Source organism: Falco punctatus (genome assembly GCF_963210335.1).
Source record: "Falco punctatus genome assembly, chromosome: 1".
In the NCBI taxonomy this organism is placed as follows: domain Eukaryota; kingdom Metazoa; phylum Chordata; class Aves; order Falconiformes; family Falconidae; genus Falco; species Falco punctatus.
Window position 1 is genome coordinate 124,808,945 of NC_137580.1, and position 143,093 is coordinate 124,952,037.

Consider the following 143,093-nt stretch of genomic DNA (forward strand, 5'->3'; position numbering starts at 1 on the left):
GCAAGAGTGAAGAGGACAACCCTGTGAAGCTGCACCCCTCGAGCTAACTTTGTTTGTGGACAGAGATCTGGGATTAATTTTTGGGCTGTCGATTATCCACAAGCGAGCGTTCGTGCAAACACTGAAACTGAAGCCTCTAATTGTATTTTTACTGGACAAACCCACCACATGACACGGCTTGCCTTCCAAGCGCCCCGATCAAAGCAAATGCTGGAAATGAAGTCGTGCCTAAAACAAATACATATTGCGGGGCAAATCTCCTGTTTACCAATGCAGAGAGGAGATTTGTCAGTAGCGTCCTGAAACCACAACACGCCGGTCCAATTTCTCCACAGCAAATTCGTTTCTTAGCAATGAAGGAGCAAGCTAGAAGGAGGGATAAACAAACCGTAACATGTATAAAAGTCAAATTACTATACACAGAGAGTAAGTACTGGAGAAATAGTTATGGCCAGACCCAGATGTAGAAATCAGATCCCTTTGTTCAGACCTACGGATTGCCCCTAGCAGTAACTCCCTCCCCTCCCAGCTGCTCTCTCCCAGGCACTTTGCAGGACAGCTGCATTTCACACCATGCACTACTCAACAATTTACCTCCTAAAACATCACTGCACAGGGATGCACACGGCAGGGCACTACTCGTTGACACAAGATGATTAAAGTAGCGTTCCTAAAAAATTTACTTAATACATGTTGGGAGACATAGGCTCACGTAAGGCACCTTGCTGGCCCCGGTGCATCGCCCCGCAGCCTTTAGGCACATAACCATTTGCAAAGAGATTCTGCTGTTCTGCTTCAGCAGCTGCTCTCGTGAACCGACTGCTGCACAGCAAATCAAAATGTTTGGCTGTAAAATAAACCAGCAACACGAGTAGTGTTTAAAAAGTGTATTTAACAAGCCATTGGAAGAGAAACGTCCTTTTCCGCAGCTTGGAAGCACTGCTGACCGGAGGAGGAGGCGATTTGAGCAGCAGAGATGGACATCTGAGCCTGTTACTGGGCAGGAGGAGGGTGAATCCTTCCTAGGGCAAAGGAGACCTGGTCACGTCTGCAGAATTTAGACTTAGAAAAGATTCACCAAGGGGAAATGGAACACTGAGCTTAAAGGCTGGGCACTGTGCTGGAGCAATAGTGAACAATAAAGACAATAAAGTGTTTTGGTAGCACTTGAGGCAGAGCTGACGGTAACCTGGTCACGGCACCGTGATGCGCCGAATGGAAGCTCAGTCACAGAATCCTGGAATCGTTTAGGTCGAACGAGACTCTTAACATCGTTGAGTCCAACCATTAACCCAGCACCAGCAAATTACATCGGGTCACCCACCGACATCCCCACTGGGCTCTGGGGCACGGGCAGGCATCCTGCAGTGGCCGGGGAAGGCTGCAGCCCTCACCGCCCGCCCCGCCCCCCCCCCCCCCCCCCCCAATCCCCCGGGGCAGCCCCCGGCCTGGGGGAAGCACTGGCCCACCTCCCCACCTCCCCAGCCACACTGCCAGGTCCTGCCCAGACTCATCCACAGCTGAACTTCACACACCCTCCACCCCCCACTCCACAAACCCTTGCACAGCACATGACAGACAGACAAGCCTCTGCAGGTCCCAGGGTCAGCCTAAACCCATTAAAACTGAGAGAAAATTTCCCTGGGCATTAGCAGGGCACTGCACAAGGGTGCCCTGATTCCGAGGAAGGCAACACTGCAGCGGAGCCCCAGGTCCCTGCATGCCTTTGGGGAGAGGGAATAGGAAAAACATCAAAAAACAATTAAAATGCGCTCTGTGCTGTTTGCTGGCTGCCAGTAGGGCGACACAGGTTTTGCTGTGCAGTCTGAGCTTGTTCGTGTGACAGCGACATCCCAGAGCACCTGATGGCACCGGGCAGCCAGCAAGGGATGCGGCTAGCACTCCGGGAAGCTGCAGAGAACAAGGACTCCATCCTCTATAGGACAAAATCCCTTAAACCAACCAGGCTTCTCTTCTCACCCGAGGGATGGTCAAAAACTTTGTGGAAAACCAAAGGAGCATCCCTCATTTTGCACCTGCAAATTAGACCAACAGAAGTTTGTTACAAACATTAAAAGCCAATTAAAAGCTATAGCGTTGCTGCACATCTTTATCAAGGCAAGGCCTCCGGGCCACGGCTGGCTCGCTACAGCAATCCTCGAAGGCTGCCCCACTCCTGCTAATTTAGCTTATAGCTACTGAATTTTAAAGCTGCCATTTGTAATGTGTTAGTTAAGGGTTTGTCAGAATTTCCATCGTAAACCTTTCATTTGGGGGATTTATTGCTGGGCTATAAGGATCTGCTCTGGCTGCAAGTTTGGCAGGAAGGACCACGTACAGCAGCACATTTCCCTCACCCCGCAATCACTCCCATCATTAGAAAGTTACACAGATCCCTAATTGAGGGTTACAACCTCCTTCAGACTCCTTGCAGCTACAAATGGCAAAATCCCCGAGCGACGCCAGCCCAGCGCGAGCTCAGCCGCACGGGGCCGGCTGGCAGACGGGGCAGCACGAGGGCATGGTGTGAAAGTCAGCGGCAAGACACATTTTCCAGCCCAAGGGAAAAGGGCACTGGGAGCGGTAGCGCTGCTCATGATCCCGGACACACTCTCCGCGCAGCCTTTTCACTGGATTTTATCCCTTTGCCATCAGTGTTCCGCTGGTGCGTGAACAAACATCCTTGGCACTTGTTTAGCCGTAAGGTTTTTAGAGCACATATTTCTTAGCACTTATATGTTTTTTATTCCTCCAGTGTTCCTATAATGAAAGATATATTTAATGTAAAGCACTGCTTTAGGAAGGTCGATCTTTTCCTTAGGGGCTTAGGGTCCCTATGTACAGAAGGGGGTCCCCACCTACCACACCCCAGCGTACAGCTGCGTTTCTGGTCTGGACAGCATCCCCATCCTGGGGGGGTGTCACCGCATCGGCTCCACTAGCTCTTCCCACAGGAAAACCCCATGACCCCGCAAGGGCCGTGCTGCCCGCTTCAGAAAACATTCCATTTCAGACTGGGGATAAACTTGCTTCATCTGATCTGCCCGCGAGGGGAAAAAAAAACCAAAAAGAAAAAATAAAAAAAAAAGAAAGAGAGATGAAGAAATTGCTAATGTTACGTAAGGTGACTAAGAGCTGTGGTTAAGCCAGGGCACCACGGTACTACACACAATGTGTAAGGCCCCCGGCATCGCATGAGCACAAAGGAAGATGTTTCTCTCCAATGGATCCTTCAACATCTAAACCTACTGGAGACAAGATGGACCATGTCTTTTTGCCGTTTTCCACTCATTTTTTCCACCCCGGTCTGTCCCTCTGTCACCGCGGCACACTAGAACACGGCATGGCTGGCGCAGGGTGATGGGTGCTGAGGCTCTGCGTGCACCCACGTGTTGGCAGCACTGGCCGGACCCCAGCACGTGGAGGGAGCGATGGGGCCGATGCCTTGAAGACCCCCGTGGGCAACGCTTCCTTGCTGCCATCCCAGCACGGCCACGACCACGGCCACGGCCACGGCCACGGCCAGCCACAGCTCCTGACCCGCAGCCCGCCCTGCCCCCCCCAGGAGCCCCAGGATGCTGCTGGGCAGCACCTTCGCTGGGGGGCTGCCACCCTCCCTCCAGCCGGGTAACAGGAGGAGCAGGAGGAGCAGGAGGAGGGTATCCTGCAGCCACCACAGCCCACACCATGCCGGCGGCGCTGGAGAACTGCACAGCATGCAGGCAGGGGCGCAGGCAGGCAGGGGCACAGGCAGGCAGGGGCGCAGGCAGGCAGGGGCGCAGGCAGGCAGGGGCACAGGCAGGCAGGGGCGCAGGCAGGCAGGGGCGCAGGCAGGCTGGCAAGGAGGCAGGCAGGGGGCAGGGAGGCAGGCAGGGAGGCAGGCAGCGGTGCAGGCAGACGCACAGGCAGGGACCTTGCTCCCTCGCAGCCACAGCAGTCCGGTGGAAAAAAATAAAAATGAAGGCGAGCCGCCGCGCTGGGGTGCGGAGCCGCCGCGCTGGGGTGCGGAGCCGCCGCCGCCCCGGGGCTCCTCCGCGCATCACCCCGACACCGCAGCGCCGGGCACCCGCCGCCGCCCCCTCCCGCCGCTTTGCGCGCGATTTGCGCGCCCCGCGCGCCGCCCCTCCACCCCTCCGCGCGCCGCCCCCGCCCTCCCCGCGCCGCTCCCCCCCCCCCTCCGCGCGCGCAGCCTCCGCGGGCGCGCGGCCCCGCGCCGCCCCCTGCAGGACGCGGCGGGACTACAGCACCCAGGCGGCCCCGCGGCGGCCGTCGGCAGCGCGCCTGCGCACTGCGCCCCCAGCTCCAAGTTTGGAGCTTTTAGCTGCCAGCCCTGGCCCATCATGTAGGTGCAGCAGAGCCTTCCCTACCATTGCAAGCAGGGGGGGCGGAAACCCCCCGCTCTGCAAGCTGCCCTGCAAAGTGTGCAATTGCACGCCCCCCCCCGCTGCAAGGAGAGCTGCTGCAGCAAGTCAGGAAAACTCCAGTTGCATGAAGATTGAGCGCTTGCAGTTTGCATCTTTGTTGCAAAACTAGCTCCAGAAGAGAGGCAAGGCAAAGTCTTTTGTGCTCCCCTCCCCCATCAAAGCAAAGGGGAAAATGTCTCAGTCGAGAGGTAAGGCTCCTACTTCTGTTCGTTGCAGATATGCAAAAAGTCGTGCATGCATTTTGAAGTGCATGCATGCATTTTTCGGGATGCAATTGCATTTTGAAGTTTGAGGCTTTCAATGGCTCTCAGTTGCATTTCCTGTTTGGTATGTGCCTTTTTGCAGCCACACACACACTCACACACACAGTTCCTGTAAGGCAGGGCTTGCAGTTCAGCTGTGCATTGACGTTATTTGAATTCTTCTGCGGGGATTACTGAGCCCTTTTTGCCTTTTGCACAGTCAGGACAGATAAAGGGTGTTGGAGAGCAGATGCATTCGCTGCCGTATAGCTGCATGCAAAATGGGCACGGTGCATGCGAATTGCAGCTAATTTCAAGTGCAGCATTAAATGAAACTTTTGAAGAAGTCCGTGGACGAGATGAAAGGTGCAACTTGAGTGGAGTTACCACGAATTAAATATATCCCTGTGTTTCCATGGGAAAGTATTGTTCTTGTGCCAGGACTGAGATCATTTTCCACCGATTTCTTCCGCCCCCCCCCCCCCCCCCAATATTTGGTAACTTTTGGTGGCAGGCAGCAGTGTGGTTTGTAACACCAGATCGCTAAGAGCATGCACCAGGGCTGCTTTATTTAGCATTTAGGAGCCCGAGCTCGGCACTTCGGATGGAGCGGGAGGGGCGTATTTGGGTAGGGGACAACAGTGATTTATTTTATTTTATTTATTTTTATCTTAATTTTTTCTTGCCAGCGTGGTGGTGGTGGGTAATCTCGATCTTTGCTTTTTAACTTGATGATTATTCCGGGGTGGCTCAGCCTTGTGTCCTGCAAGGGGGTGGTGGTGGTGGGAGGAGGTGGAGAATTTAATATTGCAGAAATGCTGTGGGAATGCAATAGCCCCTGCAAGACCAAGTGGAGATGTTTAAGGAGGAGTTGCTCCGGCCATTCATTGTGAAAATAGATGCACATATGTCAGCAGCCGGCCGCACGGATGCAGGCTTTGGAGCTTCTTTTAAATGTTTGGACTTGATATTGCAGCTTGGCTCTCCCTGCATTTTGCAGCCCTCACACATATTGGGGAGCAGGGGGGGTGAGAGACAGTGCAGGGCCCGGTGGGAGAGTGGTTCCCAGACTGGGACTGGGGCTTTTTTTATTGCCGTTATTTTATTTTAAAAAGACATCTGTGAAGTCAGTGGCCTTCCACTATAAGCCTTGCTGGGAGGGCATAGGAAGGAGGTGCTGTCACAGCTCTTGCCACACAGTTTTCCTTTGTAAGAAAAATGTAAAGTTGTTGTATAATTTATTCCTAATTTGGGTTTGCTGCAGTCATCTTTTCCAGCCAAGCAGAGAATTGTAAAAGTTTCCAATAGAAAGAGCCAAGGAAGTTTGATAATGCAAAATTGAACCAAGTGATACCCACAGCACGCTGCCGCTCGCAGGAGGGTCACCGTGAGATCCACGGAGGGGCAGGGGCCGGGCAGGGGAGCAGCTGCTTCCCGGGGGTCCCTGGAAAGCCTCAGGGTGGGAAAGCCTGGCCACGCAGGGCTGGTGACGGGCAGGGACCTGTGCTGGTGGCCCTGCAGCCCACCCTCCCTGGGTGCCGCTTAGCCCCCACGCTCGCCAGCACTGGCCTTGTCCGTCCTTCTCAGTACCGGGAAAATGGGAAAGTACGAGTAGCCAACCCACAAAACACGATCCCGATGAATGGCATCATTCTTGAATCTGTTTTCCCGTCCATCTCACGCTCTGCAATACAAGTGTCTAAGTTTGAATTCCTTACATGGATAACTTTTCCAAGTTCAGTTGTTCAGGCTGAGGTTTTGCTCGGGAAGGGGTTTCAGCTCCAGGGTTTGCACCAGAGGTATCATTCTTCAGGATGAATTAAGGGAGGCATAATCTGCATTTCAGGATCGGCTTTCATGTGTTGCACAGGAGGTTCCTCGTCAGCTTTCTAAAATACTGCACAGAGCTTCAGCCAGCTGCTAAGCCCTCTCCCTGCTTTGAATCATTTCCAAAGTTGTTCTGAGAATTTGCCAGAGATTAATTTTTTTTTTTTTTTAAACACTGCTTGTCAGGGGAGCATGTAATCAGGAGGGTTATTCCCTGATAAGACTTAGTCCCTGCAAGGAATCCCACCTAGCTGGGAGGGCAGAACGGCACCTCGGACCCTGCCTGTGCCATGCGATGAAGCGGAGGGAGCTGCTTTCTGCACAGCCATAGCACGGGCTGTAGGAGATAAAACTCCCTGGAGTTGGGAAGCAACAGTTCCATTCTGGCCCCCTCTGCAGCAGAAACCAGTAGATGCCTCCAGCATCGTGCTTGCCAGTTCCCAGCCACGTTACCTGCTGGACTCCCTAAGACTTTGCGGTCAACAAAATACAGGTCAAGTCAAAGGCACCACTGGGTGCAAGCGCCTGCATTTCACCCCATGCTCATTTCTACCTTCGTTCCCTCTTTTATGTTGCAAAATAGGATTTGTAGTCGGATGGAGCAACCCATAGTAAATAAGATTTCTCCAAGCACTGCAGGGACCTGCAGCCTGTTTCTCACCTTCAGAGAGGAGCCCGCTCCGGACAAGTGGGACTCGATGTTGGTGGTAGCTCAGAAGTTGTTGAATCGTTGCCCAAATATGGCACATTTGGCTGTCATGACTAATAGGATATTATTCTGGAAGAGAAAAAAATGCGGAAGTCCATATTAATTACAAGCTAAACGCAGTTTGAGGCTATAAATCTGAACTCTCGTGACAGCAGATATATTCAAGAGTCTTCCAAATTCATTTTAATGGGGGAATTATTCACTCGCAAAGCCCACATCAGAGAAGCAACCTGCAAATATGCAAATTTCTCCACTGAAATAAGGGAAGGGGAAGCAGCTCCCATTAGAGCACTAATTCATAAATAGTATGTTGAAATGAGCTACATTTAACTAAACGTTGCTGTCCATTGATCTCATTCATAATGCTTAGACTTCGCTGTTTCAAGTACAATTTTTTGTGCTCTAGCTGAAAAGGGATACAGAGATTACAAGAACCACGTCCCACGTGATGCTGGCTGAACATGTACCCTATGGACTTTGACCAAAGGCCCTGCAGCCCTGCACCAATTCAAAATACTACATTTTATGTAAAATGCTCTTTTTTTTGCCCAGCTAGAATTCTCAGTGCAACAGATGCAAAGCCTAAATGGTAGTGTGGTTGGTTGTTTTTTTTTTTAAATCCTAGGTAGGTGGCAGGTTTTTGCTAGTATAAAATTAACCCATAAGCAGTGTGAAGCTCCCGTTGGTTGTGCAATGTGCAGTTTGCCTCGTCAGCACCACCTCAGCTTCTCACCATTAACGCACTCCCATGACATAGGTGCTTGGCAAGGGCAGGCTTTGCAAGAGCACGGTGAGCAAATCTGTGGCATGGGCAGCGAGGTGTGAGCCTAGCAAAGCCTGGTCTAGCAGCAGCACAGGCAATTTCAGGTAGAGTTGTTGATTTTTTTTTTTTTTTTTTAAGGATACCATGTTGAATTAGTATTTCACCCTGTTGCATGCATAGCCGGCTCTGCTATACCACCTGTGGAGGTGCCTGTGTACTTACTTTGGGTTAAGAGGAGGCAAACGCTTATAAAGAGGTTTAAAAGTCTCATGCGGTGCCATGCTGGAGGAATTAGGCAGCATGGCCAGAAAGAAAAATAACTAGTCAGGATAGAAAGGATGAGGCTAGAAATGACGTCTGACATACGCCCAAGTCACTGCTCTGCACAGCTGAGCAAGAGTTGCTGCCTTTTGCTGCCTGCTCCCTCTGCGTTGCACAAGAGGGGCATTTGCTTGCAGCACTGCTGGGCTGCGCAGGGAAGGAGCTCTCGCCCCCTTCGCCCCAGAGAGCATCCCCAGGGGTGCAGAAACCTGAGGGTATTTGCAGGGTACCCCATATCCTGATGGGGCACAGCAGCTGGCAGCACGCTGCCCAGGGCAGCGGCTCCCTGGTGCTAAGCAGGGACAGGAAAAGGATTTAAAAGCTCAAACTATAGAAGTAATTATAGCAATAAAAGCGGTAAGTTGCAGGGGAAAAAGGAGCAAAGAGCTGTTTTCTCCTCCCAGCTGAAACAAGTTTAGGTGCCTCGCTGCCACAGTGTTTGTCATTTACTTCAGTCACCAAAAAAACCCCAAGAGCTTCCTTTGGGGTGAATTCCCTCCCATGACACATACACAAGCTGCTAAGGTGAAGCAAATGCTACTCAATTAAAACCACAGGAGTAATTTAGAGAGATGAGACACTTCATTCCTCCAAGAGTATTGGCATTAATGGAACACAATTACCTTCAAAGTCACATGGCAGATTTGCAAATTCTGTGTACTGTGGCTGCAGATGTACAAGATGACTAAAAAGTTGCCTTTTTACCCAAACAATACTTGCATTTGATGTCACTGGTCCATTTTCTCTTGCTGAAAAGAGCCCTAACAACACCTGTAGAGGCCTTTCAGAAAAAGGATTTAAAAACAACACATCTGAAAAAAGCTCCCAGCCCTTTTTTAAACTGAAAAAAGAAAAATAGCATGGGAGCTTTGATAGCTCAGGAGTGGGAACAGACTCACACCCTCCTCTATGAATGCACTTGGAGGAGTGCAGTGTGTGTTACCCCCAACTGCTGGGCACGGTCATGATTCCCAGCTCTTTCCCATGGGGTTCCCTGCCTTCACCCCATGAACTTGCATTCCTAATGCTCAGCCTGCCTGCAGGTCCCCTCCTGCTCCAGCAGAAAAGCTCCTGGGGAGATGCGGAGCACCCATGGCAGCTTGCTGGGCTGGGCACAGCATCCCAACAGCAGCAGGTAGCACAAGCGTTCCCGAGTAAGGGAGAGGGGTAAAAACCAGAGCACACGGGTGTCCCTTGCTGCGGTCACTTGTGTTTTGGGATTCAGTCACTGTATTGTACGAGTTGGCAGTGTGGCCACCAACAGCATCATTATATAAAGTGTTGAGTCAGTCTCCGGTGGCCGGATAAATTGCAGGACTGTTCTTTTAATTTTAGACATGGGCAGAGCTATAATTAAAAAAAAAAAAAAAAAGCTTCATTACCTGTAGAGTTACTTAGCTCCCTTCCTTAGGGCCTGGCTGGGAATAGTTTGAGATTAGCATTATCAGCTAGAGCAATGTTAGCAGGAAAGCAGGTCTAGGACCCTGGAGCTGTGCCATGTTAGACACTACGATCTGTGATGGCAAAGTGGTGAAGGCCGTTCAGTGCAATTTCCATATCTACGCATTGTGCAAAAAGTTGGGGTTTTTTTGCTTTTGTTTTCCAAATCTACAATATTCTGCATGCTAACAAGTGTGACTGGAAGGTATCTTCTGCTCAGTAAAAAGCAATTTGGAGAGAGGAAGCCCAGGACTCTTGCTTGTAGGGCTTTCTTTTGCCTCAAAGCTATTCTTCCTTTTAAGCTATAATTCCAAACACCCAGTTGATGTTTCAGAGGGTGCATCCCACCATGAAAGCCTATGGGGTGCTGAAGCACTTCTGAGTCTTCTTTACTTTGGAGATGTTGCAAACAGATGCTGAAACATCCTTTATGGAAGCACCAAGAAGCCACTTGTGCATCTTTGGTCCGTTGGTGCTGGCAAAACTGCAGCTGAACCCTGGATTTACATCCCATAGTCAAGCAAGGGCCTGAACATCTATGGGTATGGTAACAGCAGCGTCAGACCACTTTGGGAGAGGTCTCTGGGGTCAGAGGTACTCAGGCTACTTCCCCCCACCCCCGCCCCAGTTGCTGTAGGAGCAATGGCTATGGCTTGCTAGGCTGCTGCAAAAAGCTGAGTGCAGTGAAGCCCAAGGAGCGTTGTGCAAACAGCCAGAGGGAGCAGCCTTGGCAGCCAAGATAGAGTTTCATATTTGTAAGAAACATTGTGGAGAGAGAAAGCATCCCCCCCCCCCCCCCCGTTTGAGCAGGAAAACTTCATCGAGCAAAGCTGATCCAGTTTCTTGCTATTGCTGTTTTGTTAGCCTACTTAGCTTGCAATTTTATAATAGAGGCTAGATTTTCCTAGCCTGCACCCAAGCAGACCGAAAACCATTAGAAGAACTGAAGCCCAAGCAGCATCCACTTTTACTGCACTCAGATGAGACCAGTGGAAAAAAAAAAACACCACCCAGCAGAAGTTGCAGATGAGATGCCAAAGATAAGGCAGCAGTAGAAAATAAGTACAGGACTCAACACTTCACTGTGTCTGCAGCAAGAGGCCTTTAATGAAGGCTGAATCAGCAGAGTCTTGGTAGCTGCTTTTGAAGGAGAATGTTTTTTCTAAACAAAAAATATGTAATTGCACTCAATGAAACAATGCTTATCAGCGCCAAATGGCCTCAGAGCATCATCTGGCTGTTCTTCTGCAGAAGACCCAGGCAACGTGATTTTGTGCTTCTTTTCATCCTGTAACGGGGTCTGACCCCGAAGTTCTCCATTCGGGTGTTTTCAGCAGGGCTTATTTGACACGCAAGCAACAAGTTATATTAGAAAAGTTACAGCTTCACTCCATGTTATCATTCCTCTTAAGAATGTTTATTGCTTCTCCAGTAGTTCAAGGTTAGATATAGAAAGTGACTCAAAGTCTTTTGTTGTTCTGACATCTCTAAAGTAATGGAAGTCCCCATCTGGCAAAGACAAACCTTCTCAGGGTACAAGCATCAAAAAGGAAGGGAGAGAGAACATTTTAAAAGCAAACCCGGCATTGATTACTGACTGTCTTTCCCTGGACTTGCTCCATTATATCTGCTCGCATCAACTCAGCATCTCCCATCTTTCATACGCAGGAGCCCCAGTAAGAGCCCGCTAGACTTGCAGGCTCATGCAAGTACCTGCATGCCGGAGGTGAAGCATTCACTTGAAAACCAGGGTACACAAGATGAGAAGGTCCTTTTAGCACCGGCTCTGTGTGGAGGGCTTGCACAGCACCTAATACTGCCCTGGGCACCGGCAACTTGTTCCAGGGCACTTCTCCAGTGCTGGCAACTGGCACCCATTTAGAGGCACACTTTCCAGCTTTGATTTCAACACAGCCCTTTTTTCCTAGGGCTGCTTTAATTGCCTACAATTAGAACTAAAACCAAGTTTGGCTTTGTAAGGACTGGAATTGATTTCTTCTTTCAAACATCTGATGATGCTATGGCCTTTTGAAAAAGAAGTGTCAGCCTGTGATCATTTATGCATCCTACCGCCTAGGGATTAAAGGCCAGATGTATGGTATTTATGGTAGTTTCATTCAAGGAGTGAAACACCTGTAGGAGCTGAGAACAGCTGCCCCCCCTTCTTCCAGCGAAATGAAGGAAAAGGCAGGGACTTTACATGCTATCATCAAAATGCCAAAACCCCTTTGGGCAGAGCTACATCTTAAGTAGATTTGTTTAAGCACCGAGCCTCAGCCCTTAGCAAAAATGCCTCAGCAGAAGTACAAGCCACAGCACAGGGCGTTTGGCAGCCCTGGTGGGACCCTGAAGGTACAGCTGGTCACCCCAGCCCCTGCACAAGAAGGGCATGACCTGGCCAGCTGGGACTGAGCTGTTAATGAGGTGCAGACAGAGATCTGACCTTGATTTCCAAATGCCATGCAGGTTTGCAAGCTAGCAACAGGACAGGGAAGCTGCAACAGTTCTCATCCTGAAGTTTTGCACATGGAGATGTAGACTTAACCTGCAGTCGCCTCTTGCAGGTTTGCTTCTCCGAATAGGAAGATGCTGATGGTTAACGTAGCAGCTCACTCCCAAGCAGACCTCAGTACTTATGCGTGCTAATTAAATGCTTTCAAAACCACAAGGCTGACCTTCACTGCATGCCCACAGATTTTTCTCTCATTTAACAATCAGAGGGTTGACAGAGTAGCCTATTAAAGGAGTAGAAAGGCAATGCTCTAGATACTGTTGTTTTTTAACCTGTTCCAAGTGTCTTCTGCTTTCATCTATAAGGGAGGGAAACCATAGTCACCTGATAACCCACCAGGAGAAACCAGGCTGGAGACAAGGAGTGCTTGGCTCAAATAAAGCACAAGGTCTGATAAAATAGCAAACATGCTTAAAACTGAAGTTTACTGTGATATCTATGCAATAAGCCATAACAGCCATTACATGTACAGGTACTTACGTAACCAGAGAGCCACTCTACGTGGCATAGAATTGTCCTTTGGGAGATGCCCTCTAGGAAAAAAAATAAAGGCAATTAACAGAGTCTGACTTCCTTACCTTTCCCAAGGACACCAGTAATTTTCTCATTGCTAATAAAACTTGGGATGTCTCTACAGAGAACTTGAATTTCTGCCAAGGAATTGGTTTCACGAATTAACTAAAAGACCAGATCAGTGCAGTGCACCACATGAAAGGACATCACAGAACAGCCCCCGACAGAGCAGCATCTGAACTGGAGGGAGAGCCTGAAATAGTCCCTGGCAGCTGGGGAGGGTGCCACGGATGCTGCTGTGAAAGCTGATCAGTAATGAGCTGCTTTCTGAAGACAAGACAGACTGAATTTGCAGCAGGCACCTTTTTAGCAGAGAGAAGGACCTGGGCTTGTACCTCGCCAGGTCCCTGTGGGGTGACAGTGCAGGAGCATGCCCTTGCTCGTAGCCACCTGAGTTAGGCAGCCCAGCAAGCTTCCACGTAGCATGTCTTCAGTTTCATTCATGTCATTAGGCAGCTTCCTTTATAGCTAAGCATGTGGTTGGGTGGTGGTTTTTTTTTTTTCCCTTTCTTTTTTCTTCCTCTGAAAAACATTTGGTACTTCCCCCGCAAGAAATCAGAAGCTTTATGTCTGATAAGAGGCTGTAACAGCTTCCTGCAATAGGAGAGCATTCCTCCTCTGCTCTTCCTGCGGACCTCAGAACAATGCCAGCGCTTCCAGCGTCAACAAGCATTTACTTTACCTTGTAGCACAGTCATTTAGGGCCCATCCTGTGCAAGCATCTCCCCAGCCAGCACCTCCTGTGAAGGGAGGGAGGCTCTTTTTCCAGGAGCTTGCTTTAAAAAAGGCATTGCCACAGCTGAAACACAAGGAGCAATCTGGGAGATTGAATCAGAGCCGATTCAGAGCAGCTGTAGCCAAGCAGGGCCCTCATTTGGACGAGTGGGGTCTGAAGAATTTTTTTCTTTCCCCTTGAAAGAGAAGCTAAATAGTTGTTTTTTTTTCATGCTCTGATCTTGAAACGACTTGTGCACATGCTAGACTTGGAGCATGTGAATCCTTTTACAGGAGTCAGTGGGACTGAATGTGCTTGGGGTTGAGCACACACAGAAGAATTTACAAGGCTGGGGATGTATTTTGTCCTGGTTGCTAAGTAGGATGGACATTATGGACCTGCATAGATGATTTATACTACCCTGCTTTCTCTTGGTTTCTTTTTTCTCATTCCTGCTTATCTGTTCTTGCAACTTAGAAAGCAGTATCGTATGTGCAAGTGTGTATGTCTATAACTGAAACTACAGCCTTGAACGTCACACAGGGAGTTCTATGGAGGCTTTGACAGAAAGTCTTATAAAGGGAGTTTTGTATTTACAGCTCCTGATTTAGAAGGCTGGGTGGAGAGATGTAACCTGACAGCGTCTGATCCGTGTGGACATATGTGGACAGAAACAAACCTGCTTAGTGGTGTCAGGGATGCTTTATGGGGAAAAAAGTATGAGACTTGCTGGCCTCTGCTACAGTACTCTGCCATAATGCATTACTTCAGCGTGTTTTCCAAACTGAAATAAAATTGCATGATAGAAACAGGGGAAAGGCTTTTGTTCTTCCCGTACTGCTTGTTATACTTTATGATAAGACATACAGGCAGGTGTATGCCCTTAGCAGGTGTCTGGAAGGAGAGCTGCAAGTTCATGCTCTCTGACCTCTGGCTAAAATCTGAACTTTAAAGAGCTCCTCTGGAAGCCCCAAGAGCTGTGCTGCATCCTGCAGACCTTCACGTGCATGGCTTTGAGCTTCCTGAGCCTTCTCGCACATGCAAAGAAAGATGCGTTGTTGAAGGGGCTGCAGGACCGGGACGTTACGCTCGTGGTCGGACAGACTCGCCGCTGCCGTCGCGGTGGTGGAGCAGCTCCAGTTCTTGCCTCTCTCTGCTGCCGGTGGTTTCTTGGGGCAGCGGCTGTTCTTGCTGGCAGTGCAAAGGGGAGGGCAGTTGTTCTGCTGGAGCCCTCTGCCTTGCTCTGGTGTTGGGGTGGTTCTCCAGCTGCAGTGCTGGAGACCTGGGTGGGTGCTGGGGCTTGGGGGACGTGGGTTTGGCTTTGTGGCAGTTGCCCGTGGCTTCTCGCTGGGCATAGGGCTCCTGTGTGTTTTTAAAGTAGGACCTACACGTTTGCTGGGAGGCATTGCCAGCAGAGGGAGCATGAGTGAGTTCCTCCCACCTACGCTGGCTGTCCAGAGCTGTCAAATACCACCTTTAGTAATTTAGGTACAAAAATAAGCAAATAAGCTCTTATAAAAAAAAAAAAAATAGCAAAAGGGAGCTGTCTAATGGGGTAGCACAAAGGCAGATCGGTCAAAGTCTTGACCATGTTGAAAACTTAATCACAATATTTGGCTGAACCTTTATAAAAATTCCCCATGACAAAATGTCAAGCAAGGAAGCAGATCCTCTCCTTCCGTGCTCGTGCTGCAGGTGCCGCAGTGTTCCTCTAACGCAGGAAAACCTCTGTGCGAGATTGCCACCAGATTTCTAATCAACTCCTCTGTTTGGCCTGAGCTGTGAGTGAAGGACGGAGCATGAGCAGCATATCACTGGGAGGAAAATTACGTGTTGATTTGAAATTCTTCTGAGTGTTATTTGCACCATGGAAGAGGAAAGTGGGCCAAAAATTATCTTCAGTTCAACACTTTCAGTTGAAACGAACAGTTGCCAGCTGCCAAACAGAACAGCACAAGCAGAGAAGTAATTAAGTCTAGAGGTGTCTTGTACAACTTTGACATTATTTATTAAATCTTTTCAACGCAGAGGTGCTATTTTCCCATGAGGATCCACAGGGATTAACATAGCCTTCCTGTTCAGCAGGGACCTTCCGCAGAGGATGCTCGCTAAAGGAATGACTTGTGGCACACTCCTCTGCTTCCGTGGATATTCCCCTTTGGCTCTAAAAGTTATTGTTACTCTATAACTCGCACAATGACCAAGTCAATGGGCAGTTTTCTCTCTATGGATCATAAATTTCCCATTTTGTCCTAAGGTGGCTTTACTCAAGCGCAGAAAATTATAAACCCAAGTTTTATATGCAGCGCATCAGCAGTGGAAGATGGCTGATAGTGGTGTAGCTTAAATGTCCAACGTTTACATTATGCTGAACAAATTAAATCTGTGCTTGGTAAAATGAGACTCCTGCGGCTTCCTGGAGCACCCGGTAACAGAAATAAAACCATATCTCAGATTGCCCTGTGGTATTGATTAGATTTTATTCTGTCCTGCTGCGAGGGTGATGACACCAAGGCAGATACCCCACAGACAAGGTGCGATCCTGCTCAGCGAGCAGAAGCATTTCTGCAGAGAAATGGAGAAATAACATGTAGGGAGCAGCGGTTCGGAGCTGAATGATAAATAACTGAGCATGCTTTGCTGGGAACGGTGACACCCCACAGGGTCGGTTCGCTGAGCTCCCTGGGGGATTCCTTCCTGGCCCATCACACCCTCCCGATGTCGCAAAGTCCTGCTTTTCTCATGTTTAAGCCTCCTGACTCATTTTGCCTGAACAAGCCTCAGCACTTGCCCACGTAGCTTTGCCAGGGGATGCTACGGGGCAGCATCTCGGGCATGGGAGGGCGATGAGGGGGAGATGCCACCGCTCGCAGAGGGCTGTCCACCAGTGCTCGTGCGTGGGTTGTCCCTTTTGGTGCGTACAGCAAAAAAATGGGCTGAAGCCTGCAGCCAGGTGCCCAGGGGACAGATACTTGCTGCAGCTATTGGAAAGGCTAAGACAACGGTCTGGCACAGCCTTTATGTACGTGTTCCTGCTCAGCCTGGCGCTTAATACATCCTTAATAGCAACATGTGCTCGCGGTAAGCACATGCTTAAATGTAAGCACCAAGACATCAGAACCTTCATAGCTGGAGCTGCAGGCCTGGATCGGGCTTCTGAGTCTGCAGCACAGCAGAAATCAGCAAGCGGGTGGAAATGTCACCTTCGTTTTCCAAGGCAATTTGCATTTCCCTGGGCTGGCAGCACATCTGACAGCTCCAAGAGGCCCTGGCGCGGGAAGCACGGTGCTGGTGCTGCTGGGGCGGCGGCCCCTTGCCCGCTCTGCCAGGTGTACGGACTTGTCCCCCCTCGGTGTCTGGGCAGCTGGGGCAGATGCAGAAGCCGCTCGTTTTTTTCAGGGGAAATGAAGCTGTGCAGCAGGGTCCTTGCTCTGCCAGTGATGCTTCTTTAGAAACACCTTGCAGAACCCCATGGGAGTAACTCCCAGCAACTCCCAGTTTAAAAAACCTGAAAATCAAAATTGAAACTGGAGGGAGACTTTGAGCAAAAAGGCATCTGTGGGGTGTTTGACAGGGAGGGGATCTCATTGCCCTAAGAAAGTTGGGTTTCGAGGCTCTGTAAAGTAGTGGGGAAAGGAGGTGGATGCTCCCTTCTGTGTCAGGTTTTCCAGGGAGCAGTGGGTTAGGAAGTGGAGAAGTATTTCTAGCTGGGCTGGGGCCAGTGGGTTTAAGGCAAGTCTTGTTCCCACCGTGACTGAGGCAGACGGGCCACATGCTTTTTGTGTTGAATGTCAGAAACTTGCTGCTACCTGCTAGGTATTCATCTGGGAAGTTGGTCAGAGCTCCGTCGCTGCATGTGGCCCTTCACTGTGAACTTTTGAGGTGAATTCTTGGTGGATAAGGGGAAGTAGAAGAAAAGCAAGTGGAGTCCCAGGAGTGATGCCCGGCTTGCAGGCAAACCCACAGCATCCCTGCTCACACATTGGCTGTGGGAGCTTCAGCCCCTCATCCATGGGCAGCATCGTGTGGGAGCACCCACCGGCACGCAGAGCCTGCCTGTCCCTTGGGAGACTTTCTAGGGTGCTGCCGCCGCACTGAGGAGCAGAGCCCACCCTGCCTTCTGTGCCAGGGGCAGAGCCAGGGCAGGGAGCTTGAAGCTTGGCCGAAAGGCCCGAGTAAGCCTTGCACGCCACGAGGCATGAACGTTTGGAAAGCACTTCACCCTTCTGCCTGCAGCGCTCTGCTTCCGCTGCCTGCAGGCGTGGGAGGCGGCCGTGCTCCTGCCTGCGCGTCCCCCATGCACGGGCAGCAGCCCACCTCCTCCGGCGCCGCTGGCAGGTGCTCTTTGGCAGGGACAAAATAGAAATGAAGGTAGCAGCAATGAAAGCAGCCGCATCCTTCAAATCCTCCTGCACAAAAGCCCTTTTGTTCCCCGGGTGAATTCCAAAAGCTTTTCTCCAGTTTTGGTTCCAGCAAACTCCCACTGCAAGCAGACGGCCGAGGGTTTGAAAACAAAGCAGCAACTAAACGAAAAGTCCCTCATAAAAAATCCCCACGAGGGCCGGAGGCTCTTGACAAACAGCTTCCCTGGCCTGCAATTCCTGTGGATTTCCTAATTTGAGATAAGCAGCAAAGAAAACAGGCTCTGGGATGGGGAGGCAGTGAAGCCAGCGGACCTTGGCAGAGGGAAAATAAGGGCTTGATTTATGGTGACCTGGTGACTGGAGGGAGTGACTGCCCCTGCCACTTGCCTCCCTGCAGCTCCACTGCTGTGATTTCTCATGGTAACAGGGGCGAGGGAAGAGGCCACGAGGCTCTGTTGCTCTGTGGCATCTCCACCACTATCGCATCTTTCCCAGAGCAACGGTGGGATGCAGCTGCTGGAGGTGCAGGAGCTCTGTGAGGGATGCAGCCTGCTCCAGTGGCGGTGAGGAGCAGAAAACAAAGTCCTTGTTGGCACTGCTTGGAGCCCAGTAAGATTTCCCTGAGCTGCCTTTTGGCTCTGGCAGCCTCACGTTGGGCAGCTGCAAGTGATTTGCAGGATTTGAGGGTGTCTGAGGCAGTGTGGTGGAGGAGTGGAAGTGGTTTTTCTGTGTGTAATGAGGAAGGCTTGGGTGCATCCATGAAATTTAAGTTGATGGGTGGAAAAATAGTTAGGGAAAGCAAGGTGAGAAGAAGGAAGAGGCTTTGGTTCCTATAGAATTACTGTCAGACTACTGGAGTTGGGGGCGTGCGTAGGCAAATTGTTGAATTTTGCATTTTGTGTTTTTATACACGTGCTTCCACAGTGGTCTCTGGAGGATTCAACAAGTCTGGAGCATGAAGGCACAGCCCCAGCCTCGGCGCAGGCAGGTGTCTCCTTGCAGCTAAAGGGTGTCAGAGATGTCTCACAAGCCTGGTGGGGTTCAGTGCTGCTCTCCCATCCTTAGCTTGAGCCGCCTCCATGGGTTTGGGCTAATACTCTCAGGTGCCAAGGGGAGCGGGACAGTTGTATGAGCCTGTGCTGCCTTGTGCCCCCTGTACAATGTGGGCAACATCCTTTAGCAGCTGCCAACATCCTCATCCATGGAGGTTCTTCGCTTTGGTGGATGTGAGTCAGAACCCAAAGCAACAGAGGTGGTTTTGTTTTAATTCATTATTGCGGCACACCTGCACACGAGGCAGAGAAGGGACATGCACACAAACAAATCTTGTGCAACTTCAGGAGTTGGAGTTGAGATCCTTATGGGTCCCTTCCAACTTGAGATATTATATGATTCTATGATTAACTTGCCTGCGGCCATAGATGGGGTTGTTAGAGCTGAAACCGGAGCGTACACAGCCTGGTGCTCTGTCCCTTCCACCCACCACCTCCTCCCCTCTTTTATCTGATGGATCACGAGGCAGTGCCTGTCCCTGACAGAGCATCTTGCGGCTGGGGTGAATCAGCAGAGAACTCAACGGTTGTACTTTGCAGCCGACTGGGAGATCCCAGCACCAAGGAGGAAAGCGGTGATCCCTGGAGAGCTGTGCAAGGGCAGGGCTGGTGCTGCGGGGCAGCTCGGGGCAGCCGAGCCCCAGCCTGGGTGGAATTGCCTTGCAGCAGCTGCTCCCAGCTGTGGTGCATCGAGTGCCGTTCCTGCTGGGTGTTGGTGCCACTGTTTGCACAGAGATGCTGCTGTTTGGGAGGAGCTGTGCCCTTTCCCCCAGGCCATCGAAGTTTGAGCAGCTGGATGCACACGCCAGATGAGTTCAGCCAAAGTGTTGTAACAGGGTTTTTAATATTAAAGTCTCTTGTGCCCCATGCTGAAAGCCGTAGGCAGGCAAAACCCTCGTATCTATCATCTCCCACTTACATTAGCTCCTGAAATACAATGGATTCAGGGCTATTTTGCATTGCAGCTGTTTTCTGAAGAAAAGCTGGCTAATCTAAAGGCTGCCTCAGCAGTGCAGGGTGTCCGGAGAGGGCTCTCTCTTGCCTTGTCACATCCACAGATGTCTATGTGGTCCTGGCACCAGCTCAACAGGAACATGGTGGGTGGCCCCATGCTGTGCCTGCAGTTCCCTTGCTGAGACTGAGAGTGATGCTGCATCTGGGCTGGGAAGGGACATTATCTGGAAAAGTTGTTTGTTGCCATCTCCCCGTTTCCTCTGAGCTGTTAGCATCAGAGGGGAGCATGTAGCTGCTCATCGTTGGTCTGTGAGCATGAAAATGGGCACTGAAGGCCCCGTTTCCTCTCACATTGGTATTCCTGCAAGTAAATGGTGGAGTGGGGTGCAGGGAACACATCGGGGCAGAGCCCAGTTGGGAAGTGAAGTCCAAGGTCTTGGCAATGTGAAGTCCAAGCCAGTGGGGGAGCCCCTGAAACAGCTCAGTGAGGTGCTGGCAACTTTTACAAGACACAAAAGATCATCCTAAACCCTCATATCCTCTCCCGTGCAGCTGTGTTGTATCACCCCCTCTGTCAGACAGCCAGTTGTCATCTCCAAGCTGGTGTTGGGTACTGGTGTCCCACGAAACCTGCTGGAAGGGTGCTCCAGCGCGTGATTACCCCAGTGCTCCCTGCAAGCTCCTGTGGACTAGAGCTGCAGGGGGACCCAGTTTTGTTCAGTGGGAGATTACAGGAGGGTTTAGAGTTTCCCAAAAGCTCTATCAGCTCCCTGCCCCCTTCCCAGAGTCCCTGTAGCGCTGTGTTCAGTGCATGTCTTAGCACAAGATCTCATGTCTAATCTCTATCTAAGTGTCTCTTCCACTTCACACTCAGAAGGTCTTAACTCTTCTACAATTTAGAGATGCACTCTTATCAGAGTGACAAACACACTCTCATAACCAAAATGTGCAGATAGATAAGGAGAAATTGCATCTCTCTGGTTTCTGTATTGAGATGAATAAACACAGCAGCCTGCAGCCTTTTGCAGGATGTGTTAAGAGGAAAATGGGCAGAGTAAGCAAGATTAGCCTGAATCAGGAAATTACCTTCAAAATTGAATTACTGAAATAAAGAACTTATTGAACGGCAGGCAAATAGGTTCTGATATTTGCACAGTTTGGTGACATTTCTGTATGTTTCTGCACTGCAGGATCCAGAGATTAGTCTGCTGGAGTCCTTTCTGCAAAGCTTTCTGCTTCGCCTTCTTCCAGCGTTTTGTTCTGGTGCTGTTCAGAGCTTTGCCACCAAACCGTCTACGGCTGGAGGCCAATCTTGAGGCAGGCACAGAGGCCTGACCTTGTGATTTTACCTTGCAGTGAAGCTGAAGATCTTTGTCTCCATTGTGTTTGCGCCTTGGCAGAGCTGACCGACGTCAGCCGCCGCTAGTTGAAGACGCAGCTTGCTCCCACTCTTGCAGCGGAGACAGCGCTGAGATGCAAATAACTCGGGTGTGATCCGAGCAGATGTTGCACAACCTCTGCCAGGCAGTTCACGCGGTGCACCTCTGTCGCTCCTTGCAAAAGCTCTGCTGTTTTGGTTTGGGGCCTCTTCTGCGCTGGGTTTATTCCAGGTTGCAGGGTTGAGTCAGAGGAGCAAGTTGAGCCCTGTGACGGAGGAACCCCGGGGCAGCCGCCAGCACGGCTGGGTGCTGGGGCACGGCTGGGTGCTGGGACACGGCTGGGTGCTGGGGCACGGCTGGGTGTTGGGGCACGGCTGGGTGCTGGGACACGGCTGGGTGTTGCGGCACGGCTGGGTGCTGGGACACGGCTGGATGCTGGGACACGGCTGGGTGCTGGGGCACGGCTGGGTGCTGGGGCACGGCTGGGTGTTGGGGCACGGCTGGGTGCTGGGACACGGCTGGGTGTTGGGGCACGGCTGGGTGCTGGGGCACGGCTGGGTGTTGGGGCACGGCTGGGTGCTGGGGCACGGCTGGGTGCTGGGACATGGCTGGGTGTTGGGGCACGGCTGGGTGCTGGGGCACGGCTGGGTGCTGGGACATGGCTGGGTGTTGGGGCACGGCTGGGTGCTGGGGCACGGCTGGGTGCTGGGACACGGCTGGGTGTTGGGGCACGGCTGGGTGTTGGGGCACGGCTGGGTGCTGGGACACGGCTGGGTGCTGGGACACGGCTGGGTGCTGGGGCACGGCTGGGTGTTGGGGCACGGCTGGGTGCTGGGACACGGCTGGGTGCTGGGGCACGGCTGGATGCTGGGACACGGCCGCTGACGGGGCAGGACAGCAAATTACATTTCCAGCATTGCAATATGGGTGCTAACAGTGTCAGCAAGTAATTTGGGATTGATTGGTACATAGTCACTGGGTGAACTGTGCCCAGACCGTGGCACGCCATACTCTTCTTTTCTGCAGGGGATTTGGGAATTAAAAAAGAAGGTGGATGCAGCATCATCTGCTCATGTGTTGTGCCAATGTTTCAGGGTTTTTTACTGTACAGATTTCCAGATACTGGTTTTCCACATGGGATTCTGGGGTTTTCTGTCTCTGTATTTTCATTGCTTAGACTAACTTTGAGAAAAGAAAGGATCCTCCTCTGGGCTACGGCTCTGAGGTCATCTTCTCTTTGCCAAAGCAAATTTGGTTGCACTTGGGGTGATGTGTTGGCTGGTTATGTGTCTGGAAAGTGTCTTTAGGAGCAGGTTCCCCTTACTTAGCGCAGTGTGTCTCAGCCATCAGTCAGAGCCAGAAAGGAGATGAAGGGATAAGGGATTGGCTGGGTCATTGCACTCAGAGACTTGCAGTCAATGGCTTGATATCCGAGGGGAGACCAGTGACAAGTGCCGTTTCTCAGGGACTGGTATTGGGGCCAGTGCTGTTTGACATCTCAGTTGGTGACACTGACAGTGGGATCAAGGGCACCTGCAGCAAGTTTTCCACCAACGCCAAGCTGTGCGGTGCGGGAGATGCGCTGGAGGGAAGGGATGCCATCCCGAGGGACCTTGATGGGTGCGAGAGGTGGGCTCATGCGAACCTCATGGAGTTGGACAAGGCCAAGTGCAAGGTCCTGCACATGGGTCGGGGCAATCCCAAGCACAAATGGAGGCTGAGCGGAGAATGAATTGAGAGCAGCCCTGAGGAGGAGGACTTGGGGGTGTTGGTTGATGAGAAGCTCAGCATGACCTGGCAACGTGTGCCTGCAGCCCAGAAAGCCACCCGCACCCTGGGCTGCATCCAGAGCAGCGCAGCCGGCAGGGCGAGGGAGGCGATTCTGCCCCTCTGCTCTGCTCTCCTGAGACCCCCCGCAGCGCTGCATCCAGCTCTGGGGTCCCCAGCATCAGAAGGGCATGGACCTGTTGGGGCGAATCCAGAGGAGGGCAGGGCCATGAGGGTGCTCAGGGCTGGAGCACCTCTCCTGAGAGGACAGGCTGGGACAGCTGGGGTTGCTCAGCCTGGAGAAGGCTCCGGGGAGACCTTAGAGCAGCCTCCCAGTACCTAAAGGGGCCGACAAGAAAGCTGGAGGGGGCTTGTTACAGGGGCACGTAGCGATAGGACAAGGGGGAATGGTTTTGAACTGAAAGAGGGGGCATTTAGATTGGATAGAAAGAAGAAATTCTTCACCACAAGGGTGGCAGGACACCGGCACAGGCTGCCCAGAGCAGCTGTGGGTGCCCCATCCCTGGCAGTGTCCCAGGCCAGGCTGGACGGGGCTGGGAGCAGCCTGGGCTGGTGGGAGGGGTCCCTGCCCAGGGCAGGGGGGTTGGAGCTAGGTGGTCTTTAAGATCCCTCCAAACCAAACCATTCTATGATTCGGAGAGGCAGAGGGAAAAAGCAAGGAGAAGTGACTCAAGCACTCCATTTAGCCTGCTGGCATATCCAGATTTGGTATGAAATGAAATGTACTTATTTATTTATTTTTGGAGAAAAGCACCGAAAAGAGGAGTGGTGCACTAGGACTTCGGAGAAAATAAGGGCTGTCCCGTGGCATTTCTGCACTTGATACAGTGTTTCAGGTGTGTCCTGATTCTAGTATGCCTTGGCAAAATCCATCACATTCGTAAGAGTGCTCTTGCCTTTCCTGCTTCCTGTCCCAAAATATGGTTCCTGGAGGGGAAAAAATTAAAATTGCTTCAGTTCTTGGGGCATAAAGATTGGAGTTGCCATGCGGACACAGGGTGCAGTGATGGGGCTGGCAACAGTGATGGGGAGCTCAGACCTGGATGTACCAGTGGCCACCAAATGGGCCGGCAGCTCCACAGCACCCAAGCAAGAGGAGGAAAGGCCGGAGGTGGGAGGCATCTCAGCCCCACGGCTGCAGCAGCCTTGGCTCCCTTCTCCGGAGCAGCCCTGAAATGAGTTGTTAAGGAAACAGATTTCAAGTTTGCCGTTTCCAGGGAGGTATTGCAGACAGCCACAAGGGAAGACACATATAAAGGATGTGCAGGAAATGTCCCTGTCCTGCACAGAGGATGTACTATGTTCCTCACTGGAGCATCTCCATTTATCTCCAACCAGTCCACTTGCTCATGGCAGTGATGGGAGTGCAGCCAGTGGTCCTTGGCCACCCTTACTTATTGATAGGGCTAAGGGGAGAGCAGCTGAACTACATTTCAAGGAGCAAATAAAGCACAATATCCACTTTATCTCTTCCCTTGGCCTTTGGTTGAAACTTCAACAGGTTTTAAGAATCTCTTGCACATTAAATTCCTTTTCTGTGCCTTAATAAGGGGTCGGAAAACAGATTTTCAGGCCTGCTTCCACATCACTGGTGCTTACATGAACACCTAGCTTTTGGTTTTCTCTACAAAGTAGGGCTTTGGCATTCACAAAATGGGTGGTGGGCACAGCTCAGCCACTCACCCACCCTGTCCCTGGCACCCTGCTCCGAGTGGTGCACAATGTGGGTTTGTGCAGCTTTACCAAAGGGTTACCAAGACGTGCAGCCCAGGCATGGAGGCAGAAGTGATGAGAGAACTTCCCCTGGCATCTCCCAACCCCAGCCACTGAACACTAGTTCACCCCAGTCACCAACACTAGCCTCCCTATCACCTGTAGATCTGTCCCAAAGATATTTAAATCAAAAGAGCATGGTTTAATTCCATACTTTGCCTGTATGGCAAAATTCAAAGACTTGCACACAGACAAAGCCTGTGGGAGGAAGGTAGTGGTGGTACTGGAGGCACTGTGGTCATGCCTGTGGAGATGCCACAACAACCCATGGGAGGGCAAGTGGGGCTGCCTCTGGGAAGTGGCCACCTGGGAGGTTACATTTATATTGCTAAAACCACCAGAAGTGGCTAGTTCCTGAATTTACACCCATTTGTGTTTGTTCTGTTTGACTGAGGACTTGATTTCTGTTTCAGCTGGAACGGAGCCAGCTTGTAAAAACAAGTCCAGGTACAGCTCCGGCAGTCTGGCTTCTCCCTCAGACCCACTCATTTAAACTATACTTTGTTATCTACATGTATTTTAATTTTTAGGCACAACAATTTGGCAGGGAAGCTCAGGCGTCTTTGCTCAGTGACTGTTGTTTAGTCTAGAGGTGCTGAGTGTTTGACTGTGGGGATGTCAGGAATGCTCCCAGCCTTCCCCCTCCTCTTACGCTTGGCTGGGACATCCCCACTTGTGGGATTCCTTGGTGGAAAGACCTGGGCAGAATCAAAGGCTTTTCACCTTGAGAACTGGTGAGTGGTGATGAGGTGTTGCTGGGGCAGATGACTGAGGACCAAAGAAGATGGGCAAGTCTATCACCAGCCTTGAACTCTCATGTTTGCTACGATGGGTTTTTATCAGCTCTAATCATTATGTATGCCTTAACCTTTAATAATTTGCAAGCATAAATAATTAATCTGTGAGATGATCTTGAATACTTGTTATTGAAAAAAAAGTGTTTTCCCTTCTTTGGTCATTCTATGTGACATTTATGTTAAATATGAGGTTGCTACATCTTCTACAGCAGCAGTTGCTCCAGGTGACCCTGCGGTGCCCTGGGTGCCATGAGAAACTTTAAGGTATCTCAGTGTTCACGTGCCTGGGTCCAGGCATATTAATGGGTGAGTTCTCTGGGGTTTGAATATTTCCACCTGGCCTGCAAGGTTTGGACTTCTCTTTGACAGCATCAAGTCTACTGTTCCTTGCTGAAATATGAGCTGGAACTGGGCTTTGGATAAGAGATGCCCTTTGCAGCTGAAAACCAAGTCTTTGCATGAAGAGCTGTTTTCTGCTGGGCATTTCCAGGGCATCTGGGACAAAAAAAAAGAAAGAAATTAATCTTAATTTCTGGGGTTTTCAAGAACCGTCTCAGTTTGGGGTTTTGCATCTAAGCCACGGCCACGGGTCCTTTCCCACTGCAAAGTAGGCATAGTAGCACTTTGGTATCAGCGAGAGGTTGGTTGTGCAGCCGTTCGGCACAGAGCTGTCTTGCAGAGCCCGTGAGATGCCGATTCACTCCTCTTCCATGGAATCGCACCGAGCATTTCCATTTTGCCCTTGTGTTAGGGTGGGGGTTTTGCTTACACAGTTAAGTACAGCTGATAGGTGAAAAGCAGATCATTTGGCTTTCAAAACTTTTCAAGAAATCAGAGAAAAGAGCATTAGGAAAGACAGGAACAGTAAATGAGCCACTTTTATCTCAAAAAAGTGGGAGAAAGAGGCATTTCCCGCCTGTGAAATTTTACCAGCAAATTATATGCTAAAGAGTGCTATTTGAAAGGAAGTGTTGCTACATGGCAATTGAACACAGCTTTAATAATAAATTGTGGTGAAGACAGAACTGGTTAATATCCTTTGAAGGAAATAGGAGCTTTTTGTGGCAAGGAACCATTTACTTTGGATTATATCATAAAAAGTTTTTAACTGCAATGAAAAGTCTAGAGACTGGGGAATGGGATTTTCCTTCAGAAGTAAAAGTTTATTTTCTGTTACAGCATATGTGGGTAGTGAATTCCTCTGTCTTCTCTTTCTTTATTATTCTCTGTTATGCTTCCTACCCTTTTGCTGTGAAACTTTGAAGTTTCTTTTTTCAATATTGATATTTAACACTGCCCTAATTGAAAGGGGCTAGCAACATTAATCTCCCTGTACGCTCTGTCAGTGCTGGTGAGAAGAGGTTAACGAGCCCATTGGAAGTTGTATTTTTCTCCCCTCCCTCAGGAACTGGGTTTAAGACCTTCACAGGGAAGTATTTAATGTGTTTTCATTAAGTCAGGTTTTCTTTTTCCTATTAGGATTTTGCTTTCAGACCTCACTTCGTTCTCAGCATTGACTCTCTTGCGCTGGCCGAGGCAGTGCCCGGGCGGGGGGCAGGCGGGGGGTAGCTGGGCACAGGCGGTTGCAGCGATGCTGCAGCTAACTGCTTGCATTACTGCTGTCCTGAGCAGTGCACTTGCCAAGAAAGCACTGAGGGTTTTTAAAGGTGGCAACATCTCTAGCGCGAGTCAGTTCAGCATTTACTGTGGGTAATTGCTTTGCTAGAAGAAAGTAGATTTAAGCTTGTGCGTAATGTTACAGATACCCAGGGTGTTCTGCTGAATGAAAACTCACTTCTGAAGATGGCTCTCAGCATTGCTCCACACCAGTCTGTTTCTTCCCCCTCAAGTATTCTTAAAACTTGGCTTTTGAGTCAAGTGCTTGTGGAAGTCTCCATGTGGGAGATTGCAGGGAGAGGTCTCAAATGAGCTTTAGCTTGAGGGTGCAGAGACCAGAAAGCCACCAGTGGCTGTTTACATGGAAAACTCATGACTTCTTGGATGCTGGGGAGCAGATACATGTTCCCATCTGTTGATCAACCAGGACTGTGAATGTTTTGCAGAAGGAGCCACGTTTAGATTTCATGCTTTGTATGATGGCTCACTGGGGCTTTCCTTATTGCAAACCCCAAGGAGTCGCAGTGAACCCTCCACACCGATGCTCAGGCCCTGGCTGGTCTGTGCCTCAGGACCGAGCCTCGTGCTGTTATTTTGGTGTCTGAGACACCCGGTGTTTCTGCACAGCTCAAACACGGATGCCTGGTCTGCCATGGGTTGCTTTTGTGCTTCAGCCTGCTTCTGAGTCGGGGACTTCTTTATTTAGTCATCTGTTTTGATCAGATTTGCAATCTCCAAAAGCTCAATTTCTCTGTCAGAGAAATTGGCCAGTGGATTTACACTTGCCACAAGGGACACAGACTGTCAAATATACACGTGGTGATTTTCTTCAGGAAACAAAGCTAAAAATAATAATGAATCATAAAAACACTGTGGAAAATACTGGTTTTCTGGTGGATGGAACAGGTAACATCCAATTTGGTATGCTATTAAGCTGCTTCAACATTCAGAGCTCCTGTAGAGATGACTTTCTCTGCAAACTGCAATTTAATACAGCTTCATCTTTCAAAGCCAATGTCTGCTATGGTAAACTGGGGGATTTTATTTTGACAGCAAGATTGCTTGGCAGTTATTATTGAAGAGAAATGATCTTGGGACTTCGAATTATTTTTATTCTTACAAAAACCCTCTAAGCGTCAGTGTTTGCCTTTGGGGAGAAAGACTTTCAAGCACGTGTGACCTGGACCCTTGTTTTTCAGAGCAGCTGCAGAGCCTCAGTTGAGCCCTCCCACCCCATGCAATGGGGAGCTGGGGCATGGGGCGAGGGGGGGACCCCGACTTCAGCACCCTGCTGCAGCCTGCCAGGGTGGCAGCCACGGCTCCACAGCACCGTGCTGACCGCTGCTCCGTGCTTCTAGTTTTAAGGCAGTGCCATGTTTAGGATTGCTGATGCTTCCTGCAAGACACTTGCAGACGCTGGCTGCAGAAGGCTTGGAGAGACAAGAATTTTGCAGGTTGTAACAAAAGGAGCTCAGAAACTTGGCCTGATCCAGTTGAGAGGCATGACATTTCCTGATTGCAGCTCGAGACTTTCATTAAATAACCATGTGGTGAGCCACGGTGCAGAGGTAACCATGTTCCCCCTCCGCACCACAAGCTAATCCTGCAGGAGCTGCTGGTGCTGCAGGTGCGAGTCCCAGCCGTGGCAATTTCTGTTGCAATCCCTTCTCCTGGTACCACTGTGAAATGGGTGTTTTATTCTTGCTACTGTTGTTGCTCGCTTCTTTCTTGAAAAGAAAACCCCAAAGAACGTTAAACTGTGTCTGTGTCTTGGCAACTCAACTGCACGAACAGATTGTGCTTCAAAAAAATGGCAAAGTTTCAAAATATTGTATTCTGTGAAGAAGAGACAAGGAAAATAAACTCCCCAAAGTGCAGATTTTATTTCACCAGAAGGCGGTAGGCTTTTAATATTTATTTGGGTTTGGCATTTTGATACCTAGTTCTTCTGCTGACACCACTTGTGAACCACGATAAGATTAAATGCTGTACAACCTGTTCTGGTTCACGTTCAAATCAGGTTAATTTCCAGTAGGTTCGTTTTCACCCTTCCAGAGCTACCTGAGAGCAGGTTCCTGAGGTTCGGGTACAAATCCACAACAGAAAAAAAGCAAAAAGGAAAAAACGGAGCAAATTTGTGCTGGTTTCTCTTTTGATTTTCGTTGTGTGAATGTCAATGGGGATGGATGGTCGACGTATGCCAGGAGGCGGCTGGTGAGTGTTAACAGGAAGAGTTCAGCTCTAGAGCTGAAGAGGCAGTTCCTGCCTCCATGGGCAAGGTGGCAAATTTTTGTCTTTATTTCTCCATGCAAAATAAGGAGAGATACTGCTTTTCATGTGCGCATGGTTGTCTTGTTTGCTTGAGCTGTGAGAGGATGCAGGCAGGTTTTCGGAAGCAGAGAGGTCACCGGGATGGCAGACTTAGAAACTGTCAGCAAAATGGTGTTTGTTTGCCTACACTGCAAGACCTGTATTTTTGAGATTCCTTTTTTAGCTAAAACACAACAACATCCAGAACACTGTTACCCATTTAGCATCCTGTTAGAGCTGATGTGCGCTTGGCACAGCTTGGGCAAGAAATGGTATCTAGAGCATCTAGCACAGCAGAGCTTGCTTCTCAGTTGTGCCTTCTAGAGACCCTTCTAGTACAACTAGAGAAAACTAGAAGGAAAAGGGTCGCAGAACAGCTCTGCTAACTGTTAGAATTTCTCCACTTGTTTTTCAATGATTTTTGCTTCCTTACACACAAGCTTTTACCTCTTGGGAAAACTGAGAGCTGTTCTTCATGGTTCTGAAGTGACCTTGCTGCTTTTATTTTGCCTTTTCTATGTTAGACTGAAAACTCCTTGCAGCAGAGAATTGGCTTTTTTTTTCCTCTCCCCTTTTGTAAATTTGCAGCTCTGTCGATTTCTAATACCAATAATGAGTGTGCATAGTGGTTTCCAATAGATAGTTTTCCCAAAAGGTATCAGCTGGGTTGTCGCAGCCTGTCCCATCCTGGAATGACCCTGCCAAAAGGAGCAAGTATGATCGTGTCTTTTGGAGCAGACAAGGTGGGAGGGAAAAATAAAAATAATAATAATAAAAAAAGATGGGCAATCTGAATTGCCTAATTGCTTCAAAAAGGTCATTTTCAGTTCTGGGTGCCTGTGCTTTGATCTAGCACCCCTTGGCACTAGGATGCACAGACGTCTGTTGACATGAGTTTGTGTCAAGAGGAAAAACAAACTCAAACATGTAGGTAAAGCTTGAGAGAGAGTGTTGGGAATAGAGAGTAAAACTCATGCTTAAAAGAAAGATAGTAATTGATAGAAATTGTTAGGTTAAAAATGTTTTAATGCCTAAATTAGATGCTTGTGCCTTTTTGGGGGACCAGAGATTTTATTACACAGCCAAATAGCCAGATGTTTACCTTGGGGTTTCGGTGACATGACTTATGTTTTCAGGTTATTTTATCCATGAAATCAAAACCCCACGCTGAAATGTCCCTGTATATGTTTAGTCATAAAAAGGTTCTTGTATTTCTCTAGTCTGCCTGGCTCTTGTGTCTGCTGGCTTGGACCCCCTTTACAGGAGAGCTTGCATTTGAACTGCTTCAGAGCTTGAGCTTCATCCAGCTCAGAAAAGCTTGGCTGGTCAGTATGAACAGAAACAAATGGCTTTGAAGCCTGCAAACTTAATTCTGCTTTATTTTTGCTGGGTTTGCACAACTTTAATGACCAAGAGGCGAAACATCCCATTTAAACGGAATCAGAATCTGATTCTGGACTTTCAGCTTCAATTTAAAAAGATTTTTAATCCTGCCAGCATTTGCAGTTATGTATCTGGAATGGTTTAAAATCTAAGAAACATTTTAAGGGAACCTACGTGGGTAGGGCTGACGAAGGAGAAATACCTTTCACTTTGCATTTTCACATGGCCTGCCTCTGCCAGAGCTCTTGCCTGTTTTCTGTACCAAGTTGGCAGCCAGACCTTGCAGGTCTAAATGAAGCGTTACTGAACAAAGGCACTTTATGTTTTGAACTCTGTGCCCTGAGTCTACACCACTAGCCTGGCCGGACATTTATGTTAAATAAGGTCAACAAATATAGACAAGCTGTGTTTTGCAAATTAAAACAAAACAAAACAACAAAAAGGTGCCTTTCTTTAATTCTGCCTCTTTCTTGTTTCACAGGCAGGAAGAGAAACCCTGGGCTGAAAATTCCTAAAGAAGCATTTGAGCAACCACAGACAAGCTCCACGTAAGTCTGCAAACACTAAGGCAGAATAAAAAGAAAACCACGAACCCCAGCTGCCTTCCAGCCTTCGCTAGTGCCTGTGCTGCCACGGCCAGGGGCCAGCAGCCGGTCACGGCCAGCGCCTGGGGCTCGTGCTTGCAGGGCTGGGATAACGGGGACCCTTCACAAGGAAGAGAAGCAAAACACCCAGGTTAATTTTGGCACCATTAGGGAGGATAATATCAGCCCTTGCATTTCTCTTGTAGCCCCAGGTACAAGCCAGGGGGTCTGAACCCATCACCCTCTGCTCGTCGCTGCCCATGGTCCATGTCTTGTGCTGCTTAATGATGTGCCCAGGAAAAGGAAAAACCAGAACGGGCACCTGATTTTAACTGATGTGGCACTTTGGCCACCCAGTTTGAGTAACGTGCATTTGGTCAAGGCACAAAAATGCATCCCCTTCCCTACATACTCAGCCTTGCAAAAGAAAACCTTGTGCTTTTAAGGCAGTTTGTGCAACTCCAGCCTGCTTGGCTTTCTTTACTTCCTTGAGGACTGACATTTATTAGCCTGTTAACCCATGCTATATGCCTTAGGTAATCATTTACAGTGGTTTAAGGCCTTTATGCCCATCTAATCCATACAAGTTGGTAGATGTTTGGTGCTTGCCACCTGCCTTGCCTTTTGCAATGAATCTCTGTGGGTTCCCGCGTGGGGAAGTTGGGTGTGAGAAATGCCAACTCCAGCAGCTTCCTTCCTGACCTCTTTTTGGGGGGACTTTGTGGATCTTGGCTGTATCTGTTGATCCTGCAAATCTAGGAGACTAGCTGGGCTGCTCAAGGCTACTCGGGCTGCTGGCCTGAAGGTGTGAGGGGACGGCCTGAGGGACCACAGGGGCTGTATTTACTCACTGAAGGAAAATGGATCTTTGTAAGGAACATTTCACATCTTTCCCCTTTTCTCTCCTACAGGCCACCCAGAGATCTAGACTCCAAAGCCTGCATCTCCATTGGCGAGGAGGTAAGACTAGGAGTTATGGTGAGAAGACAACCTCTGGGGACAGGTGACCTTCCAGGGCTGGCTGCCGTGGTGCTGGCTGCTTGTCCAGGCAGGCTGCTCAGGGGATTGCTTAACTTCAACCCTCCAAGAAAGAGCAGATTAATAAACACCAGCTATTAAAAAAAAATGTAGCCCATTTTGCTTGTTGGAAGGCAGTTGCTGGATGAATTGAAGCTAAGAAGAGCCAGCCTGGGAGCTTGTGGGAGCCCTGACAGCCACCTTCAGCCACAGACAGCTGACGAGCCTCTGGTGTTTGTGTTTCTCCAACAAGGGCTGTCTGCGTGGGACCGATGGCCCCATGGCCAGCTGCAGTGTGACCTGCTGGTTGTCACTGCTCTGATGACATGTCCCCAAATGCTCACCCTTTGCATCCCATGACACCTGCATCCCCTTCATGTTTTCCACCTTGGAAATGTGTTCCTTGCCTCAGTAAGGTGCAGCTAATCCCCTGGAAATAATGATTATAAAACAAGGAGATTGCTAACGGCAGATTTTACTCTCATTTGCAGTTCCTTTGGTAATTTAAAGCCTCCATCCAAAGTATTTCCCTTCGCTGATATTGAAGGCCATCTCATCAGGTTTCTAACTCAGGGTAGATCCTCCTGTCCTGGAAGCAAATCCTTCTGACAGTGTGGAAACCAGTCCACCTGATGTTCTAAAAAAATAGCAGGGAAAAAACAAAACCAAGGACAGCTGTTTCGATAGGTGAAAATGGCACAGCAGCATTCATAACAGCACTTTAAAGCTGGGCAATAAATTTATTAGGTGCAAAAGATAGGCCTTGGTGTCAGAGAGGTAATTTATGAAGTGAAATGCTAATGCAGTAGTGGTTTATGCTGTCTATCTTTGGATGCTTTTCTTTCATTTTTAATTTTATATTTTCCCTGGCATGGAGCAGGGGCTGGAAGGTGGAAGGAGTGTGAGATGCCTCTAGAGCAAAATGATGCAGCACTGAGGCAGAGAAAATGCCTGCTGCAAGAGCAAACACCCGCTCCAAGAAAATAGTTTCTCCCCTGCAGTCCTAGGGATGAGGAAAAGCTCAAGCAATCCAAAAAGTCTCCATACATGAAGGCAGAGAGCCCATGTTGGAGGTGCAAAGAGAAACACCCTTGTAAAACCCAGAGCTCAGGTTTTTTTTACAGACGCAGATATGTGGCTCTCTTGGAAGGACTGACATACCGTGGCTTGCATTCCGCCAGATCTGTTGCCTATTTGTCCAGCCAGGTTCCTTTAGGATGTGCTCCCTCTTCCACCAGCCTTTCTACACTCACCCCCGATCCCTAGGGAAAGCCACTTTCCCTCCTCTCCCTTTCAACTTTGCTGCTAAATTTAAGAATGGCCTTGAGAGAGTCTAAGGGCTTTTTTGGAGAGGGTCCCGTTGAACAGTAGGAGCAGTGTCAGGCAGTCAGAGATGTTTAAATGTCTGCTGTTACACAAAAATGTTAGTCAGGGCTCCTTTTGCAGGCGACATAGCTGCAAGTGAATGACCGGGAGCCCGAGCGCACAGTAACGCAGTGTACGGGCCCTGCATGCTGTGGCATCCCCAGCCAGCACATTTCAGGCTGCAGGTTTTTTTCTGCTGTGCCGGCAAAAAGCGGTGTGGGATTATGTGCTGTGAATCAGTTCATTATAACCCGGTTCTTTCTGTAGGATGATTGACTGATGTGGTGCGTTCAGCAAACAGAATGGCTGGTTTTAGTAGCAAAAGCACATTTTAAAGATCCAAAAAAAATAATAAGCAAAAAATAGAGCCTGCTGCACAATATCACGGCAGAAAGGAGAAGGGCAGGTTAGAATGCAGGGCTCCAAACAAAGTCATCCTTTGTGTAAGGCTGGGAGAAGGACATCTCAAATGCTAGACAAAATAAATCTGCTGTGGTTTAAAAATGGGGCACACTCAACTAGTATTTGGCCCATCTACAGGTCTGGAGAAATAAGCTTTTACAGGCCTTAAGAAAAACTGGGGATATTTCCATTATTGTTTGTGGGAGAGAGGAGGAGGAAGATGGAAGGGGAAAAAAAAAAAAGACTGAATGTGTTTCCTGGGGGAGAAGCTGCCGTGGTGTTTTCCGTCTCAGCCCTTAGAAGATGGAGAAGCTGAAAGAGCGAGCAGCTAAAGGTGGCTGGAAGGGGCACTCGGGTGCAGGTGGCTGGGGAGAGAGCATCCCACCGAAGGAACCATCCTTCCTGCTCCCGCCCTGCTCAGGATGCTCATCAACACGGGCTCCCTGCTTATGCTGTTACAAGGCATATCCTCTTCAGAACTCAGCTAACTGCTGCACACTGACAGCCTCCAAGGACCGCGATTTTGTTTCTAGCCTCATGAACACAGATAGGGAGGGGGATGCACAGAGGTGAATTTATGTGCCAAGCAGGGCTAGATTTTAGAGTTGTTTTGCTCCTTGCGTAGCATGTATGTGCAACAGTCAGCTTCGTGCTGATGTTTTTTTGCCCCGCAGAACTTTGAGGTGAAAGCCGATGACCTGGAGCCCATCTCTGAGCTGGGACGAGGTGCGTACGGGGTGGTGGAGAAGATGCGGCACATGCCTAGTGGGCAGATCATGGCAGTGAAGGTAGAGTGAGCCTCCTGAGGTGCTTCCTGTCTGTATCGTTGTGTGTGGGCACCCTCTGCGCTCTTGTTTGTGCACAATTCTAATCTTCCTTGTTCTGATGCATGCCTTTACTGAGATTTACTTCTTTCCTTACGAAATCCTCTTTCTACACTGGGGCAAAGAGTGCTGAGGTAGATTTGGTCCATTTAACCAAGAAAATGCATGTGTTTTGAAAGTATGATGCTCAATGTTTTTCCAGCATTATAGTGCATATTGTTCACCTTTGTCTCCTCTATTCCTGTTTTCACTAAGATTTTACAAGCTATTTGCCGTGATTTTTTAAATGTGTGCATTTTTTCTAATGTAAATAGACTCTCAGATTCAGGGCTCTGCACTGTAATTGCAAAGAAGAGTGTACTGTAAATTTTATTGCATAAGATAATTTTCTTCAGCTGGGACTTTTTTAGTCTCTTTGGAACCGGAAATTTTTGTTGAGATTTTCACATTTTGTCTGCTACATTGGGATCTTGATTCATGACAGGCTTCTAGATGCTACTATGAAAAGTTTTCCTAACAACAGTTTAGACTCATAAGCTTGCAGCTTAGGGAAAGAGCCATGGGAAAATTTGTATTTTGAGAAGAACCAGTTTTTGCTTGGCTGAATTTTAGCTCAAGTTTCCTTTCAGAACAAGAAAAAAGAAAAAGGATGCAGAGCTGGAAGTTATGAGTAAGCTGAAGAAAAATTCTTAGCTCCTCAGTTGTGGATAGACTTTGCTGTGGATGCTGGGGTGTGTCTCAGGGCCTCTGTGCTCCGCATTTGGCCTTCTTGTTTGCTTTCGTGTTCACCAAACTGCAAAAGACCTCTCTGAGTATGATGGAAGGTCTGAAGAGGGTAGGGCAGGAACATTCAGGCTATTACTTGCATCTGTGATGCTAAACAGTTTAATTCTGTGACATTACTGACCTCAAGTGGCTTTGGCCAAGGAGCCTGGAATATGTGTGTGACCTGTGTTGGACTGTGTCATGCCCCTTTGTGGTGCTTCCCAGCTGAGGGTTTCCAGGTATTTCATATAAATGACCTCTCTTCCGTGGGAGACTGGAAAATGTCCATTTTCCACAGCCAAGGGGAGCACATGGGCTCTGGCTGCAGGGCTGGAGCCCTCTCTCGTGACAAAGTCTGCTGATGTAAATAATGTCCACTGCAGCTCCAGAAGTCATGGGTTTCTACCAGTCCAGAATTTGATTTCCTGCTCCTTCTTCCTTGCTCAAGCTTCAGTGACTTTTGGCTGTTGCAAAAAGAGTGGCATTGCAGGGAAGAGCCAAATCACCTGCAGTTTGGGCTGAGGTGAGAAGACCCCTTCAACCTCCATTGCCTTGTGTTGCCCTGGGCTGCTCCTACTGCGCGTGTTTTGCTTGTGATGTTCTTATGACAAAGAGGTGTGATAAAAAGGTAACATGAAGCAGTGAGATAAAAGGGTAAAGGTGTGATGCCAAGGCACTGTGGCCAGCAAGGGTATGGCTGTGGTACGGAGGTGCTGACAGCCAATGCTAAAATGCTTTGTCTTCCAGCGGATCCGAGCCACAGTGAACAGCCAGGAGCAGAAGAGGTTATTGATGGATCTGGATATCTCCATGAGGACGGTAGATTGCCCCTTCACTGTCACCTTTTATGGGGCACTTTTCCGAGAGGTATGGCATCCTGGAGATTAGCTGTGCTGCCGCTGGGAGACTGGATCCTCTCCCAGGCTCTGAATTCCCATGCCTAGAATCACTCCAAGAGCCAGGGATTTAATCTCCATCTAGACATGGAGACTTGGTACAATATGAGTTTGCTCAATCCCTGCCTAAGGATCTGTCACGTACAGTTACTTCTTGGTGAGCAAGGAGAGATGCGGTCCCACGTGAGGAGGAACCAAGAGCAGCCAAGCCCCAGTGCCAGGAACGTGCGAGTCCTTTGTGCTGAGACATTGGGGCTTGGTAGTGAGTTTCAGTGATGGGGATGGCCGGGCACTGAGGACATCAACTCACATCCTGGTCTGTTAGTGTTAATATTGTCCTGACTTGCAATGAGAAAGCCACATGGAGGAAAAGTGTGGAAAGCTCTAAAAAACAAGATTTATTGAAAGGTTTTAAACATAGCTCTGCTGAGCTGAACTTTTCCTGGCTGAGCATTTGCAGTGACCTGAACATGTAGGAGCCTCAATCTCGATAACTTTCTGGGCTCCTAAATCACTGGGACTCTGCTTTGGGAAAAGCAGATAATAAAAGATACTAAATGTGGTAGTGAAGGTGGATAGCGCTTAATTCCAGCTGGAGAGGAGGGAAAAAGAAAGCCCAGTACAGTTTTGGTGAATGAGTTATAAAGGACAGCGAAGAGGCAAACAGGCCAGCAAAGGGCAAGTGCCAAAGAAGACCTTTGCGTGTGAAAGAAAAGGAAAAGATGCTTTGTTCCAGTAGGCATTATTTCCTTTCTTTCTCCTCTAGGGAGATGTGTGGATTTGCATGGAGCTGATGGATACCTCACTGGACAAATTCTACAAACATGTCATTGACAAAGGCCTGACGATTCCTGAGGACATCTTAGGGAAAATAGCTGTCTCTGTGAGTATTAGCAGGGTGAGAAGGGAAGGGAAAGGATGCTTCTCTTTGAAGCCAAGTCCTATGTGACCCAAGCTCCTTGCTGTATTTGCACCAGGAAGAGCATGGTCCATGGGCCAGCATGTGTGAGCATTCCTAGCTGGCTTCCAGCATCTGGTCTGCAGTGATGTTATTTATAAACCATAAATAACCCAAAATGTGCCTATACACGTAATTGAGAGACAGCACAGAGTTAGGTGTGGGGAGGGCCCTGCAGCTCTTTTGCCTTTTCATTAGGGTCCTGGAATCCCTGGGTGATCCTCGGGTACCTGCCATCACCGTGGGCTGCTGTGAGGGTGCAGGACTCGTGGGAGATGTAGCTCCTTCCCTCTAAGCAGGTCTGGTGAGGATGGGGTGGGTGAAGCCAGATAACATTTTCTCCTCATCATGGTGCTGCCAGGTGTGATTCACTCTAGAATTCTTGTTTCAGATCGTAAAAGCACTAGAACATCTACACAGTAAGCTCTCCGTGATCCACAGAGGTAAGTGCCAGGCACACAGCCATGCCGTGCTGGTGTCTCCCTGCGCTGCATGCTTTTAGCCTTGCAAGGGCTGGCCTTGCAGCCAGGCACAGGGCTCCCAAAATATCCGAGATAAAATGGGCCTTTGACAACAAAAATATTCCCCAGCTTTTCATGACTAGCAAATTCTAGTCAGAGGAAATGTCTGCTGGTTTGCTTTTTAAAGACTGCATGCTGGTCCCAGTGTTTCCCCGAGGTGGAGGAGAAGCGAGCTCCAGCCTGACCGTGCTGGCAGAGAAAGGGCTGTTTCCCCCTGGCTTGCATTTCTCTAGTGCATGGTCTAAATCCCTGGTCTGCTCCAACACCTCCGTGAAATTATAAAACAGATTTTTCCTTCTGATCTCGGTGGGCTTTGGATCAGGCTTTGCCAAGGCTTCTTCCCCAGCTTGATGGCTCCATGCTGACGTGCAGTGAGATGTCTCCATGCCAGCATGATGCTTCATGCAGTGATCTAACCATCCTCATCCCCTTCTGTGAGCTTCCCTGAGCAGCGGTGGGGCAGAATAGTTTCATACTTAAAATAGCCTCAAATCAAGTCATAAATACCCTCCTTAAAGTCTTCAGACATTTTCCTCTCTAGAGCATCTCAAAGATGCCATGAACACACTTAGAAAGAAACAAATTTGCAGTGTGGCTGCTTGATACCTTTCTTTTTAAAAGGTCTTTTTCAATTTTTCGTGAGGAAAAAGCCCTCTCTGGAATGTGTGAATGCAAGGGAAAGGAGCATCTGAAGCGAGCAGAGTTCAGCTCCAGCAGGCAGTCACATTTTGTACGTTCTGCGTGTGGCTGAGGGTTGAGTTTCTGCCTTCTGTATCATTTACAGTGGTTGGAAAATGCTGCTTGGCTTCTGGATTTCTGTTTACTTGTTTGATTCACACTGAAAATTGTCTTATTTCAGCATAGTAACAGATGGGTGAGGATCTCAGATACCTGAAGCTTTTGATTGCGAAATGCTGATTAGAGAGCAAATGTTAATGAAATGTAAACCACCCAATTATAATGGGCGGGACTGAAGCAGCTTCTGGCCTCCTTTGGATGTTATTTCAGCTCTTCTGTTTAGTAGTTTATCACATGCAGACAGAGGACCTTCTTGCAGAGGAGAACGCTTATTTCTGGGTGGCAACAGGGAAGGGATTGCTCCCTTTTGAGAATCAGTGCTGGGACAAGAGAAAACAGGGTGGCCTGCGCTACCTGCCCGGTGCTGACATTACATCTGGGATTAGCCTCTCGGGGAGCGATTGCCTGCTGTGCAGGAAAGCACCTCCACGCTCTTGTGGATATCACTTACTAGCTTCTTTATGTGCCTTAATTTCCCTTTCTGATGTTGATTATAACTGCCTTCATGAGCGTGATGCAAGTGTGAATGCACCGAGGATTATAAGGCAGTGATGGGAAGCAGATAAATCTGGCAGTAATAAATAGATGAGACACTGGCCTGATTTCCATAAGGTGTGGAGCACCCACACGCCTGCTGCTGCTCACATTGCCTTCAAGTTTGGTATCCTTAAAATCAGAGGCCATTTCTGAAATCCTGAGCCTTGTCTTAGTTTACTGCTCCCTCCTTCCCCTGCAACCCCTGCTCCTCTTCACCCTTTCCTGCACTCCCTTCATCCTTTCCCCGTGGGTTTTTCCTTTTGCTGGCATGAGACCAGATCCATCTGGGGACTTGCCAGAGCTCCAGCCGTTTGCAGACAGCTTCTGGAGGTGCCCCCAGCCCTGCCAAGCTGTTCCCCTGTGAGCACTCTGATGTCCGTGGCCATCCCTCGCGCAGTGAGATGCAACGGTTACGTGCAGGGTTCCCTCCCGCACCCCCAGATCAGTCTGCAAGTGAAGGGCCACTTGCAGGACACATGACAGGCCCATGAGGCTGTCACCTGAACTTGCAATAGCCGAAGCCAGGGTTTCTGGCTTGCACAAAGCGCAGGGGTTTGCAGGGACACCTTTGGTGCCCTCTGCTGATAGGAAGCTCTTTTGGCTTTTTTTGGATTGGCACAGCCACCCGTGCCTGACAGTGACTGTGGTATGTGTTCCTTCTTGCAGATGTAAAGCCCTCTAACGTGTTGATCAATACGCAGGGGCAGGTGAAAATGTGCGATTTTGGAATTAGTGGTTACCTCGTTGACTCGGTTGCTAAAACCATGGATGCAGGATGCAAACCCTACATGGCTGTAAGTTGAGCCGTGGAGAAGCTGCGCGTGAATGCTGCTGCGGGACAGCCAGAGGAACATGAGCCTGGGCATCGGGTCATCTTAAAGGGGGAAGGATCAGCCTCCGGCATGTGTCCTGGGGACTTGTTTTGGAAGATGTATCCCTGAAGTTACTTGTAAAGGGGCAGAGAGGGGAAACAGATCTCATGGGTCAGATCAGATCTCCTGGGCACAGCTTCCTGCTGTGTTATCACCTCCCTGTGACCTTGGGGAAGGCTCTGTAATTACTCCATGTTGCATTTTTGCCATTTGCCCTGTGGGGACAACAGTACTTTTCATCTGGGAGGAAAAAGTCCCCAGGGATTGGGTCCCTCAGACTCCTCCTGAGAGCTGCTGTTCAGAATTCACCCTGTGTGGAGCACTTGCACAGGGTGAAAATGGTTCTGCAGAATTGGGGCCTGCCACCCGCTGTGTGCCAGATGTGCCAGGTCAGCTCCACCACCTCAATCCCTGGGGCAGGTACTGTCTGCTTCTGGTGACCCATTCCACTGCCCGTCCTTACTGGCAAGGATATGGGACCACATCTGGCCCCAGGAGACCAAGAGAGCAAGCTGGTGGCATGGGCTAAGTGGTCCTGGCCTGCCACCCTTGAAAGACCCATCTGAGGTTGGTGAGCCCTAGCGTGGGCACTGCACCAGGGCTGCCCCTGTTCCTCACCCACCTTTGTCTCTGTTCACAGCCTGAAAGAATTAACCCGGAGCTGAACCAGAAGGGGTACAGCGTCAAATCTGATATCTGGAGCCTGGGGATCACGATGGTAGGGTGACCACCTCTGGGCTCACAGGGATGCCAGCAGGATTGAGTGTTGCTTGTGGATGCATTTTCCTCCCCAAAGTCCCCCTGACACTGGTGGCCCTGGAAAGGTGGCGGGGTGGGAGTGGGAACACAGCTCTGAGGGTAACCGGGGAGCGCTCCGTGGGGCTGAGGGGAAGAGGATGGAGCTGCTTTGCCAACTCCTTGCTTTCTTCGGAGGTGCTGGTGCCCCTGCGGCGGGGCTGGCCCCGCTGCGGCAGCCGTGGCTGCCGGGAGATGGCAGCATGGGCTAAGGCGAGGGCGCCCGGTGCCGCACGTCTGTCGCCTTGGAGCAGGTTGGATTTCGAGCACAAAAAAATACTCTCAGTACTTAGCGATTAGCAAAGCCCCCCTCAGAAGAGGAGAGACGAGTAGTGTCGCCCACACAGCGTTTAGGGGGAATCCATCTGCTTGCAGAGTCATCGTATAGCGCAGTTAGCCTTTGCAGCGCGGGTAACTGCTTTCTCCAGCCACATCTAACGCGAGGGTGCTGGAGTCTGGACTGTGGAGGCTGCTGGGTCTCCTCAGGCCTCTCCCTTTTGCTGGGGGAGGTTAAGCAAGATGTTGTGGCCAGGTGGGGTGAGGAAATGCCACGTATTTCTGTGGGGTCTAAAAACCTACCCCCTGGGTGGGCCCACAGGCACCCACAATGTGGGGGGGTCCGTCCGCAGTGCCTGAGCCGTGGGCCCTGTCTCCGCAGATCGAGCTGGCCATCCTGCGCTTTCCCTACGACTCCTGGGGGACGCCCTTCCAACAGCTCAAACAAGTGGTGGAGGAGCCATCGCCACAGCTCCCAGCGGAGAAGTTCTCAGCAGAGTTCGTCGATTTTACCTCGCAATGGTAAAATGCCCTCTCGGCCTCACTGCCCCCCCCCCGCCTCCGCCATGGTGTGGGCAGGCCGAGGCAGGCAGGTGCCGACGGCCTCTGGTGTCCCTGTCCCCACAGATGTGTCTCTGGGGTACAACGTGTCCCCACAGGCGTGTCCCTGGGGTACAACCCGCATTTTTGAACAAAATATCCCCCAGGGGAGGGATGGGCCTTCATGCCCTCACTGAGCCATGAGAGCTGGGCTGGGGCCTGGTGCTGTGCAGGCAATACGCACCCTTTGGCAGAGCAGCAGCGATGGTGGCTGCGGGGTCTTCCCTGCCTGAGGTGGCATGGAACAGGCGTCATTGCTCTGGAGGGGCAGGCAGGACGGGATTTAGGAGCCATTCTCAGCCCGATTGCCCCCACATTGAGAGCACAGGGGGTCCATGGCGGAGCCAGCAGCACGACAGCTCTGCCGGGCCCCTCACGTCCCTGGGGCTGGCGTGGCGCAGGGAACAGGGCTGCGTCCTCCTGCCTCCTGCTCCCAGGGACACCGCCTGAGGGCAGGGGCCGTGCTGAGTTTGCCTCATGGTGGCCCCTGTCGGCAGCTGTCCCACTACCGGGGCCCTCCAGCTGCTGTGCTGCTTTCCGTGGGACTCGGAGCTGGAAACAGCGGGAGAGTTTGGCTGCGGTGTAGGAAAAGGGTTGGAGCAGATGCACGCTGTCTGGAGGTTGTGAGAGCTGCATAAAAGCACAGGCTCTCCCAGCACCCGAGGAGACTCACAGCTGCCCTCATGGTATGGTTCAAAGAGAGCTGGCAGCAGCCCTGCGGCTCCTGACTGCTTCTCCCTCCAGCTTCCCTGGAAACCGCCTGGGAGGCATTTTTATTTTCCAGGCGCTGCAGTGCCATCCGTGGCTTGCCAAGTTGGCAGGTGGATGGTGGGTTTGCGTGGTAGCCAAGAAAGGACAGCAGATCGACAAATACAGAAATGTGAGACTGTTCCCGAGCTGCCAGCGTCAGGGCCTGGAGCCCGGCCGGCTCTGCTGTGACCCAGGAAGGGGATTATCAGCTGCTCCTGCCCGGGGACTTTAAGTACTAATATTCAGATTCCTCAGAGTCTTGTTCGTACATGCTTTTGAGGTCCCCACGGTTCAGCTGCATGCCTCTCTACCAACCCGCACTGGGGAATACCTGCCTGTGCCCACACGGCTCTGTGTCTATCAGAGGTGGGAGCTGGCTTGGAAAAACCCTCTTACAAAATGCCCACTGTTTTTGCAAGGCCCACGCTGAGATTTTGGACCAGCTGCCTTTCTCCCATGCTGCTGGCTCACTACTTGTTATTGCAAAGTTGCCTGTTTGTGCCAGGCAGGCTGTTGTTCCCCACTGAATATTTTATTTTTGCAAGCACCATGTCGTGCAGCTATAGCTGTGGGCTGATAAGTAAGATATCCACAGCCGTTTGTGATAGTTGCAATGAGAAGAATGACCCTGCTGAGCAGCACTCATGTCTTGAAAGCTCATGCTTGTGCGAGCATGTGGCAGTTCCTCTCTTTGCAAATCCTGTCCTCCAGGATCACTGAAGATCCCTCAAAGCCGGTGGAGTGGCACGGACTCAGGAAAAGTGCGCTTTGGCTGCAGATTACACTAGTTTAGTGTTGTTGGAGTCTGAGAATTTATTCTGACACCAAAGCAGGTCACATCAGTGCAGTGTATCAAGATTGGCCTGGCTTAGAACTATGTCAGATTCAAGAGGTCGCAGAGTGACTCATACCATCAGCTGCCTGGGGCAGCACAAGTCTGATTACCTGTAGCCCTTGCAGGGAAGTTCCTGGGATGTCTGAATCAGGATCAGATCCAAGTATGGCTCTTAATTCCTGAAGATGTGCATTGATTTCCGTAACTTGTCACCAGATTCCTGGTATTAGTAACCTGGGACCAAGGTTTTTGTAGAGGGTCTAAATTAAGAGGATTGTACCCAGATACTGCTTCTGGACACACCTATCCTTCAAATTTACCTTAGCACCTCGGCTTGGCCTGCTTTTGAGTTCAGAGGATGTGACACATCCCGTACCTTCAGTTCGGCAATATTGGCACGTATCGTTACTAGGTTCCTCTGTTCATTCACAACATGACACTAAACATGAGCCCTCTACACACAGCAAGCAGGAAATATCTATTCAGTGTGTGTCCTCCGCTTCCTCTGGACTCTGGCAAATCCCAGCAGAGGAGCGACTTATCATCACTGAGGTTCTCACTTTTGTTTTGCTCAGTGTGACACCTTTTCCCCGCCACCGACGTGTACGTGTGTGAAGATCTTTTCAAGTTGCTCCAAGTGTCTTTCCCCTAAATACACTGTCAGGAAGTGAGTAGAGATTACGTCCTGTCTTTTAAAAGCTATTTTCTGCTGGAGGGAAACCAAAATAACTTCCAACTACAACCCTCCAGAGCCATCTGTTGTAGGAGAGGAGAAAAAAAGGATGTCCCATGTAACCGTCCCCGCTGATAACAGCATGATGATAAACAAATAGTTGTACATGTGCTTTGGAGCCACTTGGTCACTGCTCCCAATCAGAGGCTGGAGGCTATATCCATTCCTTAGTTGCTTGCTGGCCTACTGGATAAGTACCCAAAAAACCAATTGTACCTGTCCCCCCAGCAGCAGGCAGTGTCTGGACTGGTATATATGGTGTGTCCAGATCTCGTTTGACCTTGAGCTCACTGCACTTGTGTGTACCCACCACTGTATACTGAACAGGGCCTGTGTGCAGGCTGTGTTGGCTGTAGGTGTCCTCAAGGTCTAAGCTGTTTGCTTAACGTGTGGATGAGTAGTTGAATTTATTCTACGGGGACATGAAACCTTGCTTTTTTCATGGTATAATTTTATGGCCTTGCTCTAAATTGCATACAGAATGTAACTTTTTATTTTCTTTTTTTTTTTTTCCTCATTAAAGCTTGAAGAAGAATTCCAAAGAACGGCCAACATACCCAGAGCTTATGGTGAGTGTGCCTGCATTAAGCAGTGTATTGGCTCAGAGCTGAGATGAATTAGAATGAGATGCTGAAGATGGGGTTTCCAGTAGTGGTTGGTGATTTGGGATTCTTAGCATCTCTTTTTTCATAAGAGATGTGAGAACCATGGCACTTCAGGGTCTTGTGAGGGTGAGTGCAAATCAGAGATGCTCTTTGAAATTTTGTTCAGGTGCAATTCCGGTCAGATCAAGGGAGAAAAGTATGTAAAAGCAGTTAACAAATTTGCTAAGGGACAAAAATGAGGCTGTGAAGAATCAGTTGGCAAGGATGAAATCCTCCTCTTGGGTTTGTGTGATGGCTTCAAACACCTAAGTCAAATGCATGCACCATGGATGCTCGACGTAGGCTGCAGGAGCTGAGTGGCCTGCTGGGCTTTACTGCTGTGGTGCCTTGGAGAGGAGACATTTTGGACAGAGTAATTCCTGGATGTTAGGGACAGAGACGAGTCTGTGACTAATAATTCCGGTTATTGAATTTCATCTGCTGCTTAGAGACTGTTTGCTGTGAGCATGTCTAGGACAGAGGAGTAACTAAGGAAAAATATGCTGATAAAGGCTTATGACGGGGGAAATGCAATGCAGTGCAGGGCTTTGAGGTCAGATGCACTTAACTACTGATGAACTCCCAGCAGTGCATTCACTGGTGTATACTCAGCCAGAGCTCTGGGCTGGAGCTGGCAAGAACAGGGTCTGTGGTGAGATTTTTCTGCTAGGGCTCCACAGCCTCACGGGTTCTCTCGACCCTGACTTTCTGGTATTGATCCTGGTGCTCCTAGTAGCCGGCAAAAAGCAAGAGACCTTAGGAAGTCAGTGTTTCTCTCCCATAAGCACCTAGTCCCTTTTTTACTCTCACCTGATTCACAGCTTACTAAAGGCAGGAAAATGCTTAACTTTGTTATTTCTGAAGATCCTGACACAAATGCTTGCCTGTCCCTACATGCCCACCCCGTCCAGTGCCACTGACAAGATCTTCTGGGTTAAGGGTGGAAACTGCTACAGAATTTCCTTGGGCATTGCTGTCTCCTGCCCCATAGCTTGCAGGACATGCATTATACCATCCAGGGGGTCATGCTGTCTGCTCAGAGGTGTTGGGACCTCTGTGTCGTGAAGATGCCAGGGTTTAAGGTGCTCGCTAGCTGCAAGACATGCTGGAAATCCATGTACCTTTTGAACATGAGTTATAAGCAATGAATAATTCCTGTGGCGTTTCTTGCTGGGCCCTGTAATGCAATTAGACTATATATAGATCTGATTTACACACGGTTTGCCCAAATACTGGTTTCAAACAAAGGGAGGCCCAAGGTTTATGGCTTCCCCCCTTCCACCCTTTCCTTTTTTTTTTTTTTTTATTATTGAATAAATACATATATATTTTAAGCAAATTTCTGAAGTTTGCCAAATGGCCTTTTATCAAAAAGGTTCACCGGAGCAGCTCCGTCTGTTGCAGCATTTATACCCATTGGCAAGCGAGTGCATTTCTATTGAATTAGGTTCTTGGATCACCTCTTCAGAGTATCTCAATGCTGTGGTATTTTATGGCTGACATGAATGTTGTGAGGTCCTGTGGTTGAGGGTTGCTGTTTCGTTGGGGTTTTTTTTCTCCCTCCTCTCTCTCTTACAGCATTAAGTTGCGGTACTGGATTGGACTTGTCATTTAGACCAAGACTGCTCCCTTGCTTTCCTGTGGAATTGAGGTTTCTCATGGAAAATATGACTCTGTGCTATCTTGAGCATCAGGAAAACTGATACGGATGCTTAATTTCATTTTAAAACCCACTTCCCCAGGTGAAGTGGAGCATGAAACTACTGCAGGACTGGTGGTCTGCGCATTGCGTGGAGCACATCCCACCTGGCATGGGGTGTTTTGTGCTGTAACCAGACTCAGTTGTTGCAAAGGGTTGGGTTTACTGAGAGATGGGGCTGGAGGCCACAGGTACCACCCATGTCACGCTTGTGGGTGCTTCCAGGCTGCAGTAGCTCTGCTTTGGGTGTGACTTAGCTGGGATGTGAAAGCAGTGGCATCACACAGGGATAATAACACAGCAGGCCATTTGGGCCATCTCTCTGGGAGTTATTCAGGACACTTTGATTCCCATGACTGTCTGACCCAGGGAGACCTTAAATTATGTCTGGATCCTTGCCTCAACCATTTCAGCTCTGTTTCCCACATAATTGGGCTTCCTCTTCCTTGCTGGTGTGTCTTTGGGTCCCTTCCCGGCTGCCCAAAGCTGCCTCTTTTTATTCACCGGATAACCTTCCACTCAAGTCCACCTTGGAAAATCTCTTTTCTTTGCTCTTCTTCTCCCTCCACTTTGCCACTGCTATAAATGATCATTGAAATAGCCAATGCCCAGGGATGGAAGCGATGAGCAGGTTTAAAAAAACCCTGGAAACCCCAAACTGTCTTTAAAAATCTGGCTTGAAATGAGAGGGTCAGGAATCAAACCAAGATTCTGCACCCTGCATATGGGAAGCACTACAGCATTTTGCACAAAGTGATGGTCACCTGTGAGCTCCACAGGGCCTCAGTTGCCTTTTGGTTCTCTCTGACACCCTCCATGCAAATAAATGCAATTAACTGCCAGGACAGTGGGTGTCTTAAGAGTGTTTCAGTGATTTCAGGTGGAAGTTGACTGATCTCAGCTGATGTATTGCAGCCCCTGGTAGCAAACTCAGTCACTAGTACTAGCAGAGAGGGGTTTTGCTCTTTCTGTCAGGGGGCTTTTGTGTTTTTTCTTTCTCCTTACACTTATTTTTCCATTTGTGCTAAATGTAGGCAAGATTTTCTGGCAGGATGTCTTCCTGTATTGGTCACGATTAAGTAGTTAAACATATAACTGTGGATGGCTTTCCAGCCGGGATGGCTTTCCTCTTTGCGGTAGTTAGGGGTAAAGTAGCCATCTCCTGCTGCGAGAATGAGCAATTGCAGGGAAGAAAGAGACTCAAAAGTCACCAGAGGGTGAATACACAGATAAAGCAGGAAGCTGAGGGAAAAACCCACTGCAGTCAGCCTTCCTGCAAGGTTTTCCTTGCTCCTGTTGGAGCTGGCATGTGGTGTGGTGGGTAACCACCGTCTCAGGAGAAGTACATCTCCTCCCAGGGCACTGCAGAGCTGCAAGGCAGCGTGTGCCGAAGGGCACGATTTGCTAGAGATGGAGGCAGTGTTTTTTATTACTTTGCCTTGCTTTGAAAGCAGCCCAGCTCAGGCTGCCTAGCCAGGGCAGGATCTAGAGGGAATCCAAGCCTTCCTCTCTAGAGGAAATCTGCAGCCTTCATGATGTGGCCCCTGGGGGCTGCCCAACTTACGTCAGCTGCAAAACATGGGAAGCCCAGTATTATGATGCTAGTGACAAAATCTTTTGCACTGTCTAGAAGGTTGTCTGAAAAGGGTTTTGGTTTGGTCCTCAACGTCATGAATAATAAACATTTCTATTTTTTCTCTCTTTTCTTTCCCAGCAACATCCTTTCTTCACCCTGCACGAATCCAAAGAGACAGACGTCGCCTCTTTTGTCAAACTCATCCTGGGAGACTGAGAACTGGACTTGTAAATGAATTGCCCTTCTGTGGACTGGTGGGTGCAGGGGAGGGGCGCGTGGCAGGACTTGTCATGAAAGCACCAACAGAAAGCCACCGTGTTTTGTTTTGTTTTGTTTTTATTCTGAGAAACCCCCACCTCGCTGAAGTTTTTAAAAGGGTTTTTTGGTATCCATAGTGACATAGAACGAGCTGGTTAGTGAAATGAATTTTAATAAGGTTGGTACCCTTAAAACAAAAACAAAACAAAAAAAATTTAAAAGAGTGATTTACATATTTAATGACAGTCGAAGTCCCTCTTCCTAACTTTCTCCTCATCCCTTTCCCTTCCCCCTGAACCAGAATTTGCTTTGTCATGGTAATAGGTGCTATGGTAGTCATGAAGTTGTATGTAGATTTTTATTTTGTCCCTTCCATTATTTTAATATTTATGTTAAGTGCTTGATGGAATAGATTTCTGTTTTATATGAGGATGAATGTGTGGTGACGATGATGATGCTAAATGAGGCCACAGCAAGCAATAGTTGTAGGGCTTTGCTGGGGAAAAGGTGTTAAAGGAAAAGAGAAAGAAGAGAAGAAGCGTCTGTGTTGTGGAAAATATTTAATGTGCATCATAAAAAGAATTTATAAACAAGGATCTCAGCTCAGCTACTCGAGCTGCTCTCGCAGCATGTGAGGCAGCATCACTGTAAGGGAGGGAGGCCCCAGCATCCTGCGAGGTCGCCTCTTCTCCAGACACTGCACTCCAAGTCGGGCTGATGCGTCCTGGCCAGCCTGCCGACTGTGGTGCACTGCCAGCCTCCTGCCTGGGGAAAGCCTCTGCCCTACGTCCCACTGACTTACTCTGTTATATTGGGCAGGTTATGAGGTCTGGAGTGGGAAGACATTGCTGCGATAGTGTCTGGGATGAAAGCCCCAGAGCAAAACAGATTGGCAGATAAGTTGCACAAAGACCAGGAGGAGGCTGCAGTAGTCAGTCCCCACCTGTCCACAAGCCCAGCAGCATGGCAGTGCCTGGGGCTCACTTGGGCTGGGGATGAGCTGCTTTGGGCCTGAAAAGGAGTTTCTCTCTCCTTCTCCAGATGGGAAAGGATAACAGTTTGCATAGCATGACATCTGTGAAAAATGGTAAATCTCAGCACAAGTTTCCAGGGCTCTCGGCACTGCATCGGCAGCAATGTGCTTGCCCGCAGACTTTGGGAGTGCTAGCGAGCTCCCCTGGAGCCTATGCCGGCATGCGGTTTGGGCTGTGTCCAGCTCTGGTCAGGATGCTGAAGGCAGCCAGGAGCACTGGGCTCCAGCGTGGGCTGCAGGTGTCCCCACGAGAGCTGCAGCCTGGAAAACCATGCAGGGAAGCCACAGCCCACCCCTACCCGGAGCTCGTTGCTGTTGGCCGGGTCGTCAGAGAAAAGCTGCTAGCCAAGGGCAGGCGTGTGGCGACTGTTGGGGTGGGAGGGGAAGACAGCAGATCACGCTGCTTTTAGGTAACACGGTTACTGTCTAGAGAAGGGGGGAAACGAGCACTGCAAGGTGTTGCTGAGTCTGAAGCAAGGCCACTGGCTCCAGATTAACGCTGGTTTGACTGAGCCAAACCTGCATAGCTGCCTCACTTGGCTATGAGGTCCTTTGCCTTTGCCCGTGGCTCTTTCCCCCAGCCCTGCGGAGGAGAGTGCCTGTACGTGCGGCTGTGCCAGAGCATGCACGCCTGCCTCCTGCCCTCCACATGCTTCCACTCCCCATCCATTGCTTTGGCGCAGACTCTCCGAGTCAAATCCCAACTAGAAGCATGCCTTGCTCTGCAATATTTAAGTTGTGCAGGATGTAACTCAGCCTGGAATTCCAGCCCTTTCTCTCCTGTTTAGTGCCTCCAGTCTCTGTTGGTGCAGGCTGGGCTTCTGGAATAGTCTTGAGTGTTTGGGAAATGATCCCTTGGAAGGGCTGGGGAAACGATCCCTTGGAAGGGCTGATGGGGAGGGCAGTATTTAGAGCAGGGGTTCCCGAACGGTGGTACCTCTTGTGCTAGGGACATGCCAGTCGCTTTGAAGAGGTGCATGTAGACACCGTCAGTGCCTGGGCTGCCACTGTCACCGCCATGGCCATGGATGGTAGTGCCCACAGAGGTAGCTGTGAACCCTAAAATAGTGCAGCTCTGCTCTGGGGGCAGTGCTGAAGGAGATAGGGGAGCATTGCTCATGGGGATTTATCGCTCCTTGTTCCCCTTGGCTTCAGAGCAGGGTGGCTTGAGGATGGCTTGCAGGATTCGGAGTGCAGGGATTTCCTTGCTGCGAAGAGCTCACAGGTCATGCAGACTTTGGGGAAGAGGTTCCCCTTCCTCAGCCATGTTTCACGAGCCTGCCTGGCCCTCAGTAACAATAAGCTCCATATTCCACTTTGTGTTGAGGGGAACCTTTCAGGTTACATTTTGTTATGGATGAAACACAAAGATGTTTTACTTCGCAGTGTAATTTTAAGAGGCCTCGCATGGCTCATAATCTGCCCTCTCATTTTCCTGTGTGTGTGTGTGTGTGTGTGTGTGTGTGTGTTTTCTCTCTCTCACTTTTTCAGAGTCGCAGAGCTGTTTTGATTGATTGTCCTCAGCTGCAGCTAAAAGTCCAGCCAGCCAGTTTATAGAGTTGGTTCCAGCATCAATTCTCGCTTTCAAAAACATGACATTTAAAACCACCCTTTGGTTTTCCTACATATGGATCTGATGCTTTTGTTAAAGATTGTTTTTGCCGCTTTTCTCCTGGAATATAAGTCTCATTTGGACACCACATCTCCTTGACCTCAGAGCACCTTTATTTCAGTGCCATTGTAATTGACAGGTTGAATTTATGAGATACTGTCAAAGTTCAGTATTAATAGCAGATATTAATGTCACCAGCGTTTTCCAATAGAAAATTAATGGCAGTGTTGTCTGCAGCTAGTAACCCTCTAAAACGATTCCTACATGCCTCGACACTACATGCTGAGTGCTTTCTTTTATGCTTTTTGCTCTTGCAGCGCTTGGGCTGTCTAATCCCTTTGTTTTAATGACATTACAATAGGGCATGCAACAAATCACTTCCCTCCTGATTCTCCATGACTTTGTTCCTTTAAAAGTCATTTGCGTCAGCCCAGGGTAAGTGTGAATCCGTATGACCAGTGTGAATGAAAACAGTGATCTGAGTGATCCGATCCACAGCGGAAGGTAGTTATGGCAGGAGAGAAGTGCAGAAGCTGTCTGTCTGTCTCTGCATCCCTCGTGGCATGTGTGGACACAAAGCTTGGCCTGACCCAGGATTTTCTTAGAGAGAAGCCTAAGCTGGTGGCCTTGGCGCAGGGAGGAGAGCCAGGGACTCCTGTGTGCTTAAAAGCTCTGAAAACATGCTGGGCTACAAGATGAAAATCAGACTCTTTTCTCTTTCATTTGATTATAACCTCTGTGAAGATGAGAAGCCTTTGATCAGTGCTCAGAACTTCACTTGGTTAAATCATGAGCACAGGGTTGCCTAGGACAGGCATGGCTTTGGGGACATTAAGCCTTTCTCAACAGCTGTGCGCCCTGAACAGCCAAGGTGTTGAGGCTTAAAGCTGTTCTTCTAAAAGCTCTTTTGTTTTCAGACAGCCTAGGACTGTAGGCAGCATGTTAGGTTGTCCTGAACTGGGATTTTTAAACTGCAAGAGAAACAGGTTTTATGCCATAAACCTGAAACAAACCAAAAACACACCGGGGAGCAGAGGAGAGAAAAGCTGCTTGGAGCTCAGCACGTGACCTAGACCAGCTGTATGAATTAATTCCAGCATAGTTAGCCATTTGAAAGGCAGGGAGGGCCCCTCTTCTCTGCCACAGGCAGTGGTTATCGGACTGCATGAAAGATGATGCACAGCCCACCCCCATAGAAGGCAATGAGGGGTCACTGGGGCATGATGTTCATCCTCTTTTTGTCCTCCACCATACAGCTCTTGATGTTCCTGCAGCTTCCGGGACGGTTCAGATCTTGCCATCACTAGAGCTCTTGAAGGTCATTGGCAGGAAAGGTATTTTCTGGGTTCCCAAGAGCCCACTGGTCCTTTAAGCCTGAAAGAGGAGTTGGAGGGCATTTGCTGGTTATTGTTTTTAAATGCCAGGTTCGTGCTGCTGCAGTGGGTGAAGTGCCCATCTTTTCTGGAGTTTTTCCAGGTGTACAAAATTTTACGCAGATATCTATGTACTGTATTTCTGCATTTTTCCTGACTTTTGTCAGGTTTACTTGTGAGGAAGGAGGCATTTCAGACTTGTTGAAGAAGTGGGAACACCATTTCTGGAGGCAGCTGGGCCTCCCCTGTGTGATGGAAGTGGCAGTTGGTGGGTCATTACAGAGGAAGCTCTAAAAAAAGATAATACAGTTGAGCTCTCAGTTCTTCAGCAGGTGCAGAGGGAGGTGGCTATGTGCCTGCTGGGTCAGTGCTAGCTGCACCTTATCTGGGTGGGAAGGGGCTGCCAGACCCTTGGCCTGTGCAGCAGAGCAGTGCCTGGTGCTGAGGGCAGACACACCGGCATGCACAGCCTTAGCTGGGATTTCTTCATGCTTGCTGCAAGCTAAGTATGTACCTACACATTGCCCTTCTTTCCTAGACATTTTGGAAGAGGAAATCCTGCTCGGTCAATGCAGCATTGCTTTAGTGGCTGGTCTGATGTAGTTCAGACAAGGTTCCCACCAGCTCCCTTGTTTAATAGACCTTTTTTTTATTAAAAACAAAACCCAAACTCCTCTCTCAGAAAAGCCAGCCAAGACGCTCTTTTTTTTTTTTTCTCTCTTCCATCTTGTTCCTCTTAGAGGAACTCTGGGAGCCTGTCTTGGTGCTTTCACTCTTTCACATGCCAAAGATTGCTACATCCCTCTTAGTTACGCTCCTGCCAAACCAGATCTTATAGTCTTGCCTCAAAAATCATCCACTTCCCTGCTCCTTGGGGTTCCTTTTGTTGCTGTTGCTTTTTCATTGAATTTCCTCATGTTTATTGACATGTCTATTGTTGAGCTTCCTGGACACATGCAGCTTTCTTTTTCAGATACAGAGAAAGACAAATAGTTGCCTTCACTGATCTGCCCCTGCTGTTGGGGAAATACTGTTAGGGATACGATTCCTACAGATGGGGTTGGGTCTCATTTAGAGCTAGGGTCATGGAGGGTGTAAACTGGCATTGTTCCATTGGCTTGGCTGGAATAAGGCCAGTTTTGTCCAGCTGAGAATCTGTCCTTAATGTCTAAACAGTTATTACATACTAATAAAGATTAATGATTGTAAATCCCCATGGATTATACATAAAATGGCAAGTTTTACTCATTAATCTTTATTGCCATATTATAGCTGTTTATGTTAGAGAAGTCATCTCTTTCTGTTCTGAACATGCAATTAGGAGGTGGGGGTTGAGCATGGGGGAGATGAAGGGTGGACAAAACAGACCAGATGTCCACGTGTTTTACAGTCTGTGTCCTCCCCCCAAGTTGGTTGTTTCCTTGAAAGCCATTAAACAGCAGCAAAGGATGTATCGCAGAGCTTTGTCTGCTTTGCTGGCCTCTGGCTGAGCTATAAAATCCAGATTGTTGCTGGTGAGAAGGGATCAGATCTCCTAATTAATATTTCAGCTCAGCCTTTACTGGAGCAGATGGGTAATATGAAATTTGATGTGCACTCTGGCAGCCCAGAACTCTGCAGTGCGGTGAGATTCGCTCTCCCAGACCGTGGCTGGAAGAGATGCTTTCTGTGAAGTAGGCAGCTGTGTTACAGGTTGAGAGGACACTGCTCCTTCACATAACCCCACACCATAAAAGCAGTTGATTTTGTTAATAAAGAGGGCCAGAAAAAGCTCAGTTGAATCTCAGCTTCTTTGTGTTTGCAGATGCGTATAGCCATAGCTAGGAGCTGGTGGTGCCGGTGGTCTGGACGCAAAGGTTGACGTGCTGTATAAATGGAGAGGACTCTGAAGAGAGTGTAGTAAACTTCAAGGGTGGCTTTAATGGCAAAATGAGTCCTCTGATAGGCAGCTGATATGAATCCACTCTGCCAAGGAAGGTCTGGAGCTGATGGGGAAGGCTGGAGCAGAAAGAGAGGGCAAGACAGCCACAGACTCGACTGGGTACATGGCCTGGTGAGAGCAGCCTGCCTCCCCTTTCTCTTGCCATGTACTCCTTCAGGTCCAGGTTTGTGGGTAATGGGCTTGCTCACAAGGCCCAGATTGCCATTCCAGCAAGAGAAACAAAATCTAAAGCCCCAAAGAAACCCACAGGGAAAAACTGTGAGCTGACGTTTGTGGCCTGCTGCGTGGCCTTGTGCATTCTGCTTCCCCTGCTGAGCTCGTCAGTGAGGTCCAGAGGTCTGACTTAAATGATGGGGAAAGCATGAGAAAGGCCTCTGTAGCTGAGAAAGAAGAGGGTAAACATTTTAAGGTTGTCTCTAACTAGCCTAATGGTAGAAATACCTAATTTACAGGCCACAGGGATAAATGAATTCTTCAGGGGCCTATGCAGCCAGCAGAGCTGTTCCACTGGGAACAACTTTGGCTGCATGATGGTTTTTACGTGGCCTCCTTTAATGCACTCCTGGGTTGCTAGAAGGCTCTTTGCCTCCATCGACACTTTACGTCTCAGTCACCTTTACGTTTTGTATTTTACTGTCTGGGATTTTACTAGCAGCCTTTTTTCTAGGCGGTTGGTCAGAGTGAAGGCAAGGGAAGGGGGCCTCCAGCCAGCTCTCCACAGAGTGCTCTGGGAGAGGAAGGAGCTGCCTGTCTGTTATCCAGTGCCTGCTTAACGGAGAGGCCGGGTACCCAGCCGAAGTGAGAGCTTCTCCTTTCGTACTTCACTGCCATTGCATTAAAACCTCCTTTCTGGAAGTGGAGCAGCTCTGGAGTTGCAGCAGCCTCTCCACAAGGCGGCTTGGCCTTGCTGTCAGCCGAGCTGCAGGACGGGCCACATTTCCTTCCTTGAAAGGCTCTTGGTTTTCTCTGAGCGTTGGGGCAAAAGTCCAGCGGCTGCGAGGTGCTGCAAGGATAAGCTGGGAAAAGCTTGGAAGCGTCTTAAACACTCTGGAAATAGAGGTGGAAATCTCAAAAGATCAGACGTCTTTCGGCAACTTCCAAAGCTGTGTGGTTTTAGCCAGACCTGAAAACCCTTCCTAGAAGTTTATTTCAGGGTATTTTGATATGTTACTTTCGCTTTTGGGCCTAGTTAAATCCAGGAAACTCAGAACAGTGTAATTTTTAAATAATGAGTGAACACACCCCAAGCATTACTGAACTGATCAGGAAAGTTTCGGTTTGGTTTCTCTTTGAGGAATAACTCAGGCCAGCTCAGGGTTTATCCTAATTCAGTCTGGTTTTGCCCCAGATAATTATTCTTTTTTTGAGAAAATAAAAGAGATCAGACCATGGTCTTCCAAAACGCTGTGACCCATCACACAAGGGTATGCACCAAATTGTGCCAGAAGGTGGTAAGTGCTACAGTAAGAGGCGGCCAACATCTGATGGCTGGAAAGAGCAGTCTGGCAGCAAGCATGCCTGTGGCCTCCAAAAATGGAGGTAGATACAGTTTCTCAAGGGGCTGTGTGATGGAGGTATCAGGGTGTGCCCGTCTTGTTTTTTCCCTGTAGTAAAGAACATTCAGCCAGCTCAGAGTGTCCTGGAACAATATCTGAAAGCCTTTGGTGTTTCTCAACTTAGTTGTAGGTTTTTTTCAGGATGGGTACTGTGAAAAGTCAGGAAGGACCAGGTATCTTTGATTTACGTGGCCAGAGTGAAGAGATGTAGATTAAATGCCTCGTTAAGAGCCAAAAAGGTGTGTTTAAAGATAAATTACCATCTCCATCATAGTTATTAACTCAGGATCAAATTTTCACATGTACAGGTGCTTCTGCAGAGCTCTCCATCCACATTTAGCCCAGATCTAGTCATGAATCTTGCATAAATATCTAATAGCATGGGCTGTGCCATTTGATGAGCTTCTGGCAGGTTGGGGCTCTACAGGCAGAAAAAAAGCCTTGTTCAAAATACAGTATCACCAAAACCAGGATTTGGGCTCCAAACATTTCCTATATAATCTAGGTATGAAGTGAATTTCCAGAGCTCTACCACCATTTTGTTTCCCCCATAACTGTGAATCAAGCGGCTTGTGCTTGGTGACAGCTGTCACTGTGACAGTGGAGCTGCTGGAAATAGCCACAACATACAAAGTAGCTGAAATTTTGCATTTATTTTTTAATAGCAATACATTGCGGGGAAGCTGCTAAATGTAGTTTCTTAGAAACTGGAAATATGTTGGAGTAAAACTTGTCATTTCTTGTAGAAAAAAATAGTGGTCTGAAAATGTCCGAAATCTTCAGTTTCAGGAATTACAGTTTTATTGGCAAAGATCCATGTTTAGCATCAAAATTTTTGAAAGTTTCTGTCTTAAGGTGTGAAATCTGCTTTTTCATGAGATTTGTAAATTTGTAACAGGGATATTTCTATATACTTTCAGCTAGAAAAAAAAAAATAAATATATGAGCGCAATGGAAAAGCAACCACCTCCTAGTAGTCTGCTGGTATTGAAGAGGATGCAGGCAAAGCACCTGTGTTTTGAACATGTTAGAAAAGAGAAGGCTTTCCAGCCTGCTGTAATGCAAGTCCTTATTTTACTTTATTTTTAGTTTGTTGGGTTTTTTACAGTATCATAATTTGTTTTGGAACTGTGAAAGTCTCTGCTTCTCCTTACATGTGGCAGGCTGATTATTCTTTCTCATGTTCTTACTATTTATTATTTATCCATTTCTGGTACTATCCAAGATGTGCTGAAGGTATCTCCCAGCCTGCCTTGAGCTATATGGAATCACTGTACTATCTCCTAACAACTGGGATGGCAAATGGCAGTAGATGGCTAATTATTATGTTAAATTATATTTGTAGCAATTTAGATTTTCTTTTAGTGAGCTGGTTTGCCCTAAAATTAGAGATGAGGATAAGGAATCCTTTTTTAAAAAATGCATTTTTCCATTTTTTTTGATGTCTTGGAGACTTCTGAATAAACCTACTCACTCTCTTTTTTTTTAATAGGAAAAACACCAGTTGGATTGTAATTGTTCCTTCAAGAGGGGATTGACTAGCATCAGGGTTCAGTTTAACTGGTAAAAATGCTCTATGTCACAAGATCGTTAGCCAAAAGCACAGTGGAATTCTGAGAAAATGATAATTTTCCACCTGAAAAGTAAAATCTGGTTTGTGATGAACTTGGTTTGTCCAAGTCCCATGCTAGGCTTTTCTGTATCAGATTTGCATGGAGTTTTCCTTTAGCCCTCAAGCTAGTGAGACCTGGGGTTGCCAGGATTGCTTCGAAGCAAGGCTGAGGGCCACCCAGGCACCCTCTGGCCACATGTCTGCTCTGGGTTTGGAGGATGTGAGTCTTACAGAAATGATGGAGCAGCTAATGAATGGCTTCTTCTTGCTCTGCGAGAGATGTTGAGGTGAAATCCCATAAGCATGACTGTGTGAGACAAGCAGGATTGGGGGCTCAAAACCACGAGGTTTTTCTTCTTTTTATTCCCTTTCTTCTCTTTGCAAAGGTGCCTTGCTGCTCTCCTGCTTCAAAAGCCTCCCCAGCCTTTCTGATAAAGAATGCTGTGGTGCATCTGTTTTCAAACAGCTTGCATTGGTTTTCTGGTTTGTTTTTTCTTCCCCCTATGTATAAGAAATGTTGGGTAGCAGAATGTGGAATTCATTAGAAGTTCATAAAGCAGGGACCTCAGAAGGATGTGGGTATAAATGCTTTTCAGGCATCTGAGGTGAACTTTAAATGGAGCTTTGGCCCTCATTTGCTTTCTGCTTTTCAAAAACCATTTATGAGAAAGTGGAGCTGTCAAAGCCATGCATGAACTTTGCCTTCTTGCAAATAACTTGTCTCAAAGTAAATTGTCAAAATGCACAAGGAACTTGTCTCAAAGTAAATCCAGTAGCTCTGCAAAGCTGGAAACGTTATGTGCATTAGAGTGTGTGTATGTGTGAGTGTGTATGTGCACATGTTGTACATGGGCGGGTGGAGTGAGTAAGTCTACCATTTTGGAGATGTAAAAAACACAATGCAAGTGTTTTTAAAAAAGGCGATGTAAAATATTTATTTCTTGGCAAAAGTACATCAGACCACATCTCCCATCCTTCTTTTAATTGCTTCATGTTTGTTTTTGTTGTCTAAGTCTTTGCTGGCCTGTTTCCTCTGCAGTGCTCATTGCTACTTAGCAGCTCGTAACCTCACACAACCCCTCCGCAGCAAGGGAGCGCATGGCATGGGGGAGCTCACAGGAGCACAGGCTCTGCCGCTCAGCAGGGAAAGCACTGGTGTTCACATCAACAGCAGGGATGGAAGAGGTAGTATTAGATGAAAAGGTAGGACAATGCAATGTGAGCGATTTTTGATTTTTAGCCCTGAGGAGGAAACTTGGTCCTCATCAGAATCAAAACTGCCCAAATCCTAATGCCAAGACCCCAGATCGTGGCTTTGGGAGAAAGTAGATTGGTGCAGGGATAGCAGGCTTTGAGAAAGACTCTCCCTGCCTTGGCAGGCTCTTGTGAACACATACTAGTGGTATATTTAAAAGAAATGAGGTGCTGTAATCTTTGTGAGATGGCACCCAGGTTCTTGTCAGTGCTGGTTAAGGTCCCCTCGGGCTTTGCCCCTGGTTTGTAGCAGTGCAGAGCCTGTGCCAGGAGGCAGTGCTGCCCTGTCGCTCCGAGCTCCTGTTCCTCTCTGCAACCAGGCGAAATTTCATCAGTCAGATGTTGCAAAGTTCACAGGGTCCTCCCTGTGCTCCAGAGTATTTTGGTGGTCGCCTGGCTGCCCACCCCTATGGCTTCACATCCGCTCCGTCTGAAACACTTCTCTTAACCTGTGTTGTCTTCATTCATCTCAAAGCCGTTCATCATCCTATGAGGATGATAAATAGTAGGAGACTGACAGTAGGACCATGTGTGTAATGTTAGATAGCCTTTTATTTAATGTTGTTGTTTTAATGAGATGCTTTTAGGATCTGTGTTGTACTGGATTAAGGATATTGGTGGAACAATTTAACTGGTATTCTTTAAGCCTGACTGCCCCAGATCCTTACCCTCCACCCTCTTAATTTAAAAAAAAAAAAAAAAAAAAAAAAATAAAATAGATTGGGAGAATATATTTAACTTGAAAAAACCCCCAAACTTTGCTGATGGAATAAGTTAATCTTCTTTACTATGCTTCGATTTTATTTCTCAGGATATCCAAAGGTTTATCACTGCTGCTGAGAGAAGGGGACAGTACACCTTTTTGAAACTTCAACCACTGTAACCATTTTCCAGATGTGAGTGTGTGTGCGTGCGGGTGTGTGTATGTTAAACTCAGCACTGTGTGTGCGTGTGTTCTGCTGAATATTGTGTGCATCTATGAAATGCTTCAAACAACTGCCTGGAAGTCAAAACCAACCACCTCTTTCCAGTCATATGTTTGCCGTGACTTTTCATAACCACACTTGAACTAGTGGTCTTGGATTAAATATTCAAAGAGCAGGGCATCTTTATAGCAATGGTATGTCAGTCAAATTAAGAAAAATGTACACAAAAATAAATAAATGAAATTTAAAAGTAACGTGCTGTCAGTCTACCTGTGTTTACCCAGTGGAAGTACTACCCTTTGTTGGGGACCCACTTTGTACTGCTTTTGCTATTCGTATGGAAAGTTTTTAAGGATCATCTTACTTGTAAGAGTCTTTCTGCCATTGGTTTTTCTTTCTGCACTTCGGCTAGCGTGGCTGGCGAGAGCAGACGCATCCACATCCCGTCCAGCCCACATCAAAGGCGTGAGCCCCGGCTCCCGCCGTGGCTCTGGCAGGGCGCTGGTGCGATGAGAGCAGCCGGCTTCCTGCCCCCCCGCCCCAAATCATCTTCCCCGTGTGGATGGAGGGGTTCAAGGGGCTGCAAATGGACACAGCCTCTGTGCCCAGCATTGCCTGGGGGCGTGGGTCTTGGTGCTGGGCTGACACCAACACGTGCTGTTGGGGTTGGAAGCCCAGCAGCTTGCTCAGCACCTTGCACTGATGGGGCTGAAGTGAGCGGTGAGTTTTATGCAGCTGTCAGCCTCTGTGCTCGCAGGCTGGAAAACAGATGTGGTGCTTCGCTCTGTCTTTCACCAGGTCCTGGATCCAACCCTGGATTCCACTGCCAGCCCCGTCACTATTATCTGCAATTAAGCCTTGCATTTCTTTAAAGGTTAACTATTAGGCTGTGCATTTGTCATGATGCAGAGCCAATTTTCACCCTTAATTTATTAGGCTAAGTCAAATAGCATTTTGCTTGAGTAAAGCATGCTGGTCTGGGTCATACTGAAACATGAATCGCTATTTCCGTCTTTCTCATGTAAATAAAATTATGCTTCCATTTATATTAGAATTGCCGAAAACAATATATCAGCTCCCTCTGCTGATCCTGCAGTCCCAGTTAAGGCAAAAGCACTAGTTGCAGAGCTGATGTGCTAAGGAACGAACTAAACAAAAATAACCCATTTAATGTAATAACCAGTAAGGGCACAGGAAAGGAATCGATGTTTATCACATAGAAGAAAGCGGAGTGGCCTGGGCTGAATGCTTTTAGGTTGCAGGGGGAATGTTACCTGGCGTCAGTGATGGGAATGCTGGTGATACAGAGGTTGCCATAAAAATGTCTGAAAAGAAGAGTTGCAAGAGGCACATAACTGTTTCTGGGAATCCTAAGCAAAACAGCTGCCGAAGTTTTATCTGCACTGTGGCACGTGTGTATGTATGTATGTGTATTCTGTTTAAAAGGATGAAATTGAAAGCCGTACTTTTATTTTATCAAATCAAATTACCCTTGTATGTTCAGAATATTTATGCATCAGTACTTTTTTTTTTTATTAGAGCCTTATCTCACTGTAATCAATTCCAAATACAAAACTATTTTTATCACTGAAATGCAGCAGTAATTTATAAGATGTAGACAGAACGCACACGAGATGCCAAAAGCAATTTTATGGAGCCTCTTTTGTTGTCATCTACAATGCATCAGTTCTTGCCTTCAGCCTCCCATCAATTTTAAAAGCCCCAAGATGGAATAAATAAATAAATAAATAAATAAAAAGGAAAAAGTGTACTGGAGCAGCTGCCAACCCCTAAAATAGTCTGGAGATACGTATGCACCTTTGGGATAGAGTTTGATTGGACACCGCACAATAATGTAAACCGTGCTGAGCTTTGTAATACAATTGTTTTAGTTGGCGAAATGGCAGATCTGGTTCCCTCTGTCTCACTTGCCTACTAGATAGTATTTCGTATATGTGCAGAAAATGAAATCGTGAAATAATGTCCTGCATTATCACAAATAACGTCATGTTGAAATAAGGAAAAGAAGAGTGAAAGTTGAGGTCCTCACAGACAAACAGGAACTCCAGCCCTGTACAGGACAATATTTAAATGTGTCCAGCCTAAAGCATATCTTTTATGTGGTCCTTCTTTGGGTTACTTTCCCAAAAGGGTGGCTGACGCTGGATGTGACTTGTAGGGCCAACACTAGGTTGGTAGTGGGTTCTCAGAAGGTGCCGGCACCCATCTTAATCCACTCGGACAACCACCAATGGTAAAACTTCAAGAGAAATGTGGATTAAGCTGGAATGAAATCCTGAATGTATTTTAGCAGCAGGAGTCTCATGGAATTGTGTTCCAAAAAGAAGATTTGCCATTTTGCAGAAACTGAAACATTTGTAGGCAGGGACTCCTGCCTTTGGGTCTTGCACCCAAGCAAGACAAGGTGATTTGGTCTTGGGGTTTCTCTACTAATAATCGTGAGAAATTTCCAACTAGAAGCTTTCTGAAATCCTCAGAGCTAGGAAGAGGTGGCCACTGAAATGCTTTTGCCTGGTGGATGTGCACTTGCAAATACACACCCAGTTTTGTGGATTGTTTTCTCTTCACATGGCAGAAAAGTGATCCTCTGGCATAGCAAGCAGCACTCGGGGGAATATCCCTGCCCTTGTGCAGAGTACCTCGTCTGCTGAGTGTGTCCTCGATTTCTCTGTATGTGGTGCTTGCTGAAGTTGGAAAGAGATGATAAGGAAAAATCATATGCTGAGGCTTAAACCATTTGCAGTCATTAGGGATTATAAAATGGAAGAGAGACATGTTTCACAACTCCTCTTGCTGAAGTTAGCCGTGAATATCTAGAATCCAGCTTTGGTTTGTGACTTTTACTGGGACACACTTTGGCCTGACAAATGGCACTTTCCTAATACTTCACCATGGTGACAGATATCTGCAACTATGGACCAAGGATCTGAAGAAACGGCAAGATTTTTTTTACAGGTCACAGTTCTTGCTCTGCAGGTTGAGTCCACTCCTGTTTGATTTCCTTGTGGCTGTGACAAGGCATGTGAAATTTAGCAATTAGGTTTTATAAAATGCGGCACGGAAAAAGAGTATTTGAGGTGACACACATTCTTCCTCAGCATGAGCTGCTCTGCCACCTTTTCCGTATCATGAAAAACGTTATCATAGTTAGCCCAAGCACAGCAGCACAGTACTCCCCTCCTTGGTCTTCGCTTTCCTCCTCTCATTTAGGATCCCTTCCTGGCACGCACTAACATTTACTTCCAAAATGCAAATATGCCAAATGAAGCACTCTGAAATCATCCTAATTTTCATGCAGTCAGCTGCTGGTGAATGCTCGCTCCTTCCAGTGAGCTCTCCGTGCCCCTCAGGAGCACCTGCGATAGCAGCATCCAGGTATGTGTTCATGGTTATGGTTTTCAAACTGTTATCTTGCCAATGCAAACATCTTTTCTGCTCTCCTAAATCACCCCAATGTCTCCTGCTACAAAGCCACGTGTTACCACTCCAACACACTTTTGGTTACAGTTCTGGCTCTCCGGCTCTCTGGTGCTGGAAGTTCATGGTATGATGCCGAAAGCAAGATATTGCAAAGTTTCTTAAGAATACGTTGCATCTAGAGGTGATGTAGTTTACTGACATTAAAGATAAAGATGTTTAATTCTGTGCCATTTGCTTGCCAAATCCTACTGATTTTATGAGAGTAATAGTCAAACTGAAGGTATTTTCAGTCTTAAAAAAGCATCCTATTGTAATACGCCATGACTGTTTTTAACATATTCATGTTAATAGGTCTCTTTCAATATGCCTCTATAGGTATTGAAAATAAATGGGAGAACATTACAGAATATTAACAAATTATTAATGGGAAACATTACTAAGACACCTTTCTTGTTTGCCTACTGCTTTCACATTAGAGTGCTTTTGGGAAATAATAATAATAAAAAACTCCCGCTTGAAAGAATCATTACTAAAGCATTTTGCATGCAGATTACTTCAGGCTTCAGCACTGCAGCTCTCGGCTAGGTTAGGAGATGAAGGCCAAGATTTGTTGATTGAGATCAGATGGCTGGTGGCGAGAAGGAATCTAGATGACTTAACTGGAGGGATTAAACTCAGGTCTTTTGGCTTCCATTTGGCTGTTTTATAAACTCCACCACTGGGCCAGCTCGTTGGGCTCTGTTCCCCTCGTCGCGTATGTGTGATGTTAGCGGGGTGGTTTGTAGTATCAGCCAGTCCATCAGTATTAGCGGTCCAGACATTCTGGGTGAGAAAGGAAAAGACAGTGTAACTGAAAGCTAAAATTAGTCCCCGAAGCGCCCATCCGCACACCTCCAGCTCGGCGGCTGACCTCTCGGCTAAGGGGAGCGGCGAGTGCTCTCCAGCCCAGCCAGCACCTGGGCGTTTTGGTGATCGATGGCACGCGGATGCCGTTGGACAGAGCCAGCATTCCCAAGGGCTCCAGCCCTGCTGCCCTGCCCTGCCCAGGGAGAGGCAGGTCTCTGTGGCACCCACACCAGAGCCGATGTCCCCTGGCAGCAGCGTGGCCGGCACTTTGCTGCAGGGTGACGTAACCTCGGTTATGTGGGAAGGAGGGTTGTGTTGTTAGCAATTCACATCTGAAGCTTCACCCATTAGATGTACCCCATGGGAGCTGATGGAGCTCACTTTCTTCTTTCTTTCAGAGCCCTAACCTTTAATTTTACAACGCTGATTGAAACCAAGAGTGGAAATAAAAAGTCAGAGCTACTCTGTTTTCCTTCCCCTCCCTTCCATTATCTTCTTTCTTTTCCATCCATCCTCATTTCACATGCCTCTCAGATTGCGTCCCCTTGGTTTTCCAGTTATTTATTGACCCAGACCTAATTCCTTATTTCCAGAAATGTGTCATGAATCCTGCCTTTGAGTCATTTGCTTTTTGCTTTCCAGGCTCACCTCTTTGACCACGTTTTCCTGTAAAAGATAAGGATATAGGGTTTGTGGAGTAATCGCAGCAGGATGCCTGGGTTTCATTCATAGATCTGTTGCCACTGGCTCATTATGGAAAATTAGGAGAGTTATTTCACCTTTCAGTGCCTCACCTCAGTGTCACCATCTGTAAAACAAGGCTAATAATTGTTATCTCTTCCTTGCAGGAGAACTGGGGAGCTTCGCTAATGACCATCTGCTAAATGTTCTCAGAGCCTCACATGAACATTTCTACTGAAGTGCAAATTATTATTAGAAACCAGGGATTGTTACTGGATTGATATCAAATCATTGTCGACAGCTTCTCTGCAGGGAAAACTTAGGCGCAGCCAACAAGAACAAGCTGCATGTTTTGAAGTTGTGCAGTTGATTATATTGGCTTTCATCTTCTGGTAAGAGGATCCTCTGCCATCTGAACTCTCTGATCTCTGGGAACACAATTCATCCAATCAATCTGGAGGAAAATAAACCTCCTCAGACAAAAAAATAAAGTATCCACCTGAGATCACATGAAGATGGAAGATGTCAATTAATTCCCAGCCCCCAGTCCTTAACTCTTGTAAACCCAGTGTTTTTCTGGCCCACCAGACAACGCTTAAGAGAAGGATGCATCCATTACATCGTCTCAGTATTGTAAAGAGCCTCGTGGGCCTGCCTGGGCTAAATTCTAATTAAAAACATGCAAATATTTTACAATGAAACTGGTGCCACTGAAAGCTTCCACGAACTGTCTGAGGGATACGTGTTGATCTCGTGGCAGCATGCAGAGGTTTGAGGTGCCAGGACAGATTCAGCTGTGGCTCCTTCCCAGCTCTCGTGGTGTAACCCCAGCTGGCAGCGGAGCCCCCGTGGCCGCTCGCTCTCTGCGCCCCGGTGGGATGGGGGACGGAGTCGGATGGGTGAAGGGAGAGCGCTCGTGGCTTGGGGTAAAGGCAGTTTAATAGGTGAGGCGAAACCCGCACCTGCGAGCCCAGCAAGACGTGGAATGCGTCACCGCTCCGTGGGCAGGCGGGTGCTCAGCCGTGGCCAGGACAGCCGGGCTCCAGGCGCGTCACTGCTACTGGGAGGACAAACGCCATCACTCCGAGTGTCCCCCCTTCTCCTTCCCCCAGCTGTGTGCCGTATGTGACGCCGTATGGCCTGGGCTCTCCCTCGGGACAGCTGTCCCGGCTGTGTCCCCCCACCTCCTTGTGCCCCCGCCTGCTGGCTGCTGGGGGGGCTGAGGGGCAGGGACGACCTGGACTCTGTGCACACGCTGCTCAGCAATAATAAAACCGTCTCCATCGTATCAACACCGTTTTCAGCACAAATCCAAAACATCGCCTGTACCAGCTACTGTGAAGAAGATTAACTCTGTCGCAGCCAACCCCAGCACACCGGCATGAGCCAGCCCGGCGTGAAGGACATCTCCGTACCACTCCCGAACCTGACCCGGTGCATTTTCTCCCTGGGTCAGCCTCAAGCTGCCCACCCAGTGCTGACAGCTGATGGATTTACTTGCAAATAGTCTGCAGCCCATGTTTAGCACCAGGTAGATAGAGAGAAGTTGCCACTGGGTCATCGGTGGTGTGTGCCCCACGTGCCCAAGACCTGAACGAGCTCCACTGATGACCTTACAGGGAACCACTGTCTTCAGCAAGCATGGCCTCCCATCCTTTCAGTGTGTGGGCTCATCTGTCGTGTTTTCCCTGAGCTAGAAATTGAGAGGGAGGATCGCTGGAGGCTACAACCCATTAGTGGTATTCAATAGCAACACCGTCAATAGGGACAAACAAGCGGAGATGGGGCTGGAGATGGGGATAATTACAAGGACCAAGTTGTGAGGACCTGAGAGCTCATGTCTTCTGCCACTAAACTGATAATATATAACTGGCGAGGCTTAGCAACGGCCCCAGTCTTCCCCCTCCGATACTATTATGTGCCATTATGGTCACTGTCTTAGTTTGCTAGGTTTAAGTAAAACAAATGTGGTTTAATGATGCTGTTACTTTCTGACAAGAGCATCAGTGCTGAACTCATGGAACCCTTTCCAAAGCAATGCTGCAAGGACTTACAGGGAGGAAAATGGGTGAGCGAGCTTTTGGGAGATGCAAGGGGGATATAAATATCCCTGGTGTGACCATCTGCGGTGTGCTGGGGACTCTGGAAACAGGACTTGGTTCTCTTGTCCAGTGCAGAGCATATTAAAAATGGAAAAAACGGCCCAGTAATTTTTTAATTAAAAAAGGATAATAACATCTTGTGTTAAAATTTTAAAAAGCAATCTTCTACATTTAAAAATATACCTGTAAAATAATATGTGCCTTTTAGCTATTTCCTATAATATTTAACTTTGGTCACATGGCTCTCATTAAGACACCAGAAAATGTTGTAAACTAGCATTTATAAGCTCAACATAGGAAATTTCTGTATTTTTATTTTGAATTTATAATCCCGGTCCAAGATTTGCTGAAAGATATGAAACTTTATTTGAGGTTTTGGAAATGGAATGATTTCTGAGCAAAACAGTCTTCTTTTGGTAAAAACTCCCATCTGTTCAAATTTTGACATTGTCTTAAGGCAAATATGATTTTTTTGCCTACAAATATTTAAAAAAAAAAAATCTGGCTAAGAGCGCAGTCACTAACACTTTAAAAAAATTGCAACGTTATGAAATATAACAGTTTAAGAGAAAACTACTTAAAACGCATGGCAGCCTGAACACGCTCTGCCCGTCCCTGCAGAGCGGAGGAGCGCTGCCCCGGATCCCTGCGTGTAGTTAGCACTGAAGACAAGGAAGCTTTGCTCTGAAAACAGACAAGAACATTAAAAGCAGGGAAGGTATTGACCACATCTTTTTAACACTGAGGCTGCAATAGCACTATGCCAGGCAGTTAATAATTCATACTGCCCAAGCACGTAATCAGATAGAAACTTTCCTGTTTCCTCTGAGTTCAAATCTCTGGACAAAGGTCAAGCTCTAAAATCTGAAATAAGTGGACTAATTAACTTAAACAATGATGAAACAAGGGCCGATGCTGAATAATCTAGGGATCTGGAAGTGTACGAGCAGGTTCAAAACCAGCCTGCAAGTTGGAGTTTCAGCAGCTCGAGCCCGAGCGCGGCTCTTTTGCAATCAGGCTGCAGGTGGCAATGCATTTATGTTCGAGTGCATCGGAGCGGAGGATGTTGCTCTCGAAGAAGAAATACATCAGGAGGGAAATATGATAAGCATAATTGCAGGGAAGGGGTTAGACAGAGATCAAATAGTTTTCCTTTCAGTGGGAACGGCTCATTTCTAAAGGCAGCCGCTGTGGGTTTTCTGCTTTGCCCTCTCAGCCCGTGGCTGGCTGCTGGTCTTTGTGCAGTGCCGCACGGGTTATGCCAGGAGCCAGGTGGAGAAGTCATCTGGAAGTGGAGCAGCATCCCCCGAGATGGGCAAAGCTCTGGGGCACATCAGGGAATATCTTAGAAGTAGAAAGGATTAAATGAGGCATCTTTAATTCTCCTTTCCTGGGCTCATTGTTGTGTTGTTTCCCCGAGGTCGAGAATCCAGACTTGCAGCTCTCTCCTTCCTTAAGGAAAATGAACCAGATTAAAACTCAGATTACGATTTATATTAAATCAGTTACAATTTATAGCAGTCCTAAGTGCATTACAGCGCCCTTGCAGTGTCTGTCTAGCAATCCTGCTACTCTAGGTGCTATGGCAGGGTTTGTACCTGTAACTAAAGGCATCTGTAAGGGTGATTTTTGTGCTGGGGTTTTGCTAATCAGCTCTGGCGCAGGGCGTTTAACCCCGGGAGATGGAGGGTCACTGGGGGAGGCAGCCTGGCGGACCAGCCTGGGAACAAGGGAGGGGAGAAACATCCCTCTTCACATGGAGAAATGCTCCTGAAAATGGAGCAGCTTTGCCAGGTGGGCAGGGGGAGCTGTGGCAAGGGCTCCGGTACTGCACGGAAACTCAGGTTGTAGCAGGGGGCTCGTTTGTCTAAGCCACATGGGGTCTAGCTCAAGGTGCAAAACAAGAGGTTGTGCAAGGCTTGGGCTCTGCCGCTTCTTCAGCATCAATCCTGCTGCTGGAGAAGTGAGTAGTGCTTTCTCCCTTTTTGTAATGGCTCTGAATCTTTAATCTCTATTAAGTGCCTCCTCTGGAAAAGTGCAGTGGGAACAGGACTATTATTAAATGGTCACAGAGAGTAATTGCTTTAAAATAATATTGCAGAGTACTCACTGTGCTCTTGCTCAGTTACTTTAATAACAGGTTGATCAGCCTTGAATGATGCCACTATTAATTCACCAAATGGAGCACACACAAGGGCCAACCCAAAAAGGCACTTTCCAACAGGAAAGAAAGAGTACCCTGTTTTACTGAAAAAGCAATGGTGTTTTGATCAAACCTTCCTTGATGAAACAGCCCGATGACACAACTTCATCTGAATCAGGTTGCTGCACCAGAGCTGTGCCTGTGGGACCTCACTGCATGTACAAACACCCGTGAGTGCATCCACTGCACGTGGCCGACACAGTGAGCAGCATCCTCGTGGCAGCTGGTGCCTGACCAAGGAGATGCTACGGCCTCTCCCTGCTTTCCCCACCTCATCTTCTCTTTTGTTTCAGCTTCCATCACCCGTGAGTGATGCTCTCCCTCTGGTTCTTGCCTCTGCCTGGTTCCCTCCCCTGTTGTTGCCCCCTGTGAAGCCACCAAGCCAGCTCCTGTATTTGTGAGTACGTTGGTGGTAGGTGACGGGGACACGTCCAACTTACCCCTCTGCCCTCCTCCAGCTAAAGGCAGAGCCACCCTGAGCACTTCTGAGCACAGAAACCTGCTCATTAGTGCAGAGATTTTAATCAGGGGCTGGGTCCCTGGGTGATGCACGGGCAGGACACCCCAACAGCCTCCGACCTTCATTTGGGAGTTTCCAAACTGAAGAGCAGGTCGATGGGGTGACGGCTGGGGAAACTGGCTACCGATGGTCCGTAATTTTCTTGCAAGGTATTTCTGTCGTTCCTGCTGATATTGGGGGGATGGAGTGGGACAGACTGAGGGGTGAAGCCGGACTGCTCCCCGCCTGTGTGCCATTTCTCTGCTCCAGACCCCATCCCTGTGAGTGGGTCTGCCTACACTAAGCCCACGAACAGGGCAAAAGGGCAAATTCAGCAATACCTTTGGCTTATCAGTGACAGAACAAATTGATACCAGACTTTTAAGAGGGTGGGGAAACATCTCTCCATAAAAAGAATCTAAATTTACCATCGTGTTAACAATTCTGTAAGACTTTTTGGCAACTCCTAATGGAAATTTCAGGAGCAGATGGAAATATTTGGAAACGTATAGAACACATGAGCCTGCAACATCCATTTTTATTTTCTCATTGGGAGTGTGGAGTGGTTTCATGTTGCCTTTAATTTTTTTTTTTCTTTCTCTCTTCTGGATACTAAGAAAAGCAAGAGGGGAAGCAGGCGATGGATATATGCAGGAGGGTTTTTTTTTGGTGTTGCTCACTTGATTTCCCTGTGTGGTCTGTGATGGGATTCAAGAGAAAATGGCACCAATGCAAGGTTACTTGGTCCCAGGTTATTTGGGAGCTTGGCAGGAATGTGAGGGCACCTGCTAGCCTGGCTCTGTGAGGTCCAAGGAGCCAATTAACCTTTTCTGAAGTAAATTGAGGTGGATAACCTGTATCTACCTCCCAGGCAACGTGAGGTTTAATTAATGAGTGTAAAAAGGACTCAGGGATTCTTTGATGGAAGATAATGTCAAAGTATGCAGAATGGTTTTTGCTACCCTGGCGGGCAATGCCCAAAGTCGTGGCCTTCCTGGGAGAGGAAAATCCACAGAGGACATTGAAAAGGTGGATCAAATATTTCCAGTCCCTGTTGCCCACAGAGCAAGAAAAGCTTCTGTTTTTTAGGTCCTATGACCCATCCAAGAGCATGAAATCTGGGGCAATAGGACGGGGATCAATAACAGCAATTGACTCTCTTACATACAAAAGCTGGGGGCTGGGGGGGGGAGGGGGAATAGCTCTTGGTTGCCAAGTTCCTGGACCACTGGTGATCAGTAATGATCAGGAGTGAAGGAATACGCTGTGTTTTTCTGTGTCCCCAGTGGATTAGCAGAGTGAGGGCCAATGCACTGTCTTCACTGCCGGTCTGCTCTGGTAGATCCAGCCGCGACAGTTTTTTATGTGGGGAACTCATTTGAAAACTGAGGCATTTCCCCAGGTGTTTACATTGTCCCGCTTCCACCAGACCTCAGCAGCTCTTGGAATACCCATACCTAAAGCCTTTAATTAGAAGAGAGACTTCTGGGGCTGGTGGCTGCAGCATTTATTGTGCTTGGAAGAGGACTGATCTGTTATAGCAACAGCAAAAAAACCCCAGAGCCAAATGCAGTTCCGACAGTTATCACATCCATGGCTAGATGTACTTCCTGATAGCACAGGCTTTGGAAAATGAGTGCATGTTTCCCTTGAAGGCCAGGGAAATGAACCTGGGTGATGACAGTGACTTCTCCCACAACCACTTGAGCAGCTAATGGAGAAAAATGAGGCACAAATCCTTCACTGTCTCCATACGTTGACAGTAGCATGTACGGCTTCTTCCATTTCACGGCACTGAATCAGAATCTGGGATGGTTTAGGAATTGCTGCCTTTTCTGGTGGGCACTGTTGGCACCCCCTGCAGCCAAGAGCCAGGGAGCAACTTCGTGGCGTTGTGCAGGTGACGCAGCAGCCTGCCGTGGTGGCTGGCAGCCGTCCCTGCCGCCCTGTGCCCCTTGCCTCCCCCCCTAAGGCAGATAAACAATCCGGGGGCAGCCCTCAGCCCCTTCCATCTCTGCTTTTGCTGCACAGACTCTTTTTTCCATAGTGGGATTAATGCAAGGGGAAGTGGGATTAATGCAAGGGAATTGGGTTAATTTTTTTTGTATGTTGGCCGTGATACAGGACCACATCTGCCCAGACCTGCAGAAGTCATTCAGGTCCTAACTCTTTCTCAGTCATATCACTTCCTAGTGATTTCCATGGCAGAGAGACTCTGGCTGGAGAATCTGCAGGCTCGTGCCCATGCCCAGCACTGTGGATCTGCCACCATCCTTGCTGCAGCAAGATGCCACTGGTTTGGTCCCAGCACCTTTGCCTTTGCCCAGAGGCACCAGGTGCTGAGCCACAGCATCTTGTCCCTGGAAATGCTTCCCTAATACCTTGTAAAACACAAAGAAAGCATTTGAAGTGATTAACTGTGGGCTCTTCCTTCGTAATTGCAGTGTGATCCCATGTGTGACATGGAAGCTGTTATGTTAATTCCTTTTTTATTGACTAGTAGTGAATAATTGTATTATAATTCCTCTGTCCCTGATAAAAATGCATAACACACTTGCAACTGCTTCGAGGCAGGTTTAAAGCACATGCTTACACAACTTTACCAGATGCTGTGTACTTCTCTTCATCCCAAATCAGAAGAAAAACAAATTCTGAACTCTTTTATTCAAAACAATTATCACATATAAAACCCCAACAACTGAAATGAAAAAACTTCTATGACTTGAGAATAATATGTCCATGAAACCATTTGATTATAAGCATATTAAAAAATACGTCTGTTTTGTTTGCAAACCACTTTTTATGTCTAAAATGCTTGAGGTGAAACCACCTGAAGATAAATCTGAAACCAACCCAAATTTATTTCAGTCACAAGTGCAAGGCACTCAGGTAGAACATCAATAATAAAAAACCGTTGGGTTTTTAAAAGTTAATCACTTTTAGTCAGCCAAGGAAGGAGTGTTATTCATAATGAAGACAAATGTCTTTGTCTGTAGCTGTGATTCATGTACTGACAGTGACTCCTCTCCCAGCTGTCCTTCCTCTGGGCTACTTTACCTTTTCCTCTACACTTTCTTGTGCAGTATGATATCAGCCAGGACTATTCACATTCAACACAGTGAATACAGACTGGGGGCTCTGTATGGCTAAGGCACGGCTGGGTGATCTTCCCTTTCCCTGGTCGTCATCATCGAGAAGATGCTGGTGTAGAAAGACGTCTTTGAGTTCTGAGTTAAGAGGGAGCCCTGTCAGCTGTGCTGGAGGGGCCACAGGGCAGGGAGTGATGCCAAAACAGAGGCTCAGCCCCTCTCAGACTGGAGAAGAATTTCAGACCCTCTGGCCCATGGGAGCTGGACCAGCTCCTGATTACTGATGCTTTTGTTCTGTCTTTTATTAAAAAACATTCTTTGACCTGCAGCTTGTTGCATCAAGTCCCTCCGATGCAACTGTAGTTCTTCAGCCTTTTCCTATCTCCATTTTGGTCTTCTGTCAACGTAAGGATTGCAGCCCTACATTTCCCCCTTTGTGCCCTACTGAACATATTTCAGCACAAAAGCCAAAATGGCAATTTGTAAGGTTCTCTATGTGTTGGGATTTTTTTCCACGCTAAGAGGTGCTGTGGCTTCCTGCAGTGTGGGGCCAGCTCGGAAGCTGCTCCCCAGCCTACCCCAGGGCAGAGGGGACAAGTTGTGTTTGAAAAAAAGCAAATGAAAATCCAAAACACAAGTTCCCCCCTTCCGTGGAAGTGCGGACAACTCTGACCTGCTGGGGTGGATGGATGAAGCCCGTTAAACACCCTCCAGGTAGTATGGTAAGATGAGCCTCCCCGGGCTGGGGAAAATGGTGCTGGGTGCTGAGTGCTTGACAAAAAAATGGCTAGAGTTACACCAAATTGTTTCCTCATCATCAGTCAAAATTACTCCTTCTTCCTCCTCCTCCTCCTCTCCCTCCTGAAACACAAGATGAAAAGCAGAAGGGAGGGGGACAAGAGGAGGGAATGGGGACAGCTATAAAAAGTGCAGTTGTTTCTCCTCGGAGAAGCCCTGATGACGCTGCTGTCTCCCCAAGACTGCGTTGGCTATTAATGCCTGCTAATCCCATGCGAGGTTGTTTGGGAAGTGCTGGGAGCTAAAACCTTGCGGCAGACTTCACATCTGGCCTTTACAGCATTAAACTCTGGAAACACTTGGGGGAAGAAAAGACTCGTTGCCATCATGACGGATGATGTGTCTGCTGTAAAACGGGGCCAACTGGGATCAGCCGGTGCCGCGGCGGGTCTGGCTGCGGACGGCACGGGGCAGGGGAGGGACCGGTCCACGTGTGATGGTGCTCCTGTGGGAGCTCCAGGGATGCTGCACAGCATGGCAGATAGACAGGCCCTTCCAGAAGCCCTTGCTGCAGCACTGCAGGAGACCCCAGAGTGATTCAAATAAAACTAATCACGGCTTTTAATTTGGCATGACTCCATCACACCAGAACAGCCCACTGGCATTCCTACCAAAATCCAATGGGTTTAATTTCTCCAGATTTCCATTATTATTTTTTTAAAAAAGAAAACACCAAAGAATACCAAGAGCAGGGATATCTTGCATTTAGGACATCTGCACTGGGGTTTGAGAGATGCTCTTTCAGACACTCTGTCCCTTGTTTGTGGTCCCTCCCTGCCCGGGTCAGCACTCTCCGTACCCACTTACAGTGCTGGCTGGCTACAGCAGCAGCCTCTGCCCTGCATTGTCCAGTGCCAAGCGCCAGGAGCACCACATCTTTTCTTTTAAAGCTGTTTTATTTTATTTCTTTCCCCCCCCCCACCCCCGGAGGCTGGCGAGCTTATGAACACACATTGTAGGTGCAGTTCAAAGCGGCTCTGTCGCCCCGGCGCGTGCCGGGCTGTGGGGGGGAGCACCCCAGGGCATGCCGAGTGGGTTTTCCATTGCCCAGAATAATTCAAACTGGCACGAAGGAATTCTTTAAGACAACACAGGCAATCGGCTCTAACCAGGCACGTGAGCGCTTATAGTGGTGGCGGCATGGAGCTTCGGCCAGCAAAACAAAACCAATCTAGTCAGCGTTTTAGCTGTGACTTATTAAAAATGACATAAGTTAAAACACTGTCTGGCAAGGTCGGTAACTGAGACCAACCGGCTTGACTGGGAACGAACCTCCAGCAGGCTGTAAAAATAAAGGTGCTCCAGGTTTTGGGCTGCAGCAGCATCCCTGGCACGGGCATGAAAGGCTGAACCATGGAGAAGGGGGATTGTGGCAGGAGACACTTCAGTCACTCAGTCTAAGAAGAAGTCCCCAAGTGTGCACTGGGCAATAAATTATTTCCTGCATCACTGAGCCCATTCCATGAGTGACTGGGAGCCCGGCTTTGCTCACCTCACACTCCCTGGAGCTGCCCTTTGGCACGGGGGCTGATCCTGCCATGCAGAGGTGGCCCAAATGCAGTATTCCTACGAAATCTCAGAGCTTCCCAGAAAATGGCATAAAACCGAATAGCTGTGTTAGCCACCCCTATGGAAGGAAGGTCACAGCTGCCAGCGGGTTGCAAGCAGAAATTACTGCCCTGGCCGAAAACAAAACTAGCTTCCCCAGCTGCTGGGCAGAAGTGGTTTTTGGAGGATTTGTCCGAGATGCTCCCAGGCTCCTGGCACAGCCATCTGCCCCAACAGACAGGCATGTGCTGGTTGCTCATGGCTGTGGGGAGGGCTGCGATCGGCTCCGTGAGCAGAGCTCACCCAGTGACTCACCAGGACCTCAAAGCCAGATTTTCTCAGCTGTTACACATTAGCACTTTGACTTCAAGGCAGCTCTGCCGTTTCACCCCATTCACTGACCTGGCCCCAGCAGCCCTCTTTTTTTTTTTTTTTTTTTCGGAAAATCTTTGAGCAGATAAAAATTTCCCTAAATTTCTTGGCTTGTTTGATAACCCCCGTTTATTGATTGATTTACTTGTGTTTACTTTGGTGATGGACAGAATCCGTTCCAGTTGCAGGCGGGCTGTCTGCCTGTGACCGATCCCAGGCAAGTTGGGGATTTTTCTTTTCCTTGCTTTGGTGGATGCCTGAGTGCTTCTCTCACAAACACCAACTGGTGTAAACTGAAAAACTCAGCTTTGCCTTCTCTCCTCTGCGCAATGGACTCTGGAGAAGGATGATCATGGCTATTGCTAATTCATGTAAAGATCTGCATGAATAACCATGGAAAATATTTGGCATTGCTCAGCCCCAGATATAACGTGATTAAATATGTGTCACAATTATGCTTAGTCTAAAATTATAGTCCCTTAAATACCTTGCATACCACTCACAGCTGGTATATCTAAATTTAGGGGTTTCATCCACTGCAAACAGTGTGGTCGGATCACGCACTATTGTTGGAGGGGGACACTCAGGTCAACCTGCAGCACCAACCGATGTCATTTGCTTGTCTCAGTTTTGTGAACTCCCACAGCCGTTTGCAGGCACCACCGCCATGCGGGTGTTGCACACCCATTCAGCACGGCGCGGGGACAGGACTGTGGCTCCGGTGTGCTCAGCCTCATCCCGGGCTTGGGCAGCACCTGCCTGCCCATCCCACCAGCCCCAGGCACAGCTCTGCCCCTGCCCAGCACCCCTGGGGAAGGAAAGAGCTCTTTCAACCTCTTATTTCCCAGTTGGGCTTTATTTTTCTTTCCACCACCTCTTGACCCTGGACGTGGAAATAAGGGCTGGTGTCCACAGAGCTGAGAAAGTTCTCAGCATCTTCTTTCCTTCCTGCAGACATCAAAAGGGGATTGTGGGCTCGATCACATTTTACATCACGGCTGGGTTTGATCCTTTAAGCATAGGAGACATAAATCTTCCTCTTTCTTTCTCTGTTTGGGTGTCAATTCTTTCCTGCATTCTGAAGTTTCTCAGGAGAAAATGCAAGCGCACAGATAAGCCAATTATCTCTCTACATATTTTTCCCTTGGTGATTCCTGTCATTACTGTTAGTTGGATAGTGTACGGACAGGGTTCGGAAAGGACTGGAGCAGGCTGCAGAAGGGAGAGCAGGAGCTTTAACTGGGCAGCAAACAGACCTGGGTTCACCAGCCCACGGCTGCACTGCTGCGGTGGGGAGACGCCTCCAGCAGTTTGCTAATGCTGGTAACGGTGGTGCCAACCTTTCTTGAACCAGGTTCCCAAAATTAACCCCTTCATGGCATCCCGGGGCTGAATGGGTGAAGCCCCACTAAGGCTGGGGGTGCAGGTCAAACCCTTGACATTTCTAATTTTACTCCAAGTGAGAAAAATCATCAGCCCGGGCATCCCATTCCCACAGAACCTTACAGCTGCCTGGTTTGGCTGTGGTGCTTCTTCCAACATCCAGTGGGTGACAAAGCAGAAATGACACCCAGGTATCGTTTTAGGTGGGAAGCGTTTGGGCCAAGGGCTGGTTTATTCCATGTTTAAAGTGCCTGAAATCTTAAGCCTTTACATGGACTGGGGGCTTCTTTCCCAAAGGGTCTGCTCATGGCCCTACCTGACCTAAGTCCCTCGTTTGGAGTTTCCTTCACCTCTCTGATGGAGGCTGAAGGACCCAGAATGAGGTAGGGAGGTGAAAAAAAGGTGAAGTCCAAAGAGCAGGAGCGAGCAGGGCCAGATGTGCAAATGTCAGAGCATTTCCTAGCCCTCAACTGCTGTTCAAGCAGGTGAGCAACGCCTGCATCGCGGCTGGCGGCATTGCCTCCCACGGGCTCATCCTCAGCGTCCCCACAGCAACTGCAGTGACTCCTGCTTGGACAACTGACATTAGGACGATATTGGTGCATTTGTGCTGCCTTTTTAATCTGCTGGAGTAGCAGCTATGGAAAACTAAACGCGTTACGTGGAGGATTTTCTTTTTTTTTCCCCATGTGCATGACTGTGAACTTGCTTTTCAGGCAGGATGGGGGAGTGGACTGCTAATACCTGGAGCTGGTCGTCCTCCTCCTCCTAGCACAGCCACGCTGCCCGGGGCCAGCGTGCATGCTCAGCTCGGCGTCCAGCGGCAGGTGTCCAGGCAGGGAGCACACAAGCTGCACGCAGCAATTCCCCCGGCGCTGCCTGCGAGCACGGCTTGCCCTCACGGCTCAGCCTTGTACCCGCTGGTGCCAGGCTGGCCGCAGGGCTGAGCGGGCATCACCCACCAGTGCCCAGTCCCGGCGCTATTGTTGATGAAGCGCAATCGCTTGAATGCAGAAATTTCAGTGATTTACTACCAGGAGCATGAAAAAGAAAAAAAAAAAAAAAAGAAAAAAAAAGTGGGAATGGGGTGGGGGGAGGGAAGGTCATTCCAGTTTCTTCCTGCTTACACCCCTCGCAGCTTTCGGATACAGGATATCGCTGAATGGCAACCTCCATGCTGCATTTATTTTTAAGCCACTGATAGCTTTCTAAGTGACCTCGCTGTACATGAGCAACATCAGCCAAGAAGCTGTTTTTTTCCGGCCCTTCGACGTCAGATTGCTTCCTTTGACACCTCTGAGAGCCAAAAAATGGGAAGCATTCTCTTCCCAAGGTGACTTTATTTTTTTCCCCTGTGATACTACCGCTGGGTCTCTCTCTCAGGCTCGGGGGGGCTGGCGCAGCGTGAATGGCACTGCCCTGGGGACACGGCCCTGAGGTGAAAGTTGGAGGTCACTGCTTTAGGGCAAAGGTGCCCAAATTATCCACTCCCTGGGAAAAAAAAAAAAAATGCCTTAGCTGGAGCCAGAGTTAGGGCAACTTCACCTAAATTTAAAGGACTCTGGCATGCACTTGTAACATTTTTGTTTTCTTTTTTTTTTTTTTTCCTTTTCAGGGCAGCTGGGGCTTTCCAGGACATCCCAGCTCACATCTACGTAACCTGTTTACTGTAACCTTAGATTTAGCACAAGTTTTTCAAGTTCATTCACAACTAAGTGCAAATAACTAAGTGCTGCTCTAGCATGAGAGGCTCCAGGGAAATGCTTCACCCCCACTTTTTGAAAGCACACGTAGTTTTAAGCACCCTCACATGAACATAATAATAAAGGCTCCTAAAGCCTATCTGGGACTCTGAAATGGAGCTGAGGTTGCTGATGGAGCTGATGAAGCACGTTGCTGGCTTGGTGCCTCGGTTTACCCACTTCTGAACCGTGGCTTTGCACTGGTTTAATGATTGCTGCACCCTGCAACATCAGTGCAGTGGGGGTATTTCTATCCACTCCTCAACTGCAAACTGCAAGAGAGGCTTTTAATACAAAAAAGATGGAATAGGTTCAGCTGGAGGTGCAAGTGCAGGTCCCAGCTGCATCTTGTTTTCTCAGAGTTGGGGATACACTTGAAAATCCCCTGTAAATCAATGGGAAGAGCCTGGCTGGAGAAGACCCTTATGGGGGTAAATGAACCTGCACGATGCTGCTCTGCACAGCTCTCTGGGGTTGTTATGAGGCTGGAAAAAGGGGGAAACATCAGCCTGGGCCATGGTGGGCTCCCATCCCCAGCTCTGCTTTGTCTCTGCCCTGCCTCCAGCACTTCAAAGCGACCAGGCGCAAAAATGTGGCTATGAGGTATCCTTCAAAGCTGCTTCTTCCTGCGTCACTCGTCAAGGAGAGGGCACCAGGGCTCAGATATGGATTTCTGAGCTCAAAAATGTCAGAAGGAAGTGATGGACTTGGAGGAAATTCTTGCGACGGTCTAGGAGGAAATGGGAGATGTGAAAATACACGATGTATTTTCCTCCCACAAGCTGTGCGCTCTGTTTTTATTATCATAAACCTGGGCCCAGAGGATGTCAGCTTGTTTATTTATTTGTTTAAATGAGGTTTCGCTCCTTGTTCAAACATTCCCATGTTGGCAGCTGCTGCGCTGCCGGCCCATGTCCCGGTTCCCGTCTCCCCTCCCGTAATGAGGGGATGTGTCAGCCCAGGCAGCGTCCTTGCCCACCGGCGAGGTGGGAGATGCTGATGGCAGGGTGGGAGGTGGGTCCCCCCAGGGTCCTCCTGGGCATCACAGGCTGCAGCAGGAGCCCCTTAGGCTGGTGGCACTACCACGTCCTCATGCATTGCACTGCTGCATCACCTCTGCAGCTTCCCCGGCCTCCTGGCTTCTCTCCCTTGGAGTAAAATTAGAAATATCAATGTTTTTGGCCTGTCCCCCTGAGTCAGTGTCCCCACGGGCACATCTGCTTCCTTGCCACCACTAGTGTCCAAGGCAGCTCCAGCAAGTATGTGCTAGAGACGGCACCAGTGTCCCATTTTCTGTCGTTTTGAAGCATCGTCAGGATTAATTGCTATGCAAAATCATGCTGCAGCATTGGGAGCCTCTGTGCACACCTAAAGCTGCTCGTGTTGGCTCCTGAGGGCTTTCCAAGGGCTGGCCAGGCGGTGGTGACCCACAGGGGATCTCATGGTGGTGGTGACACTTCCCACCCCGATCTCCCCTGACACTTGGTGCTGCTGCCCTGTATGTCCCCGGTGAGGCTGAAGAATGCCGGGAGCCCTCCATGGACCCACCCACCCACCCAGGCCAGGCAGCAGCACACATCGCGCTCACCCGGGTCTTGCTTTCACCACCGTGGAGATCAGGGGGAGTTTATTTATCACCTTGCAACATTGGCCAGCCCAGGCCCTGGGCTGGGGTGCTTCTTCCGCGGCCAGGGGGGCACTGCCCCACGCAGGGGGTACCCCCATCCGAGCCTGGCGGGGTCACACTGGCAGGAAGCTGCCTCTCGCCCGGCGTGGCGGGGAGCCACGGGAGATGCACCTGGGAGGAGAAGCACTTTGCTGGAGGAAGAAAACAGGATCTAACATATAAACAACATCCTCAATGGCTCAGCAAGTGAGTCGCTCTTTCCAGAGCATGTTTTTAAGCCATTGTCCCAGCCCCCATGGCCCCCCTCCAGCTACAAAGTGCAATTAAACCAAGACAGTAGGAGCCATCAGAGCTCCGGGAATGGTGCTGCCCCGCTCCTTGCAGTGATACAACCCTGGGTGGACCCAGCAAGGGCAAGCATTGCAGAGGTGGAGGGTAAGAATATTTCCTGGCTCCATTCCAGGGTGTGTTTGTGGCTGAAATACATGGGCTGGATGTGATTTCCACCTCCCAGGCCCTAAAATATTTAGTTCAAATTTTATTAGGGGCTGCAAAGTACCCTTAAGCAAATGGGGCGGAGTTTCCCTTGGGACAAAGCGAAGGCTTTCCCGAGGAGTCACTCATGCTCCTTCCAGAGAGGTCCCACCACAGGACTCCCCAAGGTGCAGATGGTTTTTCTGGCTAATGAACCTTTATTTTGCATCCACATGTAGAACCTCTGCATGTTTCTGGAATGGATCATCCTATATCGTGGCCTCCGTGATCATGGCATTAAGCAGAGCATCCTGCATAGCCCCTGGATTTTGGCTTGTTTTTGACTGAAAACAGTTTTAATTTAAAAAACACAAACACACAACTTAATTTGTTTTTCATTACTTCTTCCTTCCTTCCTTCCTATAAAGCATGGGTGACTGACATTCCTGGCAGCCAATGAGTCCAAATTGCTGCGGTATCCCAAAGGGATCCAACTGGACAGGCTGGGAGGGCTGAGCAGCCTGGGCTATTCCCGCACCGAGGCCCTCCTGGCTTTGGGGTGCCTCCCAGTCACCCCAGGATATTATTAGTGTCCAACTGTCATGATAAGACTCATTCCCAGATTTATTTTCTGGTTGGTTTGGATGAGAACAAAGGGTTTTCTTAACCTCAGGAGCTGTTGCATTTGGGTGGGCAGGTTCCCACCAGCGAATGTCCTCCACTCCAGTACCGTGTAGCCATCGGTGGGTTTGGTGTTATTTGTAGTGTATCTTCTACCAGGTTATGAAAGGTCCTGCAAGCTGCCTCCAGCACCACCCCGCAGCCCACCCAATGCTCTGGCTTTTGCCAAGGTCCCATCGCCCTGCAGCTGCATGGACCATCCTTGGGCTCCTGCTGAGGGCTGATCCCATCTCCTGCCTTGTTCCCATCCCCATCACGGCTGTTTCCCTCCAGGTGACTTCAGGCTAAAGGTTAACGTGAACCTATCCCCACGGGCTCGGACATGTTCATCTCCCTCCATCCCCCAGCTGAAATGCTGCTTGCTTTCTGCCTGGAAATATCAACCTATGATGGCATCTTCCATTCTTCCTTTTTCTCTTTTCCTCTATTTTCTCTGTTTTTCCCAAACCTCTCCACGCAAGCCCTGCCACCTCCAAGGAGACCCCATCCCACCTTGTTCTGTCTCTGGTGACCTCGGTGGGGAGCAAAGGGCCCCCACCTGCACCCTCCCACCTGCCCATGGGATGAACCCCAGCCCCACCAGCCCATGGGGTGCTGGGGGGCTGGGCCAGGGGACATCCCAAAGGGTTAAGCTTCTCCCCAGCACAGGAAACCCGCAGCCGAAGCCAGATTCCCAGGGAGGAAACATGCCGTTTATTGTGGGAGAAAAGGTAAGTGAAGTGTTAACGCGATTGCCCGAGCAGAGGTCATCGGCATATCCTGCTGCAAACTTCCTGAGTAACCTCACACGAGAAAACAACAACCCCGGGCATGGGACATGGGACGTGGTGGGTTTGTTTTTAACTCTGGTTACCTTGGACCTACTTTCTGGCCGGTGCTGGTGGCTGCCCACACACTCGCCCTGCAGAGCAGCCCAGGACTTGCTCCGGCACCCTCTCCTCCCTGCTGCTGCCGCAGCTGGCTCTTGGCTTTTTTTTTTCCTAATGTTTCTTTTGCGTGACTAGTTGTATTTTTATGCCTTGGACTGGAGCAGGGGGGGAGGAGAGGTGGGAAGTGAAATGCAGCTCTGTTTTTTTCAGGCTCTTTGAGATGCTGCTGCTCCCTTGGAGGTCTGTGGCAGGTGGGAGCAGGAGGAGCGGAGCAGCCCCATGCCAGAGCTCTGAGAAGCCAGCAGAAAGGAAATCCACTGGAACTTTCTGCATTGCCTTTTTTTTTTTTTTTTTTTTGCTTCTGGCTCTCAGGACATGGAGCAAACAGGGCTGGGGGTAACTGTGTGGTAACCGCAGGAGCAGGCTGACGCATGGGGAAGCCATGAGTGGGACCAAACTGCTGCATTGCCCCCCCCCCCCCCCCCAGCCTGCAAAAGGGAGCAAAACTGTCTCTGCTGCTTTTTCCAACCCCTGGTTCTTATTAAAAGTAAGGGTTTTACATTAGCTGGGGTTCCTGCAAAGAAAAAACCCCAACCTTTCAAGGTACAAACCACCCCATATACTATGCCAAAAATGATGTTTAGACAGAAATGACTCAGAAGTTTAAAAACTGACAGGTGATGCAACTGGTTTTATTTACATCCATGCACAAGAGCGGCGGCAGGTCATGACCAGCATATGAAATAATTTCATTCAGTCCAGCATTGCTGTGTGGTTCCTTTACAAATATTTGGTAGAAAGAGACCCCTAGAAGAGGTCCATCATGAGTTTTTGCTAACCTTGCGGACAAAATTGGGATGAGCTCCAGGTCTGAAGCAAGATGCTCAGTCTGGCAAGCTTCATTACAAGTCACAGCGCGTACAAACATTTCCATTCCCAGATCTTGAGGTAATGCCAGAAATCGGATGTTAGCAAGTAGTGCAAACCACCGAGCAAGGGTTTCCACCAAGCTACCACCAGCTCAACGGGTCTCACACGCCGCGGGTGCTGCTGCAGCTACCACATCCCTGGATGAAGCCCAGAGCTGAGAGCTTGCCCTTCTTGCCAGCCAACAAGAGAACGGGTTAGATATTTTAAAAGGTCTGTATTTTTGAAAATACGGACCTAACACTAACAGCATCAGCTTAGATCTCATTTTGGGGCATCTGCTCATTGCTGCAGGAGAAACATCCTGGGTGAGCTTGGACTGGTGGCCAGGATGCCATAAAGCTACAGCTACAGCAGGTGGAGAAGATGCTAGGAGGCCCACATGTCTGTGTCCTCCTGACCTCCACAGACATGTCCTCCTGTCCTCTTGCATTTGCCTTCCTTCACATGCCCTTACCCAAGATATAAAGTCCAAAGGGCCCAGGTGCCCTTGAAGAGGATTAAAGAAACTTTCAGGCTTCCTAACAGCTACTGCCATGTCTGTGGTGGCTGAGTTCAATGGACCAAATTTTAATTCCTTCTTTTTCCCTTTTTTGGGATTCAGCCAGAAGACCTGTTTCACAGCCACCACCATCGGGCTTCCTGTGCACAGTATTTGTTTTGCTTTGAAGGGTTTGACAAGAAGAGAACATACATCCACGGACGTGATTCGGAGCAGCAGGGCAGCAGTGCAGCCGTACACCCTCGGAGTAACGCGTGGCTCCAGGGGAACACAATTGATGCCGTGATTAGCTATGCTAAATTGAAATCTTATGATCTTCGGGGTGGTTACATAAAATGCCAATTAGTATGCGGTCTACATTGTTTCATATAAATGTTTTTCATTATATTTTGCTGTCAGCAAATGCTGGTGTGAAACCAGTTTTCATCCCTCATATGGCCACCATGAGGAAGTTGGGAAATGCACCAGCATGGCTGGAATCTTCCTTTAGACAGATATGTTATCTTGTTTACCCAGCATCTTGTCTTTGGGCAGAGGGATGGACACTTTTGTGTTGGAAAGGACAAGCCCAGAGGTCCCGGGGGGCTCCGCTGGTTCCCACAGGACCCACCAAGGCTTTCCTGACAAGTGTACCCAGCACTTCTGATCTGCTGCAACTACTGTTTGTTGCCTCTTCGAGTCTTACTTTTTATATCATTGCTGTGTTGATAAAGTGCTGAGTCGCAGGATCTGAGAAATACTGTGCAAAATAGCCGCAAGGGACTCCTATTTGTTAAGATGTCTGGGACGCTTCCTATTAAATAACAACAAAATGCTTTAATAATAACTTGGCAGCTCTCTGCCTCCATCAGTCTGATGCTCAGTGCCAGTTTGCTTTCCTAAAATTCCTTCAAGTATCATGACAAGTTGCATGATAGGAAGGAAGGCTGCTTCGCTCTTGACTTTTGCCTGAGTAAGTTCTTATAAGGAGCAACTATCTTGAAGAGACGGAAAGGATGAGAAATCCACCTCTGAATAATGTTAACTGGCAATAGCGTGGGTTATTACACATTATATTTCCTGATAAAGCAGGCACAGGTTATGGATTTTGCAGAGCTGTGGTCTTGGCAGGTTTCACCAGATGTGTAGGTATGGGTCTGCAGGGGCTTGTTTCACCCCTTGGGGAAGTATTACAAAACCACCTATGTTTAAAAATAAAAAGCAAAAAGCAGGAGAACAACGGCTGGCACGCATCTACTTTGCATCCCTGTTTCATGATCTCAGTTAACAGTCTTTAGTAATGAAATGTTTTAATTCATATATAATCTCAAAGCCTTAAATTAGTTTGCATGGGTCTATCTTTTTTGTTTTTTATTATTTATTAAAGAAATCTGTCTGCTGCCTGCTAATTTTATCAGAACAGCTTTCCCGGCCTAGGTGGCACCAGCTGCCTCTGCTAGAGATCCCTGCACGGTAGGGCATGCTCTTCACAGAACCTCAGTGCTGGGAAATCTTTCCAAAGTACTACATTTTTTTCCCCTGAATTCAGGATGATGGAAATCGAACCAGATGAAAGATCAAATGCATTGTGCTGACTCCAATATGTGCTTGTTTGGGGTTGGTTTGGGTTTTTTTTTGATGAAAAATGCCATACAGAGGGTTTGTTCAAATGTTTTGCATGAGTTACTACTATACTTTGTAAATCTTCTGAACAACCTGAGCCTAAGTTGCAGAATTTCCATCTCCTGGCGTTTCAGACTGTATTCGCCACATATTCTGCTTTTCCTACATTTCCTCCTTAAATAAAGAAGGACAAGGGGTAATGGTAAAAGGACAAAGGGGAACGGTTTTAAGCTGAAAGAGGGGAGATTTAGATGAGATAGTAGGGAGAAATCCTCCCCTGTGAGGGTGGCAGGGCACCGGCACAGGCTGCCCAGAGCAGCTGTGGGTGCCCCATCCCTGGCAGTGTCCCAGGCCAGGCTGGACGGGGCTGGGGGCAACCTGGGCTGGTGGGAGGGGTCCCTGCCCAGGGCAGGGGGGTGGAACCAGATGATCTTTAAGGTCCCTTCCAGCCCAAACCATTCTATGTTTCTATGAAAAAGTCAGGGATTTTCAGTTTTCCCTGCAGGTCACCTATGGCTTTGTGCGTGACCACAGTGAAGCCACCGTCCCATCCTGGTTTATCAGGATCAGGTGAGGAGAGCTGTGGCTGGAACCACAGCCCTGTGGGACTGGGGGGTGGCTGGGGCATGGAGCAGCCCCTGCACGAGGAACCGTGGGGCGATGCTCTTGCTTGGGACGTGTCCAGGCTGCCAGTCGCTGGGGCTGGCGGAGCGTTTTGGGAGCCGTCCCTACCGTGTCACTGTGTGCGACCCCACCTCAGCAGCCACCTCTCAGGGACAGGGTGCTGGTGTCAAAGCTCATCTGCCCCAGTGGGGCGGCTCTTACGGTCTTAGTATTTCTGGAGTATAAGGCATTTGGTTTTTTTTCTCTGCCTGAAAATAATGCAATAAATCTTTCATAAACCAGAGAAATCTCCCAGAAACCTGCAGGAATATGTGTAAACCCAGAGGTGAGAGCTGAGTTACAACACCCAGGCAAATATTTCTTTATTCTCATAAACAAAGACCTCAAGAGACCCTGATTGAATGCCTATACATCTGAAATGCTCTATAAAATGAACAGCCTTGCAATGCTGTTAAAATCGCTGTCCCATTTACATGTCTCGGTGATGAGCAGCTCTCCCGGCCGGCGGCAGAAGTCTGTTTTGCTGTCAGGGTAGCAGCAGGCAGCACAAGACACGGCGTGTGCACGGCTCTGGATTACAGCTTCCCTTCTCCAATACGAATATTTGAGCAACGATGGCGTGAGCCATCCTCAGCAAGCCTAACGCGGTGCTTGACGCTGCTTTCTGCATGCAGAGTTTTCCAGCTTGAATCTGATCATTGATCGAGATGTGTAGGGAAATAGCAGGACACCCCACTGTGAGCCTGACTTTTCCTACTGCAAATTTAAAGTGCCATTCCAAAATGATTTATTACAGTCTTAAAATTGAGATTATTTTTAGAATACAAGTGAGTTTATCCAGGTTTCTTTTGCACAGAGAGATCTCAGGCTGAGGTTCTGGCTTTGTAAGCTGCAGTGGTGCAGCAGTGGGATGGTAAGGTGCAAGCAGTGAAAAAATCATAGTTAAGGCTGAGTAGCAATTTCATTAACTGGAAACCAGAAAGGAGGAGATGGAGCATTGCACTTTCATAATAACGACACTGCGACATGATGCACTGATGAATAGAGCAAACTCATTTCTCAACGTGTCCATCCAATTATTTCCAAGAGAGATAAAGGAATAGTCCTGTCATTGTGCAAAATCTAGATAAGGGCATCTCTAAAAAACAGTACGGTGAGTCTGTTCAAGAAAATAAAAATTAAACTAGAACAGATTCAGAGAAGGTCTGTTAGATGACTGGAACATGGAACTCCTCCTGTAACAGGAAAATCGGGGAGGTCGGTTTTGCTCAGCCCTGTACGACAGAGGCTCGGAATACATACGGGAGCATCAGGGTGAACCTGCAAGTAGTGGGAGGAGCTGTGACCTATGGGAGAAGGCAAAGCTGACCCTGATGCAGCAGGGATGTTTTCTAACCATCAGAGCAAGAGGGACTGGAACAACCTTCACAGACCCATGGCAGAGGCAAATCAACGGCATGCTAAAGATGGAGTTGAATCCTTTTTGAAATGGGTGTTGTGCGATGGCAAGGAGCACACGAATACAATACCACATGCATGCTTGGCTTCACAGCTAGCAGAGAAATGTTTCTAAAAACAAATACAGTAATTTACTCTGTCCTAAACTAGCGCTGAAGTCTGGGCTGCAATATGGTGAAGGGGAATTTACCACTGATTTAATATGATTAGGATTTTTTTTCCCCATGAGTTTGTGTCTGTCTTTTTATATTATCTGGAGGGTCGGCGTGGAGTCCTGAGTCAGGAAAACAGCTAACTTAAATCCATCCCTATTCGCAGCAAAAGTCTTTGGTTTGACTTCAGAGCAATCCATGCATGTGCTTAACATTAAGGCTCTGCTTACAGGCTGTCCTGAATAATATGCTAGAGTGTATTTTGAGAACTCATTTTTACTTTTTATTACAATAATAACTTCTACAGTGACATGAATTCCAACACGAAGCACTGAGAAATAACATACCCGTCCAAATGGTTTTCCCCTTTACACTGTTATTAGAATACATATTAGAAGAGCAGTGTATTATAAGACAAAGCACTTTCCAGAAGGCATATTTTTCTCAACGCCACTGCAGCACAGCAGTTACTTTACAGTCAAAGATTAATCATATTACAGTCTGCTTCTGCAAATTGTAGTCAAATGGATCATTAAAAGAGAAGGATGGCAGGGACCACTGCTAGGGTATTGCTTCTGAAGGGCCCAACTCCTGGAGGTGCTGAGCTCCTGGAGCTTAGGCTGGCCTTTCTTTCCCCATTTCCTTTTCAAATTTCATGCTGGCATCCCACGAAATGATGTGTTTGAAAAACTGTCCTGCTGCGATTCTGACAGTATATTGCATTACTCCAAGAGCAGAACTACCACAGGTTCTAAGCCTAGAATTATAATGAACGGCCAGTTGTATGGGAGACGGGGATGTCTAATGATTCCCTTTGGGCTTATTGGTAATTACCGCCCCAAGCCCTAAATAGCTACATCAGACACAACACAAAGCATGCCCATAAGCCTTGATGGGGAAACAGGGAAAACCCCAGACATATCAGTCACTGCAATAAAAACAAAGAAGGTGGCAGACAGCTCGCGCTCCATCCAGTGTAGGTCCATCCCTCTGTTACTCTCCAGCTGTTGGGAAGTTGGTTGTAGGATGGGGCAAGTGGTGGCTCAGGTAGGTGTGTACAGAAGAAGGGAAGGACCACGTAGTTGCTCCTCTTGTACCACTTAGGCGCTGCACCCTGACGTTCCTGTTACAGGGCATTCCTGTTGAATCATGCCACCTTTTAGACCAAATTTGCTTTAGCCATGATGAAAAAAAGCAGATTTAGTATTAATTCCCATTTAGTAGTATTACCATGTAGTGATAGGACAAGGGGGAACGGTTTTAAGCTGAAAGAGGGGAGATTTAGATGAGATAGTAGGAAGAAATTCTCCCCTGTGAGGGTGGCAGGGCACCGGCACAGGCTGCCCAGAGCAGCTGTGGGTGCCCCATCCCTGGCAGTGTCCCAGGCCAGGCTGGACGGGGCTGGGGGCAACCTGGGCTGGTGGGAGGGGGCCCTGCCCAGGGCAGGGGAGTGGAACCAGATGATCTTTAAGGTCCCTTCCAACCCAAACCATTGTATGATTCTATGATTTCTTTAAAACTAAGCTAAAAGGAAAAGTCAAACATTTACTTTCAGGCTGATGTTTTGTCTCAGTTACCTCAGTGCTCTGCCCACCTGAGATACATCTCCTCTGCACGAAGGAGATTATAAGATCTGGTTTACTCACACTCCTCTCTCAGTATCTTGTCTTCAGGGGAGAGGAACGATGACGAGATTTCCACTTAAAATTAAGCTGCAGAAGCAAAACAAAATTCAAACTCAGCTAATTTTATCTGTGGTTTATAAAAGAAACAACAACCAAAAAAAAAAAAAAAAAAAAAAGCCAGTAAAAAAAACAATGGGAGAAATGAGCAATGTCTGCCAAATAAAATCATTCACTCACTCCTCATATTAGTCAGGAGAGAAATAAACTTTTAGAAGGCCACACAGTAAAACAGATCCCCAAGTGTAGCTAGAAAACAATGAGTCAAGATGCTTGCTTGAGCTCCTTGAGCTGCTCCGTATGTTCTTGGGGAACAGCACGTTGCTGCCAAACGGTACCCATGCCCCCACGATCCAGAAAGAGATATGGTTATTTAGACCATTTCGTTAATGCAAACTGCTGAAGAGATGGAGTAATTGAGCCGATTTGCTGCGTGGGCGTGTGGTTGTTTGTGTCGTATCTCTGTACCGCTGCAGTGTTTGGAAACCCATCATGACTCACCTCCACACGCGGTGGCTGAGGACAAGCAGGAAGGTACCTAAAGTCAGCCTGAGGAGCAGCGGCGGTTACTGGAGATGCAGCTAGTGCCCTTCCTGCCAAACTTGTCTTATTATCCCAAAAATGGAGAAGTTTCTGGGCTGGAAAGAGCAGAGCGGTGATCCGTGGAACATCACTCAGCCGCCAGCACTGCTGAATACTGGAGAGGAGCAGCAGTTTCTGTGCACCAGCATGCATCAGGTCAGTGAGGAGAGGATACAGCTGTAACCCAGGAGCACTCATCCAAATCGTTCTGCGTTGCAACACGAACTTCTGGGTGATTTTTCACGGTGACGGTTTCACACGGAGGCAGCATTCCTCCAGCGCACCACCCCGATCCCTCCAGCACTCCTGACACGCGTTGGAGACCCCAAGAGCATCAGGACCACATTACCGCTGTTTCCATTCCCCGTGTCAGATGTCAGACCACCACCACGGCGGGGCACAGCGGGCCATTTTCCAGATGGCCACTTTTTGCTGCAGATGGTGTGGGGGGATGTTCCCAAAAGTGCTCCCACATTGCTTTGTGGTGCACATTGCCCCCATCTACATTTCACAGATTTCCATCTCAAAGACCCTGTTCTTGAGAGAGCAGAGATCTTCGTGGCCTTCTGCTTGTTCCTTTATGTATTTTGGCATTTGCCTGCTCCTTTTACAGTAGAGAAGCTGTTTGTGCCTCTGCAGACGTATTTTATAGATGCAACTTAAGCAAAACTTCTGATGTGCTGGGCTTAGAGGTTACCGAAGGAATGTCAATGTTTGTCATCAGGAACACGGGCCAAGTCCCACTCACCTGCTTCGAAAATAACACCTTTGAAGTCAGGACGAGCACAAAGGGGAACATAAGGGCAGTAGAACATAAAGGTGAATTTCACACTGTGACCTTTTAGTCTTTTTTTTTTTTTTTTTTTAAATTTATTGTCTTATGGAAGTTTTTCCTCCCTCCTTCCCCCCTGCTTCCCTGAATTTGACACCAGTGAAATTTGAAAGAGAAAACAGTCAGGTAGCCAGTAAACATCGGAAAACATGTCTGATGAAGTTCAAAGGGCTGGGAAATGTAACGCCTTTACTAAGCAATAAGTATCATCAGAGTTTATGCAACAGTGTCCTTCAGGGCATGGGGAAGGTGCTGAAAACACAGTAACAAGCGGCTTTGTTTTCTGGGCTCAAATGTAAAAGATACTGGGAAATAACAACGAATAGAGAAAAAATCCTTAGGAAAGTTCGCAAAACCTTTGTAAAGACAGTAACAGATGCCCCCAAAGAGGAAATTACAACATGTGGCAGTTGTGTTTTTTTGGTTAAGCAACTTTTTGTGAAAGTTCAAAGCATCTGGGGAAAGTAACCAGTAACAGGGTGAGACAGATTTATGCAGCCCACACATGGCAATATTTCTGTATAAAATTAGTAAAAACCCCATTATATCCCTTGATGAAGAGATTAATTCATACAAGTTTGCATTCTTTGAAGAGCAATCATATTTTGACTTCATAAACTGGAAGAACTGAGTAATTTCTTGGATTAACTGATCACAAGAGTTGTAATCTGTAATAAAAATCCATGCACGGCTGCCAGGTTTTGTTTCTCAGAGGATTAGGGTAATGAGTTGATTTGACATTAGAAGAATGCATCCCAGCCTGCAGCCCCATTACCTGGATCTAAAGGGTGGATTCGGAAAGATGAGGCAGTTAATCAAAGCCTTCAACATATTTTTTTAATACGGGGGAACATATTGCTTGTGCAAGTTGCTGGATTGATAAATCTGGGTGAAAATTTTTGCATAAATCTACAGTGCATGGCATGAGCACTGCCTGGACTTAGCTAGGCAGCCTCCTAGTGCTACATATAGATATACACACACATGTGTGTACGTACAAGCCCCTGGAAATGTCCTTTGTAGCCATGAAAGACTATCTGCAGGAGTTCACCCTGAAGCTTTGTTTTTGTTCTCTCTTTTTACAGTACTTTGGTGGTTTTGTGCTTCATGTTTTGGTGAGAGAGCCAGAAGAGACCCTGGCCATCTGCTGTCAGAGTTGCCGTGTGGTGGAGAAAGAAGAAAGGCTCAGGTCTGTAAATGTTTTGTTTAGATCTAATAAAGCCCTAAATTTAATTTCTAAATAAATGACTGTTCCTGGAGCTCGGGGAGGCTGTGAATACCTGCAGCAATAGCAGCTTGAGGTGTTCCCCTTGCTGGTTCCCTCCCCGTCCTGCAGCTCCTGCTCCTCCAGCGCTGGCACGTGCCGAGAGCCAGATCAGGGAAATGATGCTCCTTAAAATTAAACCAAATGTTCCTTTGCTGCTGGGTTATTTTAAAGCCAGATCAGTTCCCAGTCTGCTTCGTGGTGCGATCACGTGGCTGGCTGTGCTGGCAGGGGAGGGAGCCTTGCTTGGGCTGCTAGGAGGTTGAGCTGGGGAGAGGAGGGGACTCGATGTCACCTCTGACCACTTCCTAGTGTGAAAGCATGGTCTGGGGGACCTCCAATGGGTTTCGTTTTTACCATCTTTCACGTAACCCCAAGTCTGCACTGAGTGCATGGTGGTGACACTGTAACAGCAACTATTAAAATCAAACAAAACATGCCTGGATCCTTTTGCAATCTTTCTGCTCCAGCAGGGGCATGCCTGCAGAGAACAGCCAGTTCATCACATGTATTTTATTTCAGATATTCTGCGAGGCTTTGGATTTTCATCCCCAAACCTTCCATGTACTCGCCTCATGCTCCCAGACCCAGTAACCCTTCTGCAGATAAGCAGCATGAGGCAGGACAGCAATCGCAGCAGGTTCCCCTGGGTATGCGGGGGGATGGGGAAATGCTGAACGTGCTCTCCCACCACCTCCTTCTCCCGCCCTGCCCATCCCTGGTGTGTGCTGGTCATCCCTGGGGCTCATCCCGCCACAAGTGCCCCAAAGGTGCCGGGGGTGGGGACATGCTGGGGTCCGTCCCCCCCCCGCCCTGTGCACGCAGGTGCTCCCGCACGGAGATGCGTTTACAGAAGGCGCAGAGAGGCCGGAGGAAGCCGCAGTCACGCGAGCCGCATGTGGTTAAAGAAGCAAGTGCCAACATCTCTCACTCTCACTGTCCCAGCGTTGCTCCGAGGGCAACCTGATCTGCCTTTAATCTACTCTGACCACAAGACAAATGGTTTAAATAAAACCCTGCATGACTGAGTCTCTCCATTTCTGGCTTTTATACGACATACTGAGGAGCAATGGTTTACTTTGCCTGAGTAACAAAATTAATATAAGAGAAACATTTTGTTATGTGGTAACTGAGAAAAAAAAATACAAAACCCAAAAAAAGAAGAGAGAGACATAGAGAAATTTGGGTGGGATGTTTGTGCGTGATAAAACGGAAATCAAAGAAAAGAGTCGCTTTTCTCGGAACGGCCGGCAAAAGTAACAGCCGATAAACAGCTATGCAGGCAGGATGAGGGCTCTGTTTTAGCAACCAGGTCATTTTTGGGGAGCAGAAACCTAAAGCCCCGCTGTTGTCAGCCCCGTGCAGGCAAGCTGTCACCAACGAGATCCCGGCGTCCTTACCCCTGCCGGGGCAAGTTGTGGGGAGAGGCACGGGCTGAGCGAGTACAGTGTCGCAGGGAAGGGGAGGACCGAGAGGAACATCGCGGGGTCTCGGTGGGAGAGCTGACTGCAGCTAGGATTGCCATTTAGCACACAGGGACTGCCACATGTGTGTGCTGGGGGGAGCAGAAGACTTTGCCTCCGTCTGCGGGCAGGCGGCCGCAGGGATGCAGCCTGGTTTGCTGGTGGGATCTGCTAGAGCCAGTCCCTGCCCCTGCCTGGGCTGTGCTCTGCAACCAAATGTGTTGTGGGAGACTCTGCTCTGACTATTCACCATCATTTTCTTCTCATCCAGGACTTGTTGCCACCAACCGCCCCCCCTCAGAGCTGTGCAATTAATCTTGGTCGGGGAGTCGAGGTACTTACCTCTCATCATCCTGAGCCTCGTGGGAATATGTGAATATGAGCTCAAATGAAAGCTATGAAAGGATGAAGTTTAAACCCCGGCAGCGTGGGTTTCACACATCACAAGCCAACAGTGCCTATAGGAAAAGCTCTGCCTTTTTCATTCTTTTTAATGAGAAAACTTCTAATGATTTTTGGTGAGCTTTAGGACATGTAAGGTAATATCCTGGTGTTAGTGAGAATAACAAGAAATTCCCCCACTGACTTTTTGGGGCATAGGATAGTTTTCACATTGAGTAATACTTCTGAAGGAAGGATTTGCCCTGCTGGACCGGAGCATCGCTGCCCACGGACACCTGGCTCCTTCCTTCTGCCAATAGTCCACAGTCTTTGCAGAGAGGATCTTCAAACCATCTCCTGGTCTTGCAGGTCTGGACGTCCTCCCTGACTCCCTGCAAAAGAGATCAGGGTGTGAAGCTTGAAATCTTGTCACCATCATCTTAGCCCATGTGGTTCCAGTAGTTTTAGGGTCACTTCTCTGTTGTGTTTCATTGAAATGCTGGTACGTCACGTCTGAGCCATGTTCTGAATGCCTGTCACTGCAGCATGGCAGATCCACTTTGAAGTGGGAATTTGGGTGACTTTACAGCAAGCAGTACAAGAAAAAGAATGTTTCCCTTTGATGTTTATTAGTTATGAGCATTGCTGGCCTCTTTTGGAGTTGATTTCAGGCATGGTCCCCTTTAAGAATCGGAAATACATTTTACCAGCATTTCAAATGTTATGAAATGCAGCATTTGGTGGGAAAGAAAATGACAAATGAGAAAAATATGGTATTTTTTCATTCTCTGAAAGAAGTTATAGCTAGAAAATTCGACTGTATGTGCAAACTCGAAGTGGTTAGCTGTTACTCTACAACATTCGCAGCTCTCTGTGCCAGGAAGCAGAGGCTCTACAGGATTTTTCAGCTCTGACATGGGACTGTAGTCCATACTTCGCAGATGTAGGACACGCTTGTGGATAATTCTTTCGCAGTGTTTTGGGGTCACAAACAAAACAAAATCAGCAAAGACCATGAGATCCCTATGTACTTCCCTTTATTGTGTTTGGATTATGTTTTTGAAGGTGAGTCAGTGTTTATCGATATAAAAATATAAGAAACAATGCAGTATCAGAGTCGTATATTTCCCCCATGTGTTCATTGTCCCTTCGCTTGCTGTAAAACCCATGCGATGAGGAATTAATGAGCGCACACCTGTTTTCTTTGCAGAACCTGCGTTTTATTTTTAAATTTTAAGCAGCCTCTGAAAGTGATTGCAAAGGCAAGAAAGCAAACTTTGCCCTGTCAGAGGGGGCAAGGGAGGCGTTTGCTGAGCAAAGGGCAGCCCCCGTGTTGCACAGGCTTGATGCACCATTCGGACCCTGGCTGGCTGGAGGCAGGGCGCTGTCTCGGCTGTACCGGGTGGCTTCTTCTGAGGCTCCTCTGGTTCCTCCCTGTTTAGCAGCAACCGAGGCATGTGGGTTTGGGTTACACCTCCCCGGGGAGCTGAACAAGGCGGATTACTAATGTTTCATCAACCTCTGAGACAGGAAATGTCCCACCGTGATGCTCAAGTAAAGTTTTGCATAAAACACCAATCTGCTTTGCAGGGTTTATTCTTTCCATCTATTATCTATTTCCTCAGGCTTTAACTGCTCCTGTAGCCTGAGATGCTGAAATCTTGCACCCAGATTTCTTATTTGAGAAACTCTTTGCTGTCAATGTAAGATCTCTCCTCACATGTGCTTTGAGCAACTCCCCTTTTCTCTGCTGTTCCTTAGAAGCATATAATCTGTTTTGCAAAATTGTGTTTACACTCAGCAAATACACAGGGAAATGGTCTTTTGCAAAGCTGCATTGGCCGGAACCAGTAACAGCATCACTGGTGGATCCAAAGGTAGCTGTAGGAGGGAGCAGTACAGAAAAAGAAGTGGAGTCTTTCAGAATTCCTTCAAAATTGTTCTGTTCAGCTGAGATGTCACCTGGAAGGTGGTCCTACCTCTAAAACCAGCTGTTGAGCTTGAGGAGAAAGCAGTCTGTACTTGCTGAACCATATAGAAAGCTGAGTTCATGCCCACAGCTATCCCTTCCTAAGCTTGAAATTTGTCAACCAGTGGGAAAAACAAACTCTCTGCTCCATCTTGCTTTCTCCCTACCTTCAATGTCTGGCAGACAGACAGATAAATCATGTTAAAAGAGGTAATTTGCAAGAGAACTGCAAAGCTAAAAGGTGACATTAATATTATTTTGGAGCAATTTTGTATCACATGTAACCTGGAAATGATATCAGCTTACTAGAAGTGAATAAACCATCAGGAGAGAAAAGGCAAAAGGCTGTAATACAGCATCTGCCAGCCTTTGGTAAACATAAGGTTCTTCATTTAATTCAGAAATATCTTCCAGTCCAAGGACTCTGCATAGATCACACAACTTCTTTGGGGGTGGTTTGGTTTGGGTTTTTTTTTTATTATTTTGGCAGGCCATGGAGCCACGAAGCCTGAACATAGGCAGAGCATAAAGCAAAAATTCCCCATGCTACACACAGATGGATTTAACAGCCCTCCTTTTATTCACGTGTAAGTGTTTCTGTGGAAGGGATCCAGCTTTATGACAAATTTCACTAGTTTCTCGCCAAACATAGGGATCCTCTCCAGAGACATGAAATTTGGGGGTGAACAACTTTCATCAGATTTGCATAGCAGTCCTGGAGTTAGAGACATAAAAAACAACTTGTGGTATCAGAAAGACTTCTCTAGAGACCTGCTGAGGGTCTCCAACCCCACTTCCCACTGGCTGCAGTGGAGTCCTGCAAACATCTACACCAGCCAAGAGTCTTCTGCTGCTGGTGACCATGGATGCCCGGTGAGGAGCAGGCTGGTCTCAGCTCTATGGAAACCCATGAGATATCAGGGTTCTCAGTACCTTGAAGGACTGGGGTCACTTCTGGGGTCTACAGGTTTGATCTCGATGGGAAACGAGATACCCCTGTGTGGTGGAAACACTCTCATTGTCCCAAATGAATTCCGATGTATGAGGGAGAACAAAAAAAACCCCATTTCATTTCATGCTATAATTTTAGCAAGTGTGCCAGGTGCATGGTCTTTTCCTTTTCCAGGATAGTTTGCTTTTCTTTCTCATGTACAAAGATGTCCTGAGTGCAGAAATAACCATGCATCGAACTGCTTGTGCACATGTTGTGGGAGCAGGAACACAGAGAGGCTTTTGCAGCTATGAAATTCCACGAGGAAAGCTGCCCAGCAAAAGCCTGCCCTCTGAACACTTGCTCAGGGGATGTTTTAGAAGAAAATATTTTTGCTTAGCTTGTATTTGCTTTTCCTTCTCGTGTACATGTGTGCATGTTCAGGGGTTCATTTGTTTGCTGCACTGAAATACAGATTCCATTTGCTCCAGCTGTTCATTTCCCACCTGCGATTGCATCTCTGTGACTGTGGCATCAGCGCTAGTTGCTATAGGCAACGTTGTGATGTCATGCTGCAATATGACGATTTCAGCTGGGGAGCATGCCAAAGCACCAGGTCTCATCTGAAACAATAATGAGCTTATTTTTGTAGAAATACCCTTAGTTTTAATAAAAAGCAGAAAATACGGGACATACTGGCAGAACAATCTCAAAACAGAATGTTTCCATTGAGTATCAGCTAGTTTTTAATTAGTAACCAGAGGGACATCAAAGAAAGTTGCTAATTATGAGCATATCATAAAAATATAAACATAGTGTCCCAGTTTTACAATGGCAACACCTTACTGTGGATGCAAATGTAAGGCTGGGTTGGCTAATGAACGGAAAAATCATGGGATTTTTCTTGAACAGCTCACCAAGAGGCATCTGCAGTTATAAAATCAACTATTTCCTTTGGAAAAGGAATGAAAATATTTGACAAAAATACCTTCAAGGTTGGTTGTTATTATTTTTTTAAAATATATCCCAGGAATAATCAAGATCTGCGGTTTTTGAAAAAGAAATCATGAATCAAGATGGCTTTATCGAAAACCGTCAGTACTTTCAGCATTTTGTGATGCCTGAAATCTTCATTCCAACTTCTTTTGTTTGCTATTTCTGCCTTTTGAAGCAGCACCGAAAACCAGCCCTGAAGTGAGTGGGATCTATTTGCTACAGTGCAAAACGTGCCCCTCCCCCAAAGGCTTTGCTGAGATCTCTGTCAGACGATTCCACTTTAGTCCAATAGTCCTGTTGGCTGGAGATGATTTTATTTCTGGGTTCTGCTGTTCACACTCTGCTGCAGCTACCCCCGGCCTGAGCGTGTGGGGACGGCTGGGGATGCTGCGCGGCCGGTCCTGCAGGATGCTGCGCCTCCCGCCATCTCTCTCTGGCCACAGCCCTGCTGCTGAGGCTCCACTCGAGTTTGTGCTCGGGGTAAGAAGAAGAGAACAGAGGAAGGTGACAGAGACCTTTAAGAGCAAGAACTTAAGCTCTAAGTGGTTTCTGATTTAAGCCTCTCCATTTCTGGAAATCCAGGCTGATCTCTCTCAGGCCTGATCTTCAGAAATGATTGAATTGCTTGGAAAATGAAGGTGCTCAGCGCTCCTAAAAACACTCCTAAAAACAGACCAAAATTGTCTCTTGTTGGGCACAACAGTCAAATTGTTTCTCTCTCTCTTGTTGACCACCCTGAAGGAACTGGTAAACTAATCTTTGTTTCATAAACTATTTTTAACTACTGCTTTATTTTTTTTAATTTGACTTTTTTTTTGTTGTTGTTTTTTTGTTTTGAGGGAGAATATAGAGAAATAATTGAGAAGGAAGAAGAGGTGTTGCCAAACCATGATTTTCCTTTATTATTAAAGCACATGTGGGGGTTGACACCTATTCATGGAATCATTCCCAGTGATGCAGAGTGTGGCAAGCCTTCCCCAGTCCTGATGCAACTACACAGAGGTGGAAGCTGTTGCCAAGTGGACAGTGCTTGCTCCGATATGTCCATCACCACTCACATGCTGGACTGTGACAGCTGAATAAATTAGCCAAAAATAACTATTCCAAAATATTTCGCTCTGAGGATTCAGACCCATCACAGTAGCACTGGGATTGCCGGCAAAGCCTCTGCTACAGCAAGGGGAGTTAGTTAACAGGAGAGCACAGAGAATGGGCAAAGGCAAAACCAAACGACGAGCTAATCCAGAATAAAGTGTATTCCCCGGAGGTCGGGAGATGGCTTTGAACAGGTTGAGTCGTTAAAGGGATGTAGGGTTGATTGATGAATCTGCATCGCTCGCTGCAGTGAGATGAGTGCATTACGTTGTAAGAGTGGGTTGCAGGGGATCAGTTCGAGTACGACTCTGCCAAAAAGGTGAAGGAAGTTCATAAATTACCCCAGAGTTATGGAAACAGATCCTTTCTGCAGAGGGACCCAAGGGGCGGCAGCATCCCTAGGTAGCCCATCTGTATCCCATAAAGAAACGGATACCTGTAATTAGTGCCATGAGTTATCGCAACTGCGCGCAGCGTACATACGTCTCCATCCGAGAGGACAGTGCTTTGCAAGTGGGAGCATTTAATATGGAAATAAGCAAGACAGCTGAAAGTAGAGTTTCACTGGAAGATTTCCAGTCAAGACGTTTGAGGCAAAAGCTTGCTGTTGCCAGTATGGGAGAAATCTAAGATTCAGAGCTGATTGCATTTCCAAGAAACGGAACAGGGAAACTTGGACAGTGCTGCGGAGTAGGTGCACTGGAGTTCATACCATGCAGCCTCACGACTGGCCTTGTTTGTGGCTTCTAGGTGCTCTAGTGAGGTGCCAAAGTGCCAGCTGGAAATCAGATATCTTGAAAAAATAGGATTTTGTTTGTATTCTTCAAAGCCGCAAGGCTGAATGGGGGAATCTGGGATCCATTTTCCCTCCCCGTGCTCCCTGCCTCACTCTTATTGAGACTTAAACAAAAGGGCACGGAGGCCACTGCAGAGTAAATGAGGCCCTTAATTTACCATAAAAAGAAGATGACTGGCTGTTAAGGTTTTATCGGATTACAATAAAGGCTCTTTGCACTCGGGAGACTGTGGTTTGATTCCCGGCATTGCTGGCAGGGCTGGAAATCATAACCACAGATTATAGCAATAAGCTTCCAAATTTCCATATTCCAGCTGAGGGTGCTGCTCCCCGGCGAGGCTGCTGCCCTGTGCCAGCAGGAGCAGGGTCTGCAGCATCCTGCTGAGGCAGGACCTTCCGCCACGCTCTGTGTCTCTGGAGCATCCTGGTCAAGGTGGGGACCCAGCCTGGGACTGCTGGGACCTTTTTGACTGTGAGATGGGAACAGGAGCAAGGTCACGTTGTGTTATCTATTTGATTATCCAGCAAGATAATTAAAAATAAGCTACTTTATCAGTACAGCTTTATACTGTAACTCTTCAGATGAGTAGTCTCGTTCCTTCCTCCCAGCAGCCACCATCACAGGGTGAAGTAAGCAAAGCAGATTATGAAAAACAAAGTTTACCTTCCATGAGCAGATCTCCTTGGTTTTTTCCCAGGCTTAAATTTCATTAGGAAAATAATTTCATTAATATAACACATCTTCTTTTGGCATAGAGAGTGCTGGCAGTTTGTTTGTCAGCTAGCAGAGGGAGCAACGGGCAGCCCTGCATTACGAGGAATACGTAAGGAAGGAGTTTAACTGATGCTGTGCGTTCGCGACCTGGAAGGCACGTCTACATTTGAACTTGTAAAAGAGAAAGGCTGTCGCACCTTTTTTCTTCAGCCCTGGGTGGCAGTTGGTGCATAACCCCCCATACGCTCCTGTTTGTGCACAGGCAACGCACAGCTTGCTCGTGTTCATAGCACATGGCTCACAACCCGTTTTCCCTCTCTTTGCTGTGTTAGCCCCACGGACTCACAGCAGGCTGAGGCTGGAGGACACCTCTGGGGACCACCCAGTCCCAGTGGCTCAAGGCAAGGTCACCCAGAGTGGGATGCTCAGGACCATGTCCAGTCAGGTTTTGAGTATCTCCAAGGATGGAGACCCCACAGCCTCCCTGGGCAACTTCTCTGCAGTCAGCATATCCGAAGTGGGCATTTACAATGACGAGCAACAAGAAGCCAAGTAAAGAGATTGAGCTTAGTTGAAGAGGAATGAAGGCAGTGGGTTGATCAGCATTGATCATACACAGCTGTGGCCTTGCTACGAAGGCAGTGGTTGATTGACATGGATGATGTGCAGCTGTAGCTTGTTCCTGCTAAGTAGTTAAATAGCCCTGAGGACTGGGGGAGAGGGGGTTGGGTTGGAGAGAGAGGGAGCTGTGTGGTGTGGCCTCTAGAGGAAGGAGAAACAGCATGGACAGTAGAATCTGACTGACAGTAAAGCCTTGTTGCAGCTTGCTAGTGCTGTGGCAATTAGTGCCTGTGTGAGGCAAACTGAGTTGGGCTCCAACTACAACACAGTCTCCTTGCAAACTTCTCAGTGTAACAGCCTCTGCTTGGATGCACACAGTGTGGGAGCAGCATTTGGGGGAAATACCTTCTCCTGGGTCTGTATTGCAAGTGTCAAAATAACAGTATGGTAAAGTATCACATCTGTAATGGGATGTAGCCCAGTCCATAAACTCTTTATTCCCTTGTCGTTTGACATCGCTGCTGCTAAGCTGAAGGAATCTGGTGGTAAATGGCAGGGAACCAAATGCCAGTTTGGATGAGATTTGCGTGTGCCAGGTTCCTGCAATTTACCCTTCATAAAACAGCCCTTGGTGTTTTTAACCCAAGCTGGATGTGTGCTTGCAAATGTATGTCTGCTGGGTTCTCCTGCAGGATTGAGAAACATATTGTGGCCAGTTTCTCTCTGCATCCTTCAAGGCCAATGCACCATTTAGTCCTTTGTTACAAACCAGAGACGGTGCAAAGCTCCAAAGTCAAATTTTCCACAGGAAGAATCCAGAAAATGTTTTCTGTAGATAAAACCAATTATTTTTATTATAGCTTTCTAACTTTTATTTCTATAATATAATATATTTAATATACAAAAATATTAGAGAAAATAAAACAAAACCAAAAAATTCAAAACAAAAGCCATTTCGAAAAGGAAACTCTAAACATTTTGTTCTGAAATAGTCAAAACAGAATATTTTGACATTGTCAGAATTTTTTCCCTCAGGTTCTCTTCCAAAACAAAATTCCAGAGGGAAAAAAAAAAAAAAAACCCAACATTTTGTTAAGCATTTCTATTTAACTTCCACTTCAGCCCTGCAGAATCCAACAGAATATGTTTTTTGTAGCAACTTTTGAAGTCAGCACTTCTATACACAAACATGCACCATGTACAGAACAAATTACCATGTATTTTGACTTGACAGATACTTTCATGTTTTTGTATGTAAATAAACCAGATAGCAATTAATCAGATTAGAAATTTTGCTAGAGTCAGTCTGTACTTGATAATGAACTTATTTTTATTTTAATTTGGCTACTGCTGAAACAGGCCAACAGATTCAGTGGATGATGAGATTAATATTACTGAGCATAATTATCTTTCTCTTCCAAGCATGGCATCTTGGTAATGCTGATTTTCTTATTAACTGATGAAGGTCGTGGGACAGATTTACACCTGGGTGGGAATGCAACAGAATTTAATAAAAAAAAAAAAAAATGGTCTTGGAATTTCAACATGAAAATATACATGTATATATATATTTTTCAGTTCCTCAATGGGGACTCCTTGAGATGCAGGTCAGCACTGAGCCTCCCTGACGATAGCCCTTAAAGGACTTGCAAGATCTGCAAAACTTTTCCAGGAATGGCTCCATAAGCTGTCTTCTATTATTGCACAAATTAGGGTTGAAAACAGAGCTTTGCCAGAGGCAGGCTCACAATATTGCAAAAAAAAAATCCACCCAATGAGTGGCAGGCTATAAGAAAAACAATATTGATGTATTTTCCTCTATTTGTGGTTTCTTTTGTCCACAGAGTGTTTTTTTGTCTCTGAATGACGTCAAAGCAAAATTCTCCTGCAAAATGACAACTGAAAAATAACCCTGAGAATATATTGGATTTCCTAACTAGTAATTAACTAACTTGAGCTTAATAGAATGTATTATATATTTTACCAAGTCTACAGAAGATTAGTGAAACAAAAGTAATATTTTCTTTTGTTTTGATTGCAGTGCTTGAGGCAAAGGCCGTTTAATACTTCACAACTAAGTGTTTTGCATTCCTGAAGTGTCTGTATGCTCAAACATGTCACAGCATCCTCCTTGGAGGTGACAACAACTACATGGTGTGTCACACACAACCCGTCTGCCCTTGGGATGCGCCGGGGCAGGGACAATAACGATGCCTACAGGTAGGTGACGTGCACCTCATCCTCTGAGAGAGCAATCCACCTTCCAGGAGAAATGGTCCTGTATTTCCCAACTCCCTCCGTTGCCTGTGGACTGACCCTTGGCAGGTTATCTACCTTTGAGCTTCCCCAAAACGGGCAAGGGGAAAAGCGCTCCCAGACATGCTTAGTGGGAACTGGGGACCTTTACAGACCCTTTCCCACACTCACATGTGAAGCTGTTGCAGTCGCCAGGGTTCAGTAATTAATTAAGATCACTTTATTCTTCTCTTCTCCTTGGTTTTTCATTTCTGTAAAATGGGCACGTTCTCAAGTCCAGCGTTTTATTGCACATTTCTATTTATGGCTTTCTAAAGGAAAAAAGTCATCTGGTTTTCACAGAACTCACTGTGACTTCAAGACTGCCTTGCAGAAAGAAAAACACCAATTCCAGCATGTGCTCCATCGTGTGATGTGGGAGGGAGCAGGTTTTACTGAGATTGTGGACGATAAACTCAAACAACAAGGGATGTTTTTACTTCCTCTATAAAGTAGCTTTTCTGTGGCTTTACACTAGTAGGTGCCATGCAGGAATGGAGGAGAACCGAGTCCCAAAGCTGAATTCTCAAAAGCTTTGCCAAGGCTGTTTTTTGTGGCTTCAATCAGCTGCTGCTGAGGATGTTCTGTTTTACGTAGTGTGCACCGCTCTCATGTGCAATGACGCTGCATGGCTGCTGATGGAGCTTACGTGCCATGGACACTTGGCATGGCCCCTTTCCAGCCCCATGCGTAAGGAGTGAGTAAAGAAACCCATCAGGCCTTTAAAACTCTATTAATTGCAGAGTAACTGAAATGCCAGTCATCCACTGCATCAGCTCAACTGCTTGCTTCTAATCAGGGGTTGACAGCCATGGCTAAAGGAGTTTCTTCTCTTGGATTCTCTGACAATGTGCTTCAGGGATCAGAAAAGCACCACTATTCTGCACTATTTATACCTTGTTTATTTATACCTTGTTATGCCTGTGGTGTCAGTTATAGGGAAGCCATATGTCTGTGAGAGGTGAAGACCAAGGTTTGGGAAGGGTTATACCATCAACCAAACCGCTCTGAAACTCCAGATCCCTTCCTAAGAAACATCCACCTGGAGCTGTGGAGCACAGTACTGACATGGATTCGGTGGCCTAAAATGTCTTTCTGGTCTTATTTTGGATACGACCTATTTCTTCTTCTTTGTCCTATTTCTCCATGTGGGCTGACAATCACGGTGGGGAAAATTAAATTTGTATTTCTCATACATCTTCCCAGATTAAGTGAAAATTTCCTTCTACTTACATCCAGCAAAATGAGACTCTGCCATCATTTGCTGTGGGTGCATCAAAACAGACTTTTGGTTTCTTGGAAAAGATTTAGTTTTCCAGGGAGATGCTTTTTCATGTTTCCAATGAAGCACCAATGTGTTTTAATAAAATTCAATAAAGTGTGTATATTTCAGGGAAGATTTAATGTTGATAGTGGTGTTGTGCTTTGGAGATTCGATTATCCTTGGGTGAAAAAGACATGAATGTTACTGAGTGCACAAGTGAAAAGGGAACATTAAAAATAAAACCAAATTTTAAAAAAATCAGCTTTATCCTGCCAAAGTGGAAATCAGGTGAATAAATAAGAATATATTTTAGCCACAGGAGAGACTATACATGTGTTCTGCACCGCAGGGGGACCTCCCTGTCAAACAGACGACGGTGTTTTGAGATCTATGAAACAAATGTTCTCTTGCTCATGCTTCAGCAAAAGCAGATGTTCAACCTGTCAGAAGCAGTGGAGTTGACATTATATCTGTTGCGGAGGTGGCTGTTCATATCGACAGGGTGTCTTCTGATGGGAAGTTTGGAACTGGGAGAGCACAATTCCAGCTGGTACGTTGGTGTGGGAAGAGCCCATCACCGCTCCCACCCCCCGGCTTCCCAGAGCAGCGGTTGCACTTGTAAACCCCTACCCAGCCCTGCCAAAAACAGTGGCAAAATGGGATTTACTCAGCGAGCAGACCCTGCGCTGCCTTCGTCTACTCTGGTGAGCCCCAGCCCAGCAGAACATGATGTTTTGCGTTGCTTATCGGTCACTTTCTCACTTCCTACATCTGACTCTGATTCCGGGAATTTGGTTACAACCCTGGACTTTGTGGCAAATTCATGCTCTAGGTCAGGGGTTTTGGGAGCATCCTTGACCTCAGCCAGCGTATCCACGAGCCTGGTGTCAGCGTTGCATTTATAAGAAGACCGGAAAGTGGGAAAAGAGTTTGCAAAGCTCTGCTTAGCACTCTTTCCTTGGCAGCTGCTGCCACGGGCAGCCGAGAAGGTGAGGCTAACTGAATCCAGAGTGAAGGAAACCAAGTTTTACAACCTATTCAGAAGAAGTAATTTATTTAATGGAAAGATTTGTCTGTATTATTTTGGATGTTATAGTTTATACATCAAGTGCAAGATTGACATTTCAGAGCTCTGGTATGAGGTTCATTTTGAGTATTGTGAAAAGAAAAAAAAAAAAAACCACCCCCCCCCCCCCCCCCCCCAAAACCCACCATTCCTTTTCCCCCACGTTTGAAAATGAGTGTACAAGGGGTGTTATGAAGCTGTATCCCCTGTCCGCCAGTGGCCCACGCTTACTGAGTGCTGCGAGGGAAGCACACTGTGCTTTCCTTACTCTATCCTTGCTTTGAATAGCAAAGATGATTTGCTCTGCAGAAATCACATCCTAGCAAACCTGCATCCATGTCACATTAAAATTAATTCATAGCTCCTACAAAATTGAGGGGTTCACTTGCTCTTGAGGTTGGCAGGCTTTATTTTCTTTTCCTATCAAAGGAAGGAAGCGTGCAAGGAAATTAAAATGAATTTTTCTAAAGGGCCCCTCGGAGGGAGAAATCATTGAAAGCTAAGTGATTAAAACACGGGTCAGAACCATGCCAGCCTGCCTGCTTAGCCTCAATTCGCAAGTAGTCTAGAGATGGAAATGTTTCATACTGTGTAAAACAATACTGGTGAGCACTGCATGTTGCCTCTGTCTAACTGCATCTGGAAAAGGGAGGTCTCCTCAAGTGTTGAGTGACATCTTACAACCTGTTTCTTTCCAGTTGACCTGGAAAATGTGCACTCAGATTTCAAGAGAGAGGAAATAGAAAGTATTTTCTCATCAAACTTGGCATTATCTATTTCGCAGGCCGGCCTCTCTCCCGCTGTACAGTATTTTTCCGTTGTGTTGAATCAAACTTTATCTTCGGCTCCGCTTCCCCATTCTAATAATAACGAGGTGGCGTTCAAAGCGTGGCTTCGCAAGTGATTCATTTCCTCGATACTGTTGATTGGGACTTTACTTCAAAGGTAGGCAGCAATTTGGCTTTTGAACACATTAGAGATAACATTTCTTTTGCATTGGGATGAACTCATTATGGGCTTCAGGACTGGGACCTGATAATTTGCAGACCCACGATGCTACTTTTTTGCTGATAGGGATGGAGAGATGAGGCAAAGTAATAGATTGGGTAAGAACTCATTAAATGCTGAAGCAGAACAATAGGCTCTTCCAGCCTTTAACTCCTTAGATTCATCTGGATTTTTCAGTCTCGGCATCCTCCAGCCACTGGAGACTAGAACAACAATGAACGGAATGCAGAAAAAAAGCCAGGCAATTATTTCACTTTGGCAAAATTTTAATGGGATTCATAAAGTCAGGGGAAGATAACGGTGCAAGGAGTAAATTGGGTCGCTGAGATTCTGATGTAAGAAAACGCAACCAGAATGAGCTCGTAGGTGCTACCCTTTTGAGGTTGGTGATGATTTTATGAGGAACCCTAAACACAAGCACCAAAAAACTTGGGAGAGTCTATCTGTCAGCTTTAGACCTACCTGTAAATGCTCAGCTCCTCCGAGAGTTGGGGCCCTTACATTTTAGCACCTAGACGTACACTTAGGCGCATGTCTGTGCTTTATATCCAGCTGATCATGTTCTTTTAATGTACCTTGGATTGCTTTACATGCTTGACAGGCCATGTTTCTTTCTATTGGCCATATACAGCACTGCAAATGCAAAAAGCCTGCTTGCAATAGCCAACTCTTTTTCTTCTGAGGTTTACATTATCATCTTTGTCTCATTATTCCTGGATGGCTGCCCATCATTTCTTATGTGGGTCTTTCTTCAAAAGATGAAAAGAGAAGGGTGTGGGAAGGGAAGGGAAAGAAAAAAAAAGAAATCTTGCTTTTTTTAAAGAAAAAAGAGCAAATAATTCTTTGAACTGCATGGGTTTTATTATTTAACATACTTTGGGATACTAACATGTGAGTCAGCTGAGAGCATATAGAAAGAAAAATAAAGATGTCTGTGCTGTCAAGGGGAAAAAAACCACTCACCACCTCATTTCCCTCCCCCTGCCTCTGACGTGGCTTATGAAGGAGGATGCTTGAAAGCATAGAGCCAAATTAGCAGAATACAGATGGGGGGGGACGGTAGCATTAGCTGCGTCTCTTGCTGTTACCTACCCTATGGAGCCGCAGATGATGCGGTGTGGGCAGCAGTGGCAGACATGGTCGCAGCTCCAGGGGTGAGACACACAGCTGATCCCTGCACAATGTCAGCTTCTGTACGGCAGGAAAACCAATTCTGTCTTTCAAGAGCTTTTTCCTGGTGTAACTCTCCAAATCTCTCTCCTGCCAAACATTATAAAAGCTATTAACAATTAACATTTATGCTGGTGCAGAGTTTCAGATACCCTTTACTGGGGCCCATAACCCGAGTTCTCCACAGTCTCACTGGAATAACACTGCCACTGTTTCCACGTGGCAGAAGTCCATTTGCCCAGGCTGCCCTGCACCCCAGCCATCTTCTGTCTTTCATGTCTGAAATCACCCTGGACAAAACAGCCAGGCAGTGCAACACAACAGCACCTAGACCCAAGGAAGCATCTCCGGTTCTTATCAGTTCAGTCACAGTGTTGACAACATCAAGTTTCCAAGGCTTTGTCCACTCCTGTCTAAGCTTGACCTTTTTTCTTTGTTCCTTTTTTTTCTCCTTCTTCAGTTAATAAGAACATTTAAAAACTTTTTTTTCTCTTAATAACTTAGCCGAGGTCACTTCAGTACAGCACATGGGTAGAAGAGGCCAGCACTACATACTCTTGCACCCCATGCAGTTACACCTGGTGTTTAGATGCACTTAGTGCATCAGCTCAGCCCTCTCCACTCAAGGCAGACCAAGATGCAGATGCTGAAGACCTGCGCAGTGCTGTACAGACCTCCAGGCCTCCAATAACCAGCAAACAGTTGTAGAGTTTCTCCTTTATAGAGAATGAAATTCTGAACCTGAGCATCAGGAACCTTCGAGCCTGGGCAGAGATCTCGAAGGTGTTTGAAGGATGGCTTTGACCTGGGCATGACACCCCTCTTCCTGCTGGCGGTGAGGACAAGCAGAGGTGATGATGCTCCAGGAGGCAGCAGCACATCCCTGCTCCGCGCAGCCTCAGCTGCAGGTTGCACACACAGACTAGTGCAGAGGGGGGATTTTTTTTTTTCCCCAGTTGTTTCTTGCAGGTGAATTCCTAAACCATCTGCAGAAAATTTTCCCTTCATGGCCAGGAACACATGGCCCAAGGGTTGGTGGGGGTGGGCATTTTAACTCCCCTCTCCCTCCCCCAGGCTGAACAAAGCCCTGGATTGAGAGATCAGCTCTGGACTTTGCGAGAAAAGAGAGCTTGGGGCTTTTGTGTGTGTGTATGTGTGTGTGTATTTTTCTTTTCTTTCCATCATACTAATGAAATTTGCAGACACAGAGAGGAAACTGAGAGTTATTTATAGGAGTGAGAGGAATGTGAGGCCTAATTGTGCTTAGTCTATTGCTAAGTATGTAATCTGTTTGCTATTAAATTTTACAGTCTTGCAGCAATGTACATAGGTTCTATTGTGGGTGGGTTTTTTTCTTTTAAGAGGAACATATACATTTGATGAAGAAAAAATACTAGGCTAACGTGCTTGCAAGGTTTAAGAACAAGTGACACAAGGCAGCATTTTACAAGGAGCAGGGGCATTTTTAGGGTTAACTAGGTCGGGTAATTTTGGATTTAATTTTTTTTTTTTTTTTCTTTTATCTTTTCACTATTTCATTTAACTTTTCACAGTTTTAAGGTGTCTGTGTTCCTGTCCATGATGATAACCGAGGTTACCTGAAGCTGCTGGCTGTTTCCACGGGAGGTGATGAGTCCCCAGGTGTGCACAGGATGTGCTTTAGGGGCGGTGGGTTTTGTCCTCACCTCCTGGCTGGCCTTTGCTGACCTGCTCGGCCTCTCAGTGCGCAGCAAGCACACCAGGGCAGGTATTTGCTTCCCTTACTGCTGGAATCAGCAGTGAGAGCCTGATGATAACCGGCTGAAGTGCTCTGTAGAAATGCAGAAGCAGTGGACCCTTGCACTTTCACATGCTGTTTTAGGAGAGCCCTCTCCAGCTCTCCCGTGAACCCCAGGACAGCCCCGCTGGACCCTTCCCACCTGTGTAAGGAGCAAGGCTGCTGCCCACGGGCACGTCGCCATGGGTCCTTTTCTCTTCCCAGACATGGGTGACCAGCTCAGGCAGTGGGAGCAGGGCCAGGGATGCCAGGGGCTCCTCCGTGGGGCACCCCCACCTGCTGTCAGGGAGGGAGGACAGCAGCTCTGCAAAGCTCAGCCTGGAGCAGGGGGGTAGCGTGGGGGCCTGAGCTGCTGAGCTAAGCGTCATTCCTCATGGAAAAAGAGGAAAAGTCAGGCATGCAATCTGATACAATTGCTAATATCCACCAGGCAAAAGTCAAGCGCTCAAACAGCTCTGGAGTTAGCTGCTTTTTATTGCTTATCGCTGTCCACTCGTGCTGGAATATTCCATTCCTATAATTTCTGAAAGACTCTAAAGGATCCTGTCACCTCTTCTGAGTTTAGGTTTCTCACTCGCTCAGACAAACACTTTTCCTGGGATGTTTTGCAAAATGCCGTAGTGACTCACTCTTGTCACTCCTCCTTGCTGGGATGACAACACTGAAGGCAAAACCAAATGATATTTACTGCCGGTGTCCAAAATTGGCTTTGCCAGTGCGAGCAGAATTTAGAAAGACAGAAATAGAAGACTGATTATGGAGTGTGTTGCAATTAAGAGAGAGACATGTAAGGTCCTTCTCCAGGGTTACAGCTGAATCCAGAGGTGGACTGGCTCCATCCGGGCTGACTGCACCTGAACGGGATGCAAAGCTGCATGGCTGAGAGGAACGCAGCATCCTGCGCACAGCGCTGCTTACAAACCAGCCTGCCCCTTCCCTGGGGGCCTGAGATAACCGGTGGCATCAAATCAAAAGTAGGGATCAAGAACTGCAAGGCAGCATTTTACTCTTTTCTTTGGCTGGTAAACCCATCAGCCTGCCAGCACATGTACAGGTGCAGGACAATATCCCCTGCCATGTTTCTTGCAAGCAAATACAAAAAAAAGAAAAGAGACTCAAGATACACAGTGGTAGGTGGCACTTTGGATTGAATCGCTGAGAGATGTCCACTGTATGTCTCCACGGGAATTATTGAGTCCTTCTCCACCTGACTCATGTTTCTCTTTTAGACCCTGCTCCTAAGTCTCAAATAAATTGACTTCATTCAGTGGGAGAATGAAGCCTTGTCCCAGTTACCATGTTTCTGCCAGGCCACCAAGGGCACACTGATGTAGTGTGTGACCTTTGGTGTATTTGTAGGGTAAACTGGAGGGAATGCCAGGCAGGTTATCTGCAGCAAGGCACTAGAGCCCTCCTCCGTTGTGAATAAGACATGGGATGCTAGTTGGCCACTGGCCAGTCATTTGGCCACTGACCAACTGGCTGACATTCGTTTCTTCCATACTTTACTCCTGGACCTGATGGGAGGGGTGTTTTACAGCAGCAGTTAGTTTATTCCTGGGGTAAACAGTAGAAATTGGAGGGTAATTGCAGCAAGAAGTTTGCTTCCTGTTCCAGTGTGAATAACCCGCTGGACGCCAACTGGATGTTAGCCCTCAGATCCGTAAGGCCAATTGGCATCTGCTCTGCATTTGTCCCTCTTAGGATTTGCAGATGTATGTTGGAAAGTGTGGGGATGGGGATCCCATCAGCCCATCCACCACCGAGGCGACCTGCAGCGAGCGAGGGGCCGTTCGAGGCAGGGCACGGAGCAGTGCTGCCCTCGAGGCTCACCGCAGGCAGGGTGAGGGCTACGCTGGGAGGTGCCTGATGACCCAATCCCACTGTTTTCATCTCTTTCCCATGTTGAATAATAGACATTTTTCCTTCTTGCAGTCCTGCTGGGCCCTCACATACATTATTGGTAATACAACACCGTGTGATGCTGTTCCACCCCCTGTTTTGTACCCAGACCTCCTTCACCTCACCTTACACTTCCACAACAGGACCTATACATGGGCACAAGGTTTTAACTGGCACAAGGCTGCTCGCCGGCCTAAGCATCTCCCCTTGTTTCCAGAGTAACTCTCTTAAAATTATTTAGCTAGCTGTGATTTTCTCCATTCTGTGTTGCTACACAAACAAGGAGGACGTGTACCTGGGCTGACCTTTCCTCACAATCAAGCCTGACACATTTCCTACCCTTCTTTCTGCTCGCTTTTCCCCTCTGGTTACCCTCCTCTTTGGCAGCAATCTCCCCCCACCATGCTGCCAGAACGGAGCATAATATGCTGGAATATCTTCCTTAGATGAGCTATCAAGCAACCCGGCCTCTCTCCCGTCACGTGTTTTATTATCTGACTTTTTTTCTCATTTCCATTGATGAGATGGATCCTTAGACCAATTTTCTTTCTTTTTTGTGAGGTTACAATATTTTCTTTTAAGATCTCCTTTATGGTCTCACTGTCTCCAGGCTCCTCCCAATATTGCATCTTTACTTACTGAAATTTCCTGGAGGCTGGTGTCTCCAGGCCAAGGTACACCACACTATTTTCCATCTGGGAGGTAACAATGGCATATAATCCAAAGGAGGGACGGCTCCACTAGCATCTCATTCTCCTCTTTCTTGGATATGAGTAACAGTGGTGGCTCAGAGCTGGAGGGCCAGACCGCACTCCCCATTTTGGTGGTGAAACCCCTTCACATCCATCCAGTGATTTAACTGGAGTAACACCGAGAAAAAAAGATAAGCTCAGCATGTCCAAGGACAGTTTATTCAAGTTGCTAATATTACTGACATGAGGAAATATTTATTCACATTTGGACATTTTCCATTTTCACCGAGACCTCTGGTGTGTGGTTGGGAAGGGAGCCTGGAGGGCAGAAGCAGGAGGGGAGGAAAGAGCAGGGCTGGTGGGTGACCACGGTTGTGCCTACATTGCCAAGGGAGTTGAGCAATGTCCTTGCCACACTGCCCAACAGAGGGGTGAAAGAGAAAACTGCTGCTTCCTAACACTTTCATTGAGCAGTTATGTTATAAGGTGATATCTGGTGCAGTAGATTATATTCAAGCAGAATTTAGAATAAATCTACAACAAATCCTTTGGCTGAAGCATCCTTGAACTCAAGATAAAGAAATTTCTATCCCTTGGATATGTTCTGTCAACTGAATGTATCTTTGTGAAATTTATTGTTTTTGCAGAAATCAGGACGACATATTTTAGGATAGTCCAGACGTCTCTAGTTGCCTGGATTTCCTCAGTTTAAGTTTGCTAGTTCCCCTCCCCCTAAAAATAAAATAAAATTAAATTAAAATTGAGAACTCTCTTAACCTCTTTGTTGGGTACAATTTATAACAAACAAACAAACAAGCAAACAGCCTCCATCTGGAAAAAAAATCTGGCAAAGAAAATGCTGTAAGGGTGGGGGGAAAGTTTCTCTCACAGATATTAACCTTTACTCTTTGAGATGTGTTCGTTCTTCAGAAATGAGCAGCTGTCTAAATCGTTAGGAGGCTGCTAAGGATTAAGGCTAGCCAAAATATGTTCTTTTGCTGTCTTAAATTTCCGCAATGTAAAATAAATGTAAGCTTAGTTGCTCTAACTGTGGATGCTGCCACTGCTTACACAAAACACAGTTTCGATATGGATGGATTACATCCCTTCTTAAATTGATTTGATATTGCGTGTGACCTGACAGTGTAAACAGGTGATATGGCACAACTTTAAGGGGAATCGGAGTCTTAAGAGAGAGCTCGGAGTCTATGTGCCGGGGCAGGCTGGCTCCCGACAAGCTTTCGTGCTGCAGCAGTGGGACCACAGGATAATTGCACTTAACGTAAGTCTAATTACCCATGACTATTGCTTTATGTATTTTTGAAAGTATCAAGAAAAGAGCCTGCTGAGCCTTAGCATCTTTGGGTCAGGGATAGGGTTTGGGTTCTGTATCACACAGTCCCAGGTACAGAGTTTCTGAGTGATAGGCACTCCCTTTCGCTGTGATCACCACTGGTAAGGGATGATACCTTCTTCTACCACCCGAGAAACTTGTTTCCTTCTGCTAATACTAATTGTATGTTTATCAAAAAGGAAAAAAAAAAAAAACAGTCCTAGTTTTCCCATTGGCTCATCAGCTCTATGGTTCCTTCTATCAGAGCTGGAGATGGTCAGTATTTTGTGGGATCAATCCCAAAAGGCAGAATAAAGGTAAGAAATGGTGATCTGAGCATGTTCTAGCTTGTGCCTTATAGTCGCAGGCATCTCTTCCTTCACCTTCTCTAGCAGTTTATTTATTACGATATGAAATATTTATTCCTGGACTAAACAACTTTCTGGCCCTTGGTGATGTTTTTCCATCCTTGATGTCCTATAACAGATCTGAATGAGAAAGGGCAATATTTATCCCTATAAAGACGTCTCTGTGTATCCCTTCAACCCGTACGATGCTTCCAGGGGACACATGTGGCTTTTAAATGGTTGATTTGCACTGAAATGAAACCTGCTTCAGGTAAAAAGGCCAGAAGGAACCACTGTGTGTGGAGAAACTGTCGAGTCTCTCCTTGGCCTTGTTGCTAAATCTGGTTCCTTCCAGCGCAGCTAAGAACTAGCCTGTGGGATATGGACCCTGCTGCTCTTCAACGTCTTACACAGACCAAGCTGCAAGCAAGAAGGGATGCTCGTGTTGTCCATCCAGAATCCCACCCACTGTGCCAACCAGGCTGCTACCGCAGAGCAGCTCCAGGTTGCAAATACCAATAGGGAAGTAGTAAATGGCTGCAAGCAGCCACCTCGGTCTCCAGTACCTCCTGCTGCTTCTTCCCACCACTCCCAGCTCCTGATTCCTTCTGATCCTGTACCCACAGGACGAGTGAAGCTGCAGTCAGCACAGCCCACAACTCTGGCTAAAACAGTGCTGGTCCAGCAGCAAAAGCAATTTCTATTTTCCCAGCATATGCTGTTTTGCAATCTCATAATTTCTTTGGACCTTGCATACAGAAGAAGGCATGGCCATGAATCAGCAAGTTAAAAAAGTTAACAACTGCAGCAGATAATTCCAGCAACATCTTTACCTTGTAGAAACAACACCTGAAATCAGATTTCAGTTGCACACGTGAAAAAAGAAGACAAGTCTAGAAATCAGAAATTCAGCCTGTGTCAGTCTGGGCAATCTGCTTTGTATCATGTGCTGCATTGGCTTGGTTAAAAGGAACAGCTGGCAAGAGATTTTTGGTTTATTGGGTTGTTGTGTTTTTTGTTTTTCTTTTTTTGGTTTTTTTTTTTTTTTTTTTGTGGTAATCAATTTTAAATCAAACTCTTTCAGTTGTCTTCTGCTGCTGACAAAACCTCTCTATTGCCAGGTTAGTGTGTTTGCGTAATTTTTTTGGGTATTGTTTGGATGTGTATGTGATGCCAAATAGTGTAATTGGCCGACTGAAAGAGCAGGCCAGGTGACAGTTGTTCACAGCTATGTACATGCAGGCTTTGAACTTCCAGTTGCAGACTTTTCTAGCATCCTTCCTATTAATTAGCCTTCAGGAATTAATAATTCAATATTTTTTCTTTCTGCTACAGCATTCTGACAACAGCAAGTGTAACTGTTTTATTGTAGATAACAATAATAAAATATTCATAATTTAATATTCTTCTCTTTCCCAGCAACTGAGGCAGAGCTGTCCTAGCCAGCTCCCCTCCCAGCCAGCATCTGCGTTAAAGCTCAGCTTCTGCAACAGCCTAAACAACCCCCATGCTGCGTTGGGTGTCCGTGCCTGAGTTCAGGTGTCAGCTCACGAGGTGTGTCCCCACCACTGCAGGGCCATCGTGCAAGGACAAGCCAATTCCCTCTCATTTTCCTAAATGGTACATCCATTGATGTCAGTGGGACCAGTGAAAGTCTGTAAGCTAAGTATGAGTGAGGATAAATGCAAGCTTTCTGCTCACTTTATATTCTTTTTATTACTCCAGAGGCTTATGGGATCGCATGGTTTTGCAAAAAGGCAGAAATCCCACCCACACCTGAAGGGAAGTGCAATATAGGAAGTTACTATAATTACCATAGAAGAAAAAAAAAAGTCTTCTACATCTGTCAGATGATGGACATCTGGGTATAGTAACTGGGGCTGAGGAATGGCTGACTAGTCACATCACAGAACATTTAGCTCCTTGGACAGACCTGCCAGTGGGATGAACAAACCCTGGGGAACACCAAGGCAACCTCACCCAGCCCCGTTCCCTGGCAGCTGAAACGCTGTGTTATGGCACGTGCATTAGCCTTACCCTGAGAAATGCACAGTTTGTTCCAAGAAGTTCTATGAAAAAGCAACAACAACAACAACAACTGACACGGCCAACTCGGAACAGAGGTCGGGACAGCACAGCTGAGATGATGCTTTGCTGTCCCTGAATCCGCTCGCTGCACAGCTCAGGAAGGGCTTCCCCCAAGCTCCCCCCATCGCTTGGGGTCCTGCCTTGTCTCCTTTGGCTGCTTGGTAAGAAATGCCAAGTGCCCACATGTTACTTTGTCCACATTGGATGTCAGCTATTAATATTCACATTATTTAGCACCATAGAAAGAAGAAAAGATTTTCTTTGATTAGGGAGAAAGTAACAAAATAAATAGTGTCTCCTTGTTACAGAGGAGATACCTAAACTATAATCAACGAGTTTACTCTTCTTGAGTCAGAAACCATGAATCATCCTGTAAAATCAGATCAAATTCAAGATTAATTTCTCATGGTATTGCTGAGGAATTTCAGATGTTTCCATTGGGAAAAGACATTTCTTTAACCATCCCCAGGTTAGTTGGTTCACTACTAATTTTTTCTTGAATAATGAATTTCAAAGGTAAGGAGCTTCAAGGTGTAGAAGTGGAGTGGGGAAAAAAATAATAAAAAGAGAGAGAAAAAAGAGAGAGATTAGGACAAGATTAAGAGACCAAAGTTAAGCAGAGACACAGATCAGACTATTTCAGCCAGGCAGAAGGTTCATAAAAGCTCATGACTGTCTTACACAAAAATATATCAGATCTCTGGCTTCTCCAGCCAGCTATGCCAGTTGTTAATAAAGCAGGAGACAAAGCGACCTGATGGCAGGTTTCACAATTTTTCTCTATTATGGGGCAGCCTTGCAACGGCCCAATCGGCCAGATAGGTGTTGAGGCTTCACTAAACCTGCGGGATCACTGGGGGTGAAATCACGCTCCTCGCTACAGGATTTTACTAACAGATGACAGAACCCAAATCATTCCAGATCACTTTACAAATCAAGGGTCGTATGATTCGGGGAAAGGGGGCTTGAAAGTGGGTTTGATGTTGCCTTGGTTTGGTACCTGCTCGTGCTGAAAGGTCGCACAAGGAAGCCGGGTCTGGGAGGACTCACCCTGTGGTTACGGGTCTGAGATGGGATTCCCCTGGCTGGCTTCTCTTGCCATGTTGCCACAGGCTCAGCTGTGTGGCTCAACTTTATTTTCACTCTCTGCTGACCCACTGGGTTGCCACGCTGCTCAGCCGTCGATGACGACCCTTGCTCAGTCTCAAAGTTTATCCATTCTGGTTTTTAACACCAGTGGGCAGGAGCCATCTCCCTTCCCCGCAGCGCTGTGCCCTCTCCCTGTTCCAGTCTTCTCGGGACTGTGGGCTCCCCAGCTGGCACCCCTATCAAGTCCGAGTGAGACAAGATACAACTTGAAGGCGGCAGGATTTATTTCCTGAATAAACTCTGAGAAATGCTGGGTTTATTTCTGTCTTTGAATTTATGAGTTATTTTATTCCCTCGTTTCTTTTATGGTGCTAATATCTGGTAGATGGACCAACAATACAATGGATTTTGAAGTAATGCATTTTCCACTTAGTCCAGCTTTGGAGGATTCCCTCACTACCCGACAGCTGCTGAAGTGTCTATTTCTTCTCCAGCCAATATCGACCTATTAATAATGCTGGGCAGTGACTGCTTTTTCTTATTTAGCCTTCTGTGGGCTGCTGCTAATTTTGTATATGCCTGAGGCGACAAAATGCTGGCTCTTGACCTGACTGCACCGTGGCAGAGACCGTCAGTGGAGAAGCATCCCCAAGTCCTGCAGCATGCATGCTGTCAGCGGCCTCGTGGGGGAGAGACATCCGTGCTCAGCACCCGTCCTGCTTGGCAGCAGGCATTTCAGGGTGGCACATGGCCTGAGACCATCTAGCTTCTGCCATTGTCAGGAGGGAATGGCAAGAGCATCCAGAGCGTGATTCATCACTGGATGGGGTGAATCACCCCCTGGAAGCAGTCATGTCCCACCACCAGTGACGGGAGAGGAATTGCAGACAATCGGCTTTAAACAGATGCCTAACTTTAGATCAGAAAACTTGGGTGACATTCATCCCATCCTATGGGATTTGGTATCTCAGGTCAGTTAACCGTGTCCCATTACTACTTTCTTTTGGAATATCCTTCTAGTCATGACAAGTTCAAGCAAAGTCTTGCCTGCTGCTTGGATGATGGTGGGAAATTTCTGAAGTGTATTTTTTGGGGGGTTAAATAAAGCCTTTAGCCAAACGCATTGAGTCAGCGGTGCTGAGCAACAGCAGAATGTGAAGCTACAACTGCATGGGTAGAAATTTTGATGCAGAGGGTGAATAATATTTCGAAGTGAAAAGTATCATGCTATTTTCACCTCCTGCTTTTCAAAGCAGTAGAAGGAGAGAGAGAAGCTGCTCACTGAAAATCCCGAGTTAGATTTTTAATAATGTAGATTTCTCCCCACTTTTATCCTCCCCTTTTCCTTCACATAGTGAGAAACTTCCCAAGGTTGCCAATGGCACTAAAACAGTCAGTCCACTTTCAGAATTTCAGTCACCTCTTAAACACTTAGAGGCTGAATTGAGTGAAAACCCGTTTTCAGAAGAGTTTCCAAGGAAGTAGAAAGTTTCCACACCCTGAATCTTGCACTCAAAGAAATGGAAACTGGATCCTTGCTGCCAACAGTCTGAACTGTTGTATCACAGGCTGCTGAATGCTATATTCTGTAATAAAAAATGCAAACGTGATTGGTGCTATATTTAAACACACAAATGCACTTTGAGAAGTTTAGCTGAAAAATATATGACTTGGTTTGGGTTTTTCTGCTTTTATTTTCTAGGCATAATGTTAATGTTGCTTTTTAGTTGCCTGATAACAACTAAATCCTGATGAAATAGCACAGCTTGTGTTTTGCAGAAGTTCAGCCTGGCAATCCCAACGACTGCTCCGTAAAAAGGTAGGGAGGAACATGTCTTGTATCAAGGACACCTGGATAAGAAAAATGGGTAGACCCAATTGTTCATGAACAGCTAATCAGGGAGGATATGTGCCATGTGATCTTTTACTGGTCTTACCTATTTATTGTTTAAAATGTAAAGCCTGGGCTTCACACAGTGCTACAAGGAAAAAGAAATGTTCAACAGGACAATGAATTGAACCCTCTACCCTGGATATTGCAGATATCTGGAAGCTCCTACTTTGAAGTATAAGGGAAGCTTTAATTTGCAGCATTTTGGGGGTGCTGAACCTTTCCACTCACCAGTGAGGAGGGTAGGACTTGCGTCCAACTTTTTTTTATTCCTTCATATGATGGCACTCAACTGGGACACCAGTAGCAAACCATTTGGAGGGTCAACTTCAAAACTGACCAAGCTGCTTAGCGGCAGGTTTTGTTTCAGACTGGCTCTTTCACCAGCTTGCAGCTCGTGTGCAGCTGGGTACTGAGTAACGGCAAAGGTCATTTACGCTGCTGGAGGGAAGTTCATGATGGAAAGGCACTGAAGAGCTCAGAGGGAAAGGTCCTATCAGAGGTGGACTCAGCTTTCTGCCAATTCCAGAAGGCTTGACCATACCAGAAGGAACTATATAATAAGCAAAAGTCAGAGTTTAAAAAGGCTTTCCTTTCTGTTCACCCTTTCTACTTTGTGTAAGAAGATTTATTGCTTACAATATTCCATTTAATGACTACTTTAACAAGGGTAAGTGTAATAAAGTAAACGAAAATATTGCATTTTGAAATTCATCCTCATTCAGTGCTTCAAGTCCATGGAAAAAAACTCTTCCTGGACTTACAGGCTTTGGGTGGGACACCATCAGGTTCCCACTGTTTGACCTTGCTTGATGATATTGAATCTATAGAGTAACATACAACTGATGATCCATTCAATCACCTCATGTCAAGGGTGCTCCTGATTGCCAGATCAGAGGAGGGTATAAGCAATATCAAAGCTGCCTAGGGCTCGATGATGAAGCTCCTTAGGAGTGCTGGTTGAGAAACTGGAGAAAGCGTTCAGTCATATTTTGGGATTCCTCTTTGCTAAACACTGATACTTGCTGCCAATGTCAGGTTTAGTCTTGTTATCATTTTGGTACAGCACAGTGAAGCTGAATTAAATTATTTTAATTAAATTGTATGTAAAAGCGGATTGCTTTGCATTGCTTTTCATACCGTACGATAGAAAGCAGTTATTACATAAAGCAACCAATCAAACAAAACAAAAATCTTTCCCAGAAAATCCTTCTCGTTTAAAGTGTGATCAAATACTAAAAGCCTTTGTAATGAGCAAATACAGTTTGTGAACAAGATTTGTTTCTCTATAAACTAACTTATTTTCCATTCCAGTCCAAAAAAAGAAATCATCACCTTTTCCTGTTGATAAATTTCAGAACCAAAATGCCAAGTCATGGGTGGGTTAGGAAAATCTTGTTTATAATCAAAGGCTTGGCGACCTTCCTACATTTTTTACATTTTAATTATACACTACATTGGCATCCCGCTATAAAGACATTACTTTCTGGAAACTCCCAACTATTTACATGACTAAGACTTAATTGAATCAAGGATTCTCGCTCTTTCCTTTCTCTCTGTCTTTTTTTTTTTTTTTTTTTTTTTTAATAAATAACCGTCGTTATCATTCCTTGCTGCAGAAAACATTCCTTTGCTCCCGTTGGATGTTGGTAGCAAACATGAACAAGACTTTTGTCCTCACGCAGCACTTAAGACACATGGTGAAATTTATCAGGATCTATATTTTTCAAGGAGCTATTAATTACTGCTGCCAAATCAGATTAACAATTCCTATAAAACCAGTGCAAGTGTCCAAGTTTTGTGGTTTTCCACTGGCTGGGAGCACGCAGATATGGCTTTGGTACCTGCTTAGGAGCTAATCCCCGCTAATCCAGAATGTCTGAACCGGGGTTTACTGCAGTTTAACTAGTTCATTGGAAAAAAAGTTAGCTCAGATTACTTTTCCCAAGTAGCCATGGGGAATGCAAAGAAAACTGGATATGATATTGGTCCATGAGGAGGATCAGTAAAATCCATAGCAGTACAGAGTGAAGCCCATGAAGGCAAACGTGTTGCCTGAGAGCATCCAACGAGCAGCAAACAGGGACTAGAATACAGGATGCTGGGTGTTCCTTCCTCTGCTATGTTCGGTCCTCAGCACTATCTCCCCAAAAGATGGATGGGCTGCGGGACCTGTGCCTGGTGTTCATCACACAGGGCCAGCGATGGCTTCAATGGGAAGACTTCCCTGCTTGGCATGGGCAATGGATGTGATTTAACTCTTCTTAAGAAGGAAATAAAAGACAAAATCATTTGTAAGGTGCTATAAGCCTTGCTTTTCCAAGCATTAAAAATGAAGATGACAACACTTGCTTGTTCAACCAAAATGTAGTGAAAATTATATGTCTGCATAAAAAAAAAAAATAATAATATATATATATACATGCACCATTATCTTCTCCCCATTATGAGACAAATTTTAATTCTGGTAATTACAGCTGTGCCTCCCTTTTCCTAGCTGTTTTGGTGGGTTCAACACACTTCATAACTTGTTACAGTTTCTTGCACTGAAAAACTCAAAATGAAAGGTACTGTTGAATTGGAAAATATTATTATTACAGTAATAGTCATAAGGAATTGGATTTGTACAAAACTATAAAGCAAAACACACTGAGATGATTCATTATGCATCACATGGAGAAAGATGTAATGTTGTTAATATGGGAGAACAGATGTGTCTATGTATTTTAAGTATCTCTTTTCTCTGATGAAAAGTTGGGTTTTTTTCTGAAAAAAGTTTAAAAAAAAAAAAAAAAGAAAAACCAACCAACCTGATCTTGATTACTGGTACTATTGAGAAAGTTCATTGGGAAATTAAAGCAGTCACTGCTGTTGCCATTAATCTCATTTTATGTTAGTTTGGCTTTTACTGCAGAAAGTAAAAACTCTTGGGTTTTCTTTCATACCCGGTCCCATATGTGAGTTAAAGCAAAGTTGACAAGCAAGTCCTTGATGTAACCTCACGCATGCTGCGGTTAGAAGCTGTATAGCAGCAACGGCCCAGATGTGATTTCCTCACTTTATTCAAATTAATCGGGCTTTAATTAAAAATGCAACACTTTCTGTGTTTTGTTGTGTTTTAAAGAGACAGGGCTAGGGGTGATCATTTGTTAGTTATCTATATTTTTTTAATGGTAAAGTTGTTTTGATGTGTGTGAGAAAGAAAGTTCATCGTTTTTCCATTCTGTCATACCTCAGGCATTTCATGCAGGGACCGAAAACATGCTCGTGAGTTAAAGTGGTCTGTGGAGCAATACCCTGGGATTTTGAACGTGACCACACTCCTACCTTACCTGTGGGACTGAGGCCAGTTTGTCACTCTCTGAGGGCTAAATACTCTGTCCTGAGTGACTGAACTCTCTCTCCAGTGGCTCCATAGTGCAGACACCACATATTTTAATATTCTTTATTGCTCAGACCAGTGGAAGGCGGTCTATAGAATTTATGAGATGATCCTTCTGGATTTTAAAATTATATGATACATTTATACAGTGGAGGTGCTCCTTATGAATCCCAGAGGACTTATTTTCAAATGCACAGGATTTTTTCTGTCTGTATTACACAAGAAACTGCCTCCTCTGTTCATTGTGCTGGGAAAAGGAGTAAATGTAGCCTCTTGACTATCTGCTTTTAGGATCTCAGCAAGCTAAAGATGAAATTTCGGTAAGCCTCAGACAATGCAGAGCAGAAGTGGGTGAGAAAGCGATTTGGGTAGAAGGGATCTGGTTCTAGAAAGAATTTAGGAGCACAAAAGCGATTGCAGAGTCTGATCTTCCAAAGGAAACGCTTTGGAAAACATCCTCTTCACAAACCTTCTCATGCTGTGGAAGAGCAGCCCTGCCCGGTGCCCGCTACCCGTGGTGACTGCATGCTAATAACGAAGGAAAAATCCCGAGGCTCCGTGTCAGAGCAGGGATTTTATTGCTGATGGTTTCAGGGGAGACGGAGGCAAGTGGAGAGCAGCATCAGGGTGGTACACTGGGGACACATCCGCGTGCAGGGATGCCCACCTGAGCTGGAATGCCTGCAAACAGCCAGGTGCAGCCAGCACTCAGGAATGACCAGCATGTGGCCGTGCCAGCTGACGTGGAGGAACCTCACGTGCCACTGCTTGGTAACGCGCATGATTCCCGTCATCGGTTAGATGCTATTTTATAAGCACCCAAAGACTTGCTAGGCCTTAGCCACTGTTGGAAGTGATGACTTTTTAATGGCAACCAGCACGCTCGAAAAATTCCCCAGGATTGAACAATATTGTGGAGACAGACACGTCCCTGGGGAGGCAGCTGCTGCCCCCTCGTTCCTCAAATATTGAGGTTAATTGGGGAAGCAGAGAGCTTTGAATTACCACTACAGTATAAAGACATCTATGTGCTTGTTTTTAATGTTTTGTTTCAGATCCTTGTAAACATGCCGAGGCAAGTTTCAGCTATTACTAATCACGTTAAGCTAGTGGACACATTTTATTATTTGGCAGCAAGTTTATCCTGTGTACTGTAACCGAGCCTGTAACAAGATTCCCACTGCATTTTGTTTGCTTACTTGGTAGTGCAGATAGAAAGGGGAGGATGCTGAAAACGAAAACTCTATTTAGGCCACATAATCTCCTTCATTAAGTATCGGTGATGCTGGGTAAGGCTCACTTGGGGACCTATTAATGGAAACACATCTGCTGTGTTCATAATAATAAAAGACGGGCTGTAAAGTGATTAATTGCTGTTAAAAGAAGCAGGCCTCACTTTGGGAAGGCAAATATGTGGCACATTTGGAGGCGCACAGCGCTCCAGGCACAGGGAGGCATTGCACGGAGTGTAGCTCTGGCCAGGTCGGGTTTGAGCACTGCAAGGACAGCTCGAAGGGTTGGCAGTGCCGAGGTGGGTCAAGCCGGGCCACCTTGCCTCTGGTTGACAATCCCACCTCCCCCAGACTTTCCCAAGGTAACAGCTAAGTGGAAAAGCAGCACCACTGCCTTTTTCTGATTCGAATGCATTTTATTAGCAGTATTTGTATTACGGTAGTCACAAGAGACCCTAATCAAACCGGGGCCTTCTTGTGTTAGACACTGTCCAGATGTGTAATACAAACCAGCTCTTCCTTTTAAGAACTTAAAGGCTTGCAGATAAGCCAGAGCATGGGAAGGGAAAACCAGACATGAAGTGGGGAAATGCCATGACCCGCCTGAAGTTTTGGAAGACGACTGAGATCTCATAGGTCTTGGTTTAGGATTATTGGACTGTACCTTCTTTATGACTGGAAAATGATGTATGAGATCCTCAGCAGCGAGACATGAGCATCTGGCCTTCAGCAGAGCCATGCTGTCTTGTGCCTGCGGAGGATCTGGGGGAGTCTTGGCTCTGGCATAGGGGGGCTAAGCAGCTCGGCAAAAAAGAAAACACTTGTATTGGAAGATGCTCAGGATGCTTGAACGGAGCTCAGAAACATTCCCAGCTTACAGTGACTATAAGAAGGCATGTCATACCCTTTCAAATGGATAGAAAGTATGAGCCAGAATGGCAGGAAAATGCGGCTTACTTCCAGGTAGTACGCTAGCACATTGATTAGAGTCCAGATGAAGATAAAAAGCCTGGAGATCCAACGCACAGTGCTGGAATTGTGTGTTTCTGTAGAAGATCTAATGTATTCATGCTGTCAGGTCACATACACTAGACCTAGAAACCTGATGTTTTCTTTCTTCTTTTTCCTCTCTTTTTGGAAGCACTTTGAGCAAATATATTGAATAAGACATTTGCAAGCATGGAGCCCATTAATAACACAAGCTGAATGCAATGCTGCAGTCTCATTCATACTGCTCTTGGGAGCCAAGGAAATTAAAATCCTATACATTTCTTTTCTGCACTGGGGAAATCAAAGCCAAACCATGAGATGGGGCTGATTAGAGACAGGTGAAATGTCTGTTTGTTTTTAAAGCTTTACAGCTCTCATTTCGATAGTCCCTAGATTTTCCAAGTGCATTCTGCAGATACCAGAGAAGAGATGGCTGTAAGAGAATAAAACAAGCCTGAAGACCATCTGAGAACCACGACCTTTTCAGATGCCAAAGAACAAAAGATGCTATGGTAAAGGCTCCCTGCTGACAGCTGATGCAGATGCCCATCGTGTGCTCATTGTATTCCCCATGCCACAGATTTGTAAGGCTGTGAAACTGTAGTCCAATTTGTGCTAAAATGACAATAACAAAACTTAAAACCCTCCGTGAGTCTAACGGAATGAGGAAACAGTAAAACAGACAAGAATTATGAAACCCTGCATAGGCACACATTGTGTGCATAAGATGAACTCATCTGTGTATGGATGTGTTGTTACCGTGTAACACACATCTTACTTAAGGTGTACAAAGAGCCATGCCTGTGCATCTATAATCCTCGGTGCTAATCCTTCTCCAGGCAACCACTGTAAATCAGGATGTAGATGTCCATTAGTTGAGTATTAAGTGGGCAGACAGACATCGAAATGACTTTGTCACGAAGCTGATGTTCTCATCTAACTAGATATAAATGGTCTTGTTTTATAACTGCTTCCTCCAGTCAACCTCCGATGATATCCTAGACTTGCTAACGTTCTTTTTATTGCTGCCATCTGATTGTATAACTCTCCACTGATAGAAGCTCTTCATATTGCATCGATTATAAAGAGAACAGGAAAATGAACAAAATGTACTCATTCTGTTTATAGTTTGAACTATAATTTTGTGGCCCTCCTTGGACGCCTTAACAGAAGAATCAGATGCACTTTTCTCCACGTTTGGCAACACACTCATAATTTGGCTGGGAGCTGTGTCCAAGTTTACTCAGCTCTTGTGCTTGCCTGCTTTCACGAATGGCTTTTTTTAGGACACGGGAGACGGACAGGACTCCTCGTGCAATTGCTGAGACACAGCAGGAGCTTCTATTAAACAGAACTTCCGAAGAAGACAGGTTGTTCATCAACCCTTGATAACCACCCACTGATGTGTGGTTGGGGTGTGAAGGTTCTGACGTGATATATGAGGGAGGTGGAGGACGATGTGCGTGGCAGAGGTCATATTTACCCTCCTAGTTAGGAGCACAGTGTTATTGCTATTCACCCAGGTAAGCAGGGGTCACAGCCTGTGTGTATTGACAAAACCTTACTCTCTTCCTCATCTCAGCATGCTGCAAACCTCGTCTTTTCTTGATTTGAAGGGGTGAGAGAGACAATTGACTCATTTTCAGCTGCAAAAAAGCTATTTTCTTGCTTTGCTGTACTTCGGTCAATTCAGTGGTGAATGACTCAAGATTACAATAGACTGATTAAATTAGAAGTTTAAGGTAGTATGAATCCAATTATTTAGAAGCAGAAAGAGAAAAAAAAGGAAATTATTTATTTATCTCTCCTTCCATGATAAGAATTCCTATTTAAACTGAACTAATTTTTATAAAATCACTTACTTGTTTTGGGGCCAAGTGGTAGAAATGTCTTCTATATAGCAAGGAAAACCCTCCGACCAATGTATTAACTATTAAAAAAGCTAGTGCCTGTCTTGCACAATTTACCTCATATATAAAGAGGAAAAAAGAAAGCAGTTTGGTAAAACTCTGTAGCACTGAGAACATAACTCTGTGCAGACTGGGCTAGAATATTTTTTTTCACTAGGTTCAGAGCCAAGCCAAAAGTTTGTATGAGACTAATTCCAAAAGAGAGACCACCCTGCTTTACCCTTATGCACTGCTGCTGGAAAGTGTGCATTGAAGTTTTTGTGGGAATGTGGGTTTTTCCTGTATCATTATCAAATTTCTCTGTATATGGCTATGCAAAAAGGCTAATCAGAGGAAAGGAAAATTGAACTCAGTTTCCTCAGTTTCCCTGTTTGCTGAAGAGCCATATTCAGAACAGTGCACTGGTCCTGTTTTTGTTTTGTTTCCCTTGTCTTTGTTGACTGAGCTTTCCCCCAAGGAGATTTCCTGGCATTTTTTTTCCCAGGCCAAAAAACACAGCCACTTTTGCAGTGGTCTATTAGCTGTTACTAGCCTAATGACATATTTAACCAGCAGAGAGGGAGATAAGGCCAGATAATGAGAAAAAAACCTCAATCCGTAACAAAATGTCGCAATAATGAGCGTGGTGGAGGACTAGAAAGCTGTAGGATGGCACTTGTGGATGTGCCAACTGATGCCAGCCCAAGTCCTACCAGTATGAACGAACCTGCCTTCAGTCAAGCTATCAGCTACACAGGCTCTCAAGTTTTTGTCCAGTCCTATTTTCTAAAGCAGGGCAAAAATTTGTCACTGGCAAAATAAAGATTAAATAAAACATGAGTAATGTGTATGTAGATCTGGAAGATATCTTGGCACCAAGATCAGTTTCCTGCTCTGACAGATTTGGAAGTGCTCAGGTTCCTGCTGCGACTGGAAAGTTGCTTCAGAACATCTTTCCTGTGATGCTCAGAAACCTTCTTCATGTTTCCACCCTCTATTTACTCACAACCAGTTTGATTCGGGGCCAACATTGTCCTTTAGCTTAAATAACTGTCTCCCTTCCCTGGGGGGTTACCTGGACTATTTATAGAAAGCAATCCTTTTCCTAGCCTTTTCCTCCTTTTCCTAGCCTAAACAAAGCTATTTCAATTTCTTCTCCACCGCCCTGATTGCCCCACATCTTCCTCTCCACCTGCTCCATCAGGCAGATCCCAGCTGGTCCCAGCGCCCCACACAAGGCAGGGACCTTCCTTTCCCCTGTGGAACATGTTGACATCGTATGTATCTGCCTTGGTTTTCAGCTCTCGTTACACACGTGGTTCATTTATCCTGTGATCTTTTATACAGCCACATCTTCCCTTTGCTTTTCCATTTGCAATTTTTTGAGCCCTGTTTGTCACAGAAGCTGCTGTCGTCCCTCGGCTCATTTCCATGCCACCTTTATCAGCAGAAAAAGGTATGTGGATGGGCAGTGGGAACAGAGACTCTATTTTGGGATTCTTATTGCTATGACAATATGATTTTCATGATTTATTATTGAAATCCTATAAATAGGCCATGGACACTCAGCCTGGGCTCGTTATCTGTGATCCCGTTACAGCCCTTGAGAAGGTGCAGGTTCGTCTCATCCTCAGACCCATGCCTACGGTCAGGCACAGCGAAATTTTGGAGGTGTCTGTTTTTCTTCAGGAAATATAAAAGGAGGCCAGGGCATGAGCCCAGGATTACTTATCTAACTTTTAGACACCCTGAAGTCAGATAAGATGAATTTCACTTTTAAGTATCCACATCAACAAGGCAGTGATGGATTTCAGGCATGGCAACTATAGCTGCTGAGCAGCAGATCAGGAACTGCCCGAAAGCAAATAAATGCCTTTTCTGAAGTTGACCTTCTGTCCCACTCGTTTTGGGCAACTGCATATGAAAACAGAATGAGAATTTCAAACCTCCCCAGCATTATTCCAAATCTGCTCTTTTTAAAGTCTGGTATCAACCATGATGAAGTGATGCAATGCTGCTGAAAATGCCTCTTCTTGCGCCTGAAAAAAATCTAGTGAGTGTGTGGTTGGTCACTGTTAGCCCTGGGCTAGACACATCCTTGCTGTATTTTTACAACAGACCCACCAGACCAAGGGCTGGAGCAACAGCTGTTTCCCAGGGCCCACCTGAGCATCTCTGCTCTGATGAGGGTGGACCAGTCCTCAGCTTCCCTCTGCTCAGCTGCCAAGGGGGCTGCGCTCCTTCACTCCGGGCTTCAGGAAACCTGTACATCAGGCAGTCATCACAAGGTGAGAGGCACATAAATCCTTGGGCTGTTTGTTGTGATGGAATCCGGGCAAGAAAAAGGACTTGGAGTTCATGATGGAAAATATTTTTGAAAGCAGTTACTCCGGGGCAGCAGCGTTGCTCAGCAAGCGTAGGAATTATTTTGGTGTACAATAAATCTTTGTAGTTCCGCAGTCTCGCTTGTCAGCTCTCCCAACGAGCATCCTCCCCAGCCCAGAGCCTGACAGGTTTAACTTTGGATACTGTGCCTAGCTGGGCTGTTATGAATTAATTAAATTTTTCTCTTTCACCTTTTCCTTATATAAGCCTTCCATGCTATGTAAACTGAAAATGTGTAAACTGAAACAATTTATTTTTGTTTATAGGGAGAGATTGCTCCGCATACACATGGGAACAGCTTCATCCTAGATATCACGTTTACTTGTAACTGCCTCAAGTCGGGGCACCAACTTTGAAACCTCCTGCTATGAATTCTGAGCCCTTCCCCAAATATCCCAGCAAGGCAGATGCCTGAAGAAATCACCCCACTCCTGGAAACATTATGGCATGGGCAAACTGATGACTCAGGAAAAGGAAAACCAGCATCTCAGTTTGAAAGTTTGCTAACAAACATGATCCCACTGGAAAAGGGCTGCTTTTGTTCGGCTTTCGAGGCAGTCACTAACGTCAGGCCAGTGGTGAGTTAAGAACCGCTCGGATGTCTTCGGATAACTTCAGTGAGAGTTGTTGGCACATTTCAGTGCTATGAAAACAACACAGAAATATTTCAGGGTAGATTATTAGCAGAATGGGAAAAAACATACCAATGCATAGTAATTAATCTTGTCCCTTGAAATCTGCTTATGCTATTTCTTTCCTTCTTTAACCTTTTGTTTAAAATCTGCAGTGGGGGTGGAGAGCTGGGAGGACATTTTAACTAAATGTCTCAGTCCTGAATACATTTCTGAAACAAAAGGAAATAAAAGCAAAGTGTTTTGAGCCTGACCTTTTGTGGGTGTCACCTTGGTTTTAGATCGTCAGTTAAATGCGAGTCCAAATGCTAATAGTTGTAGAGCTAAATATCCAGTTCCTTTAATTTACCAGATACTTAGTTTATGGTTTAGTTAGCACTCTGACTAAAGATTATTTATTTAGAAAGCAGGATTTCCATTGGAAGCACAGGATTTTATTTCAAGTGGGGAAACAGTGGATATGTTTGCTTCGAAAAATAGTTCTTTGCAGCCAAGATGGCAGGTATTCTGCTGCAGAAACTGCCTTTTGTCCTTCATGGAAAACACCAAAAGGTTTTTGGAAAAAGTGCAGCATATTTTATTTGAAACCACCACAGCCATTTTCCCACTCAGCTTTGTCAGGAGTGTCTTTAAATAGGAAGTATTGCTTTCTATAGATGGTTTGAGTTAATCATTTCCCCTTACAAACACACGGGGAGACACGTTCGGTCGGACGTTTGAAGAAGCAGCTCGACGCGATGTGAATGGAAAGCTACTGGCCGGGAAGCAGGAGCAGAGCCTGCAGTCGCAAACCACCGGGCTGTGCATGACCTAGGAAGGAAGCAAAAGGATGTTTCCGAAACCCATAGCATATAATAATTCACTTTAATCTTCCGTTGTTGTCTTGCCCCTATGGCAGGGAAATCAAAATGAAAAAACTCCAGTTGAGATTTACTAGAGCCTCCTGGCTTTCTGGCTGTCAGCTGGAGGAGCAGCGCTCCCCAATAGCGGTTACTGTAGATAAAGAGCCACCTCCGGGGCGGTGCTGGACGGGCTGTGCTGGGCCACACAAGCCCTTCACTTGCCCTTTGGAAATACCTTGGTGCATGTCATTTTGGCAGGCCAGTGTTGGACCACGTGTATGGAGATGCCGGCTACCAGGGCTGTGGACCCCTTGTCTTTTAATACACTGCAACGGAAAAATCCCCCTCCCTGCCCCGGAAATATCTTTTAAACAGATGAAGACCTCATTTCATGCAGCAGAGACCATGCTCCTAGCAGGGGTAGGGAACCGTTAGCTTTAGCTAATATTTTTTCAGCAGCCCATCACCAAACACTTCCAAACTTCCCCCCTTGTTTCCTACATCTCAAATCACTCTGCGCTGTAGATGCCTGACAGAAATCTTCCGAGAGCAAAACAACCACCAACAGCCATTCCTTGGTTCCCATTCCCATAGCCTGGAAATGCAGTTAGTGTTACCAGCCTGGAGAACGCTGTTTGCCAAGAGGCAAGAAGCAAATCGTTATTTAAGACATCCTCAAACTCCCATGGGGCCTCATCACCTCCGACAGATTTGTGAGTCACTAAGAGGAAGTATTTTACTGCTATCCTGTTTGGTCAGCAGGTGGAAGGGAAATAGCTCTTGCAAACCCTGGAAAAAAATTAACAAGACTTCAATTTCAGCATAGTCTTAGTGCTTTCAGCCTCAGTCTCAGTTAGTTTCATGTAGTGCCAGCAGTTTTCTGGATATTTTACAGAGGAAGACAACAAGACAAGATCCTTGGCACAAAGAAATTTTTTTAACCCTATGTCATTTTTGTGCTACTTTCCAACTTTTCAGCCAGTATTATCTTCCCGAAAAACATGAAGAGCTCTTTTCTCTTGTTAATTTTCCCCCCAGTGTTTCAGAATTTTTACTTCTGCTTTCCAAGAAATTTTGCGGCAAGATGAAAACTATTATTTTCTTAAAACTACAGGGTAAGGTTTAAAATGGACTTGGGTAGTTCATAAACTTTGCAAAAGGGATGAAGATCACCCCTAAATAAAACAGAAATTGCCGACATCTCTCTTTTCCTTAATCCAATGAAAATAGGATAATGAATACTGCCAAAGAAACCTGAGAAAATTATTTCCCGATAGGATTTTAGGAAATAATAAAAAAATAAAGTTCAATTTCTACCAAGAACATTTCCTAGCTAGAAGCCCAGCCAGCTAAAGTGCTAGTGGACAAATGATAATATTCCTCACTTCATAAGACTTTAAAGAAAATTAACTCTTCTGCTGTAATGTGGTTTGCCAAATTAATTCCCAGGGCATTGTGCTGCTTTGCCAAAGACTTCACCAGGATCCAGCAAGGTGAGAACTGAGTGTCAACACTGCAAGACACGGTGATTATACAGAGCACACAAACTGGGACACCTTGCTGGGCTCTCTGGTTGCCCTCAGCTTCATCGCAACACCGAGGGAGCAACACAGGCAGGAGAACTGAGGATCTGGATGCGGCCACCTCTGCTTTGCCCTGGGACAGACAACCCGTGGGGTCTCTTGGTGAGGTTTCCCTCCTTGGTGATGAGGAAGAGCTCAAGTGTACACAGAAGCCATCCAAGAAGAGGAAGGCTGTGCATATGTGCATTTGAGAGAACCCCGTAACATAGATCAAGCCCTGAATATCCACCAAGCATTCAGAAGGCGCTAATAACAATTAGGCTTGAGTTATGTATGCCTCTTGCACTACCATGGTCAGCCTTCTGCCTTCCTTATTATGGTCCTGTAAAAGGTAAGAACAGGATAATCCAGCTCCTTAACCAAGCCTTGAATATAAATTAGCTTTAAAGACCTTTTAAAGCCTGTTTTTCTCACTGTTTATACATTTCTGGTTTAGCAGATATCCATCTCAGAACAACAATGAAGAAATGGGTCCATTGTTCAGGAAAGTATATAAGAGCTTGAAAGTTTCCTTAAAGATGTTCCAAAGTGATATATGATCTTGGGTGCTCAAGTCCGAGACATATAAGAAACATTTTAAAATATTCTTAAATAAATTAAATCACTGGGTCGATTCCAGCCAAGCTGATGAGAGAACAATGTGTAATATAGAGAAGGACCCTCTGACCCTCATCATGTGCTTGTTTCTGTAACTACGTCCAAAGAGAGGATTTTGGAAAGTCCTGCAATGTTTTGACACACACACACACACGCATTTCATTTTCAGGTTCCACCTGGGACTTGTAGTAGCCGCACAGCAAGCAGAGCAATTGTTTTTGTGGTTTCTTTCTGGCTCAGACCACGGGCTGATGCACCAGAAGTCTTACGAGAAATTCTGCTTTGCTGGGATTTCCTGCATGATTCTGCACACAAAAGCAGCCCAAGCGATTCAGCTGACACAGTTATTGGAACCTGCAGATGATTTTCCCAACACAGATTGATTTGGGAACCTCTGCTTTTCACCCACTACTCTTTGTTACATCCTACGTACTTCCTGTATGATATAATTTGGACTTACTTTTTTATGAAATATCACCAAGTGTTATGAAGTGCCATTGTATTCTGCTAAAGCACTGCCAGCCCAGGGAGAGCTGTATTTCAATTGCCAGGAAGAGATGTCAAGTTTCTGAGATTTGACAAGTTACCATGCATCAGCTGAGCTGTAGGAAATATCCATATGTGTTTTGTTTTTTTGGTTTGTTTTTTTTTGTTTGTTTGTTTCTTTGTTTCTACATCTGTGGCAAAGGCAAACCAAGGCATCTTGTTTCCAGCCTGTCTTACTGAACAAGCTACCTTGCAGTAACCACAGCCCATGCTTACACACACACAGAGCTAGCGGGTGGGAGTGCATTAAGCGCAGGAACATGGGGCTGAGCACCTTATGCTTGGAGAGTGACACGCATCTTGAAGTCTCAGGGAGAATCAGCAAGTTGCTTTGTATGTGGCACTAATTAGCAGAGGCAGTGACCTCTTATTTTTTCTAACAGCAACACCCTAAAGCACCAGCTCGTAATCCACAATGAGAGATGACCCACCATGCCCACCAAGGTGTGTAGCACCACCACTCTGACACCTCACTCCCTTTAAATATTTCCTCCTTTATACAGCGATCAGCAAAGAACCGTCATGCTTAAGCTGCTCTTCTTCCAAACTGTCAGTAAAGAAAAAAACAAACAAGCAAACCACTCGCCCCAAAACCCACCCCCAATCCTAGTCTACCTGGTTTTTGGACTGGGAGGTTTGCCAGACAAAACTCTTTCACTCACTGATGGATGTGCATGGGGCATTTTCGTGCTGCTGCTGAGACCGATGACACTCCATTTGGTCTTTACTTTCCCCGGCATCGCCTGCATCCTTTGTTTGCACTGCCAGAGCAAATCCCTGCACCAGCTAGGGGAAAAGGGAAACAAAATGAAGGGGAAAAAATGCGCTTATAGGGCAAAGTTAGGACAAGTTTGCCAGTAGGAAAATATTTAGCTTGCATGAATAGAAAACCCCCTGATTAGTAAAAATAACCCCCCAAAACCCCCGAACCAGCAAAACTCATAAAAACAAAGAGAAACACTAAAGTAGTGATTACAGTGAGTAAATGAAAATAATTTTGGGATCGAGAACACATTAATGCACTTAGCAAATGAAAAGAGAAGAGATTTCATTCTCTCACCAGCCTCACTTTATTTGCACATTAAAAAGATCAAAGCTGACCGGCTGGTATTTTGAGAGTACGCTGAAAGTACCTTGTGTTTTTCCTTACTATTTTAGATAGTAAGGCTGATGCACCTCTCTATAAAGCCTAACGGGAGAAACGCTGCAGTGAGCTGGTACCTGACAGGCACTTGACAAACCCAGTCCCTGGGAAGCGGAGACGTCTTGCCTTGAGGCAGCGGGAAGGAACAGGTTCCTCCTCAAAAATCTCTTTCAGTCCTTATTTTAAGACTTCTATACAGCTTTGGCACTGACAGATTTTTTTTCCCCCCAAATAAAGAGCTGAAATTGAAAAAAAAAAAGAAACAGCTGACCAAATATCCCACTTTAATTGCAGGAAGATACAGAACTGAACAAGTTAAATCTGAATTACTGCAATGTTACTCCTGAAAGGTTTACTGTATGGTGTGAGTCACAGTGTGGTTTGGTGTTTTGTCTATGCAGAGTTTGCAATATTTTATTTTTTTTTTTTTTTTTACAGAAGCAGAAGATCCATCAAAGCAAATTAGACCGATGGCTTTATCAAGCCCAGAAAGGCAAGGCTGGCAGTCCCGAATGCCCATCAATCCCACAGAAGCGGAGCAAGCCCCACAAAAGCACCTCCCCCTTTGGGCAGCAATATCCTTTCGAGGAAAATTCTTTCCTGATCTTGTTTTAAAGAAGTGATTTGAGATTAATGTAAAGACCATTTGTCATTTTGGTTATAAGAAATGCTAATGGATTTACCAGCTTTTTACATTTTCTACAAATTAAGCTTGTATTGTGAACTTTTCTGTTAAGCACAAAACAGTAATGAAATAGCCTCCTCTAAATGACAAAGCCCAAACTGAGTCACTCATCAATCCACTGCTAATTGTCAAATGTGTTTATTGCATGGGACAATTGATAACCTGTAATAAGACGTGATTTATTTAGCCAGCTGTGTTTCTACAATTTCAGGCTGATGTATGTCTGAGAGAAACCAAGAGAGTTACAAGAGTACAAAAAAAAAAAAAAAGAGAGAGAGAAGAAACCAGTACAGTAGTGTTGATTCAGCACTGGTGTATTTTCTTCTCCTGATTATTTCTGTAATAACAAGTGTCTGATAAGTGGGTTAAGACTGACTGAAGGAGATGGCATTGGAAAAGAATTGCCATTACATTTGTTGATATTACTTTAGTTCATTTGAAATGTAGGCAAGTCATAGAATAATTTAGACTAGCAAGGTATCTCATGAGACTTTCCTTCTCAAGTTAATAAAAGAGAACACGTCTGTATTCGTACGCACGCAATGTATTTAGATAAGTAAAGGGAGTCAGAGTGAATATTGCCTACATGAGAAATGAATGGGGATGGAATCCGCAGCAGAAAAAATGCTTGCTTCTTGTGGATGTTTGCATCACCCATGGCACTGCAGTGTAAAAATCACCTGTTGCAAGTCTCTGGACACAGATCCCTGCGCTTGTCCATCTCTCACCTGATGTCCTTTCCTCTTCAGCTGAAGCTGAAGGTGCCAGTACAGCCCTCTCTGCCTTTGGGACACGGCCACTGACCTACTGGGGAGCCCTCCGTGGCACCAATCCAGCCACGGCACATGGGCACAGCCGGGCAATAGGGCTGGAAGGAGCCAGCTCAGAAGTTCACCTACCAAAACCAGAGAAGCCCCCATGGGGGAGATGCTCAGCTCCTGATCCATCAAGGCTTGAGGACAGTGTGGTGGCACCCTCATCTGGTGATCTTCCCTTTTTTTCCCCTCTATCATTAGTAAGTTTTCTTCTACCAAAGTACTGCCAAAAAAGCCAGCCACCCCAAATACCGGGAACAACTCACATGATATTCGCAGCTGACCACATCCTCCTCAGTCTTTCTTCTTCTTGGCACACTCAGCTGATGAGCTCACAGAGGACGATTTACCCCTCACCCAATGGGACTTGAATTCAACCACCATTCCCAAGCACTCTGGTAAAAATGGGGCATGACTTGTGAAAACCTAGCATGGGCTTAAAACCCAAAGATGATCTGATGATGCCTGACTAATGAATGTGTGGTAGCAAAAACCAGCCAAGAGACAGGACCATGTTAGTCCTACAGAAAGCACCGTGATTAATCACACAACCAGATGAGCACATATAATGACAGAAGGCCATGGACATCTTCACAGAAGGCTCAGATGTCTTCTTGGAGGATAATTCGTACAGGATGCAAGATTACAGAGCTTCATGCACGCTTTTGATCTGTACCACATGGGGTTAGATTAGAGAAGGCATGAAATGTATACAGCCTCTTCAAGTTGCAGGAAAACTTCTTGATCACAAAAGAAGATATGAATCAAGAAGATTTGCTTGAGGAAAATCTCAAAGTTCAGGGTTTTGACAGTGCCCCCAAATACAACTAGGATGTGGGGAACCTTGGCTTGCTTTTGAATTCACCTGTGTGAACTGAAATTGGAAATAGAAACACTGCAGCAGCTTCCTGCACATATTTTCAACCTGGATTTCATTAATATCTTCCCTGAGCTGGGATTTTGCTCATGTACGGTGTTCAAATCTGTTCAGGCTTTGTTTGGAAGCAGAAAAACACGCCTAATGGAGGCATCCTGTATAACCTCATAGAAAATGATAGTGTTCGACAGCTCTTTTTTTTTTTTTTTTTTTCTAAACAGCTATTAAAATTTAATACATAATCATGTCCCACTACGGAATTCTACAAGAGTGTTAAAAATAACCCAACAGGAAGCATAAAAGCACTTATTAAATTCTACAAGTATTTACAGTAATTTCTGCATATGACTCTATTAAATTTCCATGGCACACTCAGTCCCATTTCCACCAAGTTCCACGGAATTTTTCCAAAATGGTCAGCTCTTTCTTTCCAGTTTCGATGAACAAAGAAACAAGGCAGCCTGCTTCTTATCGGAGGTCTGGTTAGCTCAACACCGGTGACTGCAAAACACAGCAACAGACTCTCAGCTGGCAAAATCGAGCATGGATCTGTTGCCTTCAAATCTGGGCTCAGGGACTGCAACGCCTCCTCTGCCTGCCGCTCACCTCAGAATAATCCATGTGTCTCCTGCTTCTGGCTCCCGTTCACCCATTAGTCAACTTGCGAAGCTATTGTTTTGAGCTTGGGTATATTTTAGTAGCTGTAAAATTAGCTGCGTTAGTTCATAAATTACGGGAGGGGTTCCTGAGACGTTATTCCCTCTCACATTTTCGGCTGGAGGTGGATGGGGCGGCCAAGGACTGAGGTCATTGGTGCTTTGTGTTTAGCAGGAGAAGGGGAACTGGCGGCGCCTTCCAGCAGACCGTCTCCCAGTGACTGTCAGGGTTGTGCAACTGGATGTCTCCATGGTGCCCTGGAAAGCTACAGCCCGGCTCTGCTAGAGATGCTCTTTCCGAAATAGACTCTGTATTTCAAAGAATGACACTTTCTGACTTCCCAGACACAAAGGCACAATCCTTTCCATTACAGAGTTTGTCTCATCGCCCCAGGTTGGTCTGGCCCTGAGGAGCTGCTGTCTAGAGACCATTGCAACTGGGCTGTGAGGATGGGTCATGCTCTGTACAGGCGGTTACCAAAAATACTTCTGGGAACAAAGACGTTCCTTGATTTTTCTGCAACTGAAGTAAATCTTAGACAAAAAACCCAGAGGGAGCTGTTGGCACACATCACGCAGCCATCAGACAGGAATCATGCTCAGGATCAGCCAGCTCCTTGACAGGCAGGAGTTTAGAAACCATTTAGCACATGAAAGCTGGTAAATATGTGTGTATATATATGTATGTATATGAGAGACTTACGCATACAGAAACGGGGCTAGGCATATAATTTTCCAAAGCTGAAAATGTGTCACTCAGCCATAACTGCTAAACAGAGAGCAATCAAAATGATTGCTTTAAAGATTGTGATAGGGAGTTCAAGGAAGGCTCTTAGAGATACTTATACCCACAGTTGTGGATTTAATAGGGTGGTTCTGCCTAGTGGCTGAATAGATGCAACTGTACGAGACTGGTGAATGACAGTACGTGCTTTTGAAAACTTCACTCGGTAGCATACTGTCTTTGTAAACTGCAAACTTCCCGATAGATGAGGGTGCCTTTCGGATACCGAAATGTAAACAGATGCTCCCCTGCAATTAAGTCTAGAGGAGCTGCACATTTGCATTGATTTTGCACTCACTAGTAGAGTTCCTCCAAATTACTCCCAGACAGTAGCGTTGCTGTTTTGAGAGCACAGAGCTGAAGCAGGAAATATTTTCAGCTCAGTTGCTCATTGTTTTGCAAACATCCTTGGGGCAGGCTGCTTGCCCACAGCTACTTTGTGAACCACCAGCATGAGTGATGCCACTTGAATACCACCGAGATGAGAAATAAAGTCCTTAAGCTGAACACAGACTGGGTATCAAAGGCATTTGGGGGTGCTGCTGTCATTATTTGTGTATCTTCAGCAACTGCTCAGCTCTTCCTGGTGAATGATCAGCGCCCACGTGACGCCAGCCGAAGTGAAAGGGATGGGTGTTCAGGGAATTACGGCAGAGCAATTACAAGGCAGCTTTGAGTTTCAGTGTTGTATCGACTTGCCCATTAAGCGCTTGATGGACTTTGGTTTTCTCAGATGAGTTTTCTGCTTGGCACTTCCTCTTACCTCTAAGCTTTGTGTGTTATACAGCTTTGCTTGGCTTGCATCTAGCCCTGGCTTCACCACAGGAAAAGCTTCCTATCAACAGGCCAGGTACATAATAAGGTATATTCTCCTTGAGTTATTTATGAACTAAGAACACTTCCCTTGGCAAGGTAGCAATACCTCATCTCAGACCCAATCCCTTAAAAAGCAGCTTCCTCTTTTTCCAGATGTAACTTGTTCTTCTGAAAATTGGATTTCTGCTCCCAAGTGCCTGGTTCCCAGCTCTGACCACAGAGGATGGAGTTTGGCACTGGAAAGAGAATCCCGCTGAGCGCCCAGTTGTGTTTGCAAAGGGAACGCTCATCCTCTGCATGCAGAGACGCTGCCATGCAGACAGCACACAAATCACACCTATGTTGCATCTGTTATTGCTTCTCCTGTCTCTGAAGGAGGTGTGGAATCGCTGTTGATAAACTCATTTACATAAATTAGTGAGCGCAGCATGCTATTTGCCTGAGATGGCTGCAGCGCTATGACTTGGGGCAGCCGTTGTTCATCACAGCAGCAGCATCTTCCTCCACAAGCCCCAGGCACAGGTGCACTGCCCCACACCTGGGGACACTGGCAACGCACTGGCCTCCTCCTCCTCCTCCTCCTCCTCCTCCTCCTCCTCCTCCTCCTCCTGGAGGAGTGATGTAATTGTCACACAGGGTGTCTTGACAGGGACATCTGCCACCTTGAGAGATATGCTGCTGGTTTCACTTCAGGGAGCGAGGTGGGACGGCGGACATGAGGACCACAATGCTCTACTGGCCTTTGTCCCTTGCTTTTCAGGGCATTTGGAGCTGGTGTGTCACCTGCTCACAGCACTCCATCTCATGAGTCCTTCTTTTACCATCATTTTACCATCCCATGCATAGTACAACGGGCTTCAAAACCCTCAGAGAGTACTTCCACCAACGCACAGGAAGAGTTGTGTAGCAAATATAAGTGAAAGATTGTGTTTTGATTTTATACTCCATAAAAGTCCATTCCATCTTGGAAGGCGATACAAAGAAGTGGGGAATCCAACTCTATCCCTTGGAAATCACCCAGCTGACTCCAGAGGAGGATCAAATCTCCATAATGCAATAAAGCAGACAAATGAAAAAAGATTCTGTAATGGAGGTGAAGTCCAAATTTCCTCCATGTCAATGGGAAAAGTCACTGGCCTCTAGTCAAAAGTGTGTTCTGTGCTGACCAAGTAAGTAATGCACAGGGTCAGAAGCTGAACAGTTTTGGAAAGATTGTACAGTGGGAGAATAAAGGGCTAAACTGATAATCCTATCAGGGAAATATAACTTAATCTGGAGCTACATACGAAAGATCGAATCCACATTAGAGCAAATTCACCAAATTTGCCTCTATCTGTTTCTTATGCTGACAGTGGAATTCACTACCCAATGTTTTGTGTCTAATTACCTGCATTACAAGCAAAGTACACAGATTTTCTTAGAATTCTTCTTCTTTTTTTTTTTTTTTTTCCTCTGAAAGTTTAATCCTCATAAGAGGATTCCCATCCTGTCCTTGGCAGAGTCAGAAATCAGGTTTTTCACAACGCCTTTCACAGAAAAAGGAACTTCTACACGACTCACATCTGCATGCTGAGACTTAGCAGGAGCTCCTTGCACAAAGCTCCTCAGGCTCACCTGGGGAACCAAGCCAAGCTTTGCACCAGTTTAGTGCCCTTGCAGTTTTCCCCATTTCTTTGCTTTTGTTTCTGTTTCTCCTAGAGACTCCCCATGGCCTGTTAATGGCACATGCCTGGGAATTAAACCTTTTGGGTGCTGAATTAAAAAATGCTCCACTAGGCTGCCAAAGCAACTGGTCCGCCAGTGGGCATGAGCAGAAGCAGCCTGGCAGCATCTTGACCTGTGGCACTGAGCTTACAGATGCCCAAAGAACGTGGTTCTACTCCAGTGGATTAAAAAAGAGCAAGCCTCAGACTGCCTGTGTCCTGGAAGGAGTAGTTCCACCAAGCCTGGCTTAAGGTTTTATCATATGTATAAGGAATATAACTGAAAACATAGAGGATTATCTAACCAAGCCCACAGGCACACACAGCAAATTAAAAAGCCATTCATTCACTCGCCTTTGCTGTCATTGAAGGCGGCTCACTAACTACCGCAGCAAACAGAGACGTTTTACAGGAGTGGGGATGTCAGCACTGGATTAACTCTTTCTTTTGCCAGCGATGCACATTGCTGTCTGGTACAATTCCCTCCAGCTGCCCCCATCTGGAAGCTGCAGCCCAGATAATGGAGCCAAGAAGCTTTTGAAGGATAGGAAAGGATGCACGGGGAGCTCGCTAGAGAGAGCAGCACAGGCCACTGAGAAACCAATAATCCTGTGTGCCTCCGACCAGTTTCGTCATCTCTGTGCTGCCCAAGCCCAGGTGTTGGTACATCCCTTCATCCATACCAGTGAAGCAAATGCCTCCCATTTGCACAACGCTCTGGTGTCATCCACAGGTCTGTGCTGAAACGTAACACAGCTCTCCCTGCCCCCAGGCACACACAAATCGATGGGATAAATCCATTCGATCGATTAGTGCCTCGAGCTGCCACAGCAGTAAGCAACCCGCCGATGAGACCACGGTGAGCCTACGCTAACCAGCAGGGTTCATTGAGCTACTGGCCCAGCTGACGCAATGCGACATGCAATAACAAATAAAACTTGTCAGTGCCTCTGCCATGAAGTCATCAGATGGCAAATAATTGGGAAGGGGAGAAAACCAGTAACCCACAGCTGGATGGATTTTATTTTCACTTGCTTTAAAGAGACTCCTTTCTTTAAAGGGGCTCTCTACGACCTCTTCACAGGAGGAGCACAGCTCTGGCTCAGCCCCAAACCGAGCAAAGAGACCCGTTTCCAGCAGAAGTGAGGGTGCTGGCGGTCAGAGAGGAAGCATCCCACCACTGATAGGGCTGGAGGACGTCGACGCTGTGACAACGTGGACCTTTTCCTAAAGGGCGAATGGGAACAAGCTGGTCTGAGCTGCTGATCTCCCACTGACGCTGGAAGCTCACTTTCCCATTCAGCAATAAAAGTTATAAACAACTTGTTTCGGGGGAAACAATAGGTTTAAAGATGAACCCTAGCAAAAGATAAAAGCAGGAGACTCATGCCTGATACAATGGTACATGATGTTCTGCGAGCCCTGACAATCTTCTGTAGCTTTCGTACTATTTTGTGGCACCGGCTCTGTCTTTGACGCTGTCTGCTAAGCATCTGCCACCCTGACGGTGCCGTAAGTATCAAGGAAGGACAAATACAAAACAGGCTTGAACCACTCTGGGGTTTGAAGCCACTCAGTAAAAATAAACTGAAGCACCACTCAGCTCTCCATTCAACAGAAGCAGTTCTTGGAAATGAATGAAGGGAAATAAAGTGCATGTTCATTTCCCTGGTACATAGCAGGGAGACTTTTTGAGAGGAAAGCATTTAGATCCTGGGCTTTGTAACAGAAGCTATGAAGTCACCTCATTGCTCCGAGGCTCTGTACACCCGTAGGATATTGTTGGTTGCAATAGTGGGGCCACATCCCACCCCATGACATGAGGACGGGTCGACGGTGGGCTGCAGGGACACGCTACCTGTCACTGTGCAAGCAAGACACAGCGCGGCTTTAGAGCAATGCCAGCAGCACAGCTGCTGGAGATCACTCAGACACCAGGACCCCAAGTGATGTCTTGGCGCTGGGCTTTAACCAAAATGCACCCTGAAAAGGGGTTCTTTCATGCATGCTCAGCAGAAAGCTCTCCCTGGGAGAAACATCTCCTGGCAATGCTGCCAGAGGCTGGCGGCTGGCTGTGGGACAGGACAGCGCTCCAACTACATGGAGCAGAGCAAAGCAAGGCTCTCCGTGCTCCCAAATTGCCTTAAATTGCTGTAACTGCCTGCAAATTGTTTACCTTTCAGGAGGGAGCAGTACAACGCCCTAGCCAGTCCTGCAGTCAGTGCAAACCTGTCAGCCCTTAGAATAAAAGAGTTTTTATGAAGACTATATCCATGCAAACCTCTATCGCTCCTTCCCAGTGCTGCCAAAAATGTCTCCAATCTCCTGAGCTAATCTGGCCTTCTTCAAACTGCTCTGAGTCCAAGTGGCAAGTGCAACAAGCACGGAATAAACCTTTTCCACTGAAGGAGCCCTTACTCTGTTGTGCTCTGCTTATACAAGTGACTGTGGTACTTCGAGAACCGGCGAGGAGCCCTGTGCATGCTCGAACCACAGGGTATCTTGCTTAGCACATATGTAATTTGTTAATGGGGTAATGTAAGCATGATTGGCTGCAGATGTCACAGCAGATTTAAGCATTGGGTCTGTATTGGAATTCCTTTAAGGTTGCTAATGTAGTAAACTGATTGATTAATTAGCTTGCAAACCATCTGACTTCCCGCTTTTGTGGCAGTATCTGTTGGAATATCAAGTCACTTGACAGTGAGTAAAGAAAGAAATATGTGAGATGCCAGGCATACCACAGGCGGCAGATTCCTTGTTTGACCAG

At 47.0% G+C, this 143,093-nt stretch overlaps 2 protein-coding genes across 4 annotated transcripts; both read left to right on the top strand.

Moving 5' to 3' along the window:
- Window positions 1-4,284: 4,284 nt before the first annotated feature.
- Window positions 4,285-85,602, top strand: MAP2K6 (mitogen-activated protein kinase kinase 6). 2 transcript variants are annotated; one of them, XM_080373914.1, is made up of 12 exons: window positions 4,285-4,612; window positions 31,425-31,491; window positions 32,439-32,487; window positions 34,986-35,099; window positions 36,648-36,767; window positions 37,563-37,679; window positions 38,146-38,197; window positions 40,277-40,404; window positions 41,123-41,200; window positions 41,936-42,075; window positions 44,995-45,040; window positions 48,529-59,750. In XM_080373914.1, the coding sequence occupies exons 1-12, from the start codon at window positions 4,597-4,599 to the stop codon at window positions 48,604-48,606; spliced, it is 1,005 nt and encodes a 334-aa protein (XP_080230040.1). In that variant the 5' UTR covers window positions 4,285-4,596; the 3' UTR covers window positions 48,607-59,750. The 2 variants fall into 2 exon arrangements, with proteins under 2 accessions (XP_080230040.1, XP_080230039.1); XM_080373913.1 differs by lacking the exon at window positions 4,285-4,612 and adding an exon at window positions 65,092-85,602 and having other exon boundaries at window positions 23,664-31,491; window positions 48,529-48,644.
- A 4,277-nt stretch (window positions 85,603-89,879) lies between these two features.
- Window positions 89,880-105,579, top strand: LOC308058323 (uncharacterized protein; the record flags this gene model as incomplete). 2 transcript variants are annotated; one of them, XM_080373929.1, is made up of 4 exons in its annotated part: window positions 89,880-89,996; window positions 91,758-91,861; window positions 92,459-92,586; window positions 93,671-105,579. In XM_080373929.1, the coding sequence occupies 4 exons, from the start codon at window positions 89,880-89,882 to the stop codon at window positions 93,712-93,714; spliced, it is 393 nt and encodes a 130-aa protein (XP_080230055.1). In that variant the 3' UTR covers window positions 93,715-105,579. The 2 variants fall into 2 exon arrangements, 1 of the variants encoding a protein (XP_080230055.1); XR_013925771.1 differs by lacking the exon at window positions 89,880-89,996 and adding an exon at window positions 90,593-90,659 and having other exon boundaries at window positions 92,459-105,579.
- Between the last annotated feature and the right edge of the window lie 37,514 nt (window positions 105,580-143,093).

Excerpts from the sequence above, each read along its gene's own strand:
- MAP2K6 (XM_080373913.1), top strand. The coding sequence starts at position 31,316 with ATGTTAAATAAGGTCAACAAATATAGACAAGCTGTGTTTTGCAAATTA. Across the intron at positions 32,488-34,985 it reads GCATCTCCATTGGCGAGGAG|AACTTTGAGGTGAAAGCCGA; the intron begins GTAAGACTAGGA and ends TTTGCCCCGCAG. Across the intron at positions 38,198-40,276 it reads GCTCTCCGTGATCCACAGAG|ATGTAAAGCCCTCTAACGTG; the intron begins GTAAGTGCCAGG and ends TCCTTCTTGCAG.